Consider the following 144,179-nt stretch of genomic DNA (forward strand, 5'->3'; position numbering starts at 1 on the left):
CAGTCCGAAAAAGCGCCTGTTGGCAAGAGTTACCCTACAATGGATTTCAAGGCTGACGTTATTGTTGGTGTTTACACTGGTTGCCAAATATACGAAAAGTTATTACTGTCAACAGTGACGTAAGTGCCAAGTCGCGAGTTCGACGACTGTTTATTTGATGACTGGAGATAATTCGTCTTGCCATCGTTCATTACCAGACCCATTCTGCGTTGCTTCCTTGTGCAGTCTGGAGAAAGCAGAACTAACGGCCCGGATGTTAAAGCCAATGACATCAATGTCATGAGCATACGCCAACAGCTGTACGCTCTTATAGAAGATTGTACCTTGCCGGTTTAGTTCTGCAGCTCGAGCTATTTTCTCCAGAAGCAGATTGAAGAAGTCGCTCGATAGGGAGTCGCCTTGCTTGAAACCTCTTTTGGTATCGAACGTCTCGGAGAGGTCCTTCCCGATTCTGACGGAGCTTTTGGTGTTGTTCAACGTCAGTTTACACAGCCGTATTAGTTTTGCGGGGATACCAAATTCAGACATAGCGGCATAAAGGCAGCTTCTTTTAGTGCTGTCCAAAGCAGCTTTAAAATCGACTAAGAGCTGGTGTGTGTCGATTCTCCATTCACGGGCACATAGTGAATATCTGGTCAGTTGTTGATTTGCCAGGTCTAAGACCACACTGATAAGGCCCAATCAGTTTATTATCGGTGGGCTTTAATCTTTCACACAATACGCCCGATAAAACCTTATACGCGATGTTGAGGAGGCTTATCCCACGGTAGTTCACGCGGATTGTGGGGTCCCCCTTTTTGTGGATTGGGCAGAACACGCTTAAATTCCAATCGTTGGGCATACTTTCCTCCGATCATAATTTACAAAAAAGCTGATGCATGCTCTTTATCAGCTCTTTGCCGCCGTATTTGAACAAACCGCATTAAACTGCAATTTTTTCGGGATACAATAGTCACTCATTGAGTACGTGGGGGTTGTTGCCTGGCCAATAATGCATATTTTGATTATTGACGAAACCATTCGGCTAAAACTGAGCCAAGTCGCTGAAGAAGATGAAAATCCGGATAATTTTTAAGTTTTTGTTCAGCCCAATTCACGAACATATGAAGATGCTGGTGGTCAAATGGCTTCAATTGTTGCGTCAATTTGATCTTGTAAGAATGTAGGCCGAGATCTTTTCTCAAAATTCGCCCCAACGACATAACAAAGATGTCCAATGCTTGAGAACGACTTGTGAGATACTGATTTGGGTCTTCGCCAATTTATGCGCTAGCGGCAGCAATATTTTCGACACTACGGGCACTTCTTTTGTCTCTCTAGTACGCGAACATTTTGGGCTGTGCTTGTGGATCCAAATTTTTACATCATACACTCAATTGATCGGATAAGATGGCCATAAATTGGACGTAATACTTTTAAAGGTGAGGCCACTGACTTCGAATTTCGGTAGCAAATTTTTATAAGTTCGAATCATTGATGAATCGTATATCTTTCCATGATGAAATGGCAAACCTTACGGAGAAGAAATGTCAAAAGGGCAGGAAAAAATATCTCGTCATTTGCTGTCCTTATCGGTTTAGTTTTTTAGTGTCCCTACTGAAAAATCCTTTTACAACGTTGGGAACGACCAACCATATTTTTTGTGTGTTTTATCGAAATGGTTTTCAGCAGCTCGGTTAAGTTGAACGGATGACATAATATCATACACATAATAATCCATTCATGGTGGAGATTAGAAAAATGCGGTTTTAAGACCACGGATTCGGCAAGGAAGATATGTTTTTAGTTAGTACCTTAGTTAAACTTAAGGTGAAATAATAGAATCAATTGATGGTTTGACAGAACTGGTGTATTTATCTAAAATGTCTTCATTTCTTATTTCTTTTTTATGGCATACTGGATATATGCACTGTGCTGAGCTCAATTTTTTTGAATTCCCAGTCTCGATAATCTTATCTGTGAAGCGCTAATTTCCATAGTAGCCTTTACAACTGAGTTCCACCTCAGTCACATCCGTATGACGGTGAGCGCTGTGAACCACAAACCTCACTAATTTTCCACACGTACGATCTGCAACAGCACTTACTCACCGCACCAGTGTGCTCGGGTAATATATTTTGCGTTCAACGTCGCCGCCGTCGTCTCGTTGAAATTTATAGTTACGCATTTTGTTTACTAATTTTCTTTACGATTTCGCCGCTTATGGTTGTCTTGTGCATCGATTCTTCCACATTTGTTTGAATCGCTTTTGCGTGCTTTCATTTCGATTGGTCACTTGACCAATCGGCGCGTCTGTTAGATTTGCTGGTACTTGTGCGCTATAAGGACAATATACGTAACGGCTACCTATTCACTCGTCCCATCATCAGGCGTACCGTTTTAGTGCCAATCTTCACAATTATCTGTTATCCATTACAGTTGTGTGTGGATTGTATGTGTGCGTTGTCTGGCTTATCTATCCGAGCCCGTTTCGAATGCTGCTCACCTAAGCAATAATAATAAATTATCTGGGCATCGACAAGGACATCCATCTTGTATGGTGTTCCTTTTCTACGTTTTGTAAGGCAGCTCGTTGATTCATTTCTTTCTGCCTTTTCATGCGCTACGTTCGCTCTCTCCGATTGCACATTTTCTAGTTTACTGTTAATTTTTAATGCTTTTGCTTACACATTTGTTGTGCTCGTAAAATATGTTAGAAATTGGATTGGGTCGCTATTTTATTTAGTGTAAATTGGTTGATTGCCTTCCAAGCTACTCCTCGTAACTGTTGCGTTGGATTCAAGAAAATTAGCATTTCATTTCGATTGTGGGCGAATCATTTGCTTTAACGGTAATTAAAATTCATCAACCACCTTGTTGATTAATTTTTAATTAAAAATTAGTTGGAGGCCACTTACGAATTGGTAGGATGTCTAGTGTCTTAACTCATTATCATGAATGAAGCAGGAAAGCTAAGGCTTGTAGTGTTAAAGAAAATATTCCTTAAATTATTTGAGGGAATGGCTAGATCGATTATCTTTGGGTGGAAGAAATGCGAGTATTTTCTCATTGCACACGATTTTTGGTTGTTTCGAAAATAGCTGACTATCGCAACGTATATCCATTCATGATTTTATGATAATTATGTTAAAGATTAATACATAAATATTTACTAATTGCGCAAAAAAAACACTTGAAAGATGATGAAATAGTTCACTAAGGGGTTGTACCCATTTGTAAATTAAAAAAAAAATCACGTTTGCTTATATGTATATGAAATGTACATTTGTACAGAGTTGGTGAGATTTCTCCGAAATGGTTGTATTGGTAATAGTCTAATTAACAAGAATAATAATTATACCCTTTACAAGGTATATACATTTTGTAACGATATTTGTTTAACCCAAAAAGAAAGGTCTGAAAACTATAAAGTATAATATACTATATATAGCAACTTATATGATGCATAAATGAACAGCGTGACGAGCTGAATCGTTTTAGCCATTTCCGTCTGTCTGCTCGTGCCTAATCACACGATAGGTCACATGACGAGCTTGCAATATCAGTTTGCTTACAGCATCGATTGTTTTCGGAACAACAACTGATTTTGAACGACCTTCACGATATTCGTCGAGGTCGTACCTTATTTGAATTACCCATAACACCGAAAAATATTTCCATTTTTTTGCCGAGAATAAAGGTTACTGTAAACAACACAAGTAGCGTTTTGACAAACGACTTTCTGAGTATGTACAAAAAGTCAAAGTCTACGACAAAATTGTCAGTGGCGAGATTGCAACACTAGGGTTGCCAAAACGCATTTTAATTAATTTTATTTACTTATTGAGTCATTTAGACACAAATTTTAGAATTTTTTCATAACTCTCTTAATTAAGTTTTACTGGTTAAAAAATAAAACGATGTTGTAGAATTGTAAAATCTACCATTTTGCTCCAGGAAAGCTCTTGTTGGGAGAGTTATATCTGAAAAAGTCGAAGCAAGTAATAAACAACAGTAGTGATACATGTATTAATATACATAGACCTCTGCGAACAGGCTCTACGAATTTTAGCAATTTCTACACTGTGAAAGCAGAAGCGCACAGCACTTGCTTTCCGATTGCAAATATAGCGCTCAGAGAAGTAGTAAAACCATTATTACCTGCGAAGGAATAACGAAATCATATTGTTTCCAAACACTATTCTTGAATTGCTAGATCTAGATGAAATGTTAAGGCACATTGGTCCCGAGTTAACCAGCCTCAGCTAATTGTGTGCCTTAGTTTTTGGAGCTCTCGTCAAACTATTCACCGATTATTTTGACATAACTGCATCTATTCTATGTACAGAATTTTGTATTTAGCAGAAACTTACTATCCTAGACCAAAGTGATATTTTGCATATTCTTGTATTTATGAGTGAATATTTACATTGACCATTTTGCTCATAAATAGGATATAATACGCTTACATCACCCGTACTGTCAACCAAAACGGTGGTATTTGCTGAACCCAAAATTGCCTACTAGCCAAAACATTTCCACTTTAGAGTCACAGAATTTGCAAAAGAAAAGAAAAACATTTACGCCCAAGGTGTTGGTTCTAGGTAAAGCAAAAGAGCCATTTATTTTCTTATTTTATATCCTTGTATGTTAAAGGTAAGAAATACAAACAAAGGTATCAACCTGAAACCTTTAACTTGACGCTCATTACCGAAGGCAGAGCAGAGACGGTGTCAGAAAGAAAACATGCATGCATAATTGTGTGTGTGTATATGTAGAGGGCGGCTGACCGGTGGTTTCTCTGCATTCCTATATTATTCGTAGTTAGCATATTTATTGACCAAGTTATAGGCATTCGTTGGCCGACATGCCTCCAGTCTTTTGTGTGTTCAAGGTTTTCAAGGAGATGCTTGAAGTGCGGAAACTGTGTAGAAATAAGAAAAGTAATAAAATTTTGCCAGCGAGAAAGTTGTAAAATTAAATTCAGCTTAAATCAGCAAAACTTTCTTTTCTGCATTCAACTTTGAAACTTTCTCCTCAACTTACTTAATACTTATGTACTAGTGCGTATTCCAACACACTCGTATGCACGTCGCTACTACAATTCCGCACAGGTTTTCCTTTGATTGCTGCTCCTTTTGCAGTTTCTCCAAGTTTTGCAAAGAAATCTTTAAGACTTTTTTTATTTTCCATTTTTATTGCAAATGTAATATTTGATTTCAGCCATTCGCATGCACTTGCTCCCGGCGTCGGCGAGTGGACTAGTTTCACTACGCATACAAACACATATTCAACACATTCTATATTCTTCTATAAATAAATGTACTTGTATATTCAATGATATAATAGTATCGATGTATGCTCATATCCTCTCTCAATTGTGAATATCCACAGTCTTCATTCACAAGCGGCTCTGGGTTGTTGTTGCATATGTGTCTGCGTGGATGTTCATGCGCGCCAACAAATAGCATGTGCATTCAATTTATACATACATTTGTATTAGCATCAGACACTGCAATTTCTTATTTATTTATTTTTCTTTTCTCCTTACGACAAATTTTCGATTACTCTGTCACGAGATTACCTTATTTTGCTGTTGATAGTCTTCGCTGCGTTCGCAATGAAGTAAGAATTTTATAAATGTTTGAATTTCCCAAAATATCCTTTCGTACAAACAAATATACACATATATATATATATGCTGTCTGCTTTTTTAATAAGATTTTTTCTATTCTAAACAATTTTTCTATACAATGATTTCAAGATAAACCAAAACTGAGACACTTTACTTTGTGTGACTCGAATTATTTAATATCTACATACATATTAGGTTGTCAAAAAAGTCTTGAGGTCTTTTTATTGAATTTTTTTTTTTTGAAAGTAAAATGAATTTTTGATGACTCATGCCCAGCTCTTGACCGATGCTACGGCTATGCCGGTCTCTTTCGACCAATTCAGCGATTTTATCGCAATTTTCGACGACAGGCCTTCCGGAGCGTGGCGCATCTTCGACCACCTCTACACCAGAACGAAAACGTTGAAACCATCGTTGTGCAGTGGAAATGGAAACTGTATCGGGTCCATAAACTGCACAAATTTTATTTGCGGCTTGGGATGCATTTTTGCCTTTATCGTAGTAGTACTGTAAAATATGCCGTATTTTCTCTTTATTTTGCTCCATGTTTGCGACGCTATAACTCACGAACGACTTAAAAGAAACGACAATCCATCAAACACGTGTTAGCGCGTGAAATGAGCTTTCCAAAAAGGTATAGCATTACCCGATGCGACGAATAAAACTAGAACTACGCGCTTTCAGCGCCAACTAGCGAAAATACCACAAGACTTTTTTGACAACCTAATATTAAAAAACATACCACTGAAGTTAGAAAGTTTGGAAAAGTATGCAGATTAAACTGCTAATAAATCAAATCAGATCCGTAAGTGAATGTGCTAAATTAATAGCGACGCAGCTTGATAAAGAACTTGAAATTCGAGGTGTGTTCAAAAAGTATCGCGAATGTTGTGTGTTTTCAAAAATTATTTATTTATTCATGAATATCTATTTTGTCCCCTTCAAAGTAATCCTCATGAGATGTTATACACTTGCGCCAACGGTTTTTCCAATCTTCGAAGCACTTCAAAAAATCATTTTTTTTTATCTTCTTCAGCTCCTCCTTCGATGCCGTCTTTATCTCGTCAAGAGAAGCGTAACGTTCTCCTTTCATGGGCCTCTTCACTTTAGGGAACAAGAAAAACTCACAGGGGGCCAGATTTGGGAATACGGTGGCTGCGGCATCATTAGTGTGTTGTTTTTGGCCAAAAAGTCGCGCACAAGCAACGATGTGTGAGCAGGGGCGTTATCGTGGTGCAATTTTTTTGATAGGTAAAAATCGAAGACGATCCAAAACACGTGCAAGCAAAGCAGCTGTCAACAATTAAATGAACATTCAAAATGGCCGAGCTTGTCGGCATAAGTGAGAGACATGAGTACCAACATAACGCCACAAAAAATTCGAAATTCGAATATACGTAACCCGCGAAAATTCAAAATCCGCGATACTTTTTGAACACACCTCGTATATGCTGCATTCAGCTCCATCTGTGATATGTTCGATTGATACATTCTCCGCGGTTTATCCTCCAAGTTTTCGAATATATGTATGTAGGTAAAATTAGTAACTGAAAAAATAAGGAAACAGCGAGAAAAGCAACAATACTCATCGCAACCTTGTTCAAATTTAAATTTAAAATTAAGATTTTTTTACCTCAACTCATTCACTCAGCGTGATTCTTCAGAAGGGATCGATCGATCTGGCAAAGGCGTCAAATATGGTATATACACTGCTTGTAATGTTCCGAAATCGAAAACAAAAAGCTGCCAAACATTTTCGATTCATTTATGCAGGCACGAAAAAATTGCCAGCAGAACTTAAAGTTGACGAAGAAAAATCAATAATCTGCGGCCGACAAACAAAAGTCGGCAAAGATTTGAAGACGCACTTCTAGAGAAGTATTGGATGGATTTCAACAGGGTTTGCTATTTCCAGAAAAAGTATATACTGTGAAAACCAAAGGAATAGAAAATCTTATTCACTGCCTGATAAATAGATTCAAAGATCTTTTGGATAATGACCACGTCGTGCGACGTTTGAAGCTCAGTGAAGAACTGCAACGTAGACCTATGCCCCATTAGTCATAGTTTTCTGCGCATATTCCTGTGACGAATGAGAGCTCTGAACGCTCTTTTTCGACACTTCGCCGCAGGAAAACGTAGTGAGGACGAACATCCTTCAAGATAGATTGATCGGTCTGGCGTTGATGCACACACATCATGACATTGAAGTCAATTCGGAAGAAGTTCTCGAAATATTCATAAAACTTAGCCAACATCGTTTTGTTTTGTTAAATTTTTCTCTTCAATACACGAACTGACTATATACTGTATTGCAATAGAGTATGTCACCTACCCGTCTAGGATTTAAAATGTTTTTTTTTTTTTAAATTTAGTAGGATTTGATATTAGAAGGAGGATATGAAAATTTGCCACCATGATTTTAAACTTTATAAAGACTATTATGTTTAATATAATAATTTTCATGTTTCAAAAAATGTTTATTTACCGCCCCCCTTCCAAAGCTATTTCTGGATCCGGCTTTGGAGGTACTATATGTGTACCTTGAGGTTTAGTTTAGATTTGTATGCTAAGGTCAGGTTTTTAAATGGAATCCAAGAGAGCTGCTACATTATTACCTTCTAACAAAGAGGACTTTATGTGAATGTTTAAAGATGCCATGTGAACTCAATAAGAAATATTTGAAGCAATAATTACACTATTTTATACCCATTACCAAGTATTAAAAGGATGTCTTGATTTTACCAAATTTATTACTAGTACGAAGAGACAGTCAAACCTGAGCACCATATAAACTCTTGTATCCACTTGAACTTGGATAAAGTTCATCACATAAGATGTCAAATAATAACACGAATTTTCGTTTAAAAAATAAAGTTTATTCATTCATCTACATTAAAGTTGCCGCCTTCAAAATTGTCCCCATTCAATATTATTCACTTATTCAAGCGATTCTTGTAATGGTCGAGACAGTTCTCAAACTAACTTTAGATCTTTAAGCGATTTTCATCTATTTCGTAAATAGTAAAAATTCACACGGAGCCATGACTACATTGATACATTTCTTTTATAGTACAAAAACGAAAATCGCCAAGTTCATAAAACCGTGTTTCACCTTAGCAGCTGCTGCAGATAAAGTAAGCAATGAATGCAGCTAAAAATTATATCGTACTTCAGGGGCGTGTAACATATGTATATCAACCAAACAATATACAAATTTGTGCCTGATACTTATTAAATACAAACTGTAAGCGTTACTTTCATAGAACTTTTCCAGGCTAATAAAGGTCAGCAGTTGTCGAACGAAACACATAAACACTACTAGAAGAATGTGGGTAAATCGGGTAAAATATTGCTTATTTAAAATGCCACTATTTTTATTAGAGAAAAACCCACAAACGTACCATAGATATTTACAACAATATTGCAACCAATGTTTGGAGCGGAGCAATAAAACCACAATCGTTGCATATCGCAAACCCCACTGCATCCTCGTGCTTTCAGCGCGTTTGCATGTTGTCTCTTCTTTATTACGCCGTCGTGATATTGTTTGTGTTTGTTGTCATTGGTGTCAGCACCATGTCTCGTGGAAATGTTATTGTTATGCCATTCTTTTTTGTGTTTTTCCACTTTATATATTTTCGTTTGGCTTGGTGTGTCATTTCAAAAGAAAAGCGCTGAGTTTTTGTGTACTTTTCAATTATTTCGCACGTTATTCAGCTTAGTGCAACACTATTCATTCAATTATGTACACATGCCATCCTTCATTCGATGTCTGCTGCTGTTTTGGTGGCGTGCCAATACATTGTTCCGTTTTTATTCCTCTTCATCAGGTTGCCCATATCGTTCAGGATGGGTATATTTCTAAACAGCGAAGTAAGTTTTTAGGCAATAAACTTATTAATTAAAAGTTTCATTTTCACCGATTAGTGGAATATTTTTGTCATTATACCCTGAGTAGGTTATACTATTAGCTTTGCCACTGAGTTTGTAACATCCAGTGAGAAACATCGGTGACCTTATGAAGTATGTATACGAACACGCATAAATAATCAACATGAAGAGCAGAGTTGAATTTAGCCATGTCCGACTGCCTGTATATGTATATGCAAACTAGTCCCTCAGTTTTTCAGATATCGATCTGAAATTTAGCACACGTCGTTTTCTCCCCAAGAACCTGCACATTTGTCGGAACTCCTGATATCGGACCACTTTAGCAAATAGCTGTCATACAGGTCAGTCTACAATACCGATATGGCTAGCTTCGAAAGGACAGTTTTCCAGTTGGCCATCAACTCTGTGGAATTTATTAGTCCACTGTGAAGGGCTCAGGACACTTACTCTTTCCTCGAGTGTTGCTGTTCTCTACCGTCCAGTTCAGCGTCGGCCACTGTCCGGTCGTGAAAATACCTCTTCCAGAGTGTTGACCGCTTGACGTCGTCTCTTTGGAATGGCGGTTGTGGCACGTGGAATCTGGAACCCGGATTAGCGGTCTGTTGAGAAACATTCCCAACCTGATCCCAATAAATGGTTACCATAGATTTTAGTAGTTTCAAATCTTGTGCAGCAGCCGGTGTGGATGGTAAATTTTCCGCTGTTCTGCAGAATAGTGCAGATCTAGTGTCTCTCCACATTGTTGATATAAATACGTATGTACTTGTATCTGTTTTTTTACAATAAAGTAAAAAAATTTGTAACTCATTCCTCTCTCTTAAAGGGTTGATCTATTGCACTCTTGAGTTCTGTAAAATATGGCGAGATTAACAGATAAAAAACTATGCTGAAAAGTACACATTGAATGTATCCACCCCAGTCTGTTGATGGCACTATCTAAAAGGTACCGTATTAAACCCCGTAAAGGTTGCAACTATATCATCAAAAGCTCTACAGGTTATTCTTGATATTCGGGTTACCAAGGTCGACAGTCAAAAAAATTGGTAAAGAGCATACGGGGAGATGAAATCGGTATCACAATTAAAAACAAAAATAATAATAATTTTTCTTGTGGAACAGCACATCACCACAAATTCAATTTCCTATGCATTTCCTTTGTTAGTAAAGTTAGTACAATAAGGCTCATTGTGGTCAAACGTAAGTCTTGTTCTAAGCACCATTAACCAGCTGAGTGGCTTTCGTTAAATCAATTACGAAAAGTGCTCGCGATCACATCCAACTTTCGCACCACATATAGTGTACCAATATCAATCTATGGTTGTCAGAATAATATTCGAGGCCACCTAGCTGGTTTAGAAGTTATATTTAATTTTATTTGGGTACAACCATTTTATTGTTGGAACATAAGTCTAAATAAGGCTTACAAAAGGCACTTACATATTCGACCACTCACCCACTAAGATGTCCGATTGCACTCATTGAAGACTTCGAAAACATTTCCAATCACAGTCATAGCTCCTAATATGCTCGAAAAGTAGTAAAAAATCAATCACAAAAAGTTCATAAGCGCTGTTACAAGGTTACTTCAATGTTATCAGGGAAGAAAGTACACATATTATTTTTGCTTACTCTGGTTACCATAAAGGTGTATGAGCCTCAATAGTTGCTTGATCGCTCCAACATAGCCTTCGTTTCACTTTGCCATTGACTTCACCACTTCCCCGCTGCTCGCGGTCCGCTAATGAAAGCTCCGTGAAATATTAAATGAAATTTACTCTTACTTTTAAATATTTTTCCCATTTCTGATATTTATTTTAATGTAGGTTTGTATGTTTGATGGAGAACACCTGCTGACTGGAATATATTAAGTATGCTAGCTGCATTTTAATTATAATGGACATGTACAAACACGGAGCCACCCCCATAGATTGCTCCCAGATACTTAGGTACGCAGTATCTGGAAAATTTTTTTTGCTTTCTGTTGATGGGAGATGCTGCAGACCACAAGTGGTCTTATAATATTAATTTATTTTTCATTCCAGCGCACGTTTCACTGCGCCAACAACACATTGCTGTTCGATGGAATTCTCTTTTTTTACGCTGCATATTTGCATATTACTCTTAGCCAGCTCCTTTGGTGTTTCTCCACTTTCGCTAAGTTAAATTTAATTTTTTTTGCTTATTATGCTTTTCGGTCGTTTTTCAGTTTTTGTTATCTTTTTCGAAAATATATTAATATTTATGAAAACATTTCGAAGCCAGCGTAAATAATTGCAAAGTGCTTAAGCACAATATGCGCTTTTTCGGTTTGTGGTGGGAGTTCTTTTATCCCGTTATGAATATTTATTTATTTCATATAGCATAAATTTAAATTATGCAGAACAGGTGCCTACCATATATTTTCGGACGTTGGGGTAACAGTTCTACCTGTTTTTTTACAAATTTACAAGTGTTGTACATTTATGGTAGTTCGAAGGGTATTTCTGATGAAAGCGTAAACTTTCATCTCTTTTAAATTTTAAATCTGCGCTCGTGGGAAGCAACATGCCAGATAGAGTTGTGCTACTTCCTCAAACATAGCTCTTAAAGACTAAAAGTATTAAAACGGTTTTGCGAAATAGTTTTCATTCGACAGATAGGTCAATTTTATCTAAACTACTGATATCAGAAGAGTATAAATTAAAGGTGAGAATGTCTAACTAATTTTATGTTTATGACTCTATTTCTTAGCAAGACTTATAGGCTTTCTTAATTTTGAATAAGTTATGCTGGAGGTGTCTACTATCAGTTTTACCTTATGACATTTATAGCTGCAGTTTCAGTAAGGTGGCTCTAGTAGTTTGAAAGGTGTAAAAAATAAGCCATTCAGAGAGCGGCGTCATGCCTATTTCCAGAATTTCAAAAACACTGTCGAGCTTCTTACTTATTTAGTTATATGATTTAAAAAGCGTTAATGATGGCCGTGAGAAAGACAGGGAGCAGCGCTTTTGCAAAAGCTACTGTTTACACAAGTGTAAATAATTAATACAGTTTCTTAAAATCTCAGATTTTGGTCAAAATCGCTAAGTCGATAGGTAAACGTTAGAGAACACTGTGCTATAAAATTGGTTATTGTTCATTATGAATTTTACTGCTAATCAAAAACATAACGGCAATTTTACCACCATACATACACGGTGCAACGTAAAATCGAAAATCACAGCGCAGAACTCCAGCTTTACTAAGTTTCGTGTCAATACGAAATATATATCACCCTCTCTCTCTTTTTCTGCTGAAAGAATTTGTAATTCAACGATATTTTCAACTTTATGGCAGCCACAGTGGAGGTAAACAAACGGATGCGAACGTGAAAGTTTGTTCGCGTTGCAGTTTCATATCAACTTTTGCAGGTGTCTACCTCCTAGACACTGCCAAATGCGCGTACTTATATGTGGTACATACATATGTGGAAGTACTGGAAAGAATAATATTTTTACAAACATGCATCTGGGTTTGTTGTTGTTGTCGAAACTGCATGGACGTGTGCAATCGCTTATTGTCGCAGATTGTGTCCTCATTTCGAGGGCGGCGCCGATAGTGTGGCATTCGGCTTGACTGCAAGTGCATTGACGTGTTGTCAACCTGATTTCCAGCGACAGTGCTGTGCCAGTTGCTTCATGTGTCCCTTTTTACTGCGAATATTCTTTTCGTTTTTCAATCGGTTTCGCTGTGATATACATATATTATGTATGAGTTCAGTTTGTGAGTTGCATGTGTGTGATATACACGTGCGGGACTTACAATACGGTACTTTCTTTATTTTGACATTTTATATCCCATTCTTTTATTACCGACCTGTTATTTTTCTGATTATTATCGCATTGTCATATTTTCAGCATCTGCTTTTGTTATTGCCATCTTACTTATTATCAGCAACATGATTTTACTTTTAGGATGCTTTTGATAATTTTGCGGAAGAGCCTTCGAACTTGTATATTACTTTTAATTATAACTTAATTAGAAGTGTCAAAAACCAAATTCTTCTAAATAATAATATATTTATCAACATTTCTTATAATAAAAAATAAAAAATAGAACACCTCGAATCTCTTTATCCAATCAGTTTACAGCCGAGTTTGCAATGTCGGTGCATCAGTTTCTCGACTTCAACATATGTATGTGTACAATATATATACTTACCAATAAGCTCTGGTGAAAGTCCTATCCCAAAGCTACCGAGCTACAACAGATTGCATTGAATAACGTTCTATTTCAATTTTTAAGGAAGATACACTGTTTGGAAAATATAAGTTCGAAGTATTTAAAAATAAGTTTTAAAAATAGTGACAGTCTTTAGTGTTCAGCACAACTTACACTTTTTTTTTTAATTACACATATATAAACTTTAGTTACTGATTAGTAAATGTGTAGTACTGTAATTAATCGCGAAATCTTAAACTGTGACAAGACCAAAACTATAATAAATGAAATAAAGTGCAACGTGTATGTGTGTCAAATAAAAAGAATTAAAATTAAAGAAAGTTAATTAAAATTTTCAATGGCTTTTGCACAAATTACTATTAATCACCAACTTAACAATCATTTTGCTAAGTTCGTTTGATGTAGGATGACAAATCCAATTTCAAATACAATACATATGTTCCTATATTAATGTGTTCATAAGTATAAGAGTAGTCTTTGTACGATTATATACATATAAGTATATTTATATTCTTCGTTCACATAAATATTTTATGGCCATAGAAACAAATACTAAATTTACTATTTATATTTATTTATACATAAGTATTACACACATTTAAAAAGACTGATTGTTAAGTGTAAATAATGCAAATCCTTAACAAATATAAGGATAAGACGAAGCTGAAGTCATTTCATATTTCTCATTTCTATGCCTTTCGTACCAGCGTGAACATCTTGTTTTAAAATTGTATGCTTATTTAGTCAAATTACAAAAGTATTCCGATTATGGGATTTATCTAATGTCAATATGGGACTTACTAAACAAATGTAGCTTAATGACTTATTGAAACATTTCGAGCGTTGAAAATTAAGGCTAATACATATATCAGTCATCAACTAACCGGTCGCCTATCCGTTGTAGTGCATATGGGTCAAGTCTGGACAAGCTCAAATCTGATTTTAAACAAAAATGGCCTTAACTCAGACACAAATTTATTACTAAAACACAAATTTAGCACGGAGATTATAGTTGGGCGAGAAGATAAGAGAAGCTTAAATGTAAGTCAACGCAAATGTTGGACACTGGGTGAGAAGAAATTGGGAGCATCCTAAACTAATAATTTTTGTGAACAATTACAGTTCGAAGCATTACCCTACGATTTGGTTAGTCCTTACGCTGATATATAATATAATAGTAGGCGCCAAATTAATAATTTTTGATCGCATTATTATAGCCAAGGTTATTATAATCTATATCCTCATGCACACACTTGTACATCAGATATAATGTTTTTTTTCTTGCTAGCTAAGATATAATCGAAACTTTTCGTATGAATTTGTTAAATATATTGCGGTGGCAAACGTGATTGCACTTCTGATTGATTTGAAAAAGCAGATTTCTTGACATTCCAATCGAAGTTGGATGGAGATGTATAGAAAAGTTATACAGATATTAAAATTCCGTAATACATTTTTTAATTTCTCAATAAGGACAAGAAGGCTCCGACTGAAGTTAAGGTGCTAAAACTCAGAAGTATATAAGTCGCCTCGATATATTTTGTCTTTATCCATAATGGATATTCTCAACATTTTCTATACCTCAAAAAATTTCATTATCTACCTCAATGTTCTAAAACTCAAAGGCATAGATGAAATTTCTTTAGCCTGCGTACTAATCAGGGCTTAGATGATAAGATATACTAAATGTGTAAGAATAATCGTGTTTGAAGTTTTTAGATAGAGTTAATTTTGAGTATGGCATTTCGTCTGCTTAAGCTTAACTTAATTGAAACGATAGTTGTTTGCCGTTACCGTTTTGACACACATTTTTTTTTTGTTAAAATAAGGTCTATAATGTGGCAACAAATTTCAAGTGACCTTTAAATAAGAATTCTAGACTTAGCCTTAACAACAAAGTTTTCTTACACCAATTTGGATGTATGGTATTCAGCTGAGGGGTACAACCCATGTAACTAAAATTAAAATAATACAGAGGTTTCAATCAAAAGAACTCTTAGACCCAAAACAAGTTCACCATGATATATTCGGAAGGAAAACATTTACAAAGATCTTGGTATTCCTATGGCAAAGAAAGAATTAGAAGATAAGTCAAAAGTGTGCTTAAACTCTATCAAACTCTTTGAAAAGGGGAGATCTATCAGCCTTTTAAAGAGCTACGTATTAGTAACAAGGCTCAACATAACCTTGATCTTGTTTAGATGTAATTAGATATAATATTTTATTACTTATCTTTTGGCCATAAACAACAGCAAAAAATTGAGAAATATTAAAAAAAACAAATCCTAAGCTATACGACGGAGACCTTGGTTCCCAATTTTTCATAGTTTTCTTTGACTATCTTTACCCTAGAAGGTGTTTATCCCAATTACGAAACATATTTTTGAAGGAATGTCATTTTGCGAACAACCTTTAGCCAATGAAACTAAGTTCCATATTTTTTCACATTTTGCGTATATTTACTCAATTGAGTCAAAACGTTGTTCACGGAGTGGAAGTATGAATTTTTTGAATAGCCAGAAGTTACACTAAGGTAAGTCATGCGAATGCGGTTGTTGCGGCACGATATTAGTTGAAAATGTGGCAAAATGATCACGAATAACCAATGCAGTATGAGATGGTGCATTATCGCATTTCATTGTTCAATAAATTCAGACATAATAAAAATTGAAGAATTCACTTTTAGAGCCTCACAAAACAACGCGTATTTGAAATGCTATTGAAAATTTTACCGAAAAGTTTAGCATAGATGTCACTAACAGTACTACCAAATTACAGAAAAAAAAAATGTACCGATTCGAAAAACAGGAGAAGTATAAATTAAAAACTCATATTTTGATCACAGTAGTATAATGCTAAGTTGTAATAAAACTTAATTAGACACTCCTGAAAATGCTCTATTTCTGAAACTGAAGCATAAAAGTTTGGGCATCTGTTGCAAATCTGGCAAAGTTTTCTACAGTATCATCCGTCTAACCTTTTCAAGAGTTGTAAAGTGTTCACTACACTGTTTCGCCCCTTTTTGATAAAAGGACTTTCACTTAATTTTAAGTAAATATTTTTTAAGCTTCCATAATAATAATAAATACTGACTAAATTCAAAGTTACGCCCTTGACAAAAAAATTTCACATGAGGACATTCAACTAAGATTGGCGAAAACATTGTCTGCTAAGAGTGTATTTTCTTTTGGTCCTGAGGCAATAATGTTACAAACACATTTCCCAAATAAATGTAATACAAATATGCAGATATCAATATGCGTACATATATGTATATGTATAGGTAAGTGTGCGCACACAAAATACGAAAATATGTTCTCTGTTAAGCAAGCGTAGCACACACGATTAAACGCAGAGCACGCACATGTTAAAAAGTACCGTTAACGTAGTGCAGTTTCAGGCGATTGACCTCACTTTTGTCTGGCGAACATCAAGTGGAGTGTCATTTGCAAGATGCTGCTGATGTTTTAAACAAGACGAGAGCGGCATTGTCATATCTCAAGCGACAACACACACACGCGCACAAACAAGCTGGCAGCTCAGGCGCTAAGCAGCCTTGCTCAATTATCCCACACTTTGTACGATCTGCTTTTCATATTACTTCTTTTTTGCTGACAGTGGCGTTTTACTCATGCGTTTCATGTATTTCTCAGCTCAATCGTCTGTAGCACTTTTTCGTGGCTCTAAATGACGACGTTTTTTATGTCCTCAGCTTTTTCGCCAGAAATTACCAATATATAGGTTAACGCCGGTCTTTCTATACGCGGCGTGTGAACGTAATTATTGTAGGCTTTAATTCCACACAACAGTTTAGCCTAAATGTACAAGTAGTGAAGACATTACTTAATTTAATAAGTAAGTTCAAAGGAATTTTAAAATGGTATTTTAAGGAAAGCTTGTAAATAATATATTAATTTTATATTTCCCATAAATATTAATTCTCCAAAATTATCAAAAGGAGTTTTTTAAATATTTTTCATTTTCAAATTATTTGAATGGAACCCAGCATAAAAAAACGATGTGTATTTGTCCAGGAAATTTGATGAACCATATAATTATTTAGTGAAGAAGGAATAATGACACAGTAAATAATAAACTTTCTAATGATTGCTTCACAAGTTCACTAATATATCAAGTTTCACTTAGTAAATTTTCCTTAATTTCTACAAAGAGTTAGATATTCGTCCGATAATCATAGAGTGACATATTTTTCCTTGGAGTTTTAACATTCGATTTCTCTAATAAAATATTTAATACTTCTTCAATAGTAATTTAAATGTTTATACATTTTGAATGCGGATTAATATCCGTATGTATAAACATCGGCTTCCAATTCCTAATAATTATTTAAAAACTTTTATTTATTCCGTACAGAATTCGAAAACGGAAGAAAAATCTATAATTATTATTAATATGATATGTGGGAGATATTTTAACGAAATTAAGTAGTAATGAAATCGGCTTACTCAATCATCCTATGACGGACCATATACATACATGCATATCGTATCTAGATATATGTCAGTGATATCTTATTATACCATTTTTACTTTAAATATGGTATTAACGTGATTGATTTAGTTCACAAAATAGTACATACAGATATGATTTCATAAAAAAATACGCTAATTGTTAAGGAAATTCCAATATTTTTTATATAATGTGAAGTACAATCGATACAATTAAGTTCGAAATATAACATGCTTGAAATAATCAAATCTCCAAAACTTTTCTCGCTATAATTCGATTGTTGCACTCGCTGTCTCGCCCGTAGTTTTGGAACCAGATATTTTCAAGATCAACTTCTTCTTTAGTATTTTCAGTTACATTTCATTAATAATGGTTATAGTAATCATTGTTCGAATACCCCAGAAAAGTCATTGACTCCTTGTAGTGAAATCAGTTCATATTGTTCGCAAGCCCAGCTTTTCATTAACAGACAGCTCATATTTTTTACATGTTGCTGGCTTTGAGATAACATTTGACAGATCAAAGTATTTAGTTGAATTTAATTTGCACATGGCTTAGTCTAATCAGTCACATATTAGTTCGAATCAAGAACACATGTGTCTAGTTCAATTAGTATTCTAAAGAATAATTTTTAATTACGTTTTCCAAACCTCTTGTTTTTTAATTGGCAATAGTTTTATTGATCCGTCGACGTAGAATGCTCTCTCTTTGAACTCAGTTGGAAACAAATCGGAGTAAGTCTGATACTTTACTGACTAGTTCCATTTTGCCTATCGTATTCTAACATCGAATAATTTTTCCGACTAAGACTTTCAGCTGCAAGGTTATTATATAACTGATATGTGTTGTTCATGTAAATGTCAACACATATTAAAACATATTCTACTATTCTAAAATATAAAATTAATAGCATAAAGCACATACACTTACTGCACTCCAGTTATAAATTAAGCAATTTAGTAATTTTTCGTGTGCCTAAACTGACCCATCCACTCTTTGCATTGCTGCAACCCCAAATTAGACGTCCGATTCACAGAGTTCATTAATTCCGACCAACAATGAGGCTGTGACGCGTATAGACCTCCATAATTGCTAATAACAGCACAAATAAAAACGCGTTTTTCCGCCGATTTGCCGCAACAATTTTCTATGGCATATTGCGCTTAAGTGGCCGCATAAATACACAAATGCAACAAGACACACACGCATATGTAAATATATATATAATTAGCAACGCGCAGCAGTGTCGTAAATCCTACTCGATATTTAAAATGCATTGCAGCATATTATTATTATGGAGTTTGGTAAATTAGCATTTGTCTATGTGCATAAAATAAATATCGCACGCTGTTAATGTTGGCGTGAAGTTGGTTATTAAGCTAACAAAACTTACATGCACGCGCTTATGTATTTCCTATGTGACATGAAGTATAATCATATACGTATGTATGTGTACATGCGGTGATAACTAACTAATTATCCATAATTAAAACACCAATGCAGCGTGGATAAATGAGAGGCTAATTGATAAAATATTTATGTATAGAGGGTTTTGTGTGCTCATTTTAAATTAGGTATGCCACGTTGCTGGTATGATTACACAGGCAAAGGCATTAGATCGATTTTGCGGCACATTAATACCACAGTAATTACAAATAATAGATAAGTGGATCTTATGTGTGCTGGACAACACATATTTTCGAAAAACGTTCAGCCTACACAATATGTCAATTTCTACTACAATGCATAATATTACGGATAAAATTAATATTAAATTCTGTTGTTGATTTGGGGATAATCTAGAACTTGTTTCCTCAATATTGACTGTTAAGTAATATGATGCCGGAATTATTGGAGTAGTATGGGTATAGATGAATATAAAAATAGCGATTTTCTGCCGTTCGTAGACTAAAGAACCTGTAAGTATCATCACGACAAGACGATCACTTATAAAGGATATATAAAATTTCAAGCCTTCGTTCCAGTTTACTTTCACTTCCTCTATATTAAGGAGTTACATATATACAGTTGTAACTGAACCGAGCAAGTAGCGAAATTTCCAGAACTTTTTCTGAGAAAACTTTTAAATTTATTGATTAAAACATTTGCACACATATTATGGAATCTTTAAACTGTATTTTAAGGCTTAGTATTAGCTTTTAAGGCTTGAAGAGATTAGGTTTTAATCAACGAGATACTGAGTGAATAATTTGAAATTTTCAATGCACTTTATAAATTAATCGCGTCATAGATAAACAGTTGAGAACCTCTCACTAACTTACATACAGACTATTTTAACTATTTATATATATATATATAACTTTAAATAGTCCTCTGCTAAATATTTTCAAGGATTTATGACTTTGTGCGATTCTTTAATTTAGGTCTAAAGGCTGCTAAGTAAGTAGTCATTAGCAAATATGTATGTGTTAGGTATTTAAACTGAAGCCTAAACTTAATACATACACAATATAAATATAATACTGGATCTTTTAAGACTTAATATTAATATTATACTTATATGTGTACGTATGTATCACATACATAACTCAAAAAATGTCATGTGTGAAAATATATGTGACAAAGTAAATTAGGTGGAAATTAAATTCCAAGAAAAAAGCATTTATGACACGGTACGCTTGTAACTTCCAAGGAACTCACACAAGCCTATTTATATATATACAAGTATATCAAATACATTCTTCTAATGTTATATATATATATATATACGAATTTGTACAAAAATAAAGGAAACTACACAAACATGTGCTACAGGTACCTATAAGATATCTCAACAAGGCTGCAAGGACACCCGCAGTTGATATGTGTTTATATGATATTTGTAGTTACATATATATGAAAAGATTTCTACATATCAGGCAGTCTCTGTACTACTTACATTATGTTTACTTGTCCTTAGACTTTGCTTCTGTTGGCTGAAGAAGTAACGACTGAGTGTGGCGAAAGCGCGTCAGTAGATAAATAAAGGATACAGTGCATATCCTTTATTTACTAATGTGGTCTTATGAATACAAACAGCATAATCAAATGTGTGCTCTCTGTACACCTTTCGCGCTTGTATGAGTGAGTAGGTATATGTTGAACAAGAAGGCTCAACGTGACTTTTTACTTTACAAACGTTCGAGGTCATGGATACATGGAGTCTAATGGGACTATTATGAGCTCACTGACATTTCCTTTATTTCCAAAAAGTAGTTGGCCAACTTTAACAAGAAATATGAAGAGAAATAATCGTAATTTGCAAAAAATTCAGTTTTCTCAAATAGTAATTTAATAATCCTTAATTTGAAAATTTTTTATTACTTGAATTAATTAAATTTGCCCCTGACACCCAAAAGCAAACGTCGGTCAACGTATAAAATATATCTCTAAATGATCAGCGTGTTAAGCTAAGCCGATTAGCTATGTCCGTCTGTCTATACATATATATGCGAACTAGTCCTTTAATTTTTCAGATATCAATCTGAAGTTTAGAACACATTCTTCCCAATATGTTGTTCCTTTGTTGGGCTGTCCTATTTACAGAGTGATCAAAATCACGTTCTTGTATGGAAAACTTTTAATTTTACGTGATATCTTCCCGCAATTTGGCAAGGCATCAAGTTATTACGGAGAATCTTTTGTATTTGTGTAAGATATTAATTTCTAGTACATTCTTCTAAAATAAGTTGTCTTTAATTATTGAAGTTAAAGTAGTTTAAACTATTCGATAGTGTTAGGTTAAGAGGTCGATCCTGACAGGGATCTCACATGAACAGCTTAGAAGGCCGGTCGATTGTGTTACCTAAAAAGTCCTTCATAATATACCATAAGACCCTTTCGAATACACACAAAGTTGTTAAGTATTCTTTTTCGCAGAAAATATCCGTGCAAACAGTGGAAAATGGAGGAGAATCTGCCTGAATGCCTCATTTTCGTCCATACTAGTTTGACGGGCTCCGTCCGACAAAATTTTAAGCCCTATAGCCTAGGAAGAACTCTCACGATGGAAGCAATATGAACTTTTCTAAGGGTAAATAGTTCAGTGAAGTGAGCGCGTCACTAGGGTACATTATCTTATACAATAATAAGCTTTAAAGTTATCGGCTATTCCAAATGAGTCCGATAATAAAGTAAACTGATGGTATTGAGGACACATACTTCCTCCCTGTTGTCGGATTAAATGCTTTCCTTACTGCACTTCGGAGTATTACGTCTACTGCTATCTTAGAAACAGCCACTTCTTTCAGGTCTGGTAGCCTCACGTGGAGCTCTTTTCAGCTCGCTGCATCTCTTTTCCAGCGATTTATCTCCTCACGTGCACATAAAAAAACTCACAACGAGTAGCCTCTGTTACAAAGAATTCTTGCAAATTCTATAAGAGAATCAATACTTTGAAAAATATTATAGATACCGAGACATTTACGGAATCTATTCGATGGTCTGCGGGTAGTCACTACTTGCAAGAACTAATAGACTGAGAATTACTCAATTTGGTCTTTGCGGCGTAAAATAAGTCCTGATAATCTCTTCATAGCAGCTATCCATAAAAACTTGGTATAACACATTTAATCACATCGTTTATTTATTCCGAAAAAGATCTCTTCATTGAAGATGGCGCCAGTTGCGGTAACGTCTTTCCAATATAATGAATTAAGGGCAACTTATACTTACGGTATGCATCAATAAATTGTAATTTTGACACACTAGCCGGGTTTCTAAGTGCGAGGTCACATATATGTATATAATAAAAATATATATTAGCCAGAAAAACTGAAAACGATGCGAATTTGGCCGATGTATCTTTAGAGATACTTAAGAACTTATTCACTTAAGAATAGCATCGACACCAAAATATTTCCAATAGATTGAAAGATATATGAAGAATAAGCCAAAAAGTAGAGTCTGACTCTAAAGGAGCTATGGTATGGCCAACGATTATATGACACTTTGATTCTTGAGAGTCAAATTATATTTATTAAGTGTCCTAAAAATAACATTGAAACATTTTGATTTTCGAGTTTATTTTTAAACGTTCGGTAATCCAGTGGATCAGACATAACCACATACTAGACCAGTACGTAAATAAATGATTAAAAATTTTCAAAGTTCATTTAACAAATTATAATTGTAATAATATATACATAACAACAGCACAACTCATAGTGAAATATCACGTCTTTATGAAGAATATTTTAAATACCAATGCAAAATTTTCTGTCGCACTGATTTTGCCAATTATTACGATTTTAGTTCTTTCATGGCAGTTTTCTTAATATCAGCTATTTGAAATTGCCAGCGAAGGAGAGCTATCAAATTATACACAGAACATGTTTAAGAAAAAAATAATAGAGTCTCATATTATTCCATCCTTCCGCTCTGCTCGACTGCTAAAAATTTCCTTTAGAGTTCAATTCGGTGTGAGTATTATGCGAAACCTTATTTAATTGGAATAACTTGCCATTATATAAATTATGCAATACATATGAGATGTTTTCGTTTCACTAGTCCCTAAAAATTTATTAATAGAATATAGCTATTTTGTGTTAATAAGTCCCGTCATGTTGGCGGAGCTCACTGATACGATTACCTGTTAAACGACCCATCGTCCATCGTTCCCTTATAGTCTTGACCAATCGTGTTCAAAAGTCATAAGCAAAGGCAAGATCTACTCTTTAAGATTTTGAAATTTTATTGATTCCAAGTAAATTTTTGTATTTCTCGCATTACATTGCTATTAGTTAAACCATTATCGGCTAATTTTACTTACAATAAATTAAAATATACTAGATTAGAGCTATAAGTAAGTTATAGTTAAATCTAGTAGGGTGCTGTATGCATGGCCATATTTTAACGTTGAATTTGTATGCATATGTTTGTATGTAGATATTATTTAGTTATAACAGACTTTAATATGTAACTATTTACAGTTAATATGATATGACATATTCAAATTAGTACTCTTCGAATGCAAATCGAAAATTGAAAATAATTTATGAAATGGTAAATGATTAATACAAGGCTTATTTTTAGCTAATCTGTTAAAACAATTTTTGTTGTATAAAATAAATATGTTTTGATTATTAAAATCAATATCTTTTCATCTTTTTCGAAAATTATTGATTACCAGCCAATGTAAATGTGTACTTAATTAAATATTCAAAATTGAAAATTTAATAAAGTGGATAGTTATCAGAAAACTAAAATTGAAGGAACATTTTACACATGAATATATCATCCCATCGATTGCTGCGACCTAATATAGTTGAACCCATCGAATTTCGGAAATAAATGTAAATAAATCAAAAGACACCAAAATGACGCTCACATCATACTTGGGGCATGAATCTGTCCATATTCTCAATACAGCTTGGAGCCTAAAACTATGCTATGCCGAAAAGAAGCACTGCATTAGCGTTTACACACATTCCATAATGCCGCGCTTAGACGCACTGCTTATTCGTATATACATATGCATTTATTTCTTACTCTCAAGCATGTCTTAATCTACTTTCTGCTAGACAATATATTTTACTATATACTATTTACAAATTGCTCTTAGTTTTTAATAAATGACATTTGGTTTTTTTTTTTTGCTTTGAGTTACTTTAACCACCAAGAAGCAATAACTTTCATATTTCAACACTTAAACTTAAATAGCTTTTCATGCTTTACACTAATAAATTTTGTACTTTTAAAGTAATTCAAGTGTATGTACATATAATGATTGCACCATTTATAGAAATATGCATGAGTTGTTCGATATGTAGTCAAATATACATTAAGTTGCTTAGTTTGTGTACTGCAGAAATCAATTCATTTTAAGATAGCGCTGGATGGAATAGAACAAGATTTTGAGAAAAATAATTATAATAAACAAAACAAGCAAAAATAGCGTCTGATACTTTTATCCTAGATTGATACAACCCTATCTTAGGGTTCCCGCAGAGTGAACGCTTAAAGCCGAGCGGAGCGGAAATTCGCGTGTTGCGTAAATGGGAAAATGCGCTCGGCTCGGCTTCAAGCGTTCACTATGCAGGCACCCTTAAGTTTTGTGGGTAGTTTGATCTACATAGTACATATCTGGCTTACATCTGTTTGTTTATGACGCTTAAAGTTTGGGAGTCAACTTTATTATGAACACAAGTAGGTGAGCTCCACAGGGCACACAATGAGCGTAGTGGAGTCATCGAAAACTTGACTCCTGCCAGTCGTCCATCCGCCTTTTTAAATAACGATAACCTTGAAAAAGTTATAGAAACAGTGCTTAAAATGATCGTGCTAGCATCAGAGGTGTAGCAGAGAATCTCAACAGCTTTTATGGATCGACCCAACACTTTTTGCTGAATATTTTGGGTATTACACGTGTCAATACTAAATTCATAGCATAAGGTCTGAGTCTTCCCAAAAAATCAAAAGTAGTAGAGGCAACGAAACTATCATCAATCGCTTCATCGCTGATGACTAGATATGGGTTTATGAATGCGACGTCGCAACTGTCCAACAATCTAGCGAATGGCGCTGTAAGCAATCCGAAACCGACCACTCAAATTCGGTCAAAAATGAAGATGATGCTCATCGTTTTTTTTTTATAACCGTGGTATGGTTCACCAACCGTTTGGCCGTAAATGGTGAGCAAAAATTAAATTTTTCTCCATAAAGATGTTGCGTTACATTCAAGCACTATTGTGACTGACGTTTTAGCCAAATGCGAAACGCGAGTAATTGTTCAGCTCTCGTATTCGCCATATGAGATTCCCTCTGACCTGTTTCTGTTGTGAAAACTGGACGGGACTATACTAAAGCGATTAAAATTAATTCATTGAAGACAATGAAGACCACTCCAGCCGAGTCTCATCATAAGTCTATAGAAAGTTTGATTAAGCGATCCGATGCTTGTGTTAAAGGCGATAATAAAGATTTAGACTGATCAGAATATATCTCACTTATAATACCAATAAACCTACCAAATAATGTCGGGAAAACTTGGCACAATTACAATGTTTCAAATACATATATTGCTGGAAGGTAAAATTATACTTTCTTCACAAATATTGTGTTGTAGCTTAATATTTAACATACATGTGGATAAAAGAAATTTAAATGGATTTTGAAACAAGGAAATTTAAAAAACAATTCTCCTAATTTTTTAAGCCATCAGAATTTCGATTTTAATTAAACATTTTTAAATTCTGCTAACATTTTTAAGAGTTTTAAGTTCCAACGATTTCAGCATTATGTTGAAAAGTAAGATCAATTAATTAGCCTCAGTTGTTCAAAATATGTTTCCATAATTCTAAGCGGCATTTCCTACATAATATGTTTTCAGTTAGCAAGGCTTAGCTAACTAGTTTTCCTCTCTTATTCTACTATTCCTCTTATTCTATTATACTATTTCTTTTTCTTTATTAAAACTAAGTCAATAACAGTCACAAATGTTTTCCTTCAGCTCACTTTCCTTTTGTCTTTCCCTGCCTCCATTCTTTCGCATACTCACACAGTTATCAAGCGCTTATGATGCTAGCAATTCTACCCAACTAGAGATGAACCTATCAACAATTAATTGACAACGGAAAAAATTATATTAATCTGCAACAATTTATACTAATCAATGATGATGACCGAGCAGTCTTCTAGCTGTCGTTCCCACTGCCACTGCAACTGTCATTGCTTGCGCTCCTATTTAATATGCCATGGCTAATTGTCATCTGCCAACGGTTCGAATGCTGTGCGACCATCGCCAGTAGCTGCTGCAGCCGTAACATACCGGCAATCGATAGCTTGGTTGGCGCACATAAATATTAAATTGCCAATATTGACACAGAAATGCTATTAACAGTGGCAGCATGGCTGCTAAGTCGGGCAGAGCGAGCAGCAGCAGTGTGGGTGTGATATGCAAAAGTATCGAATTACGAGTCGCTAATGGCAAGAACGCTGCCGCCGATGATGTGGCTGCTGATGACGTGCCAGCATCTTTAAGTTGATTATCTGCAATGAAAACCCGTGAAATTATAGTTAATTGGCTGGGTAATCAACATATGTTTAAATGAAAAGCGAGCGCTTCAAATAATGGCAAGCAATTTTAAATGCGGCACTGTTAATTAGTTTCAATTCTTCTAATATACATATACATATTTAACATATTTATAGCGATCTTATTGAAAACCCGTTACAATATATTTACTGTAAAACTCACCTTCTAATGCTTTGTCCCGCAATCGTGACTTGGCCACAACGGTTTCGCGCGATTCCAGTACGGGTATTTTCTGATGTTTCTCATGTGCCACGCTCTCTTCATTGCTTTGCCAATATACCGATGATATTTTTGCCACACACTAGAGAACAATACAAGAACAAGTACACAATTATTTAATCAATTGGGTAAATAGAAGAATGTGGAAAATATAATATAATTCAATTACGCCGACACAATCGCGCACTAATATCTTTCAGATCCAATACACATACATGCATACACATGATCATATATATATTTACTCCAACACATATACACACACATTCTCTCACACATAGACGTGTAGTGATGTGCATTCGTTCCCTTGTTGATATTTACTTATCTAACGTTGCCACTAAACAAAGTTGCGAAAATAAATATCTTCATTTCGACAGCTACTAAGTTACACAAATACCCCCAACATACAGACAATATAAAGTGAAATGCATTCAACGTGGCGTTCACAAATTTCCTTTTATATACTTGTACATTTCACTGTCCCACTTTTATTGCTATAGCAAACAAGTGGAAAGTAATAAAAGAAAACTCAGTGTAAACATTGCAGGCATCTCCAACAGCACACACTCATTACATGGACCACATGCAAACATACACACATAACATTTATATGCCTAGTGCGCTGCCATAAGCAAGTGTTGCGTATACGCCATGCTGACCGGCACGTTCAGCGAGTATGTAGTAGTATGACACATATGTGTACGTTGGGATTTGCCACGCACTTTAATGACTCACAGAATCCTGTTAACACAATTGCAGCCAAGCTTGCGGACAACCGCAATACAAATACAAATACGCGCTGTGCGCTTTAACAGCAACCTCACGCTTTGGCCATATTCTCAAGCATTTGTGTGTGTGTATGTAAACAAAGTTGTATTTGTCCAAATAAACAACGTCCCCTGGCAGAGTATACGGTCCGCATTCGTTCTGCGTTGATAAGAAGATTGTTATTTCGGATGTCTTTTGGTGAATACAGGTATACATATATACAACAGTCTAAAGGTTGATAATTAAGTTACTTGGAAGTGTTGAACTCTAAGTTTAGTATTAGTATTTCTCGTTTCGAATTTTAATGATTTTTTAGTTCAATTTGAACTTTGCTGTGCAAATATAACAAACCTTAAATAAATATTAATAATATTAGGTTAAAAGTCTAGAAATTATTTGGAAGACGACGAGTTCCATGTACGACAAAATAAATGCTTTACAGAGGTTCAGTAAATAAAGCTGGTAAGTGATCGTAAGAATATATGCACAATAGTGATGACTTTTAAAAGGCCTTGGAATCTATAAAGACGATTTTAGAGTCCTAAAATATTAAATTGATATACTCGTAGTATAGAGATAAAACAAAAATAGTTCGGATAAGTCAAAGCTTTTTATTCAATTAAAATGAGACCTTTAAATGAGTATTGCGGAAACACATTTTACAATTTTGCTTTAGATTAGTTCCTAGAGTCATAGTCGTCACTAGAGCACCTATTTAAGATGAGAATTAAGAAGATTAGCCTCCTAGCCAATTTTGACTTAAATATCTTTACAAAGAGCTATAGTATTCTCTCATGTTGTAGAAATCTAGCTAACAGAAAATTCAGTTATTTTATGTTTTAATCCGGTAGGTAATTGTAAAGGTTAGTATTATAAAAAGCGGTGCGGTATTAAACTATTTAAAGCTAAAATGTTAGAATTTGTCCTTTATTGGAAATTATTAAATAAAATGTGTGAAGTTGACGATTTTCTGAGGGCGACTACTTAGAAAACTTTATATATATATGTATATGTATATACAAGTATATGTATAAATTTTCAATGTATTACATACTAAACAACAAACCAATAACAGTTTCTATTTGCCTACGACGCAATTTCGGTTTTAAAAATCACATGCATTAGGTATATAGAGCTATTATGTTTGTCCCTCAGGCATATCATAATTTATATATTATTTAAGTAATACTTTCAGATACATTTTGTAATTTTATTTTGGAATCGAGCTCATTAGTTAATGCTTTGTACCAATTTCACTTCAGCAACTACAAACCTTTACAATATAAGCAGCTGGAAGACCTATTTTCACTGCTTGCCTCCAAGAGCCAAATTTTCATTTCTGAGGTAGCAAATTTTTTATTTCAAATACGTCAGCTTTTCAAAAAATCTTAAGTTTCTTTACTACAATTGGCTTACTCTTTTTATTTTGTAGTTTACAATAGCTTAATTAAAATTTAAATATGTATTCAACAAATACTTTTATTAGTTTATTAATAGTTTATAAAATCTAATATAGGTTAGTCGAATAAGTCTTTTCGTATTTTGTCAATAGATATCGTTGCAGTCGTATATCTCCAGTGTTACCAATCACATTGTGTCATACCACATATGTAGTGTTGGAATGGTGAGATTTTAAGCGTCATTCAAAAAAAATTAAAATCTCGGAAGTTGAAAAAAACTTACAGCTGTGCAAAAATGAGTATAAATAATGAAGATATTCGCTATATTTTGAAACTTTTGTATATAAAAGGGAAGAATTCCACGCAAGCAACCAATGAAATTTATGAAGTTAACGGAAACGATGCTGTATCAGTTCGTGTAGAACAACAATGGTTTCATCACTTCCGTCCTGGAAATTTCGATGTACGACCTATCGTTGCGAAAGTAGATGAAATTATGAAAAAGATTGACCACGATCGTCACATAAGCAGCCATGACATCGCTAAAAAACATAGCATTCATCATCAAAAACGGCTGCCTACAAAAAGAAGCTCGATGTTTGGGTACCATATGAATGAGACTGAAGCAAGCAATCAAAAAAACGGCCAGAATTGATCAACAGAAAGTTTTTCTTCTTCCATCAGGACAACGCTAGACCACACACATATTTGATGACTCGGCAAAAAGTGGTTGACCAAAAGGTTACATATTGGGTTCATTACTTCACTTCTTCATCATAGAAATAAAAAATAATTTGAAGTTTGATTAGAAATACGAAAAGACTTTTTCTACTATCCTATACATAAATCAATTAATTGCTAGTTAGACTTTTAAATAAACCGTTCCGGAAGAATTGAAAAATATGCGAAATTAACATGAGTCTAAATCTCTTTGATGGGTAACTCATCTGTTTTCCATAATCTGATTTAAGTGCAAGTAAAGCTCTTAAGTAACTGAGAGAATTGAGTAAATACAGGTCTATATAATAAATAAAACCCCCAAGTTTTTCCTCTGAAAATGCAATAGAGTTTTTTAACTTTCTTTGACAGGGATGATAAGATAATTATCCATTTCAGTAGTCCCTAAATAAGAAATTCGTACTTGGTATACTATATTTTTGTCCCGTTATATCTACATGGCATTAACATAATTGCAAATTATGAGAGCGCATGTTCATCTCATTAATAAGCGAAATATTTTTATAATTAATAGCGCACAGCAGTGGTATCAATTTCTGATATCTGAGTACACTAGTTTATATAGCTTGTTGAGCAGAAAATCAGCAATTAAAAATAAATTGCACACAACACCAACAACCACCATTTGTAAATGGACACTATCACACACATTCTGGATTATTAATATAGTAAATTTGTAAATGTATATTTATATGTTAATTAACTCACTTTCAATTTCATGTCACCATGTTTGAAGAATTTTTTACGCACTCGGAATTCCAATCCCAACCGCGCCACCTCCAAGCCCTCACGTCCGACAATTATGGGATCGTATGGCCGCAGGAATGTCCGGTTCGCATGTACACCATTAATTAACCAACTGAGATGACACACCGGCTTGGACGGCGCCGATGTACAATTCACGCGCACAATGTCATCAATTTGGTAACGCGGCTGGCCACCGGTGATTTGCGGTCCATGCTTTGGTGTAACTGCAAAGAGAAGAGCATAGCATAGCATAAAGTACGGCCGTATGGAGACGGTGCAAACAATTGCAAGGACATAAAGGTGGGTAAAGTTGTCAACACCACAACGCGCTGATATATAGAGTAGCAGATGCTATATAGAGAGTTAGCAATCCCGCTTAGGGCTCGGTAGCGGCACGTACGCTGATAGTTTGTTCTTTTGGAAATTTGTAGACCTCGTGAACTTATGACCACACTATATAATTTGTTTTTAATACATGACTTTAATAATACTTTTAGTTAAAATAAATAAATAACTTAAATATAGATAGCTGTAAAAACGTTTTTAAATACATATAAATTTCCTCATGCCTTGATTTTGACTTGCATGAGATGAAAACACATATCCTCAAAAGTTTCTCTTTTCAGTGCTCGGTCCTCCTAGATGAATAACATATTGACTGTGTCAACCTAACATTCCATAATGCCTTCATTCGAACAGCTTCTCCTATTAATTTATAATGTAAGAAAAAATTTCAGTCACATACTTTATGTTCCAAATATATTTTAGGTTTCGAGGAGGCCTCCATCGGGAGATAGTCAAACTGTTAATTATTATTCTAGAAGTTTTGCTCGAATATGTGTTTTTTTTTCTCTAAACTGTATGTGCTCATATTTACGACGTATTCATAAGAAATGAAAAGGAGTGGGCGTTACATGGAGCTAAAAACAGGAGATGTACATATTTGTCATGCTACAAAGAACATGAAAATTGATATATTTGTTTAAATGAATGGACGCAGTATTCTTTCCAAATTGCTGAATAACATCATAATTTTTAGTGCAATAAGTAACAAACTCCGCTCCATACATAAGATATTTGAGAACAAGTAAAGTTTCGGGTGCTCATAAAATACCGGAAGAGCTAATTAAAATAGCGTAAAGGCTAAGACCAAGGAAGTTCGCAATAATCCAGTATTGTATTGTATGGTAATAGGAATCGAAATAGCTTTTGAAAATCTGCCGATTTTATTCCCAAATTTGGCACTCATGTAATATACGATCGGACCAGACATGATTTAATCTAATCTGAATACGAAAATGTAACAACTAAACTTTGTATTGAATTATATTGTACGAATCCCTTGTGTACTATTGTCATAAAATAAAAACTACAGGTAATTAGTTGACACGATATGACTTTAGTTTTTTTTAACTGTATATGCAATTATAAGTATGGATTTCTCTCCATGAAAGGAATCATATCAAATTCTTTAGTATGCGATTAGGTATTTTGAAAAATCCATACGGATTTTAGCCTACACAACGCTTGAAAAAGCGCCCTGTTAAAGAAAGAAAACATCAGGTAGCATTTATACATAACGGTAAAGCCGCGCCACGCTAACCACACAACGGGAAAACCACGCCACTTCAAGCAACACTCGCCATCCGAACGCAACATGTTGCGAACGCGCTAAAAACAGCATACGGCTTGGCGAAGGGTTAGCAGGCCGATCATCAGTCAGTCAGCACACAAAGGATATTCAGCTTATTCCAGTGTGAAATCACCTCAAAATTAGCGTGTTTTATAACACTTCCGATTATTTCCAGATCAGACAAAATAATATTTTTTGGGCATTTAAATTAAAACACCCAACATTTATTATGAAAAAAAATTACCATATAGTGGTCGTTTAATATATAAAGAAACTATTTAAATCACTTTTTGTTATATTAAAAAAAATTACTTTTGAACTTTCAATACTTAATAAAGACATTTAAGCTTGTTAGCCCTCAATTAATAAATGTTTTAGTAATTTTACATTGCAAATTAACACTATCAGGCATCACATTACAACACGTTTCATCAAATACATACATTTAAATTTCCCTTTTTTTTATTTTTCATTGTTTTACACTTTTTATTAGTTTTCTTCAACAAGACAACAATTCCCTCCATACACATATTTTTATACTTTTGCAACTTGTTGCTACAGAGTATTATATTATACTTTTGTTCACCTAATGGTTGTAAGTATCTCTTAAAACTCGAAAAAATTGAGATGGATATAGGATTATATGTATATAAATGATCAGGACTAAAATAGAAATATGGAATGTGGTTGACTGCCTGTCCGTCTGTCCGTGCAAGCTTTAACTTGAGTAAAATTACAAGTTCGTAGATGGTAATCCGACTACTGCTGCGCCCACCAATCGCCATTAACCGAAAACTTATAAATTATTACCAAGCCCTAAATTAAGATATAAAGCTGTACAAAGGTTTGCAGTAGAAAGATACATTTGTGGGAAAAATTCTTTTGAGCAAGTGGGCATGGCCACGCCTTCTAAAGTTCAATGAATATATCTTCTAAACCACTTAAGCTACAACAACCAAATTCGCTGGATACGAATCTTATAAAAATTTCTACCGACAATGTAAAAATATGAAATCGGAGGATAACCCCGCTCACTCTCCATATAACGGTACAGTTAAGAATTACTAAAAGTGCGATAAATTAATTACTAATACGCCAGAAACATTTAATTTTACCACCAAGATGATATGTGAAAGCTTAATTGGAGCCGGTGTGAAAATTGGACGATGGGCGTGGCTCCGCCACTTTTTGGTGAAACCTTTTAGACACATCCAACCGATTTCGACAGAATTTAGATCGTAGCACTCTTCTTACATTCTTATGTCACAGTGTGAAATTGGACAACCATGCCTACTTCCCATATAGCACAATATACATTAATTAGAAACAATTGGAGAATGGAGTCATGTGTAGAAGTTCACGCAACTGAGGAAAGTTCTCTGATCGCCTTGGGAGTGGCCAAAAACGATTTTTCTACATATGACTCAAGCAGCTCATGACTTCCGTTCTTTGACCAAGTATTCTCTGGGTAGCCTAAGAATATTCGTTTGAAGGCGAGCTAAAGTGAGAAGGCGAAACATCCCCCTCCGCAGGGTAGTGCGCTGGGTTTGTGACCCGCCACTTAAAAAATCATACCAATGAAAAGGAACAACAAGCCTCGGAAGAGAGACCCCTCTTTTGATGCCGACCACGTAAAACGAAATAAGGACTACGAATTGAGGGCATGCACCTGGAATGTCCGGTCACTTAATTGGGAAGGTGCCGATGCCCACACTCCGCATCAAAGCGAGGTTCTTCAACATATCGCTGATTTGCGCTCACGCCCCGACGGAAGAGAAGGACGATGTGACCAAAGATGCCTTCTATGAACGCTTGGAGAGTGCCTATGAGAGTTGCCACCGCCACTATGTCAAAATCGTGCTTGGCGACTTTAACGCCAGGGAGGGTAAAGAAGGTATCTTTGGCACTCCAGTCGGTAAATTCAGCCTCCACGAGGAAACATCCCCAAATGGGTTGAGGCTGATCGACTTCGCCGGGGCCCGGTAACAAAAAATTAATTCATTAAGTTTTGACGTTTAGCGATTGCTGTCTCACTGGCAATGAGAGATGAGTTGGGCATCTCTTTACCTCTGAAACTCTATGACAGTGTACACACGTCCGACAACAGACTCAGCGGCGAGTTAATCCTATGGTTAAACTTTTTACGTTGACTTGTGATTGCCGCTTGTTAAGGGTGAGCTCGGTAGTGAGTTGATCCTCTGACCGACTTAGGCCTTAACATTGCGATCGCCAATATAGTTTCCTGTGGTCCGGGGTTTTACACGGCTATACCGCAGTAACGTCACAGTACACATCAGATAATCGTCGCTGCAGCCTATATGTGTGCGGGCATACTCAGCAGAACATCATCGTGATAGCCTAAACAGGGGCCGGCAGAAACAGCCGAGCGTCGTCATCGTAGCCCATACGAGCGTCAACGCATGTAGCAGAGTATCCTCCCGTCGCGGTATATAATACACAGATATTACTGATAAACGCAGACATATTCGGTCAGACGTCCTTACATCAGGGCAAGGCGTATGAATGTTTTGCATTGAGTTGATTCTCTGTGAGGCATTCCAGTCTTTACAAAATGAAGGCAGGAAGTCACGCCTGAAGCGGGTAGTGAGTCGATCTTTTGACTTACTTCACTCTTGGCGTCGTGGCTTCTGCCACTGCCCTCCGTAAGTTCACATTTTAGTAACGGTTCGCGCTAAACCGTTACCCTGCCATTGCGCTATCCTCGGGTGATGCCACCACAACGCGAAGGACACCATTTAAATCACAAATTGTAAATATAAATATAATAAAACATCAAATAAAGTACGATTTGTGGAGAGCACCATAGTTTATTTTATTACGAAGTCTAAACACGGCGAGTATACCTCAGCAAACTACAAGAAGCGGGGGCAGCAGAAAGCTTCGTTTCAGTATGAACCTTCACGGGTTCGAAATACCATGCTAAATGTCTTAAACTTCTCTAAGAACTAAGCGTCTTCCATTACTTCAGACATTAAGCTGCAGCACTTCAGCATTTATCACATTCTTTTGAAAGTATTTAAATTAATTTTATTTCCATGTACTATTTTTTATAAGTTGAAAGTATATTACACCCTTGCAACAAATTTTATGCTTCACATTCCGCTGATGCGCACAGCAACTGTGCTCGCCACTTACGCGCCGTTGTTACTACGCCACATAAAGTATGCGCCATAAAATTTGATAGCCAAACGCAGCACAGCGTCCGGCCAATCAGCAAGGGGGCCAGGAAGACAATGCTAACATAACGAACATATAACGCAATGTAACATAATGTCAAATTTCAAAAGCATAAAATGTCCATTGAAATTTATTTACTGTAAAATTTACATGTGCATGTCATAAAAATTAAGTAATTAAAACTCGTCCACGCCGACAAGAAGAGAGAGCGAGACGAACACAGTGGGTTAGCTGACAATGACAGCAGTGGTAAATAGCACGAAGGATCTCCGAAGTCCTTTTGTACAAGTATGTGTGGATGCTAAGGAAAAAGTAAACAGCAAGAACAAACAAACAGATAAGCAAGCAGCTATGAAGTGAGTGGCAGCAGAGATTGTACGGTTGATTGACCGATTGCGAGCGAACATCGTTCTTCCATTAAACAATTTGAAGCAGCTGCGGAGTTTCGGGTGCACTCAACTGAAATGTATACTGGGTGAGTGCCAAAGGCGAATATTTCGCAAATTATGCATAATTTAAACCAAAAGTACAAACAAAAAAAGAAGAAATGACCTTTTGATAATTGTAACATTTTAATGCTGCAGATTTCATGGGATTCAAACCACAAACAGCGACGCAGGGGGCAGTCAAGGCTTCCCTCAGTCAAATCGTCACTCCAAGTTTCGCATTGAAATACAAATCCATTACAGTAGTAATTAAATATGGTACACCTACAATTTCGTAACTATTTACACTTGTATAACATACATATATATATTTATATGAATATGTACAAGTATGTGCTGTGTGCCATTACGGTTAAAATGTCACAGTTGTTATGTTGGTCTTTATTATTAAAACTGGCAGTAGTAATGGTTTATTTTTGTAATTAAAAATTTTGTGTTTGTCAATGTTTATATGTGGGTGTATATATCTTTACGCATTTGTTGTTTTGCTAAAACAAACTCATTTTGTGTATGCCATAACTTTTCATGCATAAAACATGTGGCAGGCAGTTATTTGACATTTTGGCCGACTTTCATTTCATTTACGCAAATATTTTTTAAACTTCAGCTTTTCAAAGTACAGTATGTGTACATGAGTTTTAGGGTGAGTCATTTTGCTGCAGAAAAACTAATTTGTTGCGTAAGAAAGTTTTATAGAAATACCACAGATTAAAAAAATCGATCTTCACTTAAAAGTAGCTTGAAAGTCTGAAAAATAATATTATTTATAGGATGAAAAACTTCCTAACTTGACTATGTGAATCCCAATCGGAGTCATGATACACAAGCTTTAAATTTTTTCTCAAAATTAATTCTACTGACAATACCCGATACTAATTTAGGTACAGACCGGATTTTTTTAAGCTATTATACTATCCTAATTGAAGTTGTAGAATGACGAAATTACAGCAAATTCTGATAAGAATAATTTAAACCAACGCCAAGTATCCTAAGAAAAATCGAGGATATAATAATAGCTATTCCACGTAGCTAGAAATAAGTTTGACTTATTAAAGGCTTAAAATTTTGATGGAGGCCGATTTGCACAAAAGGAGAGCACCGAAATGGAAATGTTTCGATTCGGCAGCCCAACGTTCGCTAGACTGAAATTGAAATATATTATATTGGGAGTGATATGTATCTGCGGTAAATCTGAAGAATTGGAGCGATAGTAACCTCAAGACACATGCCTTGATTATGCGGCGTAACAAAAGTTCGATGTTTTAAGGGGGTATTCTACTCTAGAAATCAAATTTTGGGCAGTTTTTTTAACTTTGTTAAAAAAAAACCAAAAATATTTTTAGTATCTATTTTTTTATGGTGTATTTATTGATATATTAAGAATGAAAAAAAAAATTATAAAAAAATATTAAAAATTAAAATAATTAGAGGGGGGGGAGAGACAGATGTAAAAAAATGGCGCATCCTGGTGACATTGATCCTGACTCTCCTGGTGGTCTGAAAAAAAATCAAAAGAAATCCCTACCTCAGGGAACACGAATTTTTTTTTTGAAAAATGGCGACTGCCTGAAAATAAAAATCTTTTTTTATGCTTTGTTTTTGAAATTCTTGAATTTTTTTTAAATATTAAAAACAAAGGATTAAGGATTATATAAAGATAAAGGATAAAGGATTATATAAAGAAGGTTCACACAAAATTTCAAGTAAATCGGTTGTATTGAACTTGAGATAATGCCGGTACCGTGTGGAAAAAAGTAGTTTCGAGAAAAACGCGTTTAAAAAAGTGAGTCTACCTACCTACCGGGCTAGGCACTGCGTCACTAAAGTAACTGTAGCTCTTAAAATAATTTTAATTTTTAAAAGTCCTTTGGAGGACCCTTCTTAAGGGTCTGAACTCTAAATATATGAAAAAAAATTGAATTTTTCAAAATTCTGGAGTAGAATACCTCCTTAACTTCCACGTGAACTCCGTCGTGGAACTATTTCCTGAATGTTGATGCAAAAAAAAAAAATACCATTGTCATAGCATAAAATTTAGCGATGCGCCATGTGATAATGGAGACGTACTTCCCAATATGTCATAATAGAGACGAACGGTTAAGGTTTTGAAGATTATACTTTTCCTTCATGCCCATAACAAGTCTATATATTATTCTGTCGGACATATTCAAATATATCTAAATAAACGAAATTGCTGTAATCTTTGGCACTCGCGGAATGTAAAAAAAAATATTTTTGACTTGAAAATTTTCTCTCAGATTAATGAATGTTTTTTTAATAAAACACATGGATATTTTAACTATATGTATAAATAATCATGTATAAATCATGTTCTATTGATACAAAATTACCATACCAAGAAGTTTTAAGAAGTTAATTACGAAGCTACTGTTGAAGTCCATGAGAAAATAGAGAGTAAAAGCTTTAAAAATTCGGCAAACAGAGACCATTAGCGTGCAGTGGACACACCCTTAAAAATACCAACGCAGTTTCGTAGTATACAAGCATTGGAATAAAATATGTTCCCTCCTCGCAAAAAAATGTTTAACCAGGGAGTAGACATACCCTAGTAAGCCAGTTACACGTGTAAATTTCACAAAAACAACATAAAGTTTTTTGAAATGTTTAAGTGATCATATGAGCAAATCTGTTGTGCGCCATTAAACTTTTATGTCCGAGCTTAATATGCCAGAGTAGCTTGTAAAAAATGAGCAAATAATGTTAATTAGTGTAATTTAAGAGCAATAATATATTTTTTGAATGAATTTTTCTTTGTTATTTTATACAGTTTCAGTATTGTGTTAGTTCATGGAAACGATTACAAAGGATACAAGGGCATACATAGTAATGTATGATTAAATCAGAGAATAAGTCAATAGCAATATATAGTAATTACCAAAAAACCGGTATTCACTGCTAATTTATTGTATATTCGAATGTAAGTATATTTTTGATGTGGTAAGAGCTGGTCCTGAAGTGAACATATTTCATAATGTGATATTATTTATTTATTTCCTTCCTATATGTGGTATGAAGTCTCGATGTTATCCGAAAAATTGAGGGGTCTAGTTCAAAAAGGACTCGTAACCGCTTTCGAAAAAGTTGTTTGAATTTAGAAACAACACAGTCTTCAAAAAAAAACTACAAAACTTGAATTCACTGAGAATCATATTGGCCATATACAATATTGAATAAGTAATTCAGGCAGATAAATATCATAAGAAAACCAAAATGCAGATTTATAGTAAATATTTAATTTCAAATTAAATGTTAAAATAAAATACCTTTCACTTTAGAGAATTGGATCCTACTTTCTATCTGGGGAATTTGGAATTATAATTATTTTCGCTTTCGATATTTTTCAATTAATCTGCTGGCATTGAAGAGTATTCAGATCCTCCCTTATCTCTTTTATAATGTACATGTTTGCAAATATTACATCTAAAAATTCTAATTTGAAAATAAAATTAAATTTCAGTCTATTATGAAATAGGCTCAGCTGTGTGACTTATACCAGAATAATGGAGCATTATTTTTACAAATTCTAAATTTTATTTTATGCGTTTCACACACATACATACATGCATGCTTATGAGTATTTGTAGGACATCTAAAGCAAAACAAATTCCGTGCACGCTTCAGTTTTTCATTGCTCCGCTTGGCAAAATTTGTTTTTTTCCTTGGAATTGTAAACAGATTCTTCGATATGAATATTAAAATTGTAAAACAAAAATAAATTACATGTAAAGGAGGAACACGGAGTGAAAGCAAAGCAATCAAACCAACAAGTACATGCTGTATAAGTTATTTTACAATATAATAAATCTGCCCATTTTGTAGAAAAGTACATTAAAGACAAGCCGACATAAACTTGTGTTGCACATTTTGTTGTTTCTTTTTTCGGTTTTTGCTGACACACTGCGCTCATCTCGTTACAACCGTATTGCGTATACGCCCAGTGGGTCTCGTTCGTACATGCCATTCTGCTCGGCTTTGTTTATTTTTGCACAAACCATTGCACTGAGTTTCATATGTCACTTCGACATATGGACAGCCGGGCGGACAACTACAACAACTGTCACGAATAAAAGCGTGTGTGTAAGTGAACGCAATTCTACGTGTGTGTGAGAGCAAAAGTAGAAAACTTCAATGATTTTCATTTTGACCTAAATGGCAACCATCCAGGTCAGACAATGCTATCCGTACTTGATGCGAAGTGCTGCGGCATTGCACTGTTCAGCCCAGTGCTGAGGTACATTGTCAGTGTGTGTATATGTCGGCGCAGTAGGGTTACACATGTACATACATAGTACACACAGCCAGGCATAGTAGCGCCTGCTCGTACCTACTATTATTGTCACAGCTGTCGTTGTTGTTATTATTATACTGAGCCACTGAGACTTAGAATTCACAGAGGCTTTTGTTGTACGTTGCTAACATTTTTAATGTAGCAACAATTGCATTCTGCCAGCTTTATATATGTAAATGTAAATATGTATAAATATGTACATACATTTGCATGTAATTTCTTTGTGTGCTGCTAGGACAAGCAGTGCGGTGTAATAATACAAAGCATATGCAATAATAACAATTTCGTGTACACACATACACATATAGCACAATATTAACGTACAGCAATTTGTATATGCAAATATCCTTTTTACATATGTCCATATATATGTGTGTGTATCTATTCTGTAAGGCAAAATCGCTCTACAATACACTCGGTGCTGGTCTACAACTATATCTTCTACGTCATGTATTCATTCAGCTGCCGTAGATTAAACGCTAGACTAGCTACGGACGTCACCTCTTCCGCCCTTACGTCGCTGTCTGTGCAAGTGTACGGGATTTGCATATAATTATTGATTTTTTATTTCAGACGAAAGATATTGGCAGCTTTTAAATAAGCCAGAAATCAACAAAATTTAAATTTTTTAAGTAAATTTAATGCCTTTGAGCGATTTCATGGAAAATTTTTTAAAAGAAAAGGAGTAAGTTTTGAAAAACTAAGCCTTTTTATTTCCGATAATGTAAGAGAAAACAGTTAGACTCACCATTTTTAGCTATACTTGCTCTTAAGACAGCCTTCTATAAATAAGATTTCATACTTGCTAAGTTCTTTGTTAGCGAATTATCTTTAAAATAGAACTTCTCGCCTTTACTTTACAAATACAAAATAAAACAAGAAAAAACGTTAACTTCGGCGGCAGCGAAGCTAATATACCCTTCACAGCTGTATTTCTTTTAGTAACTACGTGTTCAGTTTGTATTGAAGCTATATGCTATAGTAATCCGATCTGAACATATTTTGCGGAGATTATGTTATTACCTAAGGCAGTAATCCATGTAAAATTTCGTGAAGATACCACGTCAAATGCGAAAGTTTTCCATACCTGCCTTTGATTCCGATCATTCAGATTGTATGGCAGCTATATGCTATTTGCAAAATTTCAAAACGGTATCTGAACAATTTCTTCGTATATATACAGACAGACAGACGGACGGACATGGCTAAATCACCTCAGCTCAACATACTGATCATTTAAATTTATAGGGTCTCCGACGCTTCCTTCTGGGTGTTACAAACTTCGTGGCAAACCCTGTTCAGGGTATAAAAAGAGTATAATTTTGTCCCTTATAATGTTTGTATACAACGGTTAAGAAGGCATTATGTAGCCAAATATTAAAAAAAAAACTTATTAATACTTCTCAGAAAGACAGCGAATAAATAGCCATTTTATAATAATCTGATCAATGTGATCCATAATAAATAACTAATAATATGGTTCATACGGAGCTAAATCAGCCAATACTCATTAAAAATTTGATGAAAAATTCACGAATAATCAATGCTATAAACGACGGTGCATTAGCGTGGTGCAAATCTAAGAGTTATCAGCCATAATTCCGGCCTCTTTTTACGAATAGCTTCGCACAACCGACTCATAGCACTCAAATATTATTCCCTGTTGACAGTTGGGCTGGTTGGACAACCTTTCGTTAATCGAAGAAAACTGTCGATATAACTTTCATTTTGATCTGCTTTGACGTGTTTTTTTCGGTTTTGGCTCAGCTTTGCCACGATATTCGGCCGATTGATTATCTGTTTCCGCATCGTAGGCATATCATCAACACTCATCTCCAGTAAGAATAAGTTTCATGACATCCTGGAAGTCGGAAAGCATTGTTTCATATACGTTAACAAGACCCTGTCTTTCGAAAAAATTTAGTGATTTTGGAAACTTAACTTTTATTAAGCCTAACTGATCTTTCAAAATGGGTTTCACTTATCTTTCTGGTATTCCAACGATGACAGTGAGATCTCTGACTGATTGCCGTCCTGGACGTGGTACCTCGTTAAAACTTTCTCGCCCCTATTTTAATAATTTGTAATGATCTAAACACATAATCGCGACGAACGATTATCACCGAAGGCCTTTTTCAATATTCTGAACGTTTTAGCAGCAGAAATTTGATTTCGCACACAAAATTTAATTGAACTTCTTTGTTGAATAATTTCTCTCTTCGCAAACATCGCCGAATGCGATCAGAAAGACAAACGTAGACTAAACACTAATGATTATTTTGATGTGTCATTTGCCACAGATGTCACTGATAGTCATACCCACCTAGAATAAAATATTTCGACGTATGAGTTTTCGCACTTTTATTTAAACTAACTTTTTTTTTTGCTCACACTTGTATAGTATTACAAGTGCATTATTCAAGTAACAGCATATAGCTTTTGAGGTTATCCATAAAAAACATTTTCCGAATAGTGAAATAAACGCTCTGTGGAATAGATAGAGTACTCAATGACCAAAGAAGGGCAGGATTTCTTTGGCTGTTGTTGTAAGTATGTTGAATATTATTTAAATTTTATAAAACAGTTGTGATGAAATGGTTTTCTGTGGATGGATGAAAATTATTTCTATAACGTGGGGCACACAGTCGTCTGGATAAGCTGCACTGGTTTACTAATCGACATTGTGCTAAAGTCAACTGTACTCTAGCCTTGGTATTTAACTTCTTCACCAGAATCAAGAAAATCTTTGTGATAATCAAATAATATTGCGAAAATACTCAAAAGTTTAAAACAGCAAAGGTAATTTGATAACCACAAATTCATTAAAAGTGAAGTAAATTTATTTTTGCCAAACAATTAATTGCAATTTAAATTTGCTCATACTTTTAGTAAAATCAAATGAGTTTTCAGCAAAGCAGAAAATACAATTACATGTGGCAAAGAATGCAATTACGTTAACAGCTTTGTTTAACTCTTTATTGAATTTCATACTCATTGTGTTTATGCAACTGTACAGAATAAGATGTGCTTACAACAATAACAATAACGGCGAAAGCAATTACCTCGACCGCCACAAGATAAGCAACAACAAAATCAACAGATTCAACATGCTGCTTTTCTGGCAGTGCAATGCCGACAAGCTGACTCCACCATTATGTAATGTTGCCGCCATATCTCGTCTGCTTGCAGTTGCGACGCATTTTTCATTCGGGAGGCATATGAGTTGAAAAAGCTAGAAGTATTATGTATTATTATTTACTAATTTTTCGATTTATATAATAAAGGGAGTCGTCACGGTATTATACAATTAACTGAACTTGTGGAACATGATGAAGGGGAACAGAGGGCTAAACCTATCTTTATTTTATTTTTTTTTTATATTTTCGAGCAGTTGCGGAACCACGCTATGTTGAGCTACACACCATAAAATTGTTCTTCAAGGTACAAGTATTTTTGCGGTTCGCTCACACATATTGATACGGTTATTAGGAGTAATTAATTTTATTATTATTTTCTGAACTAATATATGGAATACGTGAAGCTGTGGCATATATTTAAAAATTGTAGCATTTTTTTCGCAGTTCTTCGCATATTTTCTTGCAACACCATTCATGTGTTCGCTGGCAAATTGCCCGCTGCCTTTTAGTACGTGTTGCGCCGCAATTTTATTGTCTGCGTTACCGCAAATTAATTGAAAAATTCATCTGCATGTGCGGTTAAATTTTTAAATTACAACGGTTCGAATATTTTTTATAAATTTATATGAGTTAACGGTATTTAATGTAAAATTGCTGCATTCCTACAATCTTTACAATTTTTTTAATCTTTTCGTTTCCAGCACATTATTAAAATAGCTTTTTGTATTTGGTCTCTAAAAATTTTCCTGCGATTTCCTAAGAGATGGTGTAAGTTGATTAATATTTCATTGTTGCAATATTCCGAACATGTCTGGGAAAGCTACAATCTTTGCGCCATTTTGCAGTATTTTGTGCCTTATAATATACTTTAATATATAGAAACCATCAGAGTCATCGTATTTTGGTGCAAAAGTGTTGAGCCGGCGCAGTTCTCTTCGCCTGGAAATTAAAAATTGCCAGAAAGATATGCATAGCTTTCATAGCTTCAGAGAGGAAATACTTTGATATTAGTATTGTGCATATTTTTCTTAAACAGCGTTCTAATTTTGGAAAAAAACGCACGAATATAGTTATAGATAAAATACCTTCACACTTTTTCTAAAAGGCGGGCGACTAAACCGGGTCAAAATGTCTGATATATTATATTACCTAAATGAAAAGTTTGAAGTATGAAATGATTTTATACTCTATACGACTATCAAATTCTACCGACAGGACGTCGATTAACAAGGGAAGACTTCGTTGAGAGTATTGGCAGAATCCAATGCTCAGCCGAAAACATTTTGAAGAATATTTGGTTGTCTTAAAAACGTCATGTCTTAATAGGTGTTAAAATTGCTTAAATGTGTCATATTATACTGCATTGGTTCTTTACGATTTTTTTCCAAAAACTCTGCTTATCATATATCGGTTCACAACCACTTTACTCATACAGCAAACTTAAAAGGAAAATACTGCAATGCCAATTTGATACGATACAGGAGAAAAAAACAGTATCAAAAATGCTTTAAAGGCTATTCTGGAAAAACACTGTTCTGACTGTTTCAAGGACTGGAGAAAGCGTCTGCAAAATTGTGTGACTGAATCGGACTACTTTAAGAGGGAAAGTCCATTAAGCCACCAATTGACTCCAACATGCCTATACGAGACTTCAGTGGAAATCAGGTTCGAAGTGACGAGGAACTGGCTAATGTTTTTGCAAATCACCTAGAACAGGTATTTCAACCTAATTGTCCAAAGAACAACTTTAAGCTGTCAATTCTACCCAACACAGTTAACGAGTCCATCGAGTGTTTTAAGACTCCACCTTTTAAAATTATTAGAATCATAGATGAATTTAACCCAAAAAAAGTCACCAGGACATAACAATATTTCCTCAAAAATGCTAATTGAATTACCTGCGAAAGACATCTTCATACAGACCAATGAGTCTTCCTACTAACAAAATGTCTGCTTTCCTCCACGAAAATAATATAATACAAGGACAATTCGGCTTTCGTGAAATACATAGCACGATAGAGCAAATAAATGGAATTACAAACGAAATAAGAAAATCATCTTAGCACAGAGAGTACTGTTCACCTATATTTCCAGACGTGGCTCAGGCGTTTCATAAGGTATGGCATGAAGTAGAAGATTTCGTATTTGATGAACAGTGTTTTAGGCTCAACTCTATGCAGCATATCGTCCAACAGCTAATAATGTATTGATATCAACTTTTGGGTATGACACTGCTTTAGTGAGTTACCGAGTTGAATGTATGCCAATTAGTTGCTGCGGTACGACCGCATCCTCCGTGATCACCCAAACCCATTAGCTAATGATTTAGTACATCCCTGCGATCAAATACGCCTAAAAAGAAATATGTATATGCCTGCGTACTAGAGCAACATATCACCAAAACAGTTCAATTACTTGCTTGAGCCTGTCAAGTTTTTAAATAGATTTAATATTTGAAAACTTATGCTTAGGTTTTTAAAACAAAAGCAGATCCAGTAAATAAATAAATGTCGAAGAAAAACGTATAACATCTGTTACCCATCAAGCCACTTCTCAATGTTGACACGAATAAATGGTAGCACGAACGAACTTTTATGGTAACCAAATTAGATGTATTTTAAAAAACAATTTATAAAAAAGAAATATTTCCAATAGATGTCTCTAGGGTCAAGCAATGGTCGATTAAATCGTTTTATATCGATGTTGGACATTTGTGTCAGCATTAACCCAACAAAATATTTGTAGAGATCTGTTTGCATCCCAAACTTATTCTCAACTGAAAATGTCACTTTTTGAGCCGAATTCTCGACATTTGGTGGAAATTTTGCATATTTTTTAATTCCAAGAAAGATTCCACGCTTTACTGAGGCTAACGCATACATAGATAATACTATTACTCGACTTCAACCATGTATATGATTTCTATGAGGTATTAAAAAATATGGAATTTTTGTAAAGCAACTTGTGTTAGTTTACAAAAAAGTGGATCACAAAGCATTGCTTTTTGAGGGAATAAGGGAAAACACTTTTGGACCGTTTTTATACAATAAAGCCTTAAATTTACAAAAAAAAAACGGCGGAAACAAAGTTGTAGACCTAATACAAAAATAAATTAGCGTAATTTTACAAAAATCAGCCCGTCTTCGATGGTTGTTGCTTTCGACTCCTCATTAACTTGACACCGAGTCATGTTTTTTTGTCGCAAAATAAGCTCAGAGGTGTACTTCAGTAGCTTGACACACCTTACTTTTTTATCACAGTAGTATAGTTTAGAATTATATACATTTCTTTTAAGAAGCTTCAGTTCTTGTCACATTAAAATTTTAATGGAACTTTTACTAGAGAAGCATTATCCAGGAGTTTTCTGTGTATTATTTATTGTTTACTTATTCCAGGATTAGTGAAAACTGGGTTCTAATAAAAACAGATTCTTCAAATGTCTGTCACAAACACATGATATAGCGTATTTTTTATTCCACCAACTGGCTCTCTTGTCCATAAATGTGTGCGGAAATGTATTTTCAAAGACAACGATGTAGTTTGCAGCAAATAATGTGAGCACTGAAAAATATAAATCAATTAACTTGTATCAACTTACCAACAACAATCATGTCCTCATGCCCTGAAACTGTTTGGAAGGAGGGGGCTTCACCGGAAACCTCGCATCGATAACGTCCAGTTGACTGTAAAGTGACGCGTCGCAAGACCACCACATTATCCGTTGAGTTGAGCAGCTGCAAAAAAAAAAAGCAAAGGAATTAATACTTGATTATTGCTAAGCCAATAGCAGTAGTTTACAGCAATTTTCCGACTCTGATGTTAGAGGCTGTTACTTGATAGTTTTTGCTTGATATTAGAAAATTAAAGTAGACATTTCCTTACACTAGAGAGTTTTTGTGTTGCGATCAATGGACGTATGGGCAAGGCAACACCATTTACTAAAACGACTGTGGAAAACTTTGCAATACAAATTGCTAATCAGAACACCTCAAATATCCTACAGACCTCTTAGCACATTTCTCGCAAATTTTTCCTTCAGATTAGTTGGGTAGGGTAATCATTTAAAAAATATACGTTTGTTATATATACTATAGAACAAGCCCTATTTTAAAAAGTAAGCCAAGCCATATATTGGATCAGAATTGCCTCCCCTTTATAGCGAGAATTTCGATGCCAAGAAATTCCAGCAAAAAATCCATATTCACACCCACTTAGATGAAAGCAACACTTGCGCCACTTGACAGCTTGGCTAAAGAATTTCAGAGTTATTTCTGTACTTGCAGTTACGTGCATTGTTGTTGTTGTTGAAAACTTGGGGACTGTCAGTAACACTTTTGCCTCCACGGTATTATTGCTTGCATATCTACTCGAACAAACTTGATACAAAAAGTTTAACTTTCGTTATTGTATTAGTGAACTTTTCGTTACATTCTGCCACACCCCTCCGAATGTTGCAACTATGTATATACATATGAATGCTCAGATGGGAATTGGCTGATTTCTACAGAAAATTTCTCTTAAAACGGAAAAGACCAAATAAATTGAAGCATTTTTTGGATAACCACCTTTGATCATATTAATAGACATACTCGTATTTTGTGATAGAAAATGCGAAAACAAAATATAATACTTTTTACGTCATATCATGAGTCTATGAATTACTAACGGTGTTATCTATTTATATTCAATATGCAATACCAATATTCTTTTATAGATAGTCGGACCACTACTAGCTCAGTTTGAGCAATTTCTGGCTTAGTCCAAGTCCATTACACACCCAGGCTGTGTAACCTACATTTTCGTATCATACGCTTGTTCGCGTAAACATTTTCTTAAGCAGGCAACTGTTGCAGCCTTTTTGCTTGCCACAACCGCAACCAAGTATGTGTTTATGGCTTCCAAACGGGAGAAGAAAAATTTGTTTGCCTTTAGTTAGGAACTTGACGCAAGCCTTGAAACTGTCGTAAGCTTCAAATAGTTTTCTGCGGTATTTAAGAAAGGAGAAATTTGCTTTACTTGACTCAAGGTACGTCTCACCTCCAAGAATTCATCACAAAAGCACTTCTGAACATATCCCTTTACTGCTTATTCAAACCACTTTTTCTACAGCAAATTATTGCTTACTAGAAGGTAGTTACAAATGATTAGTGCTTTTTTATTTTTTGTGGGACTCACAACCATGAAACTTCAGGCAGCTGCGTGCTATGATATGTAGAATTATTCAATCCAAAGTAGAATTTGGATGGAAAACTAAATAATAATAATAAGATATGCAACTATGCCATTTACTTGCACTTTATTTTGTATATTAAACACCGTTCATACTATTAAGGAAAAAGTTCTTTCTCATTCATTGATCGATGTTTACCGTCAAAAGTCAACAGGGTACCGTGGTTCAAATATCCTGTACCTAGGAGTTAAATATAATAAATAAATATCTCACTCCAGTTACAGCTTGCAAGGACGGACGGACGGACAGAGTCCGTTGTGATTTACGTGAGTACCTGCCGGCGACGGCCTAACCTCACGATGCTTTCTATTTCTAGAAGCACTTAAATCAATGCAATGCGTTGCATTCTGCACTTATGCTAAGGTTCTAATTGGTTTAGGTAGGCCAAACCCAATGAGCAGATTGGAGTAAACTCCAAGGGCAAACTGCTCCCCGTGGTACCAGGTTATAGTCTCTGGTGAGACTTTGTAGCTTTCGCTACGACCAGTTGAGCTCCCAAAATCCCAAAGTCAATGACTGGTGACATTTGTCGCTTGAACAGCAAATGCTTTTATATTAGGAGCAGTGGTCATATAAATGAGCGCAAGTTTGGTATGGGATTCGTGGTAGGTACTATCATTCACTCCAGTGAATGAACGTCTAGACACAATCCGCATCAAAGCGAGGTTTTTCAACATATCGCCGATTTACGCCCACGCCCCGACGGAAGAGAAGGACGATGTGACCAAAAATGCCTTTTATGAGTGCTTAGAGCGCACTTATGAGAGATGCCCCCGCCACGATGACAATAAGGTATCTTTGGCACTACGGTCGGTAAATTCAGCCTCCACGACGAAACATCCCCAAATGGGTTGAGGCTGATCGACTTCGCCGGGGCCCGAAATATGGTTATCTGTAGTACTAGATTCCAGCATAAGAAGATACATCAAGCTACCTGGCTGTCTCCGGATCGAAAAACCACCAACCAGATCGATCATGTTGTGACAGACGGAAGACACATCTCCAGTGTTTCAGATGTGCGTGCGATCCGAGGTCCTAACATCGACTCGGACCACTATCTTGTTGCAGCAAAGATTCGCACCCGTCTCTGTGCAGCAAAAAACACACGCCAACAAACACAAGGAAGGTTCGACGTCGAGAAGCTGCAATCACAACAGACAGCTGAACAATTTTCTACTCGGCTTGCATTCCTGCTCTCTGAGAGCACTCGTCAATAACTCGGTATAAGCGAACTGCGGGACGGCATTTCAAACTCTTTACGTGCAGCTGCAACCGAAACCATTGATTTTCGAAAAGTGCAAAAGAACAGCTGGTACGACGAGGAGTGCCATGTCGCAGCGGAGAGAAAACAGTCTGCCTAACTCGCAAAGTTACGAGCGACCACAACGCGTGCGGGATGGGATAGATGCCGAGAGTTGAAGAGGGAAGTGAGACGCATTTGTAGACAGAAAAATAAAGAGGCCGAGATGCGGAGTACGAAGAGCTTGATAAGCTGGCCGACAGAGGTAATGCTCGAAAATTCTACAAAAAAATGCGGCGGCTTACAGAAGGTTTGAAGACCGGAGCATTATCTTGTAGAACCCCCAAAGGTGATCTAGTCACCGATGCCCAGAGCATACTTAAATTATGGAGGTGAGGGAGATGGAAAGAGATGAGTCGACGTTACGAGTTTTCGAGAGAAAGGTTTTGCGAAAGTTTATTGGCCACGGCGAATATCGCATTCGATGGAACGATGAGCTGTAAAGAAGAAGAATATGAAGTCTATAATATCATTTCAAACTATATAGCACTATTTTTGACATAGACCATGCTGACATTTAAAATAGACCTGATTGACAGACGCAGTGTATGTGGATTTTAGTCGCCCCTTACGACAGACATGCCTTACCACGGATATATTCTTCCCCCTACCCGCAGTGGGAGGACAGTCAGACAGTGAAAGGGACTCAACTCGTCTCGTCATCCTGAACATTTAAATATACATATATAACCCAATATTATGGGTTTTTCGAAAATAGCGCTACAAAACGTTTTTTAACAAAACAAAGCCCCCCCAAACTTATACATTGGTGGCTCATTGGGTACATGAGTATTAATGCCTAACAAATGCTTTGCTTATTGACTGAAGATGATTCTTTGATAAAAATCCGGATGCGGATCATTTTCAAGCTGTTACCCAGCCCAATTCAACTACATATGACGAATCTGGTGGTCAAGCGGCTTCAGTTCTGGCGTCAATTTGATCTTGTAAAGACGACGTCTTAATGAACGCTTGAGAACGACGTGTGAGAGACTGATTTGGGTATTTCTCAATTGCGATAGCGGTAGCAATATTCTCGAACAGAAAGGTAACTTCTTTATCTCACTGGCACGGGAACATTTTGCACTGTCCTTTTTTCCACTAGACGCGGTAGGAGGATTATGACGACTATAAATTGTACAAAGCTCTCTTAAAATTGAACCCACTGACTCCTAATTTCGGTATTAAATTTTAATAATTTCGACTCGCTATTGCTGAAGAGAAATGTAAAGAGAGCGGAAAAAATATGGTGTCTTTCGTTTTCCCTATCGGTCTACTTTTGTATTCTCGCTATTGAAAACCCCGTTTTATATCGTTTAGTTTTAAGTGATACATTCAACCGTTGGGACACAATACGAGGTGTGTTCAAAAAGTATCGCGAATCGTAACTGACAGTTTTCTTCGATTGCAGGGGCGTGGTGCATCATGAGTTCTTGCCACAGGGAAGAACGGTCAATAAGAAATATTACCTGCAAGTTATGCGCAATTTGCGCGAAGCAATCCGCCAGAAACGCCCGGATTTGTGGAAGAACAAAAATTGGCTTTTGCACCACGATAACGCCCCTGCTCACACATCGTTGCTTGTGCGCGACTTTTTGGCCAAAAACAACACACTAACTGAACAGGCCCATGAAAGGACGACGTTACGCTTCTCTTGACGAGATAAAGACGGCATCGAAGGAGGAGCTGAAGAAGATAAAAAAAAAATGATTTTTTGAAGTGCTTCGAAGATTGGAAAAACCGTTGGCACAAGTGTATAATATCTCACGGGGATTACTTTGAAGGGGACAAAATAGATATTCATGAATAAGTAAATAATTTTTGAAAAAACACAAAATTCGCGATACTTTTTGTACACACCTCGCATACCTTTTCAATGAGAATTATATATTCCCAACTTTATAAGAGTTGTTATATGGAATCAAAGTGAGCTCACTTATAGCATTTGTTTATAAGCTTTTACTTGAAGCTCAATCTCTCCAAAAAATTGTTTGGTTAAATACTCCGCTAATACCAATGAATGGAATTTAGTGAATGTGAGGTGCGCATACTTAAGTTGTGCCCAAATAGAATCTTAGCTAAGCATTGTTGCAGAGTGAGTAGTCGTTTGCGTTTCACAGTCAATGCATAATTTCTATAAAATTTTATTATGATATATGGCAACGTAATGACAACATATGTCATCCATTAAAATATGTTTGAAATATTAAAATTATGTCATACAATACATGTAATTCAGAAGAGGCATTAAAGTTGTTAATATACTTTGAAAAAAATAAAAAAGTGTAAGCTGAATATAATTAACCTTTATTTATGCTTAACTGTGCTAAAGGTTACTTTCGTTGATCTTAACTAGTAACCAGGTGAGTAATTTTCAAAGTTCTAATGTTGCTTGTGGGCATCCTTGGGCCATTGTGGTAATAAATATATTTGTATTTAGATATGGACCGGAGGAGAAAGGATTGACAAATGAAGAAATTGAAACAATCGTAAACTTGGAATAGGATGTTTCAACTGATGAAGAAAGTGAAAGTGAGATGGAAGACATATCCTCAATGTTAGAGAACAATTTGGATGGGATAATGTAAAAAGAAGAAAGCAAAGAGATTGACTTATGATCAAAGATTAGAAGGAATCTTCTGGTGTTGTAGATTTGTGCTTTGAAAACGTTGGCCCCAAGGCACTTAAGTGGAGAAAAAGGCCTTTCAATCTCCAGAGAGTGTTTGGAAAGAAGATAAAGCCTGGAGAAGCGACAAATTGATAACGCCGACAGAATATTCTTTTTTGAAAGCCGAGTATTTGATTTTTTGGCAATGCAAACTGAATTGTATGGGCTGCAAGAATATGGCATTGAGCTAAAATGTACTAGAGAGGATATCAAACGTTACATTGGCATTTTGTTGTACTTGGGTCTTCTAAAATTACCACAACTCGAAATAAAATGGTCAAAAGACTTAAATGTTACAGCTATAACAGATTCAACGCCACGCGGAAGGTTTGAAAAAATTAAGAAATGTTTACATTTTAACGATAACTCTAAACAACCCTACAAAGGAGATTCAAACTATGATAAGCTGTACAAGGTACGCCCTTTACTACAGATTAGGAATATCTTCGGATGTTGTGTTATTTTTAGTAAAAGGGCACAATAATTTTAAGCTTTTTTTGATAATTGGTTGACGTTAGTAAGCCTACTTATTTTGTTGAAGGAAATGGGCATTTTTGCAACTGGTACTGTACGTAGAAGCCGCATAAGCAACTGCGATCTGCTTCAGATGCTAATTAAAAAAGCTTGGAGGAGGATCGTTTGATGTCAAATGTGAGATCAACAATAATACTGTATGTGTGAAGTGGTTTGACAATAAGCCAGTTTAACTTATATCCTCATGAGAAAGCCATGAACTCGTTGAGATATGCAAACGTTGGAATCCAAAAGAAAAAAAATATATTGATGTTTCAAGACCTATCCCTAGATACTATGTCCCCAACAGACAAAAAAGTACAGGTTCCGGCCGAATCCATCAACACTCTTATGAAAAAATGGAAGATTGGGTAGTATTTGGTGAAAAAGGACGTTGTTTAATGTGTAAAACAACACCAATATCCAAATGTCTTAAATGTAAAGTCCATCTTTGCTGTAACAACAACAAAAACTATTCTTGTCGTACCACAGCTAATTTTCAAAATAATATAAACAGTCACCCGGTAGGATGCTAGTATATGGCATATGCTGTCTATTAGGACGTATATATAATTTTTAGGTCCACTACTGAAATACTGTCAATAATAGATCTGCGTCTTATTGAATCGATACCATATCGAAATCAAAATGGGCCAATATTGTTGGGTCAAAAACTGTTCTGTTCATTTGCTTCCAAATGGTTATATGGTCATTAACTTAATGACGCCTGGGTACCAACGAATGTCGGTTTTTGCATGTAGTATTAGATAACGAATCAATCTTAATATTTCTCCATCATATAGGCTTACACCCCTGAGTTCTCATAGTCTTAAAGAAACTATAACCGAAAAAATATTTGTTGGCTTAAATTGAGCATAATAGAAGCCTTTTAAAAATAAATACGTATACTAAATAGAACTTTTTACCTCAATTTATTTTTAGTTAGGGGAAACTACTTCTAAAACCTCTAAAACCTTATAATTCGCACATCTATGGAATACTTTTTCACCCGCTAACAGTGAAAATCGAAAGTAAGCGGCGCGTGAACTATATTAAAATGCGGCTAAAATCCGCGCAAATGCAATAAAAACACAGTAACATACTTACATCGACATCAACACCCGGCAGTGGAAACACTTGCCCTGGCGGCATATCCCGCGGTACATAGCGATAAAATTCAAAACCGTCCTTATACCACTTCACCGAGTACAGTGATTCGCCATCCAAATCGTATTTGCAGCCCAGCATCGCGTCCTCGTGCCGCATGATGTGTTTCGGTATACGCACTTCCGTCATGGACAAACAGTGGCTGCTATCTGTGAAGCAAAAACAATAAACCATCGGAAAAAATCGAGTTAAATTCAAATAAGAAATGGAGAGTCTATAAAAATTGAAGCATGAAATACGAAGTGGCTGTGCAGCAAGTACAACAACAATAAAAAATCCAACAAATCGAAATACAACAACAATAAACGGCACAAATCCTGTGCGCTATAAAAAATGCACTGTGTTCAAAGCGTTACCGAAGGATAACGGGAACACTCGCAATGGCTTACCAGTTCAATAAAAGTCACTCGCCAGCCGTTTTTTCTCACACTTTTTCTCTCTCTCTATATGTAAAAATCTCATTGTTATTTTTGCGACTTTTTAGCGCTTTGCCTGAGCTCTTTGAATTTGAGTTTTTAGGATTATTGTTTTCATGACTATCACTCCCAGTACTCGTTGCCTGTGTTTCAGTGTGGCAGCGACCGTATGAAATAAGTCACCAGAGTCCGCGGGGTATGTACTTTTGTATATAATATGTACATACATTAGTAGGTTTGTTGTGAAAAGGCGGGATTCGCAAAATAATTTAATACTTGATTCTTAGCCGATCGTTGGCAAACGGTTTTATCGCCGCAAGTAAACGTGCCTGTTAAGGGAGCTTTACGAGGACCTATTCGTGGCGCCTCTGATACCATAAATCTGGCCGGATACGTTAAACGCAACCATTCATGAAAAGCAGAAACCAGCACTTTAGATAAATTTAGGGCAGAGTGCTTTACTAATGTTCAGCCAGAATTTTACGATAGCTGCATAGTATTTCTGTATGGTGGAAAAGAAAAATTCTTCAAAAGCGATTTTAAAACCTCTTAATAGATTTATATCTCATCGACTTTTGAAGTTGTCTTAACTTTTGCCTCCCAATGCTTCGTGCTATAAGTGGAAAACACAACTCTCATATAAAGTTAGAAAAACCTCTAAACCTGAAAAATGCAATAATTATCTAAACAACAAGTGATTAGAAAGCACCAGAAAACTTGCAAAAGTGTAGAGAGAACCAACCAGGCATACCGTTGAGTGTTGTAGGAAAAATTACTAAGAAAAATGTAAAAAAATAGCATTAGTACTTTTAGATTAGATTTACAAATAGATCACTTCTAAAGTTGCGCTATTGGCGTAACACTACCCAGGTTAAGGTTACACTATTTTCCTACGCATAAAATACCTATCCTAGCAACCACACTCTAAATACATACATATTTACATATACTATAAATATTCAAATATCATTGCGATTTATTTTCAAGCTTCATATCGGCTTAAAGAACCCGCATTAAAAAAAGGAAACGAAATTAAGTGACTGCGGGGCGGTATACAGATTATAAATTTCCTCTAACTTGAAGTTTAGCATAGTGTTGAAATGTGCAGACAATAAAAACTTTCTGATTGCCACATCCTGTGAATATGTTGAAGGACTAAGCACTATAATCTAAGCACCTCGAACATACATTTTATATATTTGAGATTAGGTTAATCAGTCTGTTGTAAACTCTAGTAAAGAGTGTAAGCATAGTTATTATCATTCAAAAGGACCCTATAGAACGCATATGAGACACTCCATACATTAGAATATTATTGCTCGATAGTGAATAATTTAGATTCTTTCAGCTTGTACTTACATCAGTTGGTTTTCTCTAAATATAAATAATTTTGTTAGTTGTATGTTTCGATGTAATGATGAAGAATAACCTCCAGAAGAAAGACTTATTCAGTTTTCTTAATAGAAATTAAAACGTGTTCCTTCATTCCCCATTTCTTTTTCGGTTTTATTATAGACTTTCGAGGTATGTGTAGAATAGGTTATGTGATTTAAAAGCTTTTGAAGAGCTTTAAATTGAAGCTTTCAGCCGTTTTATATCCTCGACGAAAACACTTATATAATGTAAATATTAATTTACCTCGCTTTTTTTGTTAGATGGGAGGTTAAACAAGCATTTCACGCCTATTTCCAATTTGTTTCTTCTTGATTTCTACCGAAATAATCCTTTGTTCAAGTACAATATCCATTTGGAGCAGCAAGTTCACAAATTTCCCAACTATTTTTTGTAAATTGCAAACGTTTTCTATTTACAACAGCTCAAATACAAGCGAGCATGCAATTGTTTCACCATTAAAGCGCCGTTTGCAAGACAAGAAACCAGAAAATCGCTTTAAATGGCATCAGCTTTTTTAAAGGGCAACAACAATGCTTGTTTTTTAACAGCACGCAGTGGCCTCAATACGGACTGACACGAGTGCAATAAGTACTTAAGGAACCTTGGAATCAGCAAAGTAAAAAGGAAAACAGAAAGAACAATGACAGCAACAACTAAGCCACTAAAGTGTTTTATACTGAGGCCAGCCAACCACCAAGGACTTTGAAAGAAAAAGACCATAGTTATAGTTTAGGATTTCTAGGAGCGTGTGTGTGTATGTGCACGTACACTTGTCAAACAAACAACAAAACAACAACAACGAAATAACAGCAATAACAATGTTCAAGAAACAAGTAAATAAATAAAAGAATATACATATATATGTAGGTGCAACTACAACAAAAAGTGGGGTGGTAACCACGAAAAGGCGAACATAAAACCGCAACCAAGGAAATCGCATTGCAATGACAATGCAATGTCACATCTGAACAACTCAGAACAACAACAGCAATAATAACAAAGGACATTGCGAGATAAAAGCGAAGAACGACAAAAGTGGAATTACTCGAAGTGAACAGTTGAACGCACTTGAGTTGTTCAGCGCAGAATATTTTCGTATAAAATAAACTAACTTCAACAATGCACAACGAAGCAACAACAGCAACAAGAATAACATGTAGTTGCAGCATACGGAACGACAACTAAAGCGTCAGCAACTCGGTATAAAGTCAGATAAATAAACAGAGAATTGCAACGCCGACAAAGTTTGGCTTGGCTAGGCTTAGCTTGTCGCCGATGATAGCTGTTGCCCCGCAGCCGAACTTGCCACAGGCGTACGCGCGAACGTACCGCTAAAAGCGCTGTCGTTCGCTTGGCGTGTGCTGTCAATTGGCGGGGCGCAGTTGCAGCGACTGCGGTTATCTAATACCCCTGGCTTGCAGTGCCAAGCAGTCTTACATATATTTTCTTACTGGAGGAAATTTTGAACTGCATAGAACGTGTATAGATTTTTCACAAAGTGAAAGTTGTAGAGCGCAGAATTTTTACTTTTAAAGAATTGATTTGTTGAAGGCAACAACTTTTAGTTCTGTGCTTTATTGATTTTCTACTAAAGCCAACAGCATTTAAAATGCAATTGCTTTCTCCTATGTACGTCAATAGCTTTTAGAGAAAATTACAAGTTTTCAATATTCGAAAAATGTTTCAAAAATGTTAATTATTAGAAGCAACTCTTGATAAATTTAACGGACTTGTAGTGTCGATAAAAATATTTTATCACAATTTTGTTGTTTATAATCATCATACATATGATCGTTGGTGCCAAGGTTAGATAGAGTGACAACGTAAGTCTGTAGAAAAAATGCGTAAAGAGTCATGATATAAAATGCTTTGGTTGGCATTTCTTCGGTTTACTTTCTTCTGAACCTTACGGCCGCCGAAGTACGAACACGATTGTTATTATAAAGATTAACTCTAACTTGTGACTTAGTTGTAATTATTTTAAAATAATTTCAAACAGTTAGGATGGAAAAAATTTCAGTAATTGGAATTATTGCCTGTTTATGTTAAATGAGGTTGTGAAATACTGTCTTCGGTTATGGCGGCTATAACCGGAAGTCTGGGAGAGTATTTCACATTACAATTAGCTATTTTATTCTCGAATCATTGTATTAAATTTTAAATCCTATTGGTTTAAACTTTATTACTAGTTAATATCAACCATATGCCACTCAAATAACGATAAGAGCATCCTGTGCTTCAAGAAATCAAAACTTATAAAATTAAAAGAAAAACCATTAGAACACAATGTTTGAGAACTTTAGAGGTAAATACAGATACTTGCATACATTTATAGCCAAATACAAAATCCTTAAAGAAAATATCAAATACCCATAACATGTAGTTCACAATAAATATCATTACTTCTTATATAAAAGTAATTATATAGTACTTATACTCCTTGCACATTTCAGAAATGAAGTTGCCGAAGGTGAGTTGCTTCGAATTAGCAAATAGAGATATAACATTGTGACAAAAAGATACTCAAATTGTTAATAAAACACAAAATATTTAATTCTTCATCAATAATTATTTTGCCGTCTTCAAAGTAATCACCACCAGATGCAATACACTATGTCAAAGATTTTTCCAGTCTTTGAAACAATTTTTACAAGCGCTTGTTGGGATGGGCTTCCCATCTTTCAGCGAATTTTGTTTTATTTCTTGGATCGACTGTAAACGGGTTCCACGGAGCGACAATTTCACTTCAAGGACGATGGTATTCATACCGTTTTTGCCTTTGAATTCGGTCACAATGCAATGGTTCATTACCATTGTATAAAATCCATGAATTGTTCTTCGACAATTCCGGCCTTTTCGACATATTTTTTCACGGAAGAAGAACTCCTTATTTAACGTCTGACCCTCTGGAACAAATTCATGATGCACCAAACCACGAATATCAAAAAAACAATGAGCATCATCTTGGGTTTTAAACAGCTTTGCTATGATTTTTTGGTTTCGGCTCGTTTTTTTCCTACCATTCCTCTGATTGTCAAGTTCTCTTGCTAACTTGCCTGACGATTTTCACCATATCTTTCCCTTTTTTATTTCTATCAGTTGAAGATGTCGAATGTCGTTCAGAACAAGGCATGTCTTCAGCAATTTCTCAGCCATCTTTGTAGGCTTGTGTTTTTGTGTTTGATAAAACTCAATCATGACATCACATCTTTTCCAACATTAGCATTGATTTTGCAACCGCAATCTGGTTATAAATACCAGTAAAGAACGCCATCAATGAGTGAAGAGTATATTAAATGATGTTTAGTACCTGTCTGTATAAAGCTACGTTCGTAGTATGTTTGCACCGGTAAGCCTTAAGATATGAGACACCTAAATTGTATCCATAATTCTTCTACGCGTCACCCCTACACATTGTTGTTGAATTTCTCTACTCTCTAAGCTTTACTAAGCCTATTCAAGGTATAATAACTTTTTCTGAAGACATCCATTGCACAGCGGCAGCAAAATTAAATCTTAAATGTCCACATGGAGTGCCAGAATAACACCAAATGATAAAAATATTTAAATATTTTTTTAAATTAATAAAATGATATTTGTATGCCACTAAATTTAGACCTCCTTGCTATATACATATACGTGTCAAATATATGTAAGTGGAAATTAAATTAAGAAAATCATAAACGTGAAACATTTCAGGCATTACAAATGTGACTTTTTGTGACTCAGTAACTGTGAACGCGTCCGCACGAAAGCGTGATGTGATTTATATGCAAAATATATTGGTAACATTTAAATTCCGCGCCATGTTGTGACCTCGCCAACGACCACTCTATGAGCACACATACATATGTAACATGTGCAGCCATTTATATGCACACTCCATTCATCTAGTCGTCATCAGCACGCACTGGCACTTGTCAAACAGCTGTCTGTGCGCTAACGCGTGACTACATCGAGACTGATGTAGACATATTCCGGCAGCTGGTGTAGCACACCATACCCCCAAACCTGTATGTGTTGCTGTGGCTTTGTGCGCTTACACATATGCTAATATGCTCCGAAGTAAGGACATTTTAGTCTACACTTATAACTCATCCCACATATCTTTATGCTTTTCAATTTTAAAGGTCTAAAACCTACGCTTGTTCTACTTTGAAAGTGTGCAGCTTGGCAGCAAATGGCAAACAAAATAATACAAATATGAAGCATGTTTTGCATATTTGCGTGCTGTTCGATATTTGTGGCACGCCGTCGCATTCGTGCATACAAGATTAAAAAGCTTAAAGTTTTCGGCAACAATGCTGCCCAAGTTGCCGACAGCGCTAACGTCTTCACGGCATCCCGTTGCCACAGCAATCCTATGTGGCTTCCGTTGCGCTGACTCTTTATTCCATCCGCCTTTTTCATATCTTCCTCCTATCTCTTATTTATTTATTAAAATCTAGTTGTAAGTGTGGTGCAAATTCCTTTAATGGGCGAAGCAGCAAAATTGGTCGCATATTTTTCTAGATTAAAGTATTTGGCTGCCGTCGTACTTACTCTGTTGCTCATACCCAAGACATACTATATGTACGTACGAGTACTTATACATTCCGCTCAGTGCGACTTAATAAAAAGTGCTGGGAAATAATTTAGTATTATTTTGCTCTCCTCTTGTTTTTGTTCTAGTTGTCTTATAATCTATTGTATATAAAATGTTCAATAAAAGTTTATGATATTATGGCTTGGTCATCCTAGAGTTATAATGCTCTCGATGGAACAACCTAAAATTGTTTATGTAAATTTCTCTTAGTCACTACTTCTAAGACGATGTGAACTGGCGAATTATTGAAAAATTCAGTAATATTAGAATTCAGAACAATTGTTTCTTATAAGATGTTTTTTACTCGTAATGTAGAACCACACTTGAACATTAAAAGTTTTGAATGAAAAACAGACTGGCATTGTCGCTCAAACTACATATGTTTGACCTAGGTTATGTATTTCTTACTAATATCTAGTGGGATGTTGGTCGGTAGTCAAGCATAAGGAACAAAAGGCATATTATTAGTGTGATGATGTGCCTTTTGTTCTTTACGTTTATGTATGTTTTCTTTAACAATACTTACATAGATCTTATTAAAAAACCTTTTCCTACAGCTACATTTTTCAAAATCCTTAAATGAATATATATTTTTTATATACAGTCAGAATTTTCATAAAAATAGATTTTTTATTTTACTGTCTTAACGTACATAAATATATTTGGGATACACACTAAAAATTTCATATCGTTCCGCTGAATATTTTCGTAAAAAACGAACCGTAAAACACATTTTTTTCTCAAAATAGTGTTTTCAAAGCCGGTGTCCAACATTACTCGAAAATGGTTAAACCGATTAGTCTAAATTCGAGCTTCTGAAGAGTATATTTTAGTAATTAAACGAAGATTTTTTTCACCGATAAATATTATTTATAAACGATTTAAGGCCGAAATTTTGGTAAAAATCTTTTTTTTTTACACCGCCATTTTGTCAAAAATTTTGTTTTACTTATTCCATTGTCTAGACGAAATTTTTTTGGTTTTTTAATTTCGGAGAATCCAGTACAGAGATATAGTGGTCACCGTAAATCTTTTTTTTGTCGAAAGAAGCTTCCAGAGATCAGCTGTAATTCCTTTCTAAATAAAAAATTTTACTAATACTAAGTCTTAGAATACAGTTAAAATAAATCATAATATAGTATGTGTTTAAAGTAAAAGTTCTGGAAAATTCGATTTTTTCAGTCTTCGTATATCTTCTTCTTTATTGGCGTAGACATCGCTTCGCGACTTTAGCCGAGTTAAGAACAGCGCGCCAATCGTTCTTCCCTCTCGCTACGTGGCGCTAATTGGATATTCCAAGCGAAGCCAGGTCCTTCTCCACTTGGTCCTTCCACCGGAGTGGAGGTCTTCCTCTTCCTCTGCTTCCCGCGGCGGGTACTGCGTCGAATACTTTCAGAGCTGGAGTGTTTTCATCCATCCGGACAACATGACCTAGCCAGCGTAGCCGCTGTCTTTTAATTCGCTGAACTATGTCAATGTCGTCGTATATCTCATACAGCTCATCGTTCCATCGATGCGGTATTCGCCGTTGCTAACGCTCAAAGCAACATAAATCTTCCGCAAAACCTTTGTCTCGAAAACTCGCAACGTCGACTCATCGGTTGTTGTCATCGTCCAAGCCTCTGCACCATATAGCAGGACGGGAATTATGAGCGACTTATAGAGTTTGGTTTTTGTTCGTCGAGAGAGGACTTTGCTTCTCAATTGCCTACTCAGTCCGAAGTAGCACATGTTGGCAAGAGTAATCCTGCGTTGGATTTCCAGGCTGACATTGTTGGTGGTGTTAATGCTGGTTCCTAAATAGACGAAATTATCTACAACTTCAAAGTTATGACTGTCAACAGTGACGTGAGTGCCAAGTCGCGAGTGCGACGACTGTTTGTTTGATGACAGGAGATATTTCGTCTTGCCCTCGTTCACTGCCAGACCCATTTGCGTTGCTTCCTTGTTCAGTCTGGAGAAAGCAGAACTAACGGCGCGGGTGTTGAGACCGATGATATCAATATCATCGGCATACGCCAGCAGCTGTACACTCTTATAAAAGATTGTACCTGCTCGGTTCAGTTCTGCAGCTCTAATAATTTTCTCCAGCAGCAGATTGAAAAAAGTCGCACGAAAGGGAGTCGCCTTGTCTGAAAACCTCGTTTTGGTATCGAACGGCTCGGAGAGGTCCTTCCCGATCCTGACGGAGCTTTGGTCCCGCTCAACGTCAGTTTACACAGCCGTATTAGTTTTGCGGGGATATCAAATTCAGACATTGCGGCACAAAGGCAGCTCTTTTTCGTGCAATCGAAAGCAGCATTGAAATCGACGAATAGGTGGTGAGTGTCGAGTCTTCATTCACGGGTCTTTTCCAAGATTTGGCGCATGGTGAATATCTGGTCGGTTGTTGATTTTCCAGGTCTGAAGCCACACTGATAAGGTCCATCAGTTGTTGTGACGGTGGGCTTTAATCTTTCACACAATACGCTCGATAGAACCTTGTACGCGATGTTGAGGAGGCTAATCCCACGGTAGTTGGCGCAGATTGTGGGGTCTCCTTTTTTATGGATTGGGCATAGCACACTTAAATTCCAATCGTTTGGGCATGCTCTCATCCGACCATATTTTGCAAAGAAGCTGATGCATGCTCCTTATCAGTTCTTCGCCGCCGTGTGTTTGAATAGCTCGGCCGGCAAACCGTCTGCCCCTGCCGCTTTGTTGTTCTTCAGCGGGCAACTGCTATTCGAACTTCGTCATGGTCGGGCAATGGAACGTCTGCTCCATCGTCATCGATTGGGGTATCGGGTTCGCCTTCTCCTGGTGCTATGTGTTCACTGCCATTCAGCAGGCTGGAGAAGTGTTTCCCTCCATAATCTAAGTATGCTCTGGGCATCGGTGGCTAGATCACCTTTGGGGGTTCTGCAGGAGTATGCTCCGGTCTTGAAACCTTCTGTAAGTCGCCGCATTTTTTCGTAGAATTTTCGAGCATTACCCCTGTCGGCCAGCTTATCAAGCTGTTCGTACTCCCGCATTTCGGCCTCTTTCTTCTTCTGTCTGCAAATGCGTCTCGCTTCCCTCTTCAACTCTCGGTATCTATCCCATCCCGCACGTGTTGTGGTCGATCGTAACGTTGCGAGGTAGGCAGCCTGTTTTCTCTCCGCTGCGACACGGCACTCCTCATCGTACCAGCTGTTCTTTTGCACTTTCCGAAAACCAATGGTTTCGGTTGCAGCTGTACGTTTGAAATGCCGTCCCACAGTTCCCTTATACCGAGTTGTTGACGAGTGCTCTCAGAGAGCAGGAGTGCAAGCCGAGTAGAAAATCGTTCGGCTGTCTGTTGTGATTGCAGCTTCTCGACGTCGAACCTTCCTTGTGTTTGTTGGCGTGCGTTTTTTGCTGCACAGAGGCGGGTGCGAATCTTGGCTGCAACAAGATAGTGGTCCGAGTCGATGTTAGGACCTCGGAGCGCACGCACATCTAAAACACTGGAAACGTTCTTCCGTCTATCACAACATGATCGATCTGGTGGTGGTTTTCGATCCGGAGACAGCCAGGTAGCTTGATGTATCTTCTTATGCTGGAATCTAGTACTACAGAGAACCATATTTCGGGCCCCGGCGAAGTCGATCAGCCTCAACCCCATTTGGGGATGTTTCCTCGTGGAGGCTGAATTTACCGACCGTAGTGCCAAAGATACCTTCTTTGCCCATCCTGGCGTTGAAGTCGCCAAAGCACGATTTTGACATCGTGGCGGGGGCATCTCTCATAAGTGCGCTCCAAGCACTCATAAAAAGCATCTTTGGTCACATCGTCCTTCTCTTCCGTCGGGGCGTTGGGCGCAAATCAGCGATATGTTGAAGAACCTCGCTTTGATGCGGATTGTGGCTAGACGTTCATTCTCCGGAGGGTGAATGATAGTACTCGGCGACGGAGTCTCTCTCCCACCACGAATCCAACACCAAACTTGCGCTCCTTTATATGGCCCACTGTAGTAAATGTCACAAGGACCTACTCGTCTCTGTCCTTGTCCCGTCCATCGCATTTCTTGGACGGCGGTGATGTCAGCCTTTATCTTTACGAGGACATCTACCAGCTGGGCAGCGGCACCTTCCCAATTAAGGGACCGGACATTCCAGGTGCATGCCCTCAAATCATAGTCCTTATTTCGTTTGCCATGGTCGTCATCAAAAGGGGGGTCTCTCATCCGAGGCTGTGTTTGCTTTTTCATTGGGGGTGTGTTTTTTACGTGGCGGGTCCCAAACCCAGCACACAGCCCTATGCAGGGGATGTTTCGCCTTCTCACGTTAGCTCGCCTTCAAACGGATGTTCTTAGGCTACCCAGAGGATACTTGGTCAAAGACCGGAAGTCGTGAGCTGCTTGAGTCATATGTAAAAGAATCGTTTCTGGCCACTCCCAAGTGAATGGCGATCAGAGAACTTTCCTCACTTGCGTGAACTCTACACATGACTCCATCCTCCGTCTTCTGTATACAAGTATAACCCCCTAAATACGCTTGAAAATACAATCCTGCAGTGCTGAAATATAGGAATTAAAAAAAATACATATATAGTCAAAGACAAAGTAAACTATATGCCAAAAGTCTTTTAAATAATATATTAACTATTGTAAAATCACTACAGTTTCAAAGGTAACAGTGTTGAAGACATAAGTACATATGAATGTCAGCAATATATTTTTGCAAGCGAGCTGCAGAAAATTTTACTTAGTTAAAGCTGAAGATAATGATTTTTTCCTTATCGTAATGCTGACGTATTTATTAAAGATTTTTTTCTGTGCAAACATAAAAGTTTCCTGACGCTTACAGCTAACAGCTGCTCTAAATGACCCATAATTTTTGCACTTTACTACAGCGCTGCCTATCTAGCAGCCATACACGTGCGAAGTACACGAACCCAGCCAAAATAGTGAGCCGTCTAAAAATACAAGAAAAGACTACTGCGAGTGGATGATAGACTATTCCAAAATGAAGCACTTCCGCAGAGCAATAGTTAGTTCTTGTAAAATTGCGATGTCTACTATGCTATTTAGTACTCAAATAACGCTTCCATGCGGTATGTTTGTAAATTTACTTTTGAAACTTCTTTTGAACTGCCTAAAAAGGTAATTTTACTTTTTAGCTTTCCAATGAAAATCGAAAACTTTTATAATTAATTTTTAATTTAAATTTTATATATGATACGGGTTTTATCGATATTCATAACATGAAGTCCAATACAAATCATGCCGTAAGTCATTAAAATACCAACAATGATCCTGTATCATCGAGTTGGTTTTGATGCTCGAATTGGATCACTCCAACATACTCTCTTTTGCATGGATACGTTATATTAGTATCATATATGGAGATGCGTACATGAATAGAATACCTTAAGTAATATATAAAGGCTCATACTTGCAGCAATGACAATAGTGGTAAAATTGGAAGCATCTCTTCTAAAAAAAAAAAATACACAGTTTTGTTCGTTCAATTTATAGTCGAAGTAGAAACGTGAGTTTAACGATAACGTTCCAATTATCCAATCATCTTAGTTAATAACTCTAACAATGCAAATAAGTTTACAAGGATATCTTCGTTTATTAAGAGATATGTACGCAATGAATATTTTTCTTATTTTAATGTTTATTAGCCAAAATCAAATATTTTGTAATTTATACTAATAAGTCTAATAAATCTAAACAGTTTCTTACGCTTCACTTTGTTCATTACATTTTGTATTCATTAGAAATTTATTTGGAATTTGAGAAATCCATAAATTTACTAAATATCGGAAAAGCGCGATTTCGAAGCTTTTTCGCCCGGTTTTAATATTGAACGTACCACAATCCGATTTGATTTATTATTTATTAAAATTCTTATGTATTACCGTTAAATAGGTTCACAAAGGAAAATAAATGGTTACAAACTTATTCCAATAGTCATAAACTGATTCGGCGTTATAACATTAAATACTTTTACAAATAAGTTCTTTTCACTTCGACACATCTAGACAGAACGAATATGTCCGATCTACCATATTGTCCGTTACGTTGAGTTTTAGCCAAAGCTGTCAGTTATGTCCCCGGTGTTGATTTGGTCTCCCAGAGTTGCGTTTGACCTGTGTTGCCATCCCACATTAATCAGTAAATCCGAAACCTAAACTAACTCGTTGAGGATGTGATGTATGTAATTCACTGAAATCTTTCATCACTTTAAATGAACTCTACCACCATTAATCGGCACCAGCTTTGTATAACTCACCGGTTCCTTTAAGAGCTTCGTAATGTTTACCAACTTCCGTCAACCTCGTTTCGTGACCATCCAAAATCAGTCTGCGGATTGTTATTTTTCGTCGGTAACAAATTGTTGAACGTCCACTAGAATCATCTTCCGCGTGTAATTACACAGGGTAGTATCAGCAGCACTTGATGGAACCAATTTTTTACAGTTGTGCAACTTATAAATGTGTTTCATCAAGGTTTGATGCATACATGTGAACTACACTCCTTGTTCTCTGTTACTTCTTCTAAAAACGAAACTAATTTTTCTGCTCGTCTGATAATTCTTAGCACTTGAATAATCTATTATAAATTCGGCCGCAAATGAAAAAGGACCATCATATTTAACACCTGTGGATTTACGATATCACTGTCGAGGCAAACTCGGAAGGGTCATCCCGGAAGATCTACCATACTTGTCATAATTTATTCAAAGCACAAACTTTCCCATTGAAATATTTCGCATGACCATATACAGGTAAACAGTAATAAATACCATCGGAAATGACCAACCAATCTCAGCATTTGTTGATAAAGTCAGAAGTCAATCCAAACCTCCCATGTGTATGGCAACTATCGTTGTGATTGTGATACCTACTGTTTGTATGAATGTGGCTTGTGCAATTAAAGTTAACTGACTGTTCCTAAATGTGCCAGCAAAACACTTTCATATATATTTAATGTAACCGAACTTTTTGCTATCGAAGGTGAAAGTTGAGGTGGGAAAAGAAGTTTTGCTGGTTTGTGACTTTTACTTTCCTTTCGGTTATTATACGCATATGCGGGACAATCTCTTAGCACTCTCTGTGTTGTGTGACTTTCACAGTTGACTAGGAAACTTTGCCGAATACTTCCTGCTGGTTAATAAAGTGATGCCTTAGTAAATTATTAATTTTAGGTCAGTGTTCGGGGAAGCAAAAGTTTAAATGTTGGTATTAATGGAAATTCTCGCATACATATCAAGACTATTAATAATGCAGAACTAATAAAATTTAGGGAAGAAGTTATAAATTCACAATTTCCTAACGCTACACTTGTTTACCTACACTTATCCGTATATTCGAATGTGTTTATGTTCCATTGTTAGCGAAGGCGGCACCTGTATCCTGTATTTTGGCTATGATTTCTGGTGTTGATGCGCTTTTTGGACGTCCTTCACGTGGATTGTTTTCAAGGCTTGTACGACTGCGTTTAAAGTCAGCAACCCATCTTTCTAATGTTCTATTTGTAGGGTGAACAATCATTATATACTTGTATACACCTTCCAAAAATAAGAATTTTATTACTGCACGATATTCAATTTTTTCCATTGTATAAAAATACTGTGACAAGGCGACACTAATTGGCTTGTAAACGAAGAATGAATTGACACATTGAAATGAAACTTCACATACCTTCATACGAAGAATGTACAAACAAAACCAAAAAATTTTGGGCTAGCAGCAACGCCCTCTCTTATCGAACGACAAAACTTATACAACAACCTCGTATAGTACTTTACTTTTTTTTTATTAATTTGTTAAGTGTATGTTTTACTGGACCTTCGCATCAACCAATGATTTTTCGATAGTCTCGAGAACTTTATTTAGAATTCTTATTCTTACTATTTTCCCTAAAAGAAATAATACTTTCGCATATTCATTAGATAACTGTAACAAAACCAAAAACGGACGAGTATGAAACCCTTAAATAATCTACCAATGGTAACCAGTGGTTCGATTACACCCACCTGCTAACCCGCCCAGCCCTCACTTTTGGTTTGTGATTTTAGTTCAATCAAGTTTTTTTTTTTCACCAGTTACAACTTGCACAGACGGACGAACCGACATACTGGCAGTCACTCGGAATTCAGCTAATAATTTGTATCTACCATATATAATCCCATACGTATAACTGATTAAGCGAACTTTAGAAAAATGGAAGATATGTGCATTAAAGCATTGAGGTGACGGGGTGACGCTCGCTTAAAAAAAGTGTTTATCAAGAGGTGTTCCTTGTTTCTGTGGTCCCCTTGGCCAAATTGCTGTTATGTATCTCAAATTAGTGTTTAGTTTTCTCACTTTATACGTTTTCGTTAAATAGCGTTTTGTGGGCGTGACAGTGGCCCGGTTATGCCCATCTACAATATCTATTTTTCGTGAATGCCAAGGAATATAAATTCAATTATTTTTGGATACGATTTGATTTAATCATTCAATGGGCATAGTATCTTCGAGAGCGAAACATTATTTTTTATACATTATACCTCAGTTTCTGGGATTACCTCTCCATTCCGGATGAACGAAAACACTCCAGCTTTGAAAGTATTCGACGCAGTACCCGCCGGAGGAAGCAGAGGAAGAGGAAGACCTCCACTCCATTGGAAAGACGAGGTGGAGAAGGACCTCGCTTCGCTTGGAATCTCCAATTGGCGCCACTTAGCGTAAAGAATCAGCGACTGGCGCGCTGTTGTTAACTCGGCTATAATCGCGGGAACGGTGTTTACGCCAGTAAAGAAGAAGAAGATTTATTAATTTGTGACACCGTGCGTTGTCTTGCTGAAACAAAACTTTCTTCTTCTTCAAATGGGGTTGAGTTTTGTGATCTTGTCTTGCAAACGCTCCAATAACGCAAAGTAATAGTCACTGTTATTGACTTTTTCCTTTTGAAAATAGTCGTTATTATACCACGTGCAACCCAAAATACCGATGCCACAACCTTGCCAGCCAACTTTTTGTTCGGTTCATCATGGATATATAGCCCACACTTCTTGAAAAGGGGAAATAATCGATATACTACTTTCAAATTATCGGCCGTAACACATCGTGAGTTTTTTGGAGAAGTAGCAAAGTTTGACTTGGATATCGACCTTCACTCGGTTAGCAACGTTCAGTAATATTTGGAGTCATCACGCCTAATGCCGTCGATAAAATTAACTAGATTGGATTTCCAACAAAAAATATTTGCTATTTCGGTTGACTTTCAGTGCGCACCAACCACTCTGCAAAAACTGACTTGTGTTGGTTTTCCTCAACGTCGAACATGTTTTTCTTTCTGATAGGTGCTCAAAAACGAAACATCCATCGCGGAGAAAACTTTTTTATTATTTCAATTTATTGGCAGGTATCTGGACTTAAACTGTGCTTAACTTAGTTACTCCGTACTAATTTTTTTTAAGCTTCCATTTCATGCTATAATTTCTAAAAATTTCCCCGTCCTGAAGACTAGTATTAAAATATGCCTTACCTAAAGCAAATATGAACCTATTTTACTCATATAATAAAAATAAAATTTAAATTTACTGCTTTTATTATTTGCAATTTCCGAAGTCAGAATAATAATGCAGCTTCCGAATCTGATTGCAGATAGAACACGTTCTCTTATTTTTCTAACTGAACATACATGTCGCATACAAACTCGAAAATTCTTTGCAGAACTATAGCGGTAGGGAGAAATATGACAATGACGCTGCAACAGCGACCTTATAAACCGGGTTAGACACACACATACCCACCCACATTCTCTGACGTGCACGCCCGCGGATACATCATAATAGCATGCGACACAAGATGAATATGTTGCCGCCGCTCATCGATGATGGCTTAAGGGCCTACATCCGGAGTTTGCAAATACTACCAAACACGTCGCTAACCAATTCATCCCCTACGGACTGGTGCTATAAGCCCTAGCCATACAACTTATTTGCGCTGCGACATGCCAGCTTCACGCCGCGTTATGTTCTGCCCACACGTACCGAAAGCCCTTAGCCGCTTTTATACTCTGCGTATTTTTATTATAGGTATATAGATATATGTGCTGAGGCGCATAGTTACTTTCGCTTGTGTCTTGCACTTGAAATGACATTTATTCACTCGCAATTGTTACGTATACGCCCTCTATCGCCACGCTTATTTTGCATTGATTGACTGATATTGAAGTGTGGCTGACGAGTAATTGAATATCCTTAAAGCATGGATTGATTCCTGCAACATATAGCTGCAACGTGCAACTGCAAGTCGCACACTGCGCCATTGTTGTTCGTAGTACATTACCTTTGTAAGATACAATAAATCCCATTTGCCGTTGTCAATCCGGCGTTCTTGTTTACTTTTCCTTGGCTTTGTGCGGTCTCTTCAACCAGTGTGTATGTTCCATATATAAGTAGCTTGCGTTATTTTCCTTTATTTTCCAGTATTGCTAGTTGCCGTATCTTAAGTCTTTATCAAATTTAAATTGGCACGTATTCCATTTCTCTTCTTTTATCTGGGTAAAATTATAAATTGCCTTTCTCGTATATCGCCGCCAGATTGATGGCAGTTTAAAGATGATGGAATTGAAGGTCGTAAACTTTTTCATTTTACCATGACCACCCTCAAGCTAAAGGTACTTTTCGTTCATGGATTTAGGTGGAGAGAAAGCATATTAATAAATTATGCTGATCTGCAATACAAGAATACCGTAAGCGTAAACCGCCTTGACAAGAAAATTGATTTTATGTGGCTCATTTTTTTTAAGGAGCCTAAAGAAATCATTAAACTCGGCGTTTAGAGTATGACTTTGGTACAAAATTTGAACCATATTTCTTTAAAAAAAATTATGCAGTTTTTAAGGTAACCTAACCCAATAAACTCTATTTTCATTCTCTGAACTAAGCATTGCAGTCCGTTTGCCACTAATTCCTTTTCCGGTGGTGTTCGACCCAGAGAACGTAAATTATAGAGACGGTTGAATTGCTAACAAAATACAATGAGTAGATTTCACCACTGCTAGCTCGGAAAGAGAAATTGTAACATTGGTGCGTGAACAGAGCTGAGCATTGAAAGAAAAATATGTTCAGAAACATACATTTCTATTACAAGCGCACGTTGGACTTTTGCTTACATTTTTATACTTTTACATGCAATCAAATTAAATGATATCAATTTAGGAACTTGTATGAACTCATGCAAAATTGATATAATATATAGCAATAAAAATATATGATTCATAATTTACAACTTTCATATGAAGCTATCATGCACATATGTAACTTGGTATCTAACGGGGTTTTCCATAGGAACGCGAGTTGGAATTATTAAAATTGACTTCCGAAATTCGGAGCCAATAGCCTTAACTTTAAGACCGCTATATCTAATTTATGGTCGTCATAATTGTGAGATCAACAATTTAGCACCTAGTGGAAAAATTATAATCCAAAGGCACAGTACAAAATGTTCCTGTGCCAATGAGATAAAGAAGTCCCCATAGTTCGATAATATTGCTGCCGCTAGCGCATCAAATGAGGAAGACCCAAGTCATTCTGTCACACGTTGTTCCCACGCGTTTGGCATCTCTGCGACGTCATGGTGGCGAATTTTGCGAAAAGATCTTGGCTACATCCTTACAAGATCAAATTGACGCAAGAACTGAAGCCGTTTGACCACCAGAAGACCCTCATGTTCGTGAATTGGGCTGAGAAATAACTTGAAAATTATCTGGGTTTTTATTGAAAAATTATCTTCAGCGAGGAAGGTCATTTCCGGCTGAGTGGCTTCGTTAATAAGAAAAATATGCGTTATTGGTCAGGAAGCAATCCACACGTACTCTATAAGTTACCATTTCATTCCGAAAAAATTATGGTTTGGTACGGTTTATAGGCCGGTGGCGTCCTTGGCCCGTACTTCTTCCGTGATGACCGGCACGTTACTGTGAATGAGAATTGCTGCCACTCAATAATAACCGAATATTTTTGGCCCGAATTGGACTTGACAATATGTGACGGCGTGTATACATTACATACTTACGTAAGCAAAATTAAGATTTAAATCAAGATATTATCGTTTATCATATATCAGACATCAAACAATGTTCTACAAAAACATCAAACAATGTTCCAAAAAGCTTCTGTAGCATCACATTTAAGTTGGGAGCCAAATATCTGAATCCAAACGCACTTTCAACAGGAAAACTCACTTAATTCATAAAAGCAAACACATTTACATCTCTTCGAGCTTGCCTTTTCCAAAATGCGTCCTTTTACGACGATGGCAAAAGCTAAAAATCATAAAATCAAAAATTTCTAATGTTCGTTCTAAAAAGGAAAAGTGTCAACCCCGCAAACCTCCAAAGCACAGAAAAACGTGGCAACACAGCTCTTCTTGGTTTAAAATATTATATAATTTTAAAATATTTTTCCGCATCTCGCAAGCAAAGCGGGGACAATCGGAGTTCGTTTGTTTATTTTTTTCGGCACAGTTAGGTTTGGGTTCGGTCAGCAATACAATGTTGTGACGCTTTGTCGTCGCAGCAGTCCTTCGACACATTGACTCTTTGACAAAACGTGAACTTCGGCCATTGGTTGACCGTGACAACGGACATTTGGCTTTAAACAAAAATTATACATATTTCTAAACAAATGAGTGTAGACAAATATACAAACATTATGCGTATAATTCTTCCAAATTTGTTTACATGCGCAGATAATTACATACATACTTGTATGTCAATATGTGCGACTGTTTGGTCTTTAAAGGTATTATCAAAATTTAATGCCCAAAGCAAACTTAAATATACGTATATGTTCGACCGAATGACGATCGCTATAAGCACCTTACTGAAAATACCAAAGTGATCCGATTCGACGTTAATGAACAGTTAACAGTACGTTGGCTCATTGATCCAAGAGTTTTATAATGAGTCCGTGGTTAGAGATTTGGATACAGTTGTTTTTGTTGCAACGGTTATTCACAAAGAACGAAGTTCCTTGTGACTTTAAGTGACAACTTGAGCTCTTCTGGAATTAGCTTAAGTATTTCATTCGCGAGAAGAAAGTCGGTGTAGGTATAAATTGCTACACTATGAATGGCGTTCAGTACTACGGACGCAAGTAGACTTGACGGTAAAGTGTGCAATAGTGTTGACGTAATCAAGAAATTTGCTCCTAATAATCGGTTTCAAACCATTCATATGATTCTAAGGAATGTCTCTGCGAAAGCCTTGTAGTTGAAACCTTTTTTAAATTAGTTGTTCTAAACCTTAACCGAAAGCACGAGTGCCTCACTGCAAATATGTTGCATGAAAGACATCAATATTCATTCTGCTGTTCTGACAAGTCTGAAAATTCTTCGTTTACGTCAAAATAATTCTAGTAAACATAGCTGACCAATCGCCTAATTCCTTGTAAGCTTCGAAGTTTTTTTCGCCTAGCGACTCGACGGATTCTGTTGCGGCTCTGATCTGTGACAATAATCGGTGTCAGATACAGAGTGAATAAGTACAGGCTGTCAAATGTCGCACCTCAAATTGCAGGGAATCGGAATTTTAATGCAATCGACTGCAAATAAAAATCCAGTCTGTACTCTGTTGTCCAGTTCGCAAATTCGGTACGGTTAGGGAACTACGTCACTATTGGAAGGACTTTTTCTACATGAATCTCGGAACCAGCATAAATTCCAACAACAATCTATGACTGCAGACCAAATGCAGCAAATCTCTTGCGAATAGGGGCTACTGTAGAATTGGTAGGCAATTGAGAAGCTTTTTCCTCTCTTGATGCACAAAAATTACGCCCTGAAAGTCTCTAATCATTCCCGTCCTATTATACGGCGCAGAAACATTCCCGAACCGAGATAAAAGAGCACTTGAAGCATTCTGTAGAATTGTTCTCGGTAAAGTCTTTGGAGCCGACTGCATGAGGGATGATCGGAGAAGGTGGAACCAAGAATTGTATGAGCTTTGAATATAGGTAAGCGCATATAAACCAAACGATTCCATGCCCATTTCGTAGGTATGGAAGACTATGCTCCAGCGAAAATCTCCCTTGATTCCAAAATCACGAGTGGACACCGTAAGAATGAGTACCCATGCATCGAATGGAACGGCCAAGTGCATAAGTACCTTATAAGGCGTGACCTTGCAAAGAACAGAAGGTGACTGTCGAAGTTTTGTATATTCGGGAGTAGTGCTGATAGACAAAAAGAAGACACTCAATTCACATATGTTGGTTGATGATGTAAATATAACTGGAAACATCCCTTGTTTCAGTAAAAATAAGTATGTATTTGAATTTTGTAGCATATCACAGGTAAATTGTCAAAAGTAAAAGCAAAAACAAACAATTTTTTAACTTCTCTTTAAATAACCTTTTATTGCCAAACAAAGTATTTCGAAGTCAAAAAATTAAGTAAGGTCACAAGAACACTCGGAAATAAAAATTAAATGAAGAGAGACTGCAGTGCAAAAAAGCAAAATAGAAGCCATAATGTATTTGAGAACACATACAATCCGTAGAGGAAGAGGAAGGGAAAGAGATTATTACTAAAAAGTAAAAACAAACAAGAAAGTACTGAACAATGCTTTCTGCAAAAGGCGACTGACCCTAAAGAGACAAAGACAATACACACACACGCGCACAAATGTAACCGTAACGCCTATATCAAGTGGACGTGATGTCGTGACGCTGATGAGCGCGTTGCTAAGTAATGCAACGAGATAGGCATGGGAGAGGCGGGCCTGTACTTAAGTGGCGAGGCGTTTGCTGAGGGTACACACAGCATAATTTCACTAATTAAAATTGGGCGCTGCGGTCGGCGCTTTATTTGAGCAGCATGCAATAGCCGCCCACCTCAGCAACGCACTTACTAGTGGGAGTTAACCGCATCCGTGTGCCCCTTTTCCCGTTGGCCCTAGTATTGTCGACGCTGCTGCTGATGATGATGATGATTGTGGCATTGTTGATGTTGTTCGTCGGTCACAGTGGCTGCTTTGACCATGTTAATTATGCGTCTGCCGGTCTGTTTATTGTTTGCCAGTGCTTTTGTTTGTATATAGTTATGCTTAAAATTGGCAATTTTTCCCGTTAGATTTATGCCTTCATTCCGCTTCATTCAGGCGCTGTAGGACGACAATTTAGTAGCCTTGGGCCGCTGGCAAATGCCAAAATTGCGGTAAGTTTATACTTGAGCAAAAAAAAAACGCAAAAATTAAGTGCGTGTTTTTTTGCGATCATTAGGTTAATGTTTCTACTCCCTGCCCACCAATTTAGGTGAAATATAGCGGCATTTCTCTGCACGGCCTTGAACATTAAGTCTTAAGTACCTTATTAAATATGCGCAGAAGTTTTCTAAGCATTTTTAATAAGAATTTAAGACGTTATATTATATTAAGAGCACGCAAAGGTATAAAGCATATATGTCAGGACTATTTGGGTATTTTAGCTATAGTTTTGAATAAAACCTGCCATATATGCTTAGTAGATTTAATAAAATTAATAAAATAAAATTAGAAGCAACGAGGCCTATACGTAACACAACACATTTAAGGGGTTAGAAGTATTTCGAATATTCAAAAAAAATGTGCTTTTTTCAATTAAAATATAATTTTTACAAAATATTAAACTAAAACCGAAAAGTATGTTATTCGGTAATTAGCTAGAGTCGTCGTGCCTTCTGGAACGTTTTTGTAAAACTGCAAATACGTTTTAAACGTTGAAACCTTATTTTATGATGATTTGTTTTTACTTTACTTTACTAACTAACATTACCTACATACGGTATGACAGCAGGAGGAAGGTTGAATGTGAATAAATGTGATCAAATTTTGCGGTATTAAATTTTTTTTATACGTTGGTATAAAAATTGGCAAAAGTGAAATATGAAATGATCAGTTTATATGACCATTTGGGAATACTTTGACGAAACATTATTTTGACACCATTTTATATTTTGGCGAAGCTCATTTTAACTATGAAGAGGTTACATGGGTTTCGTCAAGCAAAAACGGCATATTTTCGATATATTTTTTATATAAACATTTATAAATATTTAAAGATTCTGTGAAATTTTTAAAGAGAAATGTTCATAACTTGGAATGTTTCGATATTTTTTTATTAGTCGTTCTCTAAAATTTTATTAATATCGGTTGAGCAATTCTCTAGAAATCTTGACAACTTTGAAAAGACGGTTACAAGAAAAAGCTCACCTCGAGCATCCAACTTTGCAATGTTATATTTGCAGTTACTATTACTCATATAAATTTGAGAATTTGAGAAAATATTTTAGAGATATTATGTAATTAAATAGGAATATTTAGGAGGATTGTGATAGCACCAGGACTGCCTAATCTATTGTCTCATCTCTTAATCACCCTTTGCTTCTGATAAAATTCATCCGAGTTAATTTTACAACCTCTGAAACTTTGTTCAGAAACTAAAGTTCTTATATCATTCCTATTGAAATTAATAATCGACAATTGTAACATTCGTTCCATTCATATCACGTTTACCTACTTGTTGAGCAAGTCAGAATTGACCGCACAGATACTGAGCCAAATTTATAACACGTTCGTCGACTAAATTTCTACATGTGACTCAAGTCTTTCACTAGTTTTGACGAAACCCTTATACACTTCTGTGATTTTCACGCCGCTTCGCTACCCGGGTATATACATATATATATTTTTTGCAACCTCTATATATTCCTTGCTGTGAACGCACTCCTTGTCAGAACAGTAAGACTTTTTTGCTTACTGTGATCTGCACTTGGAAGACACTGCAGAGGTCTGATAAATGGAGGACAATTTCGATTTGAAATTTTGCTGAAAAGATACCATTTCGCACACGGTTATATAATATTTCGGACCCATCTGTATAGATGCAATGCCTGCGTGCCCTTTAACATCGCCCCTTTCCCACGCTTCTCTAGAGGCGAAAGCAATATTTCGGTATAATATATGTATATGTATTTTTATATATGCTGATAACGTGTTATCATAGTGTAGTATGGAGTGATCATCTGATGTTGTCATCGTCCACGCCTCTGCATCATAGCAGTACTTAGAGTTTGGTCTTTGTTCGTCATGGGAGAACTTTACTTCTCAATTGCCTACTCAGTTAAAAGTAGCACCTATTGGCAATAGTTATTCTGCATTAGATTTCGAGGGTGACATTGTTAATAATGGTTCCAAGATAGACGAAATTAACTACGACTTCGAAGTTATAACTGTCTGCAGTGACGTAGGAGCCTAGACGCGAGTGCGACGACTGTTTTTTTAATGACAAGACTTCGTGTTGTCCTTGTTCACTATCAGAATCACTCATTCGCTTTGCTGGAGAAAGCAGAACTAACGGTGCGGATGTTGAAGCTAATAATATCAATATCGTCGGCATACGCCAGCAGCTGTACACTCTTATGGAAGATTGTACATGGTCGATTAAGTTCTGCAGCTCGAATTATTTTCTCCAGCAGCTTTGTTATTTAAAGATTATGCCAACTAATTTCAGCGTTTTTATCACCTGAGTTAAGGTAGTTTAGTGCCAAAAATGGAAACAATCATTTGAAAATATTACCAACTGATCTTGCACCTACTGTTTGGAAGTATTTACAAATTTTGCACACACTTTTTTATTATTTTCATTATTTATTAATCATTTAGCGCAAATAGTACTCATACTATATTAGTATTGTATTTGGCCACCCTTAACAAATCAATAATTTCGATTTGAAAGCATTTTTAATCTGACTGCCTTCTTGCGCCTTCTGTATTAATATTTGGCTCCTATAATAATATTATTATGATACATTTTCAAAATAACGAAGCAATAACAACCATACTGCCAATTATATTAATGGATTTTGATGGAATAACTTAATTCAATATCGACACACTGACGCATATGATGTACATACATATGTGTATTCTGCATTACGAGTATATGCAGGGCCGGCACGTCCATATGGCCAAGTAAGGCGCCAGAAATTTTCTTTACATGTTTTATTTATTTTTTTGTTTAAATAAAACATATACCAATTTACGAAATGACTTCATTTATTTCATAAACATCATAGTTTCATATTTTCGCATTCTGATACAAAATTATAAACAACAACTATTATTCATTTTAAAATAGTAACTCCTATGTACTATAGTTGAATATTATTGAATTTATTTATTGTGTCATATTGAGTCTTTAGAGAAAAGTTTCGAAGCAGGACGGCGAAAACTAAAATGTGGGGACATCAAATATAACTTTCATCCACTACGAATATACTCTTTGAGTAAAACTAATCTTTAGAAAGGTTTTGCTCCTTTTCGATAATTCATGTTTTATCCTTTACGCATAAAAACCATAATCCAAAATATTTGAAGTCTACTTAACAACCATCGATATGTAGAATACGCCAGCTCAAAATAAAAATTACTTAAAATACATTATTGATGCCTACCGACAATGAAATGAAGAGTTCGGTGTACATTTCTCAACGAAATTTATCTATGAATCCTACAAAAAATTTTATTTAAAATTCGTTTATTAGCCAGTAAAACTATGGTCTACTTGATCTTAGTTAGTTCAGATGGGTTTGTTTGAGTACGAAGGATTCTACTTACGCGTACCACATCAGTCATCATAATATTAATCAAATTTAGAGTCCATTTTAATAATTATTCACATCTTCGTGTGCAATAACAAACATTAATTTTCAGCTGTTTAATTATATGTCAAACCTTCTTATTTTACGTTGACAAGACCACTAAAACTTCGACTTAAAATAGTTTGTAATACCAAAAAAAGGTTAAGGTTGATCTGAAGTTGGATTGTTTCAACTGAATAGAATATATACTCTGTGATCAAATTGAAAGGTGAATTTTGTCCATTTCATTTTCTTCAAAGTAGTCTCCCCAATACAAAACACTTATGGCAATGAACTTTCCAGTCATCATAGCACTTGGAAAAATCCTTCAACGTGAGGCCATCAGAGCCTTCTTCGATTCAGATTTTATATCCTGAATTGAGTCAAAAGAGTGTCCTCGGAGTGGTCATGTGAATTTGCTGAATAGCCCGAAGTTACACGAAGGTAAATCAGGCGAACGCGCTGGTTGCGGCACGATATTAGTTGAAAATGTGGCGAAATGATCATGAATAACCAATTAATTATGAGATGGTGCATTATCGCTCTTCCTTGTTCAATAAATTCGGGCATAGCAAAAATCGAAGAATTCACTTTTAGAACCCCACAAAACGACGCGTATCTTACAACTTACAGAAAAAAAATTACGGATTCGAAAAAAAAATACCGATTCGAAGTATAACTTAAAAATTTACCTTTCAATTTGATCACTGTATTATGGTAAAACTATAGAATTTGACCTATAGAATATGAGCAATAAAATTACCTTAATAATTATCAAAAATTATAAATTTTCTTTTAATGCAAAATAAGCTTAGAAGGGGCGCAGAATTTGGCATTTGTCTAGGGCGATAATTTGTCTCAGACCGGCCCTGACTTTACATATGCATATAGTATATAGATATATTTATGTGTATTATTTATAAGATTACTTCAAGTAAGAAGCTCACTGTCGGGATTTACCAAGAAATTGTAGTCAAAAAATTTCTCAGAATAATTGTGAGTTATTTGTGAAAGCACAAATCGCGTATTTTACTAATGGCAGCATAAATGATTTGGACTAATACCACTTAGCTATTAGCCCAATTTGTATGCCATTATTCATGTGAAACAATCCACAATCAAAAAAGAATTGAAATTATAACACAGCTAAATTGAATTCAATTCAACTCCAATGGATTATTATCGCACAAAAAAGTGCTCTAAATAATTATTGAGTGTATTATGGTGGGACCTAATGCTCTGAAATTTAATATGTTTATTACTTTAATATACAGTTATATGTGTTTGCAATAGCTTGCGTAAAACTCAAGTACAGCCTTCAAGGTATTTGAATGTATGTATTTCTTTGCCTTTTTATTAACATTATTAATTTTCGAAAAGTGGAACTAATTATTATTAAATCTATCAGAAAATATGTTTGCTTAAAATCAGATAGATTTCATATTATATTTTCATGAGAAAAGACACTTAACCCTGTAGTCTAAAAATTTTCAAAATCGCCCCATTACCAATCAAGGCTGAAATTCAGGGCAACTGAATTTTTTCATAATAAAATACGCTTGTATCAAAAATTGGCTGAGTCGGGTCCCATATAACTAATATAAAGATCCAGTTAACCTAGAACGGTTAAAATCGGGTAAAAATTTGACCCCATATAACCAACCAACTTTATGCATCTGAATTTATTTCCCCGGCTTTGACCTTGACGAGTTGCAAGAGTATGAAATGTTCAGTTACAGCCGAGCTTAACCCTTCTTTACTTGCTTTTAAATTTTAAGAAGTTGTCTTATTCGTATTTTATGTATAGTTGAAAGTCACCCATAGTAATGGATATCATTTGAACGTGTTATGACTGATTCTGTCCCTATTTAGCATTTAGTTTAACACATTTAACACTGATAGGCTTGGTTATATACCGATTCCAACACTTTCGATAATGTAAGAGAGAGAGAGACGTAATGGAGGTGTTACACGGCAAATGAAATCAAATCAGTCAAGTGGTTTGTGCAATATCAAATTTGGATAAACTTAGTCTTTTTGCAATTTTAATAATTCAAATTATCGTTAAAAGGGAAGAGGGTGACCAAGCCGTGGCACTTTGTCCTAGACGCCGCAGGTTTTCTGTTCGACGTATAGATACATAATGAAGAGAAAACTGCTCCTAGGTTGGGCTTAATGTCACAATGCATAAACCAATTACCACGAAGAAGGCATCCGCCGACAGCACAATCCCGAAAAAAGCTAAACAACATATACCATTACCGATACCATTTATTATTGTTATTGTATACGAGCGGAAGCCTGTGAGAAAATTAATAACTTTTTGTCCTTAAAAATACCAATAATTGCATGGTAATCATTTCGTATGTATGTATGCAATTACACTATATATTCACCGCTATCGCTGTCGGCAGATTGGCTTAAACTGGATAATTGAATTTCCTCAGCCAAGTTTGGAAAAAACAGTTAGTTTAACAATGCATAAATGAAATTACCATCAGAGAGTAATAATCTAAATGGAAGGGTAGTTAGTTAATGACCTTATTTTTTATTGACATACAGCAAACATCCGTGAGTTATGTTGCGCATTTGTTTATATTTGAACCGGTTTATATGTATAAGTGCATAAATAGAGTTCTTGTTGTGCCGACAGCTACAATTATGCCATACCTATACTCATTCGTAAACAATTTTTAATACCAGCCCTTTGGGCGCGTTGAAAACGCATATAACATAATTCTATAAAAATGTTTTAGCTTGATTAAAGAGACAGGTAATCACCATGTCAAAGCGCGCACATATGCATAAGTAAATAGACAATAGGACTACAAATGTTATATGCTTATAAGTAATTAAAAAGTAATTAAAAATCTAATAAACATTCTAACAACGAGCAACACATTATAATTTGTGCAAGTTTTACATGGTTTTTTAACACAAAAAAATTGAAATTTACCGAACACTGTGAAGCAGGAACATAGGAGAATCCATTTGAGCGAGATAGCCGCCACAGCGCCCAAGGATTTGCTGGTGGTACCGTTGCTGCGTCGAACAACAGTATCCGCTATATGGAATGCTCTTACTTTTGCCATGAGTGTTGCTGAGCTTGGGATTAAACGAATGCAAAAATCTGTTTTGCGGGCGAACATTCAAAATATTGATGCTTTTTTATCTTTTGAAGCCGCTTTCGTCTTTGGTTTTATTATTCGGTTGAAAATCCGGCTAAAACAGATTTCGGTCTGTGTGTTGTCGTTTCGTCTATTTTCGTTTTAACACAATTCCCGTTCGTTTTTTATTTTGCTTCTGCTTTGCATTTTCCCAATTACATTTTCACATATATATGTACATATGTATGTATGAAATTACGTTTTAGCAAAAGTATTCGGCGATATTAGTTCGTGGATATGTGCACATTTACAGATATTTCAAAAACAGAGGAGCAATTGCTTTAGTAAATAGTATTGCCTTTTCGTCTTTTTCAGATTCATTTGTTTTTTATTTTCAAAAGTGTTTCCCTTTATTTTCTGGTTATAATTATTGTTGGGATTGGTCTTATTTCTTCATTTGGATGTACGTAATTTCGAAATAATTACGTAGTACTTGAGATAATCTGAAACAAAGAAAAATTATTTTTTCAAGTTAATAAATGTAATATATTGCATTTTTTATGGTTAATAATAAACAGTAAATTGATAATTTTTCAAAAGTTTGGTATCGTATCTTGTGAAATATTTCAAAAATTGTGTTATAACAAAACATTTGGTATGTAACTAAATTTACTAGAACAAAGAGCGCTTAAACTGAATTGCAAAAGGGGCTGTTAAATTTGAAACCTAGTAACGAAAATGCCGCTAGTTTGAAGTGTGTACTTTTAATATGCGACTCCGAATGTATATCATTACAATTTTAGTATCAATAATTTATTGGTAGTTTATGCTGCTCATAAGCTCATTGCAAGCAAATAATAACGCCGTTTTAAAGCTTTTTGGAGTTGAAAGCTCTTTTAGCACCACTTCCATACATGCTGTTGGAATATAACACATACAGATCATTGACATTGCGCGGATACTATCTCTACTGTACCGGGGGATTCAAATTGTTGTAAGGCCTTTCGAGTTCTATTGAATAACTACAAGAGAATGCAGAATGCAGGCGGCATTTCTGGCCATCGACGGCGCCACAGATTAATTCCAACGTAGTCAAGAAATGTAGCTTAAGCTGACTGATAGGTCAACTCCAATTGTTCGTTTTTTAGTTATAGGCAAACAAAATATGTGGCCAAGCTAGGAATCTCTTTAGACGAATCCGAGGCAGAGTTAATACCATGCCCTCTTAGAACGATCAAAAGAGAGCTCTGTACGAATTTACTTACTTATACAGACTTGCAGCTATAATACTATAACAGGTCACTGGCCCAGCTCCATCACAAACCCGACATATAATTTTTTTTTAACAAGATTTTACGATTGAGTATCAAAATGGTGCACCCAGGGGAAATTGGGTCCAGTGTGGCTGCACACCTACATGACATAGGCAAAACTCATGGACCCAGTATAGTCGCATAAAAAAATTGTGTACTCTTATTATAATAATTAATTATTTATGGCTACTAATGCATAAATTTCACGTCAAAATATTCTTTAGTATTTGAGATACGCGTCGTTTTGTGAGGCTCTTAAAGTGAATTCTGCGATTTATTGAACAAAGAAGTGCGGTAATGCATCATCTCATACTGCATTGGTTATTCGTGATCATTTCGCCACATTTTCAACTAATATCGTGCCGCAACCATCGCCTTTGCCTGATTTACCTTCGTGTAACTTCGGGCTATTCAGAAAATTCACATGACCACACCGAAGACACTGTTTTGACTCAATTGGGGATATACAAGCTGAATCGGAGAAGGCTCTGATGGCCATCATAGGAGTGCTATGATGACTGGAAAGTTCATTGGCATAAGTGTACTGCAGCGGGGGGACTACTTTGAAGGAAATGAAATGGACAAAATTCGCCTTTCAATTTGATCACAGTAGTTTACTTTATTTTGTACAGTATACCATATATTTACAAACGTTTTGCATCAAGTAATTTAGCAAAACACATCTTTGTAAAAATATTTAAAAAAGCTGTATTGTGAACTATTTTTTCGAGTTTACAAGTCCTCTGGAAAAAAGAAAAAAATTGAGAGTAGATTGAAACTCATCGGAAAAGGTAAAATACAAAAGTAAAGGAAAAGTAGTATACGGGCGATCTGAGGTCTGGAAAAGGAAGGGGAGAGGTCTTTAAATAATTAATGGTTAAGAATGATTCATCTTGATTGCCGAAATTGTTTACTTCCAAGTAATGAACCTTTAAAAAATAGCGAAGAAAGTAAGTATAGAAAATTATAACTCAAAATAACACATAAATGTATATTCAAGAAATATAAGAAATTTTCTTCATTGAATGTTGTGTTAGCATTTAATTCTTTGTATGTATGTTTACCGCATAATAAACGCTGCCTTTTGAGTCTTTCACTATCTGAACTTCCGCAAACCTAAATTACGAGTATCAAAAGCTCACCGCATAAAAATAAATCCGTCAGAGTTTTAGCGTAACCCTTTGCATATATTACAGTTTATTATCTCAATTAAAAGCACCGAAATGACAGTCGGAAACACTTACAAATTGCTTGCGCCAACCGAAAAAGTAATAATATAATTCATAAAAGGGAAATAATTGAAGGCTTTTACTCCCTTCTAAGTGCCGCGCAAATAATATTAAGGTAAAAGCTGAAAGTAGGCGTCTATAATAGCTTAATATTTAGTCGTACCACCTGCGAGTGTTTGGCGAATAACGGCAGCAAATATTTACACATACAGTGAGTTTTGCTTGAGGCTTGAAGGATTTGGGTGCACGTGCTGGTTACACGCTTATCATAAATTCAATATTTTATATTGCTCTAGGCTAAGAATAATCCAAGGGGGCACCATGCTATTTTCGTATGCAAAACAAGGTCGATAACAGAACGGCAAATGCCTGGCATTAAACGTGCATTTTCTCTAGAGTAAGTGAGAGCACGGGGTAAGGCTAGAGAAAAATCAATGAAAGCAAAATGTGAGTGAAATCGTAAATAATCCTTTACATCTGCAAAGAAGGCCAGCACAAGTGAGCACTTTCTCAGGTAACAGTGCCGTGACTGAAGAAGGCACTTGGAAAAACATCGCAGCTTAAGAGTGGCAGTAAAATAATAGCACTGCCATATTTTACACCTTTCGTGAAAATTCATAAATTTTACGGAAAATTGTGTTTTTATTAACATAATATGTTATACTTGTATACACAGCACTCTCTTTTAAAATACAGGTTTTATTTTTTTTGCGATACTTCTTCTTTAACGAACATTTTATTTGTAAATTATGATTACACACGAAATAAAGAAAGTAAGATAGACTAAAAGATGAACACGTAAATGTTGTGCGCGATATTTCATCAAAAGCTCTTCAAACCCTTATTAAATGAATTAATTGTTTGTATAGTGTTGTTCTTGTGAAATGTTCAATTGTAATAAAATTAGTTATTTTTCCCCTTTAATTGTCGTAGATAGTTAAAATCATATTTATATACATTCACCTAAAAGACATTAAAGCTTTATTTATTATTAGTTTTATATTTTTAACAAACAGTCCCAAAGTTTTCATTGAATATTTACTGAAAATCCAGCTGAACGTTGATCACAGCAATATTCCATCTATGGAATATACTATATTTCTTGAAATACCATGTATTGTTAAACTAACGGTATCTGGATAGTATGTGTACTTCCTTTGATGAAACTTGTCACACACATTCAGACCACTATAAACAGAATTGAAAATGTACAAACCTTTACCACATCAACAAGCCACTATTAGAAAGCACAGATAAAGAGATCTACTTCAGTAAATAAATAAATTCACTTGGTGTTCGACAGAGTTATCTCACTCTCATGTATTTTGAAGAAATCGGTTCTAAGTCATAGGTACAAAAATTATTAAAATATAACAATGTATATTTATAATAGTGGGTTGTCAAAAAAGTCCTGCGGTATTTTCGCTAGTTGGCGCTGAAAGCGCGTAGTTCTAGTTTTATTCGTCGCATCGGGTCATGCTATACCTTTTTGGAAAGCTCATTTCACGCGCTAACAAGTGTTTGATTGATTGTCGTTTCTTTTAAGTCGTTCGTGAGTTATAGCGTCGCAAACATGGAGCAAAATAAAGAGAAAATACGGCATATTTTACAGTACTACTACGATAAAGGCAAAAATGCATCTCAAGCCGCCAATAAAATTTGTGCAGTTTTCGTTTCCACCGCACAACGATAGTTTCAACGTTTTCGTTCTGGTGTAGAGGTGGTCGAAGATGCATCACGCTCGGGAAGGCCTGATGTCGAAAATTGCGATAAAATCGCTGAATTGGTCGAAAGAGACTGGCATAGTAGTCATCAAACCGTTATAAACCATTTGAAGAAGCTTGGAGTCACTAAGAAGCTCGATGTATGGGTGCCACACGAATTGATTCAATAAAAATACCGCAAGACTTTTTGACAACAAATACTAAGTACAAAATACAGGGCTTTCCAATAAAAGTGATCTCATTTCTTTAAAAAAAACCAACACACTGTAATTGCTAAGGAATTTCATATGTTTTCTTATTTAGTGTGAAGAACATTCGATAAAATAACTCCATAAGAATTAGTCACAACTTCTGGAAGGTCATTCAATGTTACAATGTATACACTTTCTTCGCAATAATTTGGTTGTTGGAGCCAGATATAGTCAAGATCAACTTCTTCTAATTGCGTTCATAAAAAGTGGGTTATCATCGATCTCTGCCGCACTCCATTGACAGTGATGGTATCACCAACTTCATTTCAAAAGAAGTACGGACCTATGATTCCACTAGACCAAATACCACACCAAACTGTCAATTTAGGTGAATGTAAAGGCTGTTCAAGAATAATTTTTCAAAAAAAATCGTTATAGTTTTCAAGTGGTTCCAAGGCAAATTCAGCAAATTTACGACGAGTTTGGTGGTCCAGTGGCTTCAGTTCTTTTGTGAGAACAATTTTTGTACGGCTGCAAGCCCAATTCTTTTCTCAAAATCCGCCAGGTTGTAGTTTGAGACAGTCCCAATTCGTGAGACCGCCTTGGAATCGACAAATTTGGTCTTCAGCAACACTTTAGGCAGAAATATTTTCACTACTTCGAGCTGTTCAATGTCTTATGGACGAACATCTAGTATACGTGAACGATTACTGGGACCATAAAATGGCAAAAGCGCTTGAAAAGCTGCAACTGGAGAACTATTAATTTGTTTAAAAATTTAATAATTTGAAAACGTTGTTGTTGCGTATATCTTTCCTTGATCAAATTGTAAACATAACTATGTAAACATGCAATGGAAAAAAGTTGCAGATCAAGATATATTAAAAATTACCGAAATGATACTTAGAAATCATGCTATCCCTATTATAAACCCGGCATTCATCTAATCAATTAAAATACGTAAATGGGTACAGAAGGTTCACTCTAAAGGAGTATTGAAATATTCCGTTAAGTTCGTTGTTAAATAATTTTTGAAGATTTTTGGAAATATATCACGTCTTTACTTGTTAAAAATTGATGAATTGTCTATATTTCTCTCTTTTTACTTATTTAAAAGTTTTAACGGTTTTATTCTGTCCCTGTCTCGAGAAATATCATAAGAGTTGTTTCCTATAGAGGTATTTTCATATCAATAACTGATAATCTTTTGTAGATCCAATATTTTTAGCTTAAAATAGACACGACAATATGACAATTTGCTATTAACATTTATTAAAAGAAAAATAATTCAAAATTCTTATTCTATTCTCGTACTCAAATGGCAAAGTCTAAAACTAAAGAAATTTTTGGCAAACACTTACTTTGAATTTAATGCTGTATATTTGTACTAATTGCTGCCGCACATCACACCCGCGCATACACGAAAAGGCGCACAGCAACAACGCTCAAAAAGCCGTTTCCGTTGGCTACTCGCACCGTAAAATCGTGCCAGCACACTTACGTAAAAGGCAAGTACTAAACTCGTGGCACGCACTTGCTGCTAACTAAACACGTACACACACGTACACACACGCACATACACAGCCGCAAACGCAAAGCGACAATAATCAGCAATTCGAAGCAACAATTCATAAACGAGCGCACGACAACCGCATACGCAGGGCACTACGATAGTTAGCTAGGACAGTTAGACGAGTTAGCTAGCTGACTGACTGGCTGGCAAACTAACTGCGCGGAATGAGTGTTTGTTGTGCGGTTTTAAGCCGCTATCGCTGCCGCCACAGACGCCATCAACAAAGCCAACGTGCACGACGTACGCGCATCAACCGCAATTGGAACGAGCGTCAGCGTTAACGTCAACGCTATCTCCGCTGGAGTTGGCTTAGCCGGAGCCGCCGCCGCCATTACTACAAAGCAATAACAAATTATTTGTTGTCACGCACTTAGCTTTACGAGCGCTGTTTTTGCTATATTTGCCTTCACTATTTTCATTCATAATTTATACGTTTAAATCTGTCGGGGCCGGCACTTTTCTAACGGCTAAGTGAATAAGCCCAGACTGGCCACCTTAGTGCTGCAGGTAAACAAGTACTATTTGCTTACACCAAAAACATACTTTTGCACTCTTTCACACAAAACATTCACATTGGTACAAAGGTAATTTCGGATGCCACAAACGTACACAAGAGAAATTTCACATTACTGCAACTTTTGAGAATTTACTTTTATCCGCGTTTACTTGCTTCGTTGAATGAAGATTTATGTTTTTACATCAAGCGACCGCACAACCATCCCAGCGACAGTGGGATGTAATAAAATTATTACACTTCACTCCGCAGTCTTTAACGGTACCCTTTATTCGTTATTCGCCACTGTCTTATAAATGTCCTCGTTGGCATTTATCGTATTCGCGTTTGCTTAGTATACACCGTTACTTCGTGTAAACCGTAAACTTAACCGCACAGGACTGACTGCTGTAATCAACTAAAAGCTTTGCTCTCCATTCGTAAAATTTCACCTGCGACAGTCTTCCACACACACAACGAATCGATCCGAATACAAATGAGCACACGACTCGTGCACAACGAACGATATAGTGTGATGGTGGTATAAAACACATTCAGTCAACATCGGCTGCGCTTCGAAACAACGTACAAGTATTTCGGCATTCGTGTCTCCTCATATACTTGTGCACATATGTAATAGCTTTCATTTTCTCTCTGTTTCAAAGCTTCAGTGTCCTTCGCTAAACTCTAATCCAAATATGAGCCACTGCGTCTTTTGTCTGCAAATCGCTTTCGTTTTAAATGCAGCGAACCTGAAGAAGCTGCTTTAAGAAAAGTTCAAAGTTTGCTTTCATTATGAGAGCGCTGAGAAAATTTTCCAGTGAGAGATGTGTTTTTGTCGGACCAGGATTTCCAAATGAAATTTAACATTGCCTTAACAATTTACACAACATTTGAACTATAATTACAGCGCTTGAGTTTTGTACAATATTATAGGGAAATTTATACATGATTTTGCTGCTTCTAGATAAATACGTTAATTATGGTAACTGTTAAATGAGAGAGACTTTCCTGACATAAATACTGTTTGAGTAAAGAAACGCTTTGGGGTTAGGATATGTGCATTAATATACCGAAAACAGCACTCCATTCACTCTTGCAGTACCTTAGATGTATTTAAAAAGTTCTCTAGACTAGATCTGAGTTTTCTAATCAAAAATATAAAATTTGTTGAAGCTTCTTAACTCTTGAGCCTTGTACTGCGCAGTGAATACGTAGTATTCCGGAACGTAATGGGATTAAGTGAGATTCTATTAATCTATCCGATACCATACTTACTTTAAAAATTTAAAAACTAAGAAAGGTGCTTAAAACTTCAAAAGCAGTGTATCTACTCAATTTGGGTAAAATTTGGACCTAAGATGAAATATCGTTGAAATTTAAAAGTTTGTTACTTATGATGTAGACATGGTTGTAAATCATTTTCGCAGTGACTTATAGCAAAGAATATTTGGGTAAACTCACATCCATAATTTTGGTTGAACTCGGTCAAGTAGTTCCTGAGGTATAGGATATCATTCACAGATGGACAACTCCTTTAATAAAGCCGTTCATTGCTACCATGATTGTTAAATTTAATTCTTATGCGTGTACAGTGATTTATTTGACTAGTTTCAAGATAACCGTTAAATAGGGAGAGGATTTTCACAGTGTTTGAAGAAGTGCTAAAATGACTTATTTTCAACAAGCTTAACGAAGAATACTTGTACTCGTAGATATCTTAATTTTTAGTAAAGTTATCACTTGCACGACAGACGGATGGACAGACGGTCGAATAGAGAACTAATCGGAAATCGGATTGTCTCGTCCTCCTGATCATTTATACATACATATACAAAGCGATATCTATCTCGATTAATTTCAGGTGATGCACACAACCGTTAGTTGAACAAAACGATTACACTTTGTAATAAAATGTTGCATGTTCACAATAAAAATGTGAGAGAGTAAATTAACATGTGCTTTTAAAATGAAATCAAACTCATATAACTGAATGTTATTACCAATAGTCTCGCTTTATTATAAAGACAAAGATTTTCTATTATGTCTTAAAAATTTTTATGGGGAAGTGACCGAATATTTCCTTACAATTCTTCAATTGTCTCCCAAAACTGCACAAAAAATAGTCCAGTGGTGTTAAATCGATCTAGAAAGCTACTCCACGGACCCTCGACGAGAGATAATACCCTCACCAAAAGTTTCCTTAATTAAATTGTTTATTTCCCTGTTTACATTGCAAAAAGCGATGTCTTGTTGAAAAAGTGGTAGTCCAAATCAAGATCCTCCAATTCAGGCACGAAAAAGTCATTAATCATGGCTCCACTGATCAATGATTCTCTGTGTCCATAGAGCAAACAAAACAGTTACCTTTTGAGGATGCGATAGCGCCTCAATAATTGCTTTAGGATTTTCATCACACCAAATGCGACAATTTACGGTAATGTACCCATTTAACCAAAAGTCAGCTTGGTCCTTAAATAAAAATTTGTTGTGCACATCGGGATCGGTTGGCACCTCTTTCGGTCCCACTCACCGAACACTCACAAGATCAACTTTATATTCATTCGGCTTCAATTTTTGTACGAGTTACTAAGATCCTTCCAGAAAACCTTGTAAATTGGATGGGCGCAGCTCCAATCGTTTCGCGCAATGGTGAATTCATTTGGGTATTATTCCACAATCTCCTCGAAAGCAGAAATGGTCGGTGCGCCCTCTACGGCGTCTTTGATAAATAAACATGATGCAAAACCGATTCCTAGTTGCTCGATTTACTGACTCTGTTGGGCGATTATGCAAAGTGAATATTGAAGGCAGCGCACTTTGTTACGCAAGCCCAACCATTATTTTGGTAATAAATTGAATATTTCCAAACCTTGTTTCGGAGTAACTCTATTAATTATGAAACGACAAACCTTGACTTTAAATAAAGTAACAGCTGTTAAAAAGACCAACTAAAAACCAGTATTGCCTTATTGAAAACTACACGTCTAGAACTGAAGCCGCTCGATTTTCCCAAGCGATATCGCTTCGCTCTGTGAGCTGCCATTTCATTCAGAAAAAACAGCAATTTTGTGTAGTTTGTGTAGCGATGGAATCATCGGTCCATATTTCTTCAAATATGATGCCGGTGAAAACGTAACCATCAAAGCTCGAGATCTGGGCGAAATTTGGTTTCAACAAGACGGCACCACTTCCCACATATTGCATCAATCACTATATTTATTGAGAGAACATTTCAGAGTTTGGGTATTTCGTGAACCAGTTTTAACTATTGTATATATATGTATACTGTATAGATATCTCAGCTTACAAGTTACCTGATATAAAGCCAAGGCAAAGTTTAAAAATGTTTAAATGTTTGAAGATGAAGTAGTATTAACCAGATTTTATCTATTTTTGTTATTACATATACACTCGGCGAGAAAAAACCCACGCAATTTAGAGAGTTGCTAAATAAGGTTTATGTTATCTTTAGTTTTTTGAGAGTCAACCACTATTATTTACATCGTGTTGAAAGCATTTTAAAATAATAATAACCTTATAGTTTAACACTTGTTTTAGTGAAAAACACAAGCACACACAATCAAGAATGCAAACACAAATTCCCTTCGAACAATATAATAATTATTAAACAAGTTATTCTTAGTATTAATAACCTTGCTATTAGTTTAAGCATGCATTCAAGCAAGCTTTGAAGATAATTCTTATACTCTTGCAACCAGTTGCTACAGAGTATTATAGTTTTGTTCAACTAACGGTTGTACGTATCACTTAAAACTAAACCAGATAGATGTAAGGTTATTTATACATATATGATCAGGATGACAAGAAACGTTGAAATCTGGTTGACTGTCTCTCTGTCCGTCCGTGCAAGCTGTAACTGGAGTTAAAGTTGAAATATTTCGACGAAAATAGGTACGTCGGTTTTTTATTTAGTTCTTTGAGTTCGTAGATGAACGTAATCGGAACACTGCCACGACCACAAATCGCCATTAACCGAAAACATATAAAGTGACATAAGTAAGCACTAAAATTAAGACTTCGTGACCTCGCCCTCTAACAAGTTTAATGTATACATCTCCTATGTCACTTAAGGGGCTATACCAGTGTGACGCATGAAAAATTAGGCGATTTTCGTGAATTTTTTTAAGAGAAAGTACGCAATTGAATATTTCGAACTACTTTGAACGCAATAAGGTATATTTTCATCTATAATTTAAGATTTGTTTTTTACAAACATGTTGAAAAATAACTGAGTTATGGGCTGTCTTCGGAGTGCCCCAACTGCTGGCGTGATGATCTTTGAAAAATATCAAAACTTAAAAAAATTGCGTAATTTAAAAAAAAATCGTTTTTTACGAAAAAATGGCCGTTTTTTTAATGCTAAATTGACAGTTTTCAACCAATCAAAAAGATCGTAGGTCAGTAAATGTATTCAAAAATACGCAGATTTAATTTGAAGTCGATGGGTCAATTTATCGTTGGGTTATGATGTCAGCAATTTTGAAAAATGTCGTTTCGAAAAAAACGTGTTTAAAGTTTCTCTTATATATGTATGTTTCCACCTTCGAGCGGTCGCTTTTTAGGAAGCTGCCATCCAAACAATATTCAAGATACGACCTTCCCGATTTCACAGGATATTTATGGAAATATAAGCTATCGAAAAATTTTTGAAAGTGTCACACTGGTATAACCCCTTAAGTCTCTGTTTGACGTTTTACAGCTTAATGTTTTTCCCTAGCTTTGATTTCTGCAAGTTTCAAAATTATAAAAAATTTGGTTGCACCCGAATTCAGCCCTTCTTACTTGTTAAGGATAAACAAATATTCTTATAAATTCAAAATCATAACCTAGTGTAATGGTTATTTTAGGCCCAAAACTGGTTTTATAGCATTTTCGAATTGGAAATCTAAACTATTTCGATAAACAAACCAGGACTTTTTAGTTAACTACACCAAACATTTCGCAAAAACTAGCGTTTGTTTGTATTTCCATAAGTTTTAAACTACTAGTATACGGAGAATGATTTAGTCTGGAATTCTTTAGGTACTATGCTAAAACGAAAAGTAACATTTTTTTTAGCGAATTCTAATTTATCTAAAGGGATTTTTTACCGTTTAATCATTGTAATATCACAAAGCTTATTATATAATTAACTACCAAAATTACCTCTAAATAAAGTAAGCTTGCGACGAGATTTGTAGCAGCCAAAAAGAAACAGCCAACTCCCCATGAAGTATATAAATGTATATACATTAGTGATTAGGGTGAAGAACGGAGAAATATTCGTTTGCCTATCTGCATAAATGAGAACCAGCTTCTCAGTCTCGGATGTACCGTCTCGAAATTTTGCACAAGACTTTTCCTGGATAACACTTTTTTATTTCAGAAGATACGACAGTACAATCTCCGAAATAAGATCTTAATTCAATCCACTATAGCATATGACTGCCCTACAAACTAAATTTTTAACAAAAAAGGCAAGTTCTTGTAGGGAACCTTCGCATTTTTGAGGGGGTTTTACTCGTACAGCGTCGTTGTAAACGAAGTTGTCGTTTTTTCTTGTTTGATATAATAACGGGATCGTGACTACTTGCTAACAACTTGTTTCCATATCGATACTTACTTGTATAATTGAAATGCAAATAGTCATTTAACAATAATTTGGATATTTTGGTGAGAAAAGAGATTTATGAAACTATTTTAAAAAATTTTACAGAGACTATGATATCGATTGCACTATAAGTTTTAACTTTGTCATTATAATTGCAATAGTTAATTGAAATTCCGTCTTCACTTATGTGAAAATTTTTTTTTTTTTGCATTTAGCCTTCCCGTGTGAAATTTCATAAAAACAAGTAACAATTTAGTTTTGTTTTTCTCCCAATACCTTTAGATTCATATACTACTTTACCTATATGAATATAATAAACTGTTGGAAATGGTGTTCTCTACACTTACATATCCGTGACGAAATCACCACAATCAGGCACCACCATCATTAGCTCTTAAGTTGTTTTACACGTACAAATTGATATAATAGAAATCTCATAGCTCGTTATCGAATTTCATCTGCATTCCCTTCTTCTCTGCTGACATGCCTCCACAGCTTTCTACTCGCTTCTCTTATTTTCTTAAGCATATTATTCATTCTACTTTACACATACAAAAGTTTAACGAAATTTCGTAACAAATTTGCAAAGGAGCACACATTTACCCAACTGCATTGTAAGGGTTCGATATTTGAATTGAATTGAAATCGACACTGGAAATAAATTGACTTATGGCAATTAAAATTAAACAGTATTATTTTGATGGCATGATAGTATTTTAATTACTTTTTAAATATAATTTAGATTAGGTGATATTTATGAAGCATTTTGCTATTTTTTTTTTCCTTTTATGTTATTTTTTATTTCTTTATGCTTCACAGCTGTTATTTTTCTGAGTGCATATGCTGACTTCATTTGTCTGTGTGCTCAGAACAGTTACTTAATTTTCTTTTGTTTTAAGGCGAATTGTTGTGCCAACGTTCGACAAGGATGAAGTTCCTTTTGTCTGCTATGGCACTTTTGTCTGCTTATTCACTTCTCTTTATGCTCTTGTTCGTTCATTCATGCATTCTTTCATCTCATTCATGTGAGTGTGCCATGCGTGTAATCATTGAAATTGTAAGAGTTTCCAAGAAAATAGTCATAATATTATTTGTACGTGTGCGTGTATTGGCAAAGTTTTGTAAAGTTTTTGTTTTCTTACTCGTTTTCTAATTGTTGCTACTTTTGGGGTTTCTGAAGTGGCACTCAATGGGTGCAAATTTGCATGCACACAAGCGCAGACAGTTACAAGAATTACGTAAGACTACGTAGCATGAGCACATGCTCAATCAAATACACAGTTATTTTTTTGTATGCATACATGAGTCTTGATAGTATTTGTTCAATGTATTCGTGTGTTTATTTACTTTGCATGATCAACAAAATTGTTGCTGATTAGACGTTTCTATTGTAATTTGGTAGCAGAAATGTGTGCCTGCTAGCTCCGTAAGCATACAGTGCGTATATATGTATATATATAAATATAAATATGCATATCTATACATAAATAAGTTTAAGGCTTGAAATTAATATGACAGAAATTAACAGCTCTTAATACTTATGTATTTGTGTATATTTAATATATGTAAGTAAGCACAGGTGATAACATAGCTCCTTTCATCAGCATAACAGACATTCATTCAACTTGTACTTTATTGTAAATTTACTTATATACAAACATGTCTGCACATTATGAATTCAATAACGCCAATGAAAGGGTTCAACTTAAATTTATATTCAAGTTCACCTGACGTACGTGTCGTATGAGTGACCTTCAATTTAAAGCACATGAGAGCTACACATACGCACGCGATATAGACTCAGATATTGTTGCATGCCAAAGTATGCCGTTTATAATTGTGTACATTAATACACGCTTTATTTGTCTAGACAATTTCGTTCAATTATTAAATGAACTTAAAGCAGTCAATTATACTCATTTTACAATTCGTTGCTACTGCGTCATTACATTTTTATTTACATATAGTATGTACCTTGACCATTTCAGAACTGTATAGTTTGATCAATAATTTTTATCCAAAGTGTTGGTTCATGGTGAATTTAATAATAACACTCAATATGATAAGCTAGATAAAAATCGATAGCAAATAGCCACATAAACTTACATGAGACACGGCTGATAACCTTAGCAAAAGTCATGCAATTTTTTAAAGGATAATTTTGTAAAATAGATAAAAGCAGCTGAAATCAAATTTATAATATTATAGAAATATAATTTTTCTTTATCTGTAAATTAAAAAAAAAAATATGAATGCGTATAAAACTACTTCGCATGATTACAATTACGAGTACATATTAACTTATTACTAAGTTCTCATTTTTTTGTTTTTTGTTTTTTAATGAAAATGAAAAGCTAATGTTGCAAATAAATTATGCGAAGTATCGCCCATCGCTAGTCACAATTTTTTGTCATCTTTCTAGCAAAGCTCAAATACCATTACAGCAAACTGCTAACTAAGAATCAAGCCATTTTTCGAAGCCCTTTTGTGAGTGAAACTACTTCTGAGCCAGACTATGTGCCATCGAACTAAACAAATAATAATCGAGCAGTGCAATATCTGGAGAACATAGCGTTTGTAAAGGGTGATTTTAAAGAGCTTGATAACTTTTTTTTAAAAAAAAAAACGCATAAAATTTGCAAAATCTCATCGGTTCTTTATTTGAAACGTTAGATTGTTCATGACATTTACTTTTTGAAGATAATTTCATTTAAATGTTGACCGCGGCTGCGTCTTAGGTGGTCCATTCGGAAAGTCCAATTTTGGGCAACTTTTTCGAGCATTTCGGCCGGAATAGCCCGAATTTTCTTCGGAAATGTTGTCTTCCAAAGCTGGAATAGTTGCTGGCTTATTTCTGTAGACTTTAGACTTGACGTAGCCCCACAAAAAATAGTCTAAAGGCGTTTTAAATCGCATGATCTTGGTGGCCAACTTACGGGTCCATTTCTTGAGATGAATTGTTGTCCGAAGTTTTCCCTCAAAATGGCCATAGAATCGCGAGCTGTGTGTGCGATGTAGCGCCATCATCTTGTTGAAACCACATGTCAACCAAGTTCAGTTCTTCCATTTTTGGCAACAAAAAGTTTGTTAGCATCGAACGATAGCGATCGCCATTCACCGTAACGTTGCGTCCACCAGAATCTTTGAAAAAAAATACGGTCCAATGATTCCACCACGTAACAAACCACACCAAACAGTGCATTTTTCGGGATGCATGGGCAGTTTCTTGAACGGCTTCTGGTTGCTCTTCACCCCAAATGCGGCAATTTTGCTTATTTACGTAGCCATTCAACCAGAAATGAGCCTCATCGCTGAACAAAATTTGTCGATAAAACACATTTCGAACCGAACACTGATTTTGGTAATAAAATTCAATGATTTGCAAGCGTTGCTCGTTAGTAAGTCTATTCATGATGAAATGTCAAAGCATACTGAGCATCTTTCTCTTTGACACCATGTCTGAAATCCCACGTGATCTGTCAAATACTAATGCATGAAAATCCTAACCTCAAAAAAATCACCCGTTAGTAGGACTTCCATTTTAAGCATTTTCAGGTAGCTTCTAACGGGCTTGGCAACGTGAACCCAACCATTGTCATAAAACTGGATCACTTTTTCATGCCTCTCCTGGTATTCCTTAAACTTTTTAGCTTTCTTTGGCTATAAGAATAAAACCAACACATCCGCAAATGACGATTATTTGGCAAAAAATCGGACATAATTTTTATCTGCTCACTATTATCATGCCACAAACTAAAAAAATTATCACTGGGTTTCACTAAGGTGCCTCACATACAATCACCACTCATACAGAGTAAAGTCAGTCAGATGTTCGAAAATCCTGATATTAGTTATATAAGAACAAAGATACACTTTTATGAGTAAAGCATGGATGGAAGGATTTGGGTAAACTTTTGGTGATAAGGCACCATACCTGAAACGAATTATTAGTGCACAATTGTATACCGTTATATTAATTACTTCTTCTTTTGTGTAGAGGACTTTAAAATTGGTTACAATCTCGTAGGTAAAATCTAACAAAAAAAATCTGCGGGTTTATCATCCGATTTCATCCATTTTCCTACAGTCGATAATCATTTCTATAAAATTGCCTTATGCGAATGTGTCGATTGAAGCTTTTTTAAATTTTTTCCCACTTATGCCCCCTGCTACTGCGAACCGCTGAGCCAAATTGGATTTTTATACTCTTGCATCCAGTTGCTACAGAGTATTATAGTTTTGTTCACCTAACGGTTGTATGAATCACCTAAAACTTAGCGAGATAGATATAAGGTTATTTTTATATAAATGATCAGGGTGACGAGAGAAGTTGAAATCCGGTTGACTGTCTGTCCGTCCGTCCGTCATTGCCAGCTGTAACTTGAGATATGAAACTTAGTACGCAAGTTCCCTAGTACGAGTATAACAAAAATTTTGAGTTCTTAAAAATCGTCATTTACCGAAAAGTTATAAAGTGACGTAACTGAGCACTAATAAAGACATAAAACAATAATTTTGGTATAGGTGTTCGCACTAGCCAGGAACACCTGTGAATAAAAATTTTGAAAAGGTTCAGTCAGGAACAACTCTTACTAAATTTTTAAGGAAAAATTACTTAAAAATACTCATTTTGTTAATTATTTCAAGCCCTTTTCTTCTAATTATAGCAAAAATTTAAATTATCATGCTGTATAAAAAAATTTTGTTCAAACTTGTCAGAGAGTCAGCGGTTTGTCAAAATTTGAGGAAACATGATCGATAACAACAGATAGATCATGCTAAATATGTTGAGTTTAAAGTTTTACAGTTATGAGATTATCCAGAAAACAGCGAAATGAAGAGTGGTCCCCTATCGGTTATATAAGTAATCGATTACGAAATAATAATGGCATCGAGAAAAAAGTAAAATTTTAATTTATTTCAACTAAATCCGACGTCTCTCCCACTGTGTTGGGAATATTTATTTAGAATGAACCGAATTTCGTATTGCCTTCATTCTCCATCTGCTAGTGAATCTCTAGGACTGATCTCTGTTTCCAATAATTGAATAGAGCTCAGAGCCAGGGCGAAAAATTAGATTTAGAAAGTTTACGCTCCTTCACACTTCCAAAAGCATTATTTTAAAGCTCATCCAGTCTGGTGCTTGAATCCACGACTTTCGCAGGATAAGCGATGCATTCAAAACATACAATTGCTCCATTTTTTAGAAGAGTGAAGTAAGTAAGTAAGCGTCTGAAGTTCCAATCTATATATATAAAGAAAGTCGTGTTAGTTACATCACTTATAACTCAAGAACGGCAGAACAGATTTGGCTGAAAATTGGTAGGGAGGTAGGTTAGAGCCAGGAGACGGACATAGGATACTTTTTATCTCTTTATGTCAAAATTTAATACAACTCATAAATACAAAAATTATATTCAAATCATAAGCATTTGTTCAAAAATTCATGTTTGTGGAATCATTTCAATATTTCATTTCTTCAAAAAAAAAAAAAAAAACAATAAAAACACCCTTACATCTTCGTCTAAATAAATTTTTATGTATTTAAAAATTAATCGCCAAAATGTATGTACGCTCATAACTTTAATACGACTCTGAAACGAAATTTTGATAATTCTTTTTTTAAAATATTCGTTTAGGTTCAGGGATTATTCGAATAATTGCCGGAAAACCCCTAAAAACAGTCTTTTTCTTTTTCTCATACAAACGAATGAATGTTTGTTCGTTAGTAACGCTAAGAGAACGGCTGAACCATTATTGATGAAATTTTTAGGGGGTGTTCGTTGTGGTTCAATGAAGGTTTAGATATAAAAACATCTTATACTTTTCATGAAAAGTCGGCAAATTGGATAATTCCAAAAAGTAACTTTTTTCCAAAAACATTTTTTTTCAATTTCTGTTTTGTTTTTTCAATATTTGATTTGGAAATTATTTGAATAGTTCAGTCTCGATCGCTTGCTTTTTTTATTCCGGCTATTCAAGAGAAAAATTATTACTATTACGATTTACGATGCTTTACGACAGGTTGTGAAATTGAACAATTGAAAATTATTCCCCTCTCCCCCCCAGTGAAAAACTTTATGTGTGAAAGATCCAGTATTATATGAAGTGGTGGAAAGCAATATGGTTCATGGACCTTGCGGACACTACAATCCCTTTTCGGTTTATATGTCTAACAATAAATGCACGAAACACTATCCGCTTGCTTTTCTTCGGAATCGCAAACTGGAAATGATGGATATCCATCACTCCATCGTCGTAGCTCATCAGGCGACATACAACTTAGAGTAGTGAATATCGAAGTTGACAACATATGGATCGTACTATATTCTCCACTGTTGTCTAATTCACATTCTAAACTCATATCAATGTTTTAGTATTGCAGTTTGGTGTAATCTATAAAATACGTTTGTAAGTACGTCACCAAGGGAAGCAACATGGCGCTTAATGGTCTTAAAACGATACGGTTGATATGTGAACTGCAATAAAGCGCTTTGTAGGATATTACTTTTGCAATTCATGAACGGTTTCCGATTGTTGTGTGTCTCGCAGTTAATATGGAGATTGGCCCAAAGAGTTTATTTCAGCCCAGAGAATACATTACAGCCGGTGGTAACACCGCCAACAACAAAACTAACATTGACGAGTTTTTTTCTCAATTTTCGTCAGTGATCCGCTTACGAGAACATTGCTCTATTTGAAAATACCTTGCATTCATGAAATGCATCGTCGAAGAAATAGTTACGTTCGCTGAAAGCAAGACGAACAGTAGATGGACATTCAGGTGTGTTCCTCAACTAATGCATTAGGATGAATTTACACAACCCACCCAAAAAACGATGATTGCTTCTACCTTCGGTTGCTACTGATTTAATGTACGCGGCGTATTGCGTACTGTGAAATGGTATGGTGTGTGCAATTACAATTGCTTGGAACACGATAATCAGTGGAAACAAATGTTGGACGATGCGATAGCTACTTCGAATGCCACTGAAGTTCCCACACTTTTCGCGATAATCATTTCAACCATATCAGCCTTTAATCCGCGTCAATTATGAGATACGAAAAAAATGACATTGTCGAAGACATTTTACATCGTATTCGCTAAAAATTGGAAATGGGTCATTCCGGTTGTTGATGCTTCCGGTGGTTTGATATCAATTCATCTGCGGTTTATCAATTCACGAAAGATGAACTCATCACCAAATCTTCGGACATTGGCCAAATTATATATAACTATGATTCCTTAAATGCACGCGCAATATTAACTGCCAAAAAAAATACAGATGTTCTTGACTTAAACTGGAAGATTCAAAGTCAAATTCCGGAAGACTTGCGCTCATACAAATCGACCGATCTTTTTTTCCATTGAAGACGTCGCCGTGAATTATCCAGTGGAGTTTCTAAATTCTTTGGAGAGGCTTGGTATGCCACCGCATCATTTGCGTCTCAAAGTTTGATCTGTCGTTATTATGTTTTGCAATCTGCAAGCGCCGAAACTATGTAGTGGAACCCGACTGATTGTGACGCAGCTATCGAATACAAATATACATATACGTGGCGTGCACACGAGTTGAAAGCATCTTTTCTGTACACCGGAACAGAAACCAAAAAAATTTTTTGTTTATCAGCTGCGTTAACATTGAAAAAAAAAATGAAATGATAAATTCAACTTTCTTTTCATTTCAAAAAAACACATAATTTCACGCAGGACAACGGCTGCGGGGGGCCAGCTAGCTAGTTTATTCATAAATACTACACTGAAACTGCCGCTTTTCCGCAGCTTTTTTTATATAATAGTCCCAAGTACGCATTTGAAATTGGATTCTTAAAATTTTCGTCCGCTTCTTTTTCCAGTCAAGTTAGCGCACAGACCATCCAATTCCTGGTGTTACAAATTTCCACAGCATATGAGTATACTTAAATTAAATTGCACTGATTGAACACTGTCGGGTTCCGCCTTTTAGTCACACTCTTTGAGGAGCGTTTTCTGTCAATCATTTCAATCTTCTTCAAAGTAAAAATGTATTTTTAATTTTAGCGAATGGCTGCTATGATTCCGTGTAAGACACTATATCTGAGATTGCATTGCGAGTTAACGGAAAGTATAATTTACTATATATATTATTGTTAGATAAAACTTCAGCACTAGGCGACTTAATCAATCGCGCTATGAGAAATCGAATGCCGATTTCTAATATTTTTGGTGGATATGGATATTTCGTATTAAAAACGGTCAATAACTTAAACAAAATATTAAAGTTGTAGAATTTAATAGATGATATGAGCTTGTGCTTGAAGTTTCCATGCGAGGTTTCTTATTTTAATCAAATATACCACACATTCAAATTAAAGCGAAAATCAATGAACAATTACTTAAGCAACGAAGCAGTTGAAGTGTTTATTAATTAAATTATTCATGCGTCATAGTTTAAGATTTGATTTATAAGTATGTACAACTTAATTTTCGATTGGAGCCTATGCTATTAAAACTGAGCAGCATGTGTAAAAACATACTCGTACACATATATTTCCATAAGCAACTCACAAATCCAGAAGTAAATACATACGAGTACATACTTAGTACTAGAATACACAAATATGGGTGTAGAGCTAAGCAAAATGAATTATTGGCGATTTTAATGATGGCAATGAATACTTAGGCGATATTTATGCGCCAGCGTGTGATTTCGTAAAGATGCCATAAAAACAGCAGCGCTTCAACCACAACTTAAATAAGACACAACCGACCGAAACGAAACAAAAAGCAGCAAAAGCCAAGCAAATGGTTTGTGTGTGTCTAAACATGCCGCCCATGCAGACCGCAAACCAAGAAAATGTGGTCTGTACTTTGGGTGTGTGCACTGAGTGCACTGCTGTGTGTGTTGTTGTGGTGTAGGTAAATACGCAGTCAACGAGGTGGAAATTTTCTCGCCAAAATAAATGAGGACGTGCGCACGCTAAATCAAGTGGCGCGACTGTAATCGCCCCCAGCAAAGTCCGCGCCATCCGCCATGCCTCCACTCCGTCCCATTCGCTGGCGTATGTCTAAACTCACACGGCGAGCGGCAACCGCCAATTGCCAACCGCGACCCCTTGTTCATCTAATTATTCACGAGATTTGCCCATTCGGTTGCCGTTGTGGTGGTCACATTGTAGCGGCGACTTATGAAATGTGAAAAGTAGTCGGAGTCACAGGCAGAGCTGGTATATGTGTGTGTTTATATGTACATATGTATGTATATGCACATAATTCAGTTAGTGTGTCTCATTTTCTTTGCTTTGGTGGTGTAAAATATTAAAAGGCAAAAACCAAAGTCTTGCGGTGTTAATCCCCTAAAATAAATCACAGGAATTTTATTGTTTACTTTCGCGGAAATCCACAATTTAAATAAAGCGGCGATGAGGTTACACAAGCATAAATTACATATATTTATTAACGGATGTGTATTTATATAAGGACAGTAAGGAAGGAAATTCGGATTTCGAATATGAAATGTTTGATAAATTTGATTTTCCGTTTATTTTTAAGGACGCGGGTTTGTCGGGATGTAACTTTCTCTTAAAATAAGGTTCCGGCATAATTCTGTTTGAAGTGCTATTTCAAATAAGAAGATGGAAGAGTAAATAAATTGATGAGCGCAGCCCAATATTAGTTACATCCTTCGCTTTTTGCAAGCCTGCGTTACATTTTGATTTGTTACGGGGTAAGGTGGGCTGCAGAGGTTCCAAATCTATCTTCTATCTATTTATAAATTCGACAGAAAGGAATTCATATATATATACATATATATACCCAATAAATATTGGGTAGTCGAAAAAGTTTTTTTCATATTTTGCCAATAGATATCGTTGAAGTCATATATCTGCAGTGCTACCAATCACATTGTGTCATACCATATAGTGTTGGAAAGGTGATATTTTAAGCTTCATTAAAAAAATTAAAATCTCGGAACTTTAAAAAAAGTTAAAGCTTTTCAAAATGAGTGAAAAAAATGAAAAAAATCGCTATATTTTTAAATTTTTGTTAAAAAAAAGGAAAAAAGCCACATTTCATTGGTAATTTGTGAAGTATACGGGGATGATACTGTATCAGTTCGTGTAGCACAACAATGGTTCGCTCGCTTCCGTTCTGGAAATTTCGATGTGAAAGATGCACCTCGCTCTGGTCGACCTATCGTTGCAAAAGTCGATGAAAGATTGACCAGGACCGTCACATAAGCAGCCATGACATCGCTAAGGGGTTTAACATTCATCATCAAACAGTTTTGAATCAAATCAAAAAGGCTGGTTACAAAAAGAGCTCGATGTTTGTGTACCACATCAATTGTCTGTGAAAAATTTTATGAACCGAATTATCATCTGCGATTCTTTGCTGGAACGAAATGAAAGCATTTCTGAAGCGAGTGTTAACAGAAGACGAAAAATGGATCAAATACAACAATAATTACCGAAAAAGATCCTTGGCCAAGCGTGGCGAAGCTCAAATAATTGTCGCAAAGCCAGGATTGACGCTTTGACAGGTTATGCTGAGTGTTTGGTGGGGTTGGAAAGGAATCATCCACTATGAGCTGCTCCAGCCTAGTCGAACGATTGATTCTACATTTTAATGTCAACAACTGATGAAATTGAAGCAAGCAATCGAAAAAAACGGCCAGAATTGATCAACAGAAAGGGCTTCGTCTACCATCAGGACGACATCTTTGATGACTCAAAAACTGGGAGAGCTTGGCCGGAAAGCTTCGATGCATCCGCCATATAGCCCTGACCTCGCACCATCGAACTACCATATGTTTCGATCAATGCAGAACTCCCTCAATGGAGTAAAGTTGGCTTCAAGAGAAGCTTGTGTTAATTACTTGTTGTAGTTTTTCGCCGAGAAACCAGAAAAGTTTTGTACTGATGGAATAATGTATCTAGCAGCAAAATGGCAAAAAGTCGTCGACCAAAATAACACTTATTTCGTTCATTAATGTTCATTATAAAATAAAAAAAATAAGTTGAAGTTTGATTAGAAACACGAAAGGACTTTTCCGACTACCCAATATAATATCTTCATGGAAGCTTATTTATATACATGCATATGTATCCTAAATATAGTAAAAATATCCCAAAAACTTGACGAAAGGATTTATTTCTATAAGCAAATGGTTGTACAAACCGATCTGAAGTTCAGTAGCCGATGTATACGGGACAAAGAAATGATTTTTTTTGACAAATAGTAAAGTCACAGTAAATGATAGATATATAGAAAACTTCATAGCCAACGATATTGCTTTATGATCAATTCTGGAGTTTTTCGAATCAGAATAAGTTCTTTTTAAAATTTGATATACATAATAAAATTTAGTAAATTAGTAGCTATTTGAATGACCATCGTAAGAAAGGAGTAAAGGGTTATTTGACGATTCCGTTTTTTTATATAATTATATGGTGCTTTGAAGCGGAGCGTGCCCACTTCTCTAAAGTTGGTGATGCTAAGAATATAAAACCTGCATGAAATGTGTATATGTACATACATAAATATATAAAATGCAATCTAAGACATATGTTACTTTTATTTCTTAATAAAGTAATATAAACATATACATTTAATTTGTTATTAAATTCGTTAAATTATGTTTAAAGATAAAATTACATATGTACTTTCGTTTGGAATAAAATAGAGAAAACTTAATCAGACCGCTTTTATTCATTAAACTTTTTTTTACTTTGTATTTCTGGAATAGGTTCATGACGACGTTGTCTTATAAAAATAGTTAATCGATTTACTGATCAAAAAACACACAGTGGGAGGACAACTGATAAGCCCATTCCTTGTAGTATTTCGGTTGTTAAACGCTCGTCACAACAAAGTAATGATTTCTCGCGATGAGGGCACCTAACATCTCACTAACATTGGCGTCATTAATATTTCTGTGTGTAACCTAAAATTAAGTAATTTATTTTCAGTCATACATAGCTCCTCAAATATAAAGTACGTTGAAACACGTGGGACTTCTAATATAAACCAGATGGTTAATATCCAAGTATGTCAAAGAACCAGTGTCTATTTCATCTATAGTATTATATTTCTGTTCTGTTTATTTACTTAATTTTAAGCCGAAATCTATCGTTGACGGTAAAACTGTGTGCAAAAAACTCCGGAATTTACGGTGCGGAACTTGGAAAAGAACTTACACGATTTCTGAACCTTGCTTTGTTGTAATGTTGAGAGTAGTAATTTTACAAAATATGGATTTTAAATATAATTTGAGGTTTAGCGACTATATTTTCAGTTGATGAAAATAAATGGTATTAAAATTCGGGTTCCGTTGTCAAAAAAGGTGTCGAAAGTTTTAAGGTTTCCAAAGCCACGTGACACTTAAGTCTGTTTTGATTTGAAAAAGTTGTTTCGCTTGATTACGTCCTACTAATAGCCACTTGCGTTGCCTGTCAATACCGATAAAATTCAGCAAACTATAGCAAAAACCAAATAGTATAAGTAAAAATTGCAAAAAACAATACTTTTTTATACTTTTTTTTACTTTAATATCAGCACTATTATTTAAATAAATATTTTATTGACATAATAAACCGATTTAATTTCAATAATTAACTAGTAATATGTATGGCGTTGTGCTCATAAATGCAATAATATCCGCAGGACTCTATATACGTGCACATACGATTGTTTATGTAACAATCGGATTTATTTATTCATTCGAATCAGCTTGTGTGTGTAAGCGCAGCCAATTATATGTATTCGTTACTCTAAAATATATCATTGCATCATTGTTCATTAAAATGGATGGATAATGTAATTAAATGAATTAAATGATGTGAAAATGGCGTCAGATATGGCTTTGCGCTGACGCATTAAATATCATTTATTTTAGAATTACGGGCTTTCGAATTGAGTACGTTGCAAGTGCTCCGAGATCAACTTTGCTGAATTAATAGGTATTTATTTAAAATCGTTAAAATTTTTTTTTTTATGTAACTAATTCGGATAATGATTTTACTATTATAATTATTACTTGCAGTGGTGACCCGACCAAATTTTGCTCAACGCTAATTCCATTCCGGTTCCATTACGGTTTTCTGAGGATACAAAAATAATTTTATTAAATTTAAATACTTTTCACAAACTAAAATACTTTATATTGCATATGGCAATGTGTACAAGATACGTCTTATTTTACATGGTCAAGTGTTTAAATAGTCAAAATTTTAATAAAATAATTTAAATTTAATAATATAATTGTATTTGATTAATTATTCACGAAACACGGTATAAAGTTTACCACGAATTTATAAAAATCAGAAGAAAACGTCGGAAACTCTATAAATTATATATTCCCTTAAAAATGATTAGCGCGACAAGCTAAGCCAACCTGCAAGTGGACGCTGTAAGCCGAGACCGAACCGATGAAATCTGTTAATTTTACAAAAACCAAACGAACGTAAAAAATTACCAAGTAACGTTTAACGAATTAACAAAGTTGGTCTGAATACCCCTAATATTATAAGGAATAAGTTCCTTAACTAGCACAAAACCGACAAAAACGGGAAATCAGCTTCGAAACTCACGTTTTGCATAGTTCATTGGCATGTTGATCTCATATTCAGGGGATTACCATGAATATGGTAGAGTAATATTTATAAAACCGTCATTAATATTTTCAAGGAAAACTTATAACGAAAATTGCCTAATATATCGGGAAATAGTAAACAACATTATTTTTACGGGCTATTCTTTACTTTACGCACAAAAAATTACTATTTAATACCAACCACATAAAATAAATTGTTAGTAACAACAAAAATTTCAGCGTTCAATCTCGCATCCACTTTGCGGTACCTAAGATCGATCAACGCTGATCTGCAGGTACCTTAACTCGACTACGCCGCGTGGATCGGTCTGTTCATCTGTAATATGACCCTTTGCAACTTTTTTTGAGCAGTTTGTGAATTTTATTTCAATAATCTTTTTTCATACCTTTACAACTGTTGCATCTCCAAACATCCAAAACACTAGTGTTGTATTGGACTTGGCATTGGTTTGAAATTCGCTGTCGTATATTTCAAATTTTTAAAGAGTCTCCCAAATAGTATGCAAGATTTATTCAATCTGGAAGTTTTTGCGGGTTATCAGTACACCTTTTTTTGACATCGGACGCCCAGAGAACTTTTATTGCAGAGACTGAGTACCTCCATTAACTTGTTTAAAGCAGAATCGTCAAGATCATTTGCGGTTAGTGAGTTAACATCCATCGATGATTTAATTTTGGTTCGAAAATACAATCTTGAAAAGGTTTTCAGACAAATGGAGGCCCAAACAGATACATTTTGATCATCCAGTACTTACAGGAAGATCCTAATACATTTTTTATTCCTAAAATACCGATGGGAAGTATTTTAGAGCTTTGTTTTTGAATTGTACTGATTTGAAGCAAGTCTAGTGAACTCAATCGATTAGTAAATCTCCCAGTTCTCGAGTAGATTTAAGGAATAAACTTTGAAGGATACAGTAAAATATTCGCACTATGTAGCTGGTATTTTAAGAAAGCTAAACTTGGTCGAAATAGCGACGCTCGCTTGTGGTCATTAAAAATAAAAAGAAATTACCGTTAATAAATAGGAGGCAAGCATGAAAAATGTATTTATACTCACTTAAGAAACTATCTGATAATAAATGTTCAAATTATGTAAACGAGCGTACTAAAAGCTGTAGGAAAATTACTGTATCTATAATATTTGTATACACCAATTTAAGCGGTGAGCACTAAATGTCGGTGTGTGCACTGGAGTTGCGCCAGGTGCATGTGTTGCATGCGCTCGATTAATGGTGCAACATTTACTATTAATATACACACGCCAATAAAAACGACACGATCGCAACGGCAGTGTGTGTGAAAACACCCGCGCGTACTTAAAGGAAATGTTTTCGCGCGAATTTCTGCTTCGCCACACACTGCCGTTACGAAATGTTTCGACAGACGCACACATAGTCCTATACAGTTGTACGTTGTTGTATGCTCGCCCAGCATAGTTCAAGGCAATTTACTCTCTCAGTAACATTTTTAAAGTACTAAAAGCTTAACGATCAACTTGGGCGTTGTAAATCGTTGCAATTAATTTAATTTATAGTAAACTTGTTGTTGGTGTATTGTATGCGTATTGCCTACGTGTAAGGGAAAAGTTGTTACATTGACGTTTCTGATGTTTTGAATAGTGTTGTGTTCAGTCGCCTTTTACAGCCGCAACGGGCGTCGACGTTTAATATGTATAGGTATTAAAACGAAATACAAAGTAAATCACTTCACACCTTCGTTGCTTATTAAATCTGATGTGTAAAGCGATATTTGAGGTGAAAATCAAGGCACCCAATAATGGAGGTTGTGAATATTTAAGTGTTCGTGTGGCTGCTAAATGCCCGCCACATTATTAATCACACTATTTGTAGCCCGATAAACAACTTTAATGCTCCCGCATTATGTTGAATATAGTATGAACTTTTGCTAAACTTGTGGTTGTTTGTAAAACTTAAAACTAATAGACATGGACGTAATGTTAATAATCAAAATTGCCAGAAGAGAAACATGGGTATATGTTTTTAAAAAGTGGTCGTAGTCAGATTAATAATATTTTGGAAATTTTAATTTTATAACAAAATTGCAGCCGCTTGATTCCATGATTCCTTTGTTTTAAGTTTAAATTCAATAATTTATTTAACTATTATGCACCCAATAACTAAACATTAAAAACATCAATCTGTATTTGTCATAAATATATTTATTTATACAAAAAAAAGCGAACCGGATAGTTAATTTCCACATTAAAAAAAATCGCGAAAATCAGTGATTTTTCGGAGGGTCACTGAGACGATCTCTTAAAGCACCTCACATACAATCACCAATCATATGGATTTGTTCGAAAATTCCCATATTAAATATTGACCGTAATATGCAGTATAAATTCAGCCAGAAATTCGAGAATCTTTATACTGTGTATTAGGGTTGGTTCGATTTCAACAATTTTATTCATCAGGCAGACTTCTAAAACACCATTCGTTTAAAGTGTTATCTTTCTAAATTAATTGCTTCTGGATTTATATACTGGAAAGTGGAATAATCAAGTGGAATTTTAATTTATATGGTAAGTTGCCGTAGTTGTAGTTAGATTTCGCACATTTTCGCACGGCTCCACGGTGTTAGAATAATGGTCATTCAGATCCCGATCGGCCGATCAGGTCCCGAGATATATGATTTTACCTTAAGGAGAGGGATGCCACGCTTATTGTCCACTTTTGACCTCGGCTCCCATGAAGCCCTATCATACAATTTCGAGAAAAAAATTCAATAACGTTGACGTATTTAGTTACTGATTTATCGCGCTTCAAGTAGTTTATAATAGTACAGTTACTTTTGTAGCTTTTTTAAGTTTTCGTTTAATGTCCTGTGGAGATTTGGCAGAGGCCCAATTACAAACATCTAAGAACTCGTCCTCACTTTTACAATGGAATAGGTAACCAATTAAAATATAAATATAAATATAAATTTTTGCTTAAGTTAAGCTTGCACAGGCAAACAAAGGGACAGACGGACGGTCAGTCACTCACTTGGACTTCAGTTCTCTTCATTATCTCGATAATAAATGTATATAACTTAACATCTACATTGATTAGTTTTAGGGGATACATTCATCCGTTAGGTGAACGGAAGTAACGGGTGATCCAAGTAGAGGTATTTTTATCAATAGCCCTTTTTTGACAGATCACGTTTAACATCTCATCGTGGAAGGACTTACTCCTGAACAAAATTTACAAATCGTTCAACTTTATTACGAAAATTCACGTTCTGTAAAAAATGTTTTTCGCACGCTTCGGTCAACATGATAGGCCTTCTGAGCATACTATTATATATTACATAATATTCCATCCAAATATTTCGAAACCTTAAATTGAAAGCATACAAAATACAACTTGTGCAAGAACTAAAACTGCTCGATCTTTGCAACCGACATTACTTCGCTTTAGTTACTCTAAACTCTAAATAAGCTCCAAATTGCCACATTTGGCACGAAGAGAAACCTGAAGAGATTCAAGAGCTGTCATCTCATCCAGAAAAAAAACAACGGTTTGGTGTGACTATAAGATGCCTGAAGTTGAACCTCGTTTCCTTGGTTTCAACAAGGCGGCGACATTTCTCACACATCAAATCAATCAGTTTGACTACCAAGATCGTGTGATAAATCCCGCTTCGATTCAGGCAAAACATCATCGATTGGAGCAAAACATCATCTGTGCCACCTGCCAGTTACCAGTCGAAATGTTTGAACGAGTTCGAAAATTGAACTCCACTGATGAACCATCTAAGATGTAGCTGCGCCCAACATTTGAAGAAGATAATCTTCAGAAAATAAATGCCAAAGAAAGTACTTTCGACTTATAGTAAACATTTCGCAATATTTTGAACCCAAAAATGGATTACATTTTATTATACTCTATAGCAGCATGTAGAGAGAGTATAAAAATGGTATGATACAGTATGATTTTGTTATAAGTCTTACGTCTCATTACAGCTTTAGATATATATACACAGCCATATATATGTATATTTGTTTAATTTTTCTACTAGATCCACCAACATATGATATCTGCAGCATTTCACAAGTTTCACTAAGACGGCCCAAGTTTAACACTTCCAAAAGATTTTACCGAATAAATAATTTTGACAACCGCGGACTCATTGCTGGGAATCGTTACATTCGCAGTTCAGCCTCATTACAGAGTTACAGCCATAAATTAACTTCCTCGAACTGTCATAACTAACTAAACATTGAAAAGGCACAATAAAAGCCTAAAATGTACACAACTGTATGATTGAGTTTGAGTTCCAAAAACTTCATATATACAGTGAGTTCAAAAACTGTTCACGTAATGCAAATTTTACTTTTCTTATTGAATTTCATTCAAAAATGACAATACAAAACGCACTTTGGTAGATTTCATTGTTTATTTAAATTGGAATAAAAACAGTTCAAATCCATAAGCGCACGTGAACACTTTCTGAGCAAATGTGGCGCAGTATATAACAAATTCCGTTGTTACAAACTAGTTGATAGCATTTTTTAATAATTTTATTATGCGAAGTATTCCACATTTACTAGGGTTTGTAACAAAAATTAAACGTCGAAAAATTGGTAATTTATTAAACCTGGTCAATTGTTAGAATATGCTAAGCACACTTAAATTCGGAGGTGGTTTACTTATGGTGTGGGGTTGTTTCTGTGACGGAAAGGTAGGAAAACTGCATCGAATGAACGGAGTAATGTGGGCTACGGACTACATTAGTATTTTAGAGGATTCACTTATCCCTTGCTTCGAGATTTTTGTACTTGAACCCGGTGATTTGCAGCACATGCAAGACAACGACCCTGAACATACCGCCCGTATTACAAAATCTTTGTTGGAAAATAACAGAATTCGGGTGGTGGAGTGGCCAGCTCAGTCACCGGATATGAATCCTACTGAAAATTTATGGGCGAAAAACCATAGATGAACTCTGGACTCAAGTTGAACGAGTTTGGAACAGCTTTTATCCGGAATTTTTAGATAATCTAATTAACTCTAAACCTGACTCTATTAAAGCAGTCATAAAAGCTAAAAGCGGTTACACAAGTTATTAGCTATGGAACTTCAATCGCCACTTTACCTCGAAGTTCAAAAAATGTTCACATTAATTGTATTACTTTATATCTACTATAGCAAACAAGAGATTACAAGAGATTATTAAATGAAGTGCTGGTTTATGTTATGTTTTTGATTAAACATACTTACTTTTCGTATAAACAAAATTTAATTTGAATATTAATTTTTTTGAAGATCAGCTGCAATGCACTATTATTTACTATACGTGAACACTTTTTGAACTCACTGTAAGTCCACGAATTAAGTATAGCGTGCAAAACGTGCTGGAATTTATGGAACAACAAAAAAGTTGTTGTGAGTTGCCAGTGAATAAAAACATCCCCCAAGCAAAATATTAATCAGCAACATTTAAGTGTATGGTCCCAACGGCTAAGACAAATATAGGAGAGTTATTCGACGACCAAGGCATTCTAGACATTTCCATGGAGGATCTCTAATGGTGTGGCGAGCGTTGTTGTTGTAACCGGTACTCATCCCCGTTAGGGGCATGTAAAGAGTCATCTAGATATGTGTGGTCTTTTCTGGATAAGTAGGAGTTTAACCTGCTTTGGACTACTGCTAAAAATCCGGAATGAAGCTGCGCAAGGGTCACTCTCATTTCTCGCGGCAACTCGAGCTCTTCGTCTGCAATGGGTGGTGGTTTGACTCCAAGTACGCCATTCACTGAGAAGGAGTCGATGAAAGTGTTGATAGCTCCACTGCAAATGGCGCTCAGTGCTTATTGGAAACTAATTGCTTCCTATGATTTCTGGGAAAGCATCCCAGTAGGGACTTTTCTCGATATCCTCAAGTTTTTGACAATTCCAACGCTACGAGAATCCTTCTCTCCAGGGTTGTTTTTGGTTACAGCCGCGAACTATCTGGGCGTTTATGACGCTAAATGCTGTGGTGGTACTTTGCAGTTTTCGAATCCCATGTTGGTGATTTGCTAAGCTTAGTTGGTGTGTGAAGGTCGGAAGTAGCAAGGGCTCAAGTGTCATCACTTCTGGGGAGAGGAGAATTACCGGACGATATCAATGTAAATTGCCGGCTAACGTAGTTCCAACACTTGTTGGAGTCCAAAGAAGAATAGTCATTATAGTGAATTTAATATCGGATAGTAGTCCAAAGCTTACTCGCACCGACGGAGAGGTTACAGGACTTCAAGTGCTCAAGTGCCGAAACACAATCACAGACTGAAACAGCTGGTTCGGCTTTCAAATTAAGGCGGAATTTCGTTTTTCTTCCAGCCGAGATGAAGCGAGCGGTAGCTGTTGAGATCACCTTCCGGAATTGACTTTCACCCACAATTACGTCCGTATGAATGGGAAAAGCGGTGAAGGTGTTATCGGTAAATTCTGTGAAGCCTACCCAGTTAGCTTTGTTTAAGTTAACGAAGGTGCGGTTGTCTACAGACTGAACAGAGTGGGAGTCATGATGCCTGCTTGTGCCTGTATTGACCGTGGAACTACTCTGTGGTCCACTCAGATGGAGTGGCGGTGCAATGCGCGAACTAGATGCAGGCGCAGCCGTTGAGGCTAAGTTCTAAGCTTGTACGCTACTTGTTTCGGGAACTGTAACACAAAAGGACATAGAACTATTTTTATGTTGATTTTGATAAATTTTTAAGTAGCTGTGTGCTATAGTTGTCCGATCTTAACAATTTCCTTGGAAAAAATGTAATACAAGGACTGGATTTTCATCGATCAGTTTGTATGAAAACTATAATTAATTGAATTGAACTATGTATATACCGGATTTTATTCAGTCATGTTTACAATTTCATCATGGAAAGATATATACAACCACAACGTATACAAATTATTCAATTTTATTATTACACTAATCGTTCTATTCGTTGAACTGTTGGAAATTTCGAGCGATTTTTTAGCATAATGTTCAAGTGTCAATACGACAAAAAACTATTCGAAGTAGTGAAAACAATGCCGCCGTTCAGGCAAGTGTTTGCGATTCCATGACGTTCCCAGGAATTGCCGCTGTCTCAAACTACAACCCGGCAGATTTTGAGTAAAGATTTGGGCCTGCACCTGTATAAAATTTTTCTCACTCATGAACTGAAGCCACTACATCACCGCAAACGCCGTGAATTTGCTCATTTTACTTGAAAAAACTTGAAAACGATAAGGATTTTTTTAGAAAATCATATTCTCCGATGAGGTTCACTTTCATCTGAGTAGGGCGGTAAATGAACAAAGCTGTCGATTCTGGTAAATTGACAGTTTGGTGTGGTTTTTGGTCTGGTGGTATCATTGGTCCGCACTTCTTTCGAAATGAAGCTTGTGACACGGTTACTGTAAATGGAGAACGGTATAGATCAATGATAACCAACTTTTTATGGCCGCAATAGAAAAAAGTTGATCTTGACATCTTCTGGTTCTAATAAGATGGCGCTACGTGCCACACACCACGTTTAATTGGTCATAGCAATAAAACAGAGTCTTTTCAAGCTTAACAAGTCAATATTGAACGTACTATTTATGTATTTATTGGAAAAAGTACTCGACAATTGTATTCCATTAAAATATCATTAAATGGAGCTATTGGTTTAATTGGGAATAATAAAACGTAAGTAAAACGTTACGTAATATCACATAAACTAGTATCCATTCAAAAGCCCGCTTTGCGCATTCATTATTATAATTAATTAATATATAATTATAATTAATAAAAACAAATTTTGTTTGTATTTTCACAATGGGTTATAGGTTGATTATAATTTTTATTATTATAAATGTTATGCAATTTAATTTTGTTAAGATATGTGTCAACACACGGGGCGGCGAGAATCTTATTCCGACTTGTTGGAGCTGGCGATCGAGCTTTTTCGGATGGAAGTCGAAAATATAATCGAGGTTGAGTAGAAGTGTTGACGTGGGGCAGTGTCTCAGCGAATGTAGTTGATGATCGAATTGTTGACGGGTTGATCGGCGAACTGTATGTGACGAATTGCTGGCACGAATCTTTTGAATCTGCTTAGGAGACCATCCTTTATGCTGAGTGGGTGGATGTACAAGTGTGGTAAGTTGTCTTGTGTGCGAGTGTGGTGTCGTCAAGTATTAGTGTGTGCTAGTTTTTCCGGTTAAAGTGGGGGGATGCTTAACTCATTTAAACAATAATATTACCCCATATTGAGAGGTATATAATAGAAACTCAGTGGTAATCTTTTCCTGGCAACGGTATGTCTGTGCGTTAAAAATGGTTCCTGGCTTTAATCCTTTAAAGTTGCTAGTGTAGAAAATGCTGGGTGACGCTCGAACATAGCTATTCCTTACTTGTTGAATATAAAGTTTTGCTAGCATCTGAGGACATTTCATTATCGCAAGTTGCAAGAGTGTAACCGAACATACACCCAAACGTTGCCCTTCCTTAATTGTTTAAATTAAAAATTTAACAAGCTCATAACATTTTTCAATTGATCACAGATTAAAATATTGTCCTCATGAAACACACAGAGCCAATTGCTTAACTGCCCAAATATGAAATTTCCGCGTATGGATAGTACCCTTATTTTGCTTTCTTTGCCAATTTTTTTAGTTTTGGTCGATGGAACTGCGCGTAAATATACATATATGGTTTGAATGGACTCCGCCATCGTTTAGGGAAAACATTTGTAAATGGTATCATTTAGTTTGGAACGCGGTAGCCTGGATAATTGAATTACCATGCAGTTTGTTGTACCACCAGTTCAACTTTTTCACAATAGATTTTTAACAATACAGCTAGTACTCAGAAATATGTAAATTATCTCTAACGCTTTGGTTTCAAATAGTTGTGCAAATAATTTTATGCTTTATGATGAGTTTTCAAAATTGTTTGTTGTTGTTTTATTTTATTAGACATCTTGCCATCGTTTTAAAATTTATTACACGTCTTTTTATTCCCAATATGCTGCTCATTTGTCGGAACCAGCGATATTGGACGACTATAACATATAGCTGCCATAAAAACTCAACGATCGGAGTCAAGTACTTGTGTGACAAGCTTTTTCAGTTGATGGGGTTTCTTCGGGAAATTTGATATAAGTTTTTATTTGAGACAAAGGTGTCATCTACAAAAAATTTCATTACATCTGCATCGACTATAAGTTTAATGAGTTTTAACTCCGTCGTAATTCTCTCAAACCTTGTTTGCTTTCGTATATTTATTAAACATCTCTATCTATATAAGCATAGCATATCAAAATTTCTTAGTTTCCTTGAGCTTTTTTCTATTTATTATATTCCAAAACCAGTAATTTATAAAAGAGTTCAGAAATTTCGTGGAAAAATATCCTGATCCTAATGAAAAGGAGATGCCGTCTTTCTACTACATTGATTCGGTGATAATATTAGTTTAATTAATATATTTCACTATTTTTCGATATGTTGTCAGTGCATATATAAAAATTTAAAAGTTTCGCTTTAAATTTAATGTGTTTTTAAATACCTTAAGCACCGACAATACTTTTAATGACCTGACGCAGCGCAAATCAAATTTTAACATGCTGAGATAAGGACGTGTAAAAATGCATAAATCAATTATATAATTTTTCGTTTTTCACAGAATAGGTTAACTTAACTTTAAATTTCTTTAAATGAAACCATGTAGAATTAAAGCAAGTATTTACAGATGTATATTACATGTATATACATTATGCCGTAAAAATCAGCGCAGTCGAGAATCCATTAGCAGAATATAAAAGCGTAAATTTAGTTTTCCTACATTTCAACCATGAGCCTTGACAGCCCACTTAGCTTCCGCTCGAAGGAAACACACATGTAAGTATATAAATATGGGTATATGCCCCCATCTGAGTCGTGGCGATTGTGTTGGCAACGTGTACGTTTTTCGCTCGGTGCCAAACCTACAAAATGCCGGCGAGTCAGCAAAAAATGAGCAAATTCTCTACCCAAAAATGCTACAAAAACAGGCAACATTTTTCCAGAAACATGTAATTACGCATACATACGGGCACTGCATTGAGTTGTGCTGTTTAAATACCCCTGAGCGCACGGCAATAGCAGTTATAGACTCGTGCAAACACCAGTGTGCCCCATTAGCCAGTCGAGGTAGGCGTTTGCTCGCTTTATTTCCGCTGCGGCATTTTGTGGCAGATTTCATATGCCTGCCAAAGTGTCGGATATATACAAGTGTAGTGCCTGCTTAAATGGTAGCCTTGACCTTTGCGCTTTTAATACAGCCCGTGTCCATATAATTGTTTGTATATATGTATGTATATTTGCTATTTCGCATGCTTTAAAGCTATTGTATAAAACGTGCAATGTTTAATATTTTGAAGAAATTCGCGCTCAATTCGAAGAAATTCGTAAATCAGGACATTAAGAGGCATGACGATATGGATTACCTACGTTTGAATACCCAAACGCTTAAAATTAGTGTACATAGGTCTGGGCTATGGCTGAACTAAAGAAACTCAGGAAGCTTTTATTACAAAACATGTGTTCGCTGTGTAGTAGTGTACTTTTCAGTACCAGTTGAACACACAAATATTCTAACAACTTAATTTTAAATATGTCAACAAAAATTTACACAATTATTTGGGAAATATTTCACTTTTTATATTGTTGCATTTTATACCACTGATGGTACAGTTTCTTAGAAGTCTGGGTCAAAGTTGGACACTGGTCGTAGCACTGCCAACTTTTAAGGAAAACCACGTATCTATGGATTCTCCCAACCGATTTCAACCAAATTCGGTACGTGACACTCTTCTAATAATCTCATGTTACAGTGTAAATTGACGAAATCAGACTACAACCACGCCTACTTCTCATACAACATAATTTTATATTCAATTTGATTCATTCACTTGGTCTTGGACTTTTACTGTAAATATCCGAGATGAATAACTGAATTTCAGAAACCATCATTTCCTGCTAATTGTTTGTCTGTCTGTCAAAAATGGATTCAATAGGATCAATACTTCCCACATATATGTAATACAATGGCCAATATGTGACTTGTACTCAAAACAGTGCATCTTTGTTCCTAAAATATCGTGAATTGCGTTTTTCTTGTGTATTTAAATGGAAAAGTTTTCCTAAAGATTATGTGCTTTAGTGCTGAATTAGAATGCCAATACCTTTGTTTAAACCTCATATTCCTAACATAAGGAAATTCGATCCTCGAGTTGACGTTTTCCACATTAACTCATTATACGTATGTACTAATTTCACACTGTGGCATTGAAATATGAAAATAATACTGCGGACTAAATTTTGTCGAAATCGGTCGGACGTGCCTCGAGATATGATGTTTCACCTAAATGTGGACAGTGCCCCGTCCATTGTTCAATTTTTACACCGGTTCTCCCAAAAATTTCCCATACCATCTCGTGCCCAATTTATATATTTCTGATATACAATATTTAGTTTCTGATTTATTGCACTTCTGGAAGTTTTTAACAGTACCGTCATATGGTGAGTTAGCATTTTGTATGCGCCAAATTATAGTTGTATGTCATTACTTAGTGCTTATTTATGGCACTTTATTGGTTTTCGGTTAAAGTTGTTGTGGGGGCGTGGCAGTGATCTGATTACACCCATCTACGAACTTATGATTTTTTTGCTGTCAGGGAACACGTATACCAAGTTTCATTAAAATATTATAATTTTCACTCAAGTTACCACTTGTACGGAGGGACACTAACCCTATATTTACCTTGATTAGTTTTAGGAGAAAAGTCCAAATTTAGGTGAGCAAAACTACAAGGTGCATTCCGAAGTAAACAGCACTTTTTGAATCTAGCACCTTCTAGTGGCGCCATCCACTTATATGTCGACTGTTGCGTTAGAATCTGCTATCTTTATCGACTCATGACATTTCATTGATTGGAAGGGAAGTTACTGCGTTTTAAGTTCTCGACTTTTATTTATTGTGATAAATAAAGCAATTTTTAAAGGAAGTTGTAGGCGTTTGAACTGAAAGGGTAGGTTTGTGGGTTTTAAAAGGTTTCTGGGTATTAATACGGTCTCTCGCTTCTCCCCTCCAGTAAGAATGGTGGCCTGAACGAACTTTCTCTAAGATTATTTTATTCATCCAATTCGTTTTGGTTGGCATGATACCTCTTTAAGACAACCACACCTCGTTAGCCAGGTTTTTTTGTAAACTCAGGAATACCTCATCGATAATGTTATGTTTCGAAGTAACAACATTGCTAAATAGGCTGTCAAATGTTTTTTTCTACCCATCAATGATTATGAGCGTTTTTGGGGGCCTCGGATTCTAGTCAGAAACAGTGAAAGTGTGTTATTTGGACGGTATATATTCTACTTAGAGCATCTGAGGCATTCACACCCGACCAAATGTCGACAAAAGGGCTCTGCACTCGCCGTTTCCATTATTTTCGTGACGCTTTCCACATGTAATACCTTGGCACATCAACATAGAGCAACATCCGAGCAAACTCGTCTACCTGGCACAGGCGGAAGAATGCGGCGAGGGTGGTAATAGGTGGTGTTGCAACTCGATCTCGCAGGTTTGCGTCTATAAAATACACTCGCACATCGTTTAGGAGGTGCACAGCATGATAGGCCACTGCTGGGTGCCTTTAATTAAACGGTTACCTGATTATTCTCCATACCGCTTCGTTACTATTTGCATATCGTCCCGCTCGAAACATCTGGACTTCATCCTTTGGGTCGATCGCTACGTTAGACTCCTATCTCACAGTGAAAATGGCCTGTGCCCGTATATATTTACTACTGCGATAAAATTGAAAGGTGAATTTTTTATTTATACTTAGCGTGTTTTTCGAATCGATAAAGTTTTATTTTTTTCTTTAAGTTTGCAGTACTGTTGGTGATATCTATGCTAAATTCCACGTCACAATATTCACAAGTATTTGAGATACGCGTCGTTTTGTGAGGCTCTAAAAGTGGATTCTTCGATTTTTACTATGTCTGATTTTATTGAACAAAGAAGTACGATAATGCACCATTTCATACTGCATTAGTTATTCGTGATCATTTCGCCACATCTTCAACTAATATCGTGCCGCAGCCCCCGCAGCCCCCGCATTCGCCTAATTTACCTTCGTGTAACTTCTGGCTGTTCAGCAAACTTAAAAGATCACTCCAAGGACACTGTTTTCACTCAATTGAGGATATAAAAGCTGAATCGAAGACGGCTCTGATGGTCATCACGACGGAGGATTTTTTCAAGTGCTATGATCATTGGAAAATTCGTTGGCATAAGAAGATAAACCGGAAACTGTAAAACGGAAGTCGTTTCCAAAATCGGAAATAATTTTTTACACAAATTTCTTGTACTACAGATAACAGCTCGACAGGGAGTAATCACTTGGTGTTTATACTTATGATTTAATTATTCCGGTTTAATTTGCTTTGGTTTGCTTCCATCAGACTACTTCGTCCAAAAAAGCTGATATGCATGCACTTTATCAGTACGACGCTGACGTTTTTTATTAGCTGATCGGCTATTGCCACTTTGTTGTACTTTATACGGGTAATTGCTTTTCGAACCTCTTCATAGACAGGCATCTATTCCTTCGATTGGGAAATCGGATTGACACTTTCACTGCCATTCAGCAGGCAAGACAAGTGTTTCCTCCGTAACTTGCATATGTTCTGAACATCAGCCATTAGGATCACGCCTTTGAGTCCTACAAGAATTTGCTCTCAAGCTCTGCATACTCACGCATTTCGGCCTTTTTTTTTTAGCAACGGCGCCTTCCAATTTAGTCGCCGGCCATTCCAAGTGCAAGCCCTTAAATCATTTGGAGTGGTTTCTGAGTGGTGGGTCTCACACCCAGTGCCACCAACCAACATTATTCTGAATATGTTGAGATAATTATTAGAAGGCTGTAGCGTCGTCGTCCTTAATGTGTACCATATACTCGTAAACCTATTTATATCAAACTCGCTGAGTTTTGGATGTTTAATATAAACGTTAGTTAAAGAAACTATTATATTATAGTTTGTGCAACTTGCTGAAACGGCCTGAAAACCAACCCACATTAAGGAAATAATGTTAGAATTTACGCCTTTTTCGGCACCCGTATGCCAAAAAATAAAACAAGTTCCGACGTTGCACATGTTTTAGGAACATGCTGTGTATTATTATCTTTAATTAAGTATATAAGTTAGTTGCTAATAATCAACTCATTATTTTTAGTACATATCTGTTCCATAATTTCCTTTAAGCATTAAATAGACGTAAATGAGAAGTGGCCACATACATTACTCTACGCTACAATTTTGATTGAATTAATTATCCATTAACTTTTGTCATCGTTCAATTAAATCATTTCGGCGTCACCTGTGGCAGGTTTAATTCAATTTGCACATACAATTTTCCTGTAATGGACTGCCACACATTTTTTGCCACACCTTCGTTTACAGTATTTATTAAATTCATGATTTCATTTGTTGCCTTTTAAATTTGACTACATAATTAACCGGGCATTTTAGTAGTTCCGTGCGAAAGAAACAAAGTTTTAAAGTTCATTCATTCGATTGCCACTGAAATGTGCGGCGTGAATTAATTGAAGTGGAAGCACCGAATAGCCGACACTCTTCACCGACACGAAATCAATTAATGTGTGTCACATGGCGAAGGAAAAGACAAATGTGAGCGTGAATTATATAAAGTTGCGATTGGAAAAAGGTGAAATCAGGGCGACTATCTGATAATCTGATAATGCAGCACACATAATTACAGTTAAGCTACTGGAAAAAAACTGTGGGAAATTGTATAAATGTAATTATCTATGTCATTGAGGGCACACTGAAAAAGTCCGATAATTACTCAGCTCATTTAAGTCATTTAAGGATAACGTAATTAAGAAGGCGGGCAGCTGGAATAAATAATTTTACAGAGTGGTAATCGATGCTCGAATTGAATAAGGTGGCAAAGAAAATGGTATAATTGTGCACAAGTGAGCAGATTTATATTGATATTGCCCCGCATAATTCTTCAATTGATACTGAATATTCAAGATTTATCAATGCAGAGTACTTCTAACCCAAGCTCAGTTGCAAGTTAATTGCAAATAATATATTTATAATATTTATTGTTTCAGCTTACTTCAGCTATGGTTGGTGATGTACAAACATCGCATATGATTAAATACTTTTGATTTTTTACTATTTTCCATGATATTCTGGCAATTTCATACATAAATTCATAAGAGAAGATACAAAAATGAGACATGTATGTGTTGTACATAGTCAGTCGGAAGCAATATGAAAATGCTTTAATTTGCACATCAAAAGGTCAGTCCAAGAAATATAAAAGAATCCATAATTCAGTTAAAAAAGAGAGAGCGGCAATTTGAAATTTTTTTTACTGTGTGAAAATTTCTGCCTTCGATTCAGTTTGCTACACTAAAAATAAATTCAACCAGCAACCTAAAATCGTGGGACGTCTCTATATATGTGGGGCACTTTGGAAGCAATAATAAAGTAAGCGAGGTGAATTTGATACATGAAGTTACAAACATGATTTTGGCGCTGTAAGAATAGTTTCTGTACCAAAGAGGGAAACTCTAACCAATTATCCATGCATCAGAAGACATGTTGAGGAAGCTTCCATCGTATATATCAATTTTGTCCAATAAACAGTAATAATATTTTTCTTGAAGTACAATTGACAGCTAATTACATTAGTTCATGACATCAAAAGTGGGGACATGTTTTCTTAACGAGGCCTTGACTAACCGTTCGTGTATAACATCTCTAGTATATTTCAACAATGTTTTAGTTTCACTGAGTAACAATTTTAAGGTTTTGAGGAAGTATAGATAAAAATCTACATATGTATATGTTCTAAGATTGATATATGTAGGCGTTAAAATTTTAAAGCAAATATATGAGTATATATAGTATATGTATATTAAAACATTTTGATTATGTGAGCAAATTACTTTTTTAATTGTTCCGCAACATAATTTACTCTTTCTTTATTTGGGCAATTACGAAGTATAAATTTCTCACATATCCATTTAAGCCGTCATAAATTTAAAGTAATTATTTCGCATCTCCGTGTGTGAAAAATGAATTTCACTGTCTTTTGCCATTTCGTGAAGAATTCTGCGCTGCTTACATATAAACATAATTTTGCGAAAAATATACATTTCATTATAAAAATATATATGTACTTATATATGGACCGTTGAAAATAAATGCCTACAATCACAAAGCCAACGGTGAATAAACATTTAAGTCAGCAATAATTGAGGAGACTCACAATCACTACAGCCAGAGGCCAACCACCAGCGCAGCCATTCAAGCACACACAAATACACATGCAGTTGTAAGCTAGCATATGTATTTAATTGAAAAATAGCCATCAGCAAAGAGCCAGCAGCGAGCCACAAACAAAAACAAAAACACATAACGATAACGATAACGGTGTTACGAAAAGAATGCAAAAAACGAACAGTGTGGTAAAAAAGAAATTATGGCTTTAAGCGCCATTTAACCAAGCGTTAAATACGTGCAAATGAGCTCGTTATTTTTCCATTCGCTTATTTATGCACCAGCACACAGGCAGACACAACAAATACACGCGCAAAACAAATTATTTTTACAAATTCGTACATAGTCAGCAGTGCATATGTGTCGGTGGAACGTGGTCCAGCTGCACTTTTATGCGACTGGCACATGCGTACATACGTGCATTCATGTGCACACACACACACACATACTCTTGCGCATAACGTGCACTAATTGTAAACTAGACCTTTAGCCAGCCATTCAGCCGGCAGCTGAGCCCCTTGAAATTGCCTCACTCGCTTATTTCGTACTGTTGCGCATTTATATTTTTTTATACTCCGTTATCCTTTGGTAGTTGTTGTTTTGCTTTTCTTTCACTTTCATTCAGCACGAAAAAGTGTTGCCAACTTTATTTTTTTCGTAGATTATTAAACTGAATTCAAGCAAAACTTTTAAGAAGAAAGGATTGGAAGACCACAAATATTTTCTTCATGGCTGGAATCACCTTCAGGCGAAAGTATTTGATAAATTATACAATGAGTGGTTAGCAAACATAAATCAAATTACAAAATGACTCTGACCGTTTATCAAATACCTAAGACGAGAAGTGAAGAGCCATCTTTCACTAAGCTTCATTTGATACCAACATGGTTGTGGCCCTGGAGTCGCTGTTAGTTATACAGATTAAATAATATGAGGATTCATTTTGATTAACCAAAATTTTACAGCTCACATCGTATGATAGCTAAGCCAGCGTGTTGCTTCCAAAATACATTTTTTTTGTCTTAAAACATACATAAGGATACATTTTAATTTAGGCAAATTACTCATTTGACCACTTTTTTTATCGAAACTACCAGATTGTGTTTTGTTATTATTACAACTCTTATAGAAATAAATTTTTACAGAATCAAAGAATGAAAGTCGTTTACAAAAACGTACCTTATTAATAAGTCTTATGTATCTTAAAACGCCGTCATTCTTCGGTTGCAAGGAACACAAAATCCGTCATCCTGGAAAGGCGATTCCTAATATTGTCAATACAAAAACTTGTACTGAGACATATCCTTAACTAACAGCGATTAAAGTTAGGCCTTTTTGAGAGCTCTAACTGGCAACTCTGGATGAACCTATTATAAGTAAGGTATAACCATTGCAAATTTACTTACTGTACTTAATTGCCAATGTTGTGAAGGTTAATGGCCTGGTGTGAAAGGTTTGCGCATTCAGCGCTATGAAAGCTCCCCTCCGATAATTGCTGGAGTTGTGACCTATTCATGGATCTAATTGCTATTACTCGTTCGCAGGCAATGCAAGTCTTTCGAGCGTATCTTAAGTAAATCCAGTAATCAGAGGAATTTATTTCAATTACTTCCAATGGTTGACGGCTCTTAGATTGTCATTTGTTTTTTAACGAGAGCAAACCGAGATGATTCTACATTAACAGTAGTGAACATTTCTCGCATATGTTTATCTTATAATTGAAAAATTTGTATCACAGTATAAAAGATGTCCCATAGAAATAATGAAATTTACTTTGGGTCCGAAAGATTTTATAACTGCGTTAGCCAAGCTTACCTGACAATCAACTGTACTGCTATAGACGACAATGGAAGAAAACCTTTCTGTCACTCTATATAAACGACTTGCAGTATTTACACCCGCTGCGCCATAAAAGTATTGGCAAGGTCCTAATGTTCATATCTAGTACCGTGAAAACAAATTATTTCCTTCGATGTTTCATTTGTACAATTGAAGAGGACTACTCAGCCTTTCTAGTCCGGCCTAGATGTTTGACTGTTATTTTTTTCGCAAATCTCAATTTAGTAAACATTTTACAGATGTTCACCCTACCATCAATAGCACCAACGATGGACGTTTTATTTGAAAATCAAAATGTTTTATTCAAATTGGTCCATACATGCATAACGAGATAAGAAAATACCTATTTACTTAATCACTCAACAAACTATATAAAGCGGCTTTTAGTTAAGAAAATCGTAAGTTGATGCGAATTTTATGGCATATTAATATATTTAAAAATAAAAATTATGTTTGTATATCTTGTGAAGACTGTTATTTCTAAAATATCAAATACGTAGAGAATGTTAAAATTATATAATTTTATCTCAGCAGAATTTTTGCGTTTTTAGGTTACTCATACGCCGTGTCATCAGACATAATAACTGTCATACAAAGTAATGATAGTAGATACAGTTAATAAAGGACGTGGCTGCTGAATGAATCGAAGTTCAATAGTATGGTTTATAAAAAAAGTCCACGAAGGTTTACAGACTTGTTGGTTGTGTCAATATCCATTGGTTCGACCGAAAAGCCTATAACATACTTACTTATTTTTTGAAAAGCACATCTGGTGCCTTGCATCTGCATGCTTGTTTTAAACAGAGTAACTGATACATGAAATAGCATTCAAAAAGTAAAATAAATATATCAGTGTGTACTTATCTATAATACGTTTTGTGTTCGTGTCACTGAATTTTATTTAAAACAAATTTCCAGTTATACATATATACATTTATAGTATAGTTCCACATTCACTACATTATTTTTTTCATACAAATTTTTTATTGAAACATGAAATCAAACCTTTCATTGCATATTTTATTTCATTACAATTCGCTTGCAATTGAGGTTACCAGTCTCATGTGTTATTATGTTCACAACAATCCGTTATGTTTGCGCTGGCAAGAAAAAACGAAAACTTTTTATTTTCTCTAATGGCACTTATATGAAAATGTCAATTAAAGTGATTTTAAAATATGCAATGTAATTAACTATTGCGTCCGTGCTTGTGGGTATTAATAATGTCAATTTGCATAGCCACATTAATTTATTAATTGATGGACTAACTGCTATAACAATACATTTAAAACAATGGCAGACCAACTCGATATAAGAGACCATGAAAAAATACGTCAATAAAAAATTATTCAAACAGATAAATTTATTCGCAAATATGGTGGTGAAATTCAACAATACCTTAAATAACCTTATATACACGGTGACATTTTAAGGCGCTATCGGTTATCGATACATATACATATTTATACAGTACATGGACCAATTAAATAGTTATCAGTTCAGAAGAGTGATCGGCTTCCAACCCCATAACTATCTCTATTCACTGTGATCTTCAGAGTTTTTGAACCCTTTTAATTATAAAGTATTAAATAAATAATTAAAAGTGTATTTGCACTAAAGTAGCATTGCACGACACTCGATGCGGCGGTCAGCGTTTTGTCCCGTTTTATAGCATTAGACCACAAACCAATGACAGGCACTTTATTTACGTATGCTTATCCATGGCAATGGCCGCAAAATGTGGTGAAATTGATTGCGATCGATATTTTGTTATCACTCGTGTTAACTGTTCTCTTTCTGCGTGTGTGTGGTCTATTAACACTTTTCACTTTTCTATTACAAGTGCAACATGTTGGTTTAGGCGCAATTGTAAAAGGGATTCGATTTGTGGGAAATTTGTGGAATTTAACTGCGATGTAATTACATAAAAACTTCAATAGCTATGGCATTTGCGTAATTTAATGTGAATAGTTACGAAGTGAATCACTTGACATTCAAGTATATAATATGCGGGATGAAATGTTCGTATCGTTGGCAAGAAAAACACATTTTTCGGTAATAATCAATTTTATTATTAATTATGTACAGTTGACAGCGTAAGATACCGATTTTTGTATTTTCCCTAATTTGATAGCTAAATCACTAATCTTTGAGTGAAAAGTATGTAAGTTGCAATGATCTTGACAATAGGAGTTCAAAAGTACAAAATTTTTGGTCGAATTTAATGATTCATAATTGAATAATTAATATCTCAAAAAACTATGTAAAGATTACTTTGTTTCAAATTTGTTAAAATTTTTAATTTTACAATAACAAACTAACCGAGTTTTCACAAAATGTCTTCATTTTGTTCAAAAATATTAAATTGGAATCGCTGCTGTTGTTTTTCTTTAAATACTGGGTGACTGATTGTCTCTGCGTCCGCCCGCCTGTTCGTGTAAGCTGTAACTTGAGTAAAAATTGAGATATCTTGATGAAAGTTGAGACGCTTGTTCCTAGTTAAAAAAAATTTTAAAAATGTGGGCGTGGCCCGGCCCTGTAATAAGTATCTGCTAAACCACTAAAGCTACAACAACCCTATTCATCTAGCAAAGAAGTTATAAGACCTCTTACTGACAGTGTGACAGTATTAAATAGGAGGATAACCTCGCTCACTCTTCAAATAACGGTTCTATTAAAAACTACTAAAAGCGCGATAAATCAATAACTAAATATGTCAGAAACACTATGTCAGGTCTTTAATGTAGCAAGGGTCCAAATTGGTCTATGGCCGAGCACCGCCCACTATTAAGTGAAAACACATATCTCGAGACTCGCTCGACCGATTTCAACCAAACTCAGCGTATAAAATTCCACTCCTATTCCTATGTAACAGAGTAAATATGGGTGAAATCGGACTACAACCACGCCTACTTCCCATATAGCACAGTTTTAATTTCAATTTGATTTTTTCACTTTCCAGTATACAAATCAAGAATGAATTAATATAATATATCAGGATCAAATGTTGGCTAAATAGTGAATTTATGATTCACCTTATGACTAATAACTAACCACCTTCCTTACTTGTTTTAATATAAGGCAAGGCCAATACTCAGAATTATGGTGCTACAAAACTTTTATTTGGGCAGAAAGAAGCATTTCGAGGGCATTCATCACCATCAGTATCAAAATACATGCGAGTGCAGAATTGCATGCTGCAAACGGGTTGCAACTACTCGTATTAGTATAAGATGTTCCCACTCCGAAATTTTTGGTGAATCGAAGACAGCTACTTATAAATACAATATAATAGAAATAATAAAACATCTTTAGTTTTCAATCGGCATAAAGCTCGGTCCAGTCTCTCTTCTAGTGATCTTTCAACAGTTCATCATTTACTTTTTTCTTATGATTTCGTTGTTTTAATGTTTTGCGGTGGAGTGCTAGTGCTTTTTAGACCATTTGTTGCAATCATCAAAGCCTAGTTAGCATATACTTGTATCACCAAGTATGACACAACCAATTATTTTAATTTAATTGCAATATATCACTTAATATTACGTTCATTTGTTACGTTGTTTGACAAAAACTCGAAAGAATTTCATCCATGGCACAACTACTCATCATTATGCGATGGCATTACAGCCTTCAGGCTAACTAAAGCGTCAATAAAAAAGTAATTAGTTTCCATTGTTATGAATAAAGTTGGCTCATCAAAATTTTATATGAATTTGCTTACACGCACCAATGACAATAAAAACTGAAAAATTAACAACGTGGGCGTTATGTACTCATAGTTTGCACCCACAGCAGTGAAACTTTTAATGGGAATTTAGCAGTATGTGCATGTTCTATTCACATTATTCCTCGTTTAAAGGGTATGGAAAATTAACACATCGGCTTTGTAGGTGTTTGGTGAGAGAAAGTTCGTAAAACCCGTTAAAGTGCTATAATTTAAATTTTTGTTATTGAAGAAAAGTCACTATTAGCTTATTACTTGGAACATTTAATATGAAATTACCTATTCCAAGCATTTAAGCAAACAGTATCAGTAACGAGCTTTAGAGAAAGCAAAGCCAAAGAAACTGAAGTGTTATGTACATATATACAATACTTTTACGTTCGTTGCCAAAAGGTCCAAGTATAAAGCCAAAGCGAGATATTGCATCACAGATAAAAAATTAACTAGATTAGTTACAAAGTTTCATGACGCATTTTGTTATGGATTTCAAGTCGACGCCATCTCTACTATTTTTGTTCACAATGAGAAAATTTCAGTCCTTAGAAAGGTCCGAAGAAAGTTGGCAATTTTTACAAAGCGTACGAGAAAACGACAGTCCGCAAGGTTTTACAAGGTATATTTGTGGATTCAAATGTAAATATTTTCATCGACTACTTCAAACGCGGTGAAACAATCCATAATCACCAGCACTATGCGTTGTTGGATAATTTTATCAATATAGTATCGGACTATTAAAAAAACTTAGTATTTAATAAGTAAACAGTATGATAGGAGAAACTGAAGGCATTAAAAATTGTATTGCACGGATAGGTGGCGTGGAGAATTTGGAAAATATAGAAAATATTATGACTTTAATCGGCCGTCTTGTTTGTAAAAACGTCCATTTAGCTCTTAGTAGTTAATAATAACATAACGAATACCCTTCTCTCGACTAATAGACGCGAAGAGCATAGCTCTCATAGCTGCGGAATTCGCCGAGTCAAGAAAGGCAAGGCAGATTCTGAGCGCTAAGTTTCTCATTTTGAAAAGTGAGGCATTTAAATAGAGAACGGAGGATTGAGAATTAACCTCATGACATATGCAGCGGAAAAGTTTGTTCGTTCAAAGTATGATTCTACAAATGGAAAAGATTTTAAACTGCTTCGAAAAGTGAGCAGGGATGTCAAATTTAATTTCAGACAATAGATAAGAACTGCAAACAGTTCCATTTAGAATTTTCCCTATTACTATGCCAAATATGGGTGATTTGTCAACTAGTTTGTTAAGGGTACACCTCAGTAGTGCGTTGCTATTTCTACAATTGATAAAAATATCGAACAAAGAATTTGTCTCAAATTTTGTATTTCTAACCAGATATCGTGTGCGGAATCGTTTCGAATGTTGGAAAAGGCTTACGATGGTTTAGTCAAAAACACAAGCCTGCGAGTGGTACAAAGCCTTCAAAGACGGTCACGAGATCATTGAAGACATGCCTCGTTCTGGGCGACCTTCAAAATCTTCAACTGATTAGAATATTAAAAAACCTTAAGCATGTGGTGCTTGAAAATCGTTAGGCAAGTGTTAGAGAGATGACAAGAGAGCTCGATATATCTCGCCAGTCCATTTAACGGCGATAAAGCTGAATTTTTTTCAACAAATGTATCGTAAACAGGTTTCTGTGGACATGCTTGGTCGTGTGAATTCCTATGCCTATGATTCTGACTTGAAAACAAATCAACAATCATAGAAAAAGAGGCAAAAACGAGCCAAAAAAGAAATCAAAATGTTGGTCATTGTTCTTACGATTTACGTTAGGCTGCTTTAACCGTTTGATAACTTATTAATTTTTACTGAAAGTTAAGTGAATATTTCACCTACAATACAAAATTTGGTTTAATGTAACCAACAACATCAATGCAATAAATATCATCAACAAATAATCCTGACTTTCAAATATCGTTGCAAATCCTAGTGATATTTAAACATTCAATAATAAATATAAGCATTTTGTGAAAGCCTTTTGTCATTCCTACTGTAAAGTGAAATAATTACACATACTGTTATTTAAATTACAAATTCTGAAGCAAATGCCAACCAATTCCAAAATGGCAGCCAACAACACCTGCAATTCACACTGAAAGGTAACATGTCTGTTCGTGGGATTCTATATTTATTTATATATATTTATATTTGATTATTTATGTGGCTGCAATGTTATTTCGCATAAATATGTGTATTTAAGTACAAAGTATTTAACTTTCAACACACCCGCCAGACATTTTTTGAATGAAATTAGCAAGATAAACTAACAATAAATTCGAAATAAATTATTCTACGATAACGAGTACAAAAAGTATGGTATTTTATAAATGCATCTTTAGCATGCAAAAATATAATATAAGGTTATAAGTTTATTCAAAAGATTTTAATATTTAATTTTAGTCTTATTATATTGCCGTTATACACAGGGTCTTTTAAATCGCAAAATTTTGTTTATACATGTGTAAATGTTTCTCATTAGAAATTTCGTAAAGGCGAATACCATTAACTTCCGTGAGGTTTCAACGTACTTTTTCTGATTGGGATTTTTTTAGCTAATTTAGTACTTACCATGGATTGAATAAATGCTAGAGAAAAAAATAAAATTTTATCACTAAACCGCATATTTTATGGAGATGCGGGCTTCAAATGACGTTCTGGAAGAACTGATTATACTATACACACTTTTAGCCTCAAGTGTATTTGGCTTTTCTTTGTAATTTTTTCTGATACAAAAACAAATACGACACATTTTTACCTTTCAAAGAAATGGAAATTAAGAATGTATCTTTTCAATAGTATCAAGAATTTCCAAATTCATAACGTTTTAGTAACAAGCCCAATTTGTACTTCTGCGTTCATTGACATTCAAGTCTAGACAAAAACAAGCTGTTTGCGATGAATTAAATGGTTAGAAAAATAACAAAAAGTTGTTATTTTTTACACTGTGCTCAAAATCATATTTATTTATATTTTTTGGTAAATGCAATCGTGCTATGAAAATAAGTTAATGACGGATTAAGAAAATTTAAATTTGCAACTTTGAGATACATATCTACATATACGCATGTACAAGCTTGCTTCTTATCAGTTTTGCTAGAAGAATGGCTTCACATTTGTAATTGTACAACCTTCGAACTAAAACAACAATACACAAATACCAAGATCTCGTATAACATACGTTATTAACTTTAGAGGCTTTATAATCAAGTAAGGAAATGCTTAGTTCGGGTGTAACCGATTATTTTATAATCCTGCAAGTTACAAGAATTAAAGCCGGGTTAACACTTTCAGGTAAATAAGGCATATTAGTTATTTAGAGTTTACAGCGAGTTTTCATCTTATTTTATGCATTCGAATCATAAATATGCACCGCTATAAGAAACACATGTTTTCTGAGTTTCATAAAACTAACTCACAGATTGGCGGTATGAAGTCAGCTGGAAATTCAAAAATCGTTGTGTTAGGTATATGGGGAAAGGAAAACATTGGCTCTATTCAACACATTTGTAGTAAGCATGCAAACCACTATCACGAAAGGATTCTCTCTGAATTTCAATTATAAAACTGACACATTGACCAAGGACAAGTTATATGTATTTAGAATGAGGTTACATGATTCTTGCACTAGTAAGGGACCAACATTGAAATCCATTTCAGAATAAAACAAGGGAACCATTGACTTTCAAGATGCTACCCAATGTGAGTTCATTAATTTTTTTTTTTTTTTAATCCACTGTTCCTTAAAATATACCAAAACATCTTAAAATTGTTATCTGCTAATACCGACTTCTTAAAAAAATATGCGCAATATGTAATTAAAAATGAAAATAAGTGTCGCACAATTGGTTTTATAAATTTGCCAAATTTTTTCAATGCCACTACATCAAACCAAGGCCATATATGACAGCTTGCCGAAGTTCACAATACCATAATCGAAATTCGAACATTTCACACGAAATTCGGGAAGCGATATTTTCGTTCGCGTAAAAATAAAAAATACTTGGCTATGATTTATTCATAGAAAGTTTTCGATAGGTCTTATATCTGGAACAAATAACCAATATAAACTTGTGTAAGGGGATGATGAGAGGCTAACGTTTTCCGCTTAGTTTTTATACTCTTGCAATCAGAATGTTATAGTTTTGTTCACCTAACGGTTGTATGTGTCACCTAAAACTCAACGAAATGGATATAGGGTTATATTTATATAAATGATCAGGATGACGAGAAAAGTTGAAATCCGGTTGACTGTCTGTCTGTCAGTCCGTCCGTGACTTGAGTAAAAACAAGAAAAAACATTAACTTCGGCTGCACCGAAGGTAATATATCCTTCACAGGTGCATTTATTTTAGTAACTATGTGTTCAGTTTGTATGGAAGCTATATGCTATAGTAATCCGATATGAACATTTTTTTCGGAGATTATATTCTTACCTTAAGCAGTAATCCATCTCAAATTTCATGAAGATACCCCGTCAAATGCGAAGTTTTCCATACAAGAACTTGATTCCGATCGTTCAGTTTGTATGGCAGCTATATGTTATAGTGGTCCGATATCGGCAGTTCCGACCAATGAGCAGCTTCTTGAAGAAAAATGATGTAAATAAAGTTTCAAACCGATATTTTAAAAACTGAGGGTATATACAGACGGACAAACAGACAGACGGACATGGCTAAATCGATTCAGCTCAACATACTGAGGTCTCCGACACTTCCTTGTGGGTGTTACAAACTTCGTGGCAAACTTTATATACCCTGTTCAGGGTATAATTAAGATATCTTGATGAAATTTGGCATGCAAGTTTCTTAGTCCAAAAATGTTCGAGCTCGTAGATGGCCGTAATTGGCTTTTTCATATCGGCTCTTTCATATGTTCCCCCGTTTCTTTTAACCTCTTGACTGCACCTGCCCAGTTTACCTTTCGATGCCCAATAATTTTATCCGATTATAATAAGGTCGTAGGCGATATTTTTACTTTAAAAAAATTATTGGTATGTTCAAATTGGAAGATATGTGCTCCAAGCACGTTACGATACGGTGGATTATATTGCTTGTAAACGAAAATATTCACATGTTTTTCTTCAATATTCCCTTTCATATAAATGGCGTTTTCTTACATTAGATTGTGCAATTGTGGGTTATTCCGAAGTTGCTGCCGTTTCCACGAATGAAGCAATTTTTTCTTGGGCATACGTCAACATTTCGTTGCGTGTGTTGTGTTTTCAGCGCGCAGGTGTAACGCGTAAACGCGGACGATAAAGCGAAACGCAATCCATGAATATGAAGCATTTCCACAAAGTTTTTCATGAAGCTAAAAAGTAAAATAAACACCTTTCGCGATAAAAATCGAGTAAAACGATATGTTCGAATACATTCCAGTTGCCCACAGACAAAAAGCAATAAAGACCAAGCAAAATTGGAGGGCGTTTTTTTTCCGGTATGGGTTTGTTGTTTAAAGCGGGCGGGAAGGCAACCACACTAAAAAAACAGAATGAATGCCTGCGATGAACAAACAGTGGACAAACAGCTTGAACTGGGCGGACAATAAATAAACTCGTGGCAAAGCGGGCGTTGGACAAAGCGAGGAACACACACTGACAGACCCATAAATATACACGCACATAGACATAAATCAGCGGAAATGCGTTGAACAAAATGCGTAACAACAACAAAAAACGTGAAGGCAATCTTCAGCAGCAGCCGGACCATCAGATACTACAACAACAATAACAACAGCAGCGGCAGATTCAACAAATAGCGCGATATCAACCAGCGACCAGCAATCAAATGAAACATCATCAAAACAAGGCAAGCCGCAAAAAAAGGCCGTCCGACCATTACGAACATTGAAGCGTCACAACAACAACGCCAACAAATGCGGCCACCTCAAGGGCGAAAAGCAATAATTTTTCTGTGCAAAACAAAATGTCCCGCACGAAATGAAATGAGTGCAATGAGCCAAAATGCTGGAAATATATGTGCGCTATGCTGATGCGCCAAAAAATATGCTACGCAAACCAATACATCAAATAAGAAGACAAAAAAATCACTATAACTCTGTGTATGCGAAAAAAGTCTGATTTCGATGTTGGGCAGATAAGGAAAACGAGCAAAACGAAAGAAACGCTAAAAAGCGGAACAAGAGGAACACAGAAAGGCAGCACCAACAAATAGATTTATGTCAACAATTTTTATGTTTGCGGTAACACGTTTCAAAGTGGGGCTCAACATGTTATGCGAGCGCGTGAAATTCGCTGCAACATTTACAAATTGTCTAAATACAAAAGCTGAAGTGCGTGAGCATGTGCAGCTTTTTATCTATGGTATAGGTGTGTATATATGTATATTGCGCTGTAAGTGTTCTCATGTGGGCGTCCTCGGCAATTTAATGCCAATTCCGCAGCGAAATCACATTTGGCAGTTGTTGCTTTTTTTGGCTTTTCGAAGGTTGCCAGCATAAGGTTTTGAATTAATGGCGAGATTTATTGGCAGATGTCTTAAGTTTGGATTGTGATCTTTGTTTATCGCAAACGTAAATTACTTTTTGAGTTTTTCCTCCAGTTGCGGTGAATATTTGGAATTGAGAATGATTGCAATACGTAATTGTATACAAATTTGTATGAATATAATATATTTGAGCGGACGTGACTGTGAGTGACCCATATCAATTGGGGTCACAAATATGAGTAGATCTCTTTACACAATAAATTGCTAATTTACTTTTTGCATACACACGGTGCAGACCTAAGTAGTCAATGCAATCATAGTCGCCATCGCTAATTTTTTAGCAAACACCTAGATGTAAAACACATTCTTCTAATCGTCCAATTTGGAAAGTAGTTACCTCAAGACGAAAAGTTAATTGGATCAGTCAGTGGAGGCTGGAGGAACGCCTCAGTGTTGAAACACTTACCAGCATATCCCAAAAGTACATGCTTCTCTTTTTTTATGAGGAGGGAACTTAGCAACATTACACTAGTCATCAATGAGTATTTATTTCTAAAATCATAAATAAATTTCTAATTTCTAAAATCATAAATAAATACTCATTGATAACTACGGTGAGTTCCTTACTGAGCTTATACGTTCTGTATATTCTGTGTAAATATTTACTTAGAGTTCGTCAATGGGTCAATGGTCGGAGAAACTCTGGAGTGTTCTCTTGTTTTATACAGCCCTACCCCTAATAAGACTTTAAAGTGGACGTCTGGAAGGCTGTTTTATCTTTTTGACATGAGAGGGCCATGGAACACATGAAAATTGCTTAATTTAATTAATACCGTTATAAAAGATAAAGGTTCTTGTAAAAGGCATGCTTGTGCAATTTCTGTTGAGAATCGGCAGACCTTTGTTATGAGCGTACACACACAACTCAATTCACTGCATCTAATGTCTCTAGCTATACATATAAATTATTTATAATATGTTTACCAACCCATGATAATATTTAGTATTTCAGCACGACGCGCTGAGTTCGCACATACGGCTGCTTTTTGCAATACAGTGACGGGTAGAAATCGAAACTAGAATGAAAGTCAAGTATTTCATTTTGCTGTTGTGCTTTGTAGGCGATTTGTCAGATGCTCAAAATGATGGTGGGTTATATCGACAAGAGGCATGCACATAGCTGAACCACGAATGCTAAATATTTTTTTGAAAGTTTTAGAAACATCAGGTAATACCCACCCCTTCAAGAAAATTGGCGGAAAGTACTATATAGTATTTACTGGTGCAAAGGTAATTATGAACGGGTGCTAGATACACGGTCAAGTGCATTTCCCTTTAATTCTCTAATCGTCTTAGATGAATTGGTTTGCGGCCGCGCACCTCTGTCAAACATATAACAGTGATTTAGCCACAATCGATTCTGAAACCGAATTGAACGATCTCAACTTTTATTTGACCTCAAATGGTCAAATAGGTAAATTCTTTTGGTTTGGTGGCACCGATTTGGCAGAAGAAGGCAGATATGTCTCACTCAGCACTGGACGGCCTATGATTTATACGAAATTTGCTGCCGGACAGCCAGACAATTACCAAGAAGAGGACTGCCTTCACCTTCAGGCTTTTAATAATATATTTTATATGAATGACTATCCATGTACAGGAGATGGTTATCCCATTTGTGAAATGCGAAGAATGTCTAAAACGTGTGCCCAAGACACCTGTGAGGATATTTCTACGAGCTGTGCTTTAAAGACACTCGTTCAAGCGTATTTGAGAGCGGAAAATACCTTTAGTTGCAGGGAGTAAATAAAGTACTATAATATATACTAATGACTTCAGTTTTAGCTAATTCCATAAAATCTAATGCAATGGGAACGTATAAATCCAAATAAAAATTATAATTGCGAACTTTTAAGCAGAATCGAATTGAAGTTTTCTTCTTCTGCTTATGGAAATATTGTATATTTAGTTAACTAAAATCGTAATGCAAATCTTTTCAGTTTAAATAGTTTTTATTACTCAATTATCAGTCCATCTAGCATAAATCACAAATCTATTTAAAGTATGTTAAAGGCGAAATACTCGTGCCTTTTATTCATTAAAAGCTAAATTTAAGATTTTTAATCTGTAATTATTAAAAAGTACACAATCTCAATACAGAAGTTTTTTTTGTTTTATTTCTATTTATTTTATATTATTATATGCTATGTGAAAGCAATGAAACGCTCATAACTTATCAGTCATGGGTTAAAAGGTGAGGATTGCAATTATACTAGCGCTATTTCATTTTAGTACATACAGTAGATAGAAAAAGTAAGTTACCAAAACAACCAACGCTGTTTTAAAGGCTCTGTACTTTTTCGCTTTATCGAATATGACAGTTTTTTTGTATATGTTCGGAAAGTACCGTATATACATATATGTATATGTCAAAGTACCGCATTTAATGCTTTTACTGGCGACCACGTGTCTGGTAAGAAATTTGCTTGGCATTCTATAAAAATTCTCTGTGTCGAAGCGTGGAAAAAGTAAGTTCTCAAGTGAAGTAATTAGTGTTTTTCAAATTAAAGCTTGAACATAAATTACAGAAAAGAATTAAAGGTGCAAGAACTATTTATTTTATAAATTTTGAAATTTAATTGGTAAGTAAAGCTTTCGTTTTTTTATTTAATTTTTTGAAGGATTGAGGCGACTTTAATTAGTTTGCATAAAGATGGTCGAAATCAATTGAAAGAGTTGATAAATGAATTTTGGATATTTAAAATTCTGATTATTTTAATTCAGGTCCAAAAATTCCCGCAATGCTTATAAATGAAGGAAAGAAAGCCCACTCAGTGCACACTGTCCGTACCAGTTTGCGCTAAGCCAATATTCATGGCCGCGTTGCAAGAAAGTTACCGTACCTAAATGAGACAAATAGTAAAAAATGAGAAGCAAAAATGTTTTTCATAAAGAGCTCTAGACAAATGAATCGACTTCCTTATTCCCACGGTATGGTTTACGTTTGGCGCTAAGCTGAACAAGAACTATCATACAAGTGCACTTTACTCACAGTTAAGTCGGTAAGAAACGGGCTTATTGGTTTGGGGATGCTTAACTGCAAAACACCCTGGCAATATTGTAGTCCTGGTAGGAGTTATTGCTGCAGTATATTTAAATAATTTAAAGGAGCACCCTCTGCCCGAGGGTTACCGAATAATTGCACCGAATTTCCTTCTTCAACAAGACAACGCGCCCATTATTATTGCAAAAGTCATCACAGAACATGTACAAAATGAAAATGTTAGTGTATTGAAATGACCTCCTCAAAGTCCTAACTTGTCATCAATTGAAAATGCTTGGACATTCTTTATGATGCGTATAGCTGAAGAGAAACCGCAAAACCTGGCTGATTTGAAGAACTGACCCAAAACATATCAAATAATTTTCCTCAAAATGAGTGTTTGAAGCTTGTCAATTTCATACAACAAAGATTGGGTCAACTACATAGCAACATGAAATTATGGACATTGTGGATACTAAACAATTTGAAAACTTAATTTTTCTACATGGAATTTATTGTACGTGTGTATGTTCTCTTTTTATAAAAGCAATGTACTTCTTTTTCGTTTTAAAATTACTTAAATTAGATACTTTGAAGTATGGTCTCAATAATAAAAATATTTCTTTAACTTCCTGATTTATACTTCATTTTGATAACTTACTTTTTCTACCTACTGTATGTATGTATATTAAATTTAAGTTGCTTATTTGTCAGAGTCGCTGGTATTAGATCACTATAGTACATGGGTGACATACAAATCGACCGATCACTATCAAATCATTGTATGAATATGTTTTTTAGTTATGTTCAAGAAATTAAGCATAGATTATTGTCCAATGCAAGTTAAAATCTTCGAGCATATTGTTCAATTCGGAATACTGCATCATATAAACTTATACATATATCCTACTTAAACATATCTACACAAGTATATGTATGTACCTTTAAGCTACTTATTACCCGAATATACATAAGTATACCGCCCACTGCACATATTTAAAATTATAGTAAGAACGAAAAAGAAATTCCTAAGTTCAGTTGCAGCCGAAATTAATATGCACTCACATTTTGCACTCACCTGTGTACTTTGTCCAACACTTTGTGAGTGTATGGAAAGTAACTCCACTCGAGTCAGATATTACAGTGTTTGATGGTTTTGTAAAGCGCTCTTTGAAGTGTGAATATGGTATTGTGTACACAATGGAGACTAACCGACTCATGATAAAGAAAATTATTTTCTTGTAGAGTAAATTGTGCTTATCATCTATGAAATTTTCTTAAACATTCCTTTATATACACACAAAAATACTGAACAGCATTAGCCAGGCATGTATCCATAATTTAAAATTAAATTCAATTTCGTATACATGTTTAATAGAGTTGAAGATTGAAGCAATAGCCTGCACGACCTCTCAAAGGAGTACAATTTTGCTTTCTCATCGAAGTCTGTTCGGCTGTAAATATATGCTTAAATGGTTATTTCGGTCACATGTATTATACCTAACCCATTAATTTGCGCATTCCACCTACCTGAATTAGGTATATAGTATACCTACTCACACCCATTATGTATATCGTTGTCCTACTTTCACCGAAAGTTGCCATTTACCAAAGCTCCGTCGGGATTCCCTTTTATGCATTGGTAAGCGAACGGATTTCATTGTCGCTGATTTATTTCTATGGATTATGGCTGTCGCTAAACTTTCACCTGCACAAAGTGACAACTTTCGCGGCATTTGTGTCCGCAGTGCGCCGTCCGGTCTCTGGCCGCGTAAGTCTAACAATACGGGTAATAAATAATTTCGCGACGCATTGAGCTAAAATGTGAAAGGGCGATAAAGTTTCGAGTTTCGAACTTCTGCTTGACTGACTACTCGCCTCACGTTGTGCTCTGGCATTTAAGGTGAAGTTTGGTTTACTAAAAAGTGGTGGAGTTGGTGTGGTGTTTTCTTCTATACAAGCATTTGATCTACTATAGCATATGGTTAAACCAGGTCAATGGTGTAGCTTGTCTCTCTAAATTGTTGTAGCCTTCATTAAAGACGTTGTTGCTTTATTTTCCGACTCTCATTGGGCGCTTGCTCACACAATAAATTTGCATTAACTTTAGTTAAATATATATATATATATATCAGGATGTATTGCAGTAGGTCACGGCTGGAAGGCATAACTTGTCAGCAAATAATATTTAATTGCGTATTTATTTACTTAACGCCTTTGGCTATGGCAGAGATGAAGTTGAAATAATTCAATTTGCCCATCGTTACGGTAGCTATCACCCTATCTGAACGCTGCTAACCACCATAAATAATATTACTACTAAATTTTAACGGCGAAGAAGACAACTCTTATTTCAGTTGAAGAGTGCGTGGAGGAGAGGGTTAAAATTTAAGTTGTGTACCTTCACGTGTAAGAAGAGTTGGTAAATTAAACAATTATTTCAATTAATTATTTAAACTCTGTCTTCTCTAATTTTGTAATCGATGAACATTTTCTTACAGCACAAGGTGAGGAAAGGGAATAAATATTTAATGTATACAAGTTTTGTTTACTATTTATTATTGGCTATTTTACTTTCAAGCAATTCTTGTTTCACACAGCAGTGGTCGAATTCTTAAGACAAGTCTTTTATACTTATATTCCTTAGATTATAGATAGATGATACTTTCTATAAAACTATACGTATTCAGTTCAAATAAATCTGAAAATAATAGAAAAAACAAATCCATTCGATTACTTATGAATACGTGGTGATGTTTAGAGCTATATCCGGTGACGCTTAATGTGCAATTTTACAATAAGAGGAATCACGTCTTATGCAAAAACTTAAGAATATCATAATTGATACCCATTTATTATTTAATTAGTTGTTTTCCAAAAGTTCTCGCGTAGAGTTGCGAGTAAGAGCAAGTTATCCCAAGTCGCTTTTGAAAGAGGTTAAGAAACCCCAAATTTAGTGGTCACAGAAAAGTGTGTTATTTTTGTAAAATTTGAAATTATTTTATGTGTGAGAAAGTTAAAGTAATCCAGAGTGTCAAAGAAATTATTTTGCAACCTTAAAGCCGAAATAACTTTAAATTTAGGATATAAATTCATGGTGGGACGAAAAAAAATTTCTACAAATTTTATGTTTGCCAACTGGATCGGTGTTTGGTGTAATTTCGTATTTTATTTTTTTTTTACCGAAAAATTTTATAAAATTTATTGAATGAAACAAAAGCCGCAAGCTGCAAATATCTGGAAATGCCGACGAAATATTCTTCAAGATATCGAATGCTTTTCCGCTGAGAGCAATTAATGTTCATTACGAAGTCGAATTACCGTTGTATGAAATTCTTCAATGTTGACTTGTAGGAGTTGTACGAGTATTCAGAAAAAGTGTATGTGTTATTTTGGTTTTAGGAATGTATGCGCACACGCATTTGTGTCGTGTTTGTAAAATTCCTTCAGTACAAGTGTGAGCAAGATTTGCATACGCATTTTTGCAAAGGTAAATATCTCAATTATTTAGTTGTCATATATTTGTATGAAAAATTGCAATAACCGACACAAACGTTTTAGTATTAAAATACCTTAACGAATTTATAACTGTATTTATTATTGTTTTGGTATAAAAATTAATTTCACTGCCGCAAACAAGAAACTGAATAGTTGCATACTGACACTTGTGTGGCATATTTGAAAAATTTACTGTTGAATTTTGGTTTTCATATCCTTAGGTAAATATTTGTATTCAATTACTGACACTTCTCAGCGCTTAAATGTACACAATAAAGCTAATGGACGAAACCCGGAGACAGCTGCATTTGTAGTGAGGTTTGCATGAGTGTGTGTGTGCATACAGTGGATAAGATGTCTAAAGGGTTGCAATGTACACAATAACCAAAAATCCTTGTTAATAAGTCAAGCTGTCAGGCAGTCAGTCAGCTGGGCAGACAGGTTGTTTCATTTAGAAAGCCACTTAAACATGCAAATCTAAAGTGAAACACTCATCTAACACAAATGTATGCTTTCTACACTAGCGCGCTAGAGCTGTTGTCGTTAAGGAATGGCCAACAAATATGCATACATATGTGTGTGTGCCTGGGGATAGCATCGCCTGTGTACATAGTTGTAAGCTAAAACCAAGCTGAGTTGTAGTCAAGTCAGTGGGTGACTTACCATATTTGTATATGTAAACTCTTGTTTTGCATTTAAATTGAATCATTACAACACAATCTGAATTTCCCATGCAAACACCCATA

General features: G+C 35.5%; 2 protein-coding genes across 3 annotated transcripts; one reads left to right on the forward strand and one right to left on the reverse strand.

Moving 5' to 3' along the window:
- Positions 1-25,795: 25,795 nt before the first annotated feature.
- On the reverse strand, positions 25,796-89,743 carry LOC105228637 (uncharacterized). Its single transcript, XM_049450337.1, has 7 exons — positions 88,631-89,743; positions 82,662-83,315; positions 54,626-54,834; positions 47,406-47,541; positions 31,046-31,308; positions 27,375-27,513; positions 25,796-27,166 (listed from the first exon to the last, which is right to left on the reverse strand). Exons 2-7 carry the CDS (start codon positions 82,852-82,854, stop codon positions 26,883-26,885), a joined length of 1,224 nt encoding a protein of 407 aa, XP_049306294.1. The 5' UTR covers positions 82,855-83,315; positions 88,631-89,743; the 3' UTR covers positions 25,796-26,882.
- Positions 89,744-137,881: 48,138 nt separating this feature from the next.
- Positions 137,882-138,818, forward strand: LOC105228446 (C-type lectin 37Db). 2 transcript variants are annotated; one of them, XM_011208295.3, is made up of 3 exons: positions 137,882-138,040; positions 138,112-138,182; positions 138,249-138,818. In XM_011208295.3, the coding sequence occupies exons 1-3, from the start codon at positions 137,974-137,976 to the stop codon at positions 138,696-138,698; spliced, it is 588 nt and encodes a 195-aa protein (XP_011206597.2). In that variant the 5' UTR covers positions 137,882-137,973; the 3' UTR covers positions 138,699-138,818. The 2 variants fall into 2 exon arrangements, with proteins under 2 accessions (XP_011206597.2, XP_011206587.2); XM_011208285.3 differs by having other exon boundaries at positions 137,883-138,040; positions 138,106-138,182.
- Positions 138,819-144,179: the final 5,361 nt, after the last annotated feature.

The sequence above is a fragment of the Bactrocera dorsalis genome, chromosome 1, assembly GCF_023373825.1.
Source record: "Bactrocera dorsalis isolate Fly_Bdor chromosome 1, ASM2337382v1, whole genome shotgun sequence".
NCBI classification, from domain to species: Eukaryota; Metazoa; Arthropoda; class Insecta; order Diptera; family Tephritidae; genus Bactrocera; species Bactrocera dorsalis.

Bases quoted from the DNA above. Each gene is read 5' to 3' on its own strand.
- LOC105228637 (XM_049450337.1), bottom strand. From the start codon at position 82,854: ATGTTCGCCCGCAAAACAGATTTTTGCATTCGTTTAATCCCAAGCTCA. The intron at 27,514-31,045 runs GTGAGTTAATTA...ATTGTTCTCTAG, and splicing joins ATGGTGACATGAAATTGAAA to TGTGTGGCAAAAATATCATC. The intron at 27,167-27,374 runs GTGAGTTTTACA...TTTTCATTGCAG, and splicing joins GCGGGACAAAGCATTAGAAG to ATAATCAACTTAAAGATGCT.
- LOC105228446 (XM_011208285.3), top strand. From the start codon at position 137,974: ATGAAAGTCAAGTATTTCATTTTGCTGTTGTGCTTTGTAGGCGATTTG. The intron at 138,041-138,105 runs GTGGGTTATATC...TTTTTTTGAAAG, and splicing joins GTCAGATGCTCAAAATGATG to TTTTAGAAACATCAGGTAAT. The intron at 138,183-138,248 runs GTAATTATGAAC...TAATCGTCTTAG, and splicing joins TAGTATTTACTGGTGCAAAG to ATGAATTGGTTTGCGGCCGC.